Below are 144,179 nucleotides of genomic sequence, written 5' to 3'. Positions count from 1 at the left end.
CAGGGATGACACTTGTTCACGCTCGGCCATGGGTAGTGTTATCTCAGTTGTATGAAAATTTGCCATCCAGTAGAAGTGGTGCACTCAAAATCTATATAGGACATGGTTGTTGACTGCAGAACTGCTCTTCCTTCCTAGGAAACAAATGTGGTGTGTGTAGCCCTGTTTGAAATGGCCATAGTTTAGTGCCTAATAAATGTATTTTTCAAGATAAAACTGCACATTTTGAGTGGCCTTTTATTGTAGCCTCTCCAAGGCTCACTTGTGCCAACACTGTTGCCCATATACAGTGTGCCGTAAACCTGGATGAGCCAGGTGAGCGATTCTCATTGACTGAACAGGCACCACCTTTGTGTACGGCATCAGGTCTGAATAATACGCCTATGGTGTTTAATCACTGTGGTGAGAAAATTAATCTGTTTTGTCAGAACTATAGTGCATTACATATATATGTCCTCACATTTGTTGATATGGGCCAAGCCAAAGGTAGGCTGTTGTGAGTGATGTGTCACCTAAATCTAGGCAAACAGCAGGGATTATTGCACACAGTCATATTGCTCTGTGTGTGTGTGTTTGAGCATATTAATCTTATGTAAGATTCTGTGTTATGAAAGCTGAGAAATGGCTTTAGTCTCTCCCGCTCTGTCGTAAATTCACATTTGATCTTGGTCTTATTTTTCACTTCTGTTGTCCTGCTGCCGTCTAGTCTGGGCAAAGAGGCAGACATGCTGCCCCAGTCCCTGAGGGCTACACCCAATCTGTCCATTTTAAAGATACCCTCCTCTCTTCTCCGCTCCTCTCCTCTGTGCATCTGTTTGAGTGAGTTTGGCAGTGAGCTGTTGCAGACAACAGCTGTGATTTGCAGCTGCACTCAGCAAGACGTTAATGTAAAAAGACGCCCACATTATCACCATTATCACAGATAAAGGAGGAGTAGAGAAGAACTTCCAGTCTTCCTTACTGGACAGGCTGAAGATTTGTTTGTCAAATGTGATAGTATGTCTCACTATGAATACGCTGCAGATTTCTCTTGATATTTGGCTGATGCAATTTAGATTTCTGTAAACGAATTTCACTTTCCCCCACCACATCTGCATTTTTAATTTACCAACAGTTTGCACCTGCTGTTCAGATGAAAATTGAAACCCAGCAGATTGTGTATCCTAGTAAATCACTGAAATACATAATTAACTTCTTTTAACATACATTTACTCTGTCTGCAAGTATAAAGACAACCTTGCAAAACACTGCAAGACGTTCGTGCATCTCGACTTGAATCAGTAACTCTGACTAAATGTGTTTTATCAAGTAGTTAATGAACTTTTTAACTTGCACTGTACAATGAAAGAAAAATTGATAACTTTATTTAATTATTATAAGATAATCTCATTCAAATGTTGTAGCCTTATATCACTGCAGCTATATAACGCCTGGAGAAACCTCTGGCATCACATGGCAGCACAAGTCTGTTTGTCTCCAGAGGATTCCCCACAGGGAACGAGGCTTCAAACAGAGCCTTCCCTGTCTCCACTTACACAGCCGGAGCTGTTTACACTTGTTGCCTCGGGGTCTCAATGCAAGGCCCCTGCAAGCCTGCTTATGCCAACAGTATGCAACAATTACGTTTTGTTTAATTTCTGATGTTTACATGATGCTAGTTTGATTTTTGGAGACCAAGATGGAGTTCAAATGTAGCATAACAGAACACACCTGATTGGAATAAAAAAAAAAAATCACACCTCATGTTTTACCATAGATTTGGATTGTAAAGTTGTAAAGCTATGAAGCAACTTCTGTGCAGCCTTAATTACAGTAGATGCAGTAAATTAAGGTTAAAAAAAAATGACAGAGCCATGGCAGAGGGCCTGGCTATAAAACTGTATAGACAAGGTTCAGCGTTGTGGCCTTTTTAAAATTCAGATATGATACTGGCAAAAAATCATGTCCCATCTTAAAATAACTGTGTTCCCTTTTCACAGCAAATTCTCGACACACCGCTCGGCACTTTTTCTCCATTTTTGTAGCTGCTTTCACTTCCACAATTATAGACTGATCTGTTGACACGGGCAAAGAATAAATGCTTGGGTTTTCCATTGGAAAGTCTTGGTGGTTTGGATGATGGAGCAACAGTGGGAGACGCCTGGGTTTGACCAGCGGTTTGACCAGTGGTAAAGTCTCTGAAGTGCACATTTACTCTGTTAAGTATGTAAAAATAAAAAATATAATATATAGAAATATAAGTATGAATTATTGTTTACCAATAAAGTCTGTTTTGTATATCAGTGCTTGTCCAGAAATCACAAACATATAGATGGCATTATTTAACGTTATCACTACTTATAATAGGAACAGTTGTGTTCAGTTTTGTTCCTTTTAGAAACGGCATAGTGAACTTCCTCTTATCAGTTGGTAAATACCACATTTTTGCACATACCTTTGCAGTTATTACCTCAGGCTCTGATTGAAATCTAGAGGCAAGAATTTGATTGAAGTTGTTTGCATGTTTTGCTTGTTGGATGGCAGGAAACACTCCTCCCATGTCACATTTTACCTCGAGTATCACACGTTCAGCAAAATATTACAAGATTGCATATGAGGAGGCTGTGTACTCTGAGCGGGTATTTATATATCAAGCGTTTTTGCTTGTTTCCCCTGCGGTTGCATGGGTTTCCTCCGGTTGCTCAGTTTTCTTTCCACAATTCAAAGACATGCACTGGTAAACTAAACTAAAGACTTGAAAATTGCTCTAAATTATCTGTAGGTTCTGAATGTGTCTGTCTGGGTTAGTCATGTGTGTAATGCACCACACTCACTCATTTCAAAGGAATTAAACTGGAATTAAAATTTGACTAAATAATCTCAAGTCAAAAGTAGTACCGTACCAAGAAGTCTGAAGCTTTGTTTATGGCTGCTTGAAGAATTAGATTCCAGTGGTGACTATGTAGAATTGTTTCAAACTTGTGTGATACAGATGTTTCCAATAACTCAAGAATGTTATAAGTCCAAAATTAAAAATTTATTGAAAAAAGGGGCTCAGGTGGTATCATGTCAAGCAAGTGTGAGAATGAACAATGCTTCAAAAGAAAATTAAAGCTCAGAAACAGTTTACCGTAGAGGTTATGTTGTCACACATACTGTTCCCAAAACTAAGTATTTATGTACTTTCCTGCTCAAATGTATTGACATTAAACTTGATGAACCTGGAAGGCCTTCAAGGACCCCTGTGGGTCGAGACAAGCATGGTTCCTCCTTTCATTGTAAGAAAATGTTTGACTGTTTTTTTTGCTTTAACTGTGTTCACAGGCACATCTGCTGTGTCAACATCCAGAAGGGGAAATGTTGACACTGAAAGGAAGATATGAGGGTTTGTCTCAGTTTCATGAGTAGATTGTGATGGAGCATTAATGTGGTTACTTAATGCGTCTCTATGAGCCATTTATCTGGTGCCTGGTTCTGGTAAATGTAATGAACTAATCATAGCTGCAGATGCAGATAGTGATCATTCCTGTCAGCATCCAGCACTGGGATGCACCAGCTGTGTGTACTGTTTCTCTGAAGTTAATCAACACTACAGGCTCGGTAGTTACTAGTTAGTTTGTAACTAAATCAGCTACTAAAATTAGGTACACCATGGTTACTTTCTGGCTGGCATGACTTCCACCATTACATGTGGTAGTAAGTTAGATCAATATTGAAGTATTTTGAAATATCATGTCAGTCAATTAGGCTTACTTTTTTTTTAAATCAAAATTTGTCTGAAAATACACATTTACATGATTTTGGCATTGTTGTTGACAAAAGGCTACACTTGAATCATGGTGCAATCATGAGCTAGCTAACCCACTAAATCAGTGTGTGGCACTTAACCCTAATGGATAGCTACGTGTTACTAAAACATATCAATCAAAGTTTTATTGTAATGCAATATGGCCTGCTGCAAGTTTCAAATTGCATGTGTGTAATATTTGTTAGCTGCAGACAGGGATTATTCCTGTCAGTGTCCAGCAATGGGTTGCACCAGCTATGTGTCTTAAGTTGGGGTTAGGTTCTAGAGTTGACACTAGGGGCTGCTAGTTTGTATCTAAATCAGCAACTAAAATTGGTTGCATTGGGGCATAACCGAACTAGTTTGGATATAAAATCATGACAAAGAGAAGTGGCCAATCAATGATCAGTTTCAATGTCATGTTTACCATGCATATTAGCTTTTACGCTGGCATGAGTTGCATTGTAACACATCGTAGTAAGCCAGATCAATATTGAAGTGTCGTATCAATAAATTAGTTCTTTACTGGGTTACGTTGTTGCAAAATTGCTGCAGTTAATGATCAAATGCTGTTGTGTTGCAAAAATGGCTCTTTTAGCAGGAGGGAGTGACATTTTGCGGTTTATGGTTATGGTTTACACCTACCCTCAGGGCATGTGTAACTATTTAAGTGATACTAAGTTATGCTGTAACTTACCTCTGTGTTGCAACCACTTTAATTTTAGTAATGCATAAATCACAACTTAATTAGAAATTATGGTATAACCTATGTTTAAACTTGCCCACAGCTGGTACGACTACAGATGATTTAGGCTACTAGCTTTACAAGATAGTTTCAGCCATATTTTGTTCACTTTCCACACCTATATTTTCTTAACCAGTCTAGAGTGTGACCCAGAAACAAACCCACATACGTTTGTTTTACATGTTGACTGCAGCTGCCCCAGTTCACTGGAATTCTTATCCAGGTCAAGTGCAGTAATGGGATAAGTTGAAGTAAGAAGGTCAAGGGTCAGTGCATCAGGACTCTGGTAAATGATGTAATAGATATTGCGATTATAGTATATAGTATATATAGTATATATATATAGTGCTCGATAAATGTTAGTCTATTTGTCCTTAAGCCCCATAACTTCACCTGTTTCCTGTTGTGGTGATTTGTTATAGTACGGGGGTTTTGGAGTGGTTTGTGCAGGAATCTGAGCATCATTGAATCTGAGTATGGAGTCACACAAGCTTTAATCTGCTTACATGAAGCCCCAGTCAGGGTAGCGCAAGTTATTAATTCCTCTGTGTTTCTCCCTCTGAACCCAGAGCAAATCTGCAAACAAGCCCTATAGTGAGATTTTTAGTGGCTGGATTAAGTGCGATCACTGTGCAGTAATTTGAAATAGTTCATCAGAGAAACCCCCTCCTCCTCCTCCCTCTTGAATTCTGCAATAACATAAAATCCCTCTGAGTCAGTTAGTACTGAAACACTGTTTTAGTAGAACAAGAAGAAATAATTGTCTGAGATTTTTTGGATGGAATTTACACAGATTCTATTAACTGTTTATAACTACTGTATTTATTTCTATATCTCCCAGAAAAGTTGAAAAAACCCACAATATGTAATAAAGTCTGCAGTTATATTGCTGTGACAACAATTCAAAATAAATAGTTTATTTTTGCCGTTCTTAAAATTCAGTATTTCTGCTACCAGTTAAATGAATTCAGTCTTGGCTTTGCAGTTCAGTTTTAAGTGCAGCAGCAGTTCATGGCCTCATGTTACCAACAGTGTTGGGCAATATTAAAATTTTCCAACAAGCCACTGTCAGCACATCAACTCGCGATTAGAGGTATATTTGTTCCCACCTCCTCCGGTCCTCTCGAGTCTCAGCTGGGTCATGTGTGAAAGCAGTGAATTCACTACGTTACATACACTGCGTATGTTCACTACCCTAATAAGCAAAATAACTCACAAAGTGTCGAGAAACAGAACATTTTCATGTATTTTAAAAATACAACTATACACTCTGTAGCCTAAAAATAGATCTAAGAATAGACGTATAAACAGCTATTAGAAACGTGTCACTTTCAGCCTTCTCATTTCTCTAAATGTGAACAACAATCTATATTTTATGTTTGCTGCACAAATATCTGTATCACTGTTATGTTGTGTCCTGATGACAGCGTGTTTTTTTTTTTTTTTTTCACAGATTACTTTTAAACCTACCTAGGATCTGAGCACAGTGCATGCCAGACAAACCCACAGATGTGGTGAATCAGATTTGATCTTGATGCATTTACACCTTGAATTAACATGCTTTTTTCCTTATGCAGATAATGTGTTGGGATATAGATCACATTTAAATATGGGGTCTAAGTTGTGGTGTCTGAACTGGTATCAGGAGAGGAAAAAGCTTTGTCAGTGTATCCCTCACTACAATTTTGACACCTACATGACAACAGATGTGACTTCCAACAGTCGTCAGTCTGTCTAAATTAAAGTGAAATACTCTTTGGAGTTTTTTTCAGCTGATTCAGTCTACTGTCACAATAGACAACATTTAATTGTGCAGATGGTTGCGACTGAATGTGTGAGCTAAAACACGTCTCTGTCTCATCATCATCATATGCCTCATGAATAATTTGCCCTCATATGGGGTTTTTCCAAAATGTTGACACCTTGGCCTAACACAAATATAACAATAAGGGGGAATTTATTCTACAACACAAGCTCTCTCCTTTCTCCTTTTTTACCCTACCGTGTACGTGCACAGTGAGCGTTCATGAATTTGTTCTAGTGATGTTTTTAGAACATAATCACAGCTCACACAGAGGCATGAATTCATCCTGGCACATACACACATTGCCTTATGTTCAGAGTGAAAGGGGCACTACAGGATGTTTAAAGATATAAATATTCCTACACAAAAAAGCCTAATTTTAGCCAGCTTGGAGTCTGATAGAGTAGTAGAATTATATGATCAGTTTAATGTGGCATTAGATGAGTCTCTATCTTTGCACAGAGAGCATTTTTTTTCTAGCTGTCCTTTCAGGATTTCCCCTCCTTTGCCCCAGTTATTTCCTGTTTTTCACTGTCCTCTCCTCTCTGCATTCTGCAGTTCTGGCAGGTACTCTTTTCTTTTCTTTTTTTTTTTTTTTTAATGCTTTTTCTACTCAACAGAGGGCGCTCTTGCCCCTGGTTTCGCACTCCTGAGGAGGAATGTGAGGCAGTAGCACAGTGATGTCATTTAGCAGCAAGGCAGGGCTGCACTGGAGGAGGCGCCCAGAGGTGACGACGTTGGTGAGGAGGGCGGCGGGTGATTCCTCACATGTTTCTCCTCCCCGATGTGAGATTTCACAGATGATCCCTGAATTTGACCTTTCTTACGTCAGGTTGTATTAATGTTGAACTACAACCAGGCAGTGCATTCATCTTTGTCTCTCCTGGCGTGCGGTGTGGCTCGGTTTTGCTAGTAAATGTGATGTGTCAGTGTGGTCGTTTTCCATATGTGGCCCAGCTGCTGTTTTGGAAGTCATGTCAGCGTGGCAGCCGGCACAATACGCTCAAAGCAAATCAGTGTGCTGCTAGCAGACACCAGCCTTGTGTGTGTGTGAGAGAGGAAAAAGTGCTGACTCTCCTTGATGTACAGCGCTTTTTTTTTTTTTTAAAGCTTTGACTTTAGGAGAGAAAGAGAGCAGAGTCCCAGAGTCCCACAGCAGTCCACACTTCCTGTCTACCACCCTGCCACAGACACACACACACACACACACACACACACACACACACACACACACACACACACACACACACACACACACACACAGTGGTGTTAGTTACACTTGCATAAGAGCAGCAGAGGTTTAGAAATGTATATCGCATCAGGTCCCTCCCTCCCTCCTCATCTCTTGTGTATTCTCCTTTCATCATCTCTTCTGCATTTATCTGCTCTGCTTCTTTGCTCCTTCTCTTTTCTCTCCATCTGTCTGCCTCTTTCTGTCTTCACCTTTCTAATTTTGTCTTTCTCCATCCCTTTTTTTCTGGTTTTCCTCTTTTTGTCTGCATTTCAGAGGGTCTCTAATTTCCTTTGTGCCTCCATATTTGTATCTTTTGCTGTTTTCCACTTTTGTTCTCATCCTCCTTTATCACTCTGTCAGCCTCTCTGTCTAACCCTCTCTTCTCACTATCTCCCTCTCATCAGTCACTTCAAAAGCTGTTGTTGGAAATGAGACTAAGACAGGAAGCAGCAGAGGGAGAAAGAGAGATGGGGAATACAAGGGCAAGAGTTTTTCAGGGCAAAGTGAAAATACCAGCATCCTTGAAAGACTCTGTGATAAATGTAAAAACACACAGGATTACATGATCATAAAAAGACACACGTACATAATTTTGATGTCATTCCAGTGGAAAGTTTGGCATTCATTATGCATGTCTTACCATGTTAAATTTATGTTTGATTTACCAGTGTTACATCTGGGACTGCAGCAGAACTGCCTCTCAGCATCTCGTTTCTTTATCCAAGTTTGTTTTTTATCTGTAGTTGTGATGGATGCTTTTAATCTGGGAACAGCAGGAGGATGGAACAAAGATGGCGCTGCTCAGACTTTGGGGTCAGGGAGCCGATACTGGGGTCCTGGGATGAAGTGTTGTGCAAGTTCACACTTCACAAGAGCTAGTTCAACGTTCAGTTCACAGAGATTAAAATGAACTAGTTCATGTTCATAGTTCCTGATTTTGAATTTTGAATTAGAATTTTTGAAGTTTGCAGTCCCAAAAATGAGCTATGCAATGTTAATTTCTTCATTTTGATCTTATTTTTCAGTGGTGCATGATATTCAGGTTTTGTTTTTGTTTTTTTTCAATGATTTGAATGACCAAGATAACTTATATGCATAGTTATTAAGAACAGTTTACAACAATTTCAGACATTTTACCTCAGAACAGACAAAAAACTTTTTCAGCTGGGACCCTGGAAATTCCAACTTCCCAGTTCAAAGTAAATGCACCATAAAGCAAGAGAAGAGCATATATAACATGGATCCATTTGTCTGTCAGTGTAACAGACTCCAGTCTGCGGTGTAGCAAACGTCATACACCTCCTGCTGCATGATCAACAAAAGTTTTTAGGCTGTGTCACATCAAAATTTTTGTCTGTTCATTTCTCACAGGCTCTCTCTCTGTATCTTGGCTGTGAGTTGCATCACACCTCTTTATCAATTGATGGCGTGATTGTTGTTAATTCTCTCAGAAGTGAATGACATACATGTTCTGGAGCTGCAAATTGATTCATTCAGTTCACTGTTCACAAAAAACACAGGCATGTCCAATGAACGTCGTCTTTTAGGGTGTTCATACCCAACACTGCTGGCATGCAACTGTGTTGTGTTTACTCTCTTTAACTGCAACAAGGTCTCTAAAATCTGACAAAACAGTGCTACCATATCTTGGGCAGGACTGTAGTCTTCTCACGAAAGGTTTTTAGAAACAGAGAAAAAATCTTCGCCGTGGAGCCTCTGTCATTTATCAGGTAGTGATGTATTGTGATTAGCCTGCACTCCATCAGCTGTCAACATGAATCATAATAAACACTGACAAAACTATTAAGTCCTGTTGAAATATGACCAGCAGTAGTTTCATGCCTTTACTTTAAATTTTGCAAAAAATTAGGGTATCAATAAGCAGTATTGGTATCTGCAAAATCCTTACTATACCATCCCCACTAATGACCATTAATAACTATTTGAATCTGTAGACATTAACACTTGTCAAAGTGCACATCACCAGAACAGTAATCATTCCTGTGTAGCTTTTTATTTATTGAGCTTAAATGACACAAACTCTGATGCAGAAATGAGTGAAACTGAATGAAGAAGTGAACAAGGTCACTACATTTTCAGCAATATAATAGTTCATCATTATTACTGGTTCTTTTAATCTGTTTGAATACAGAGCATCCTTTTTGTAAAGTGGTTTTTAGTTTGTTAACCAAACAGTGGTCTTTATACAAGTGTCCTACTAAACTTCAAGTGTGTTGTGTCATTGCTTTTTATGTCTTATTTTGGAAAATGACTCTGTATGACTCTTGTATCATCCCTGTAGGGCTTCCTGATTGGAGCACGACCAGAAAATGCATGTGAGCCCATCGAGCCCCCGCCGAGGGACAACTTGACAGGCGCTTTCATCGTCCTCATCAAGCGCTTTGACTGCAACTTTGACATCAAGGTACTGTGTTAACACTGGTTGTTGTTGTTCTTGTCTTTCCTCCTCTTCCTCTCCTTGTCTTGTGGTGTGTAGTTATTGTCAGAGATGGATGTCCTTTGTGACTAAATCACACCCCACCCTTAACCAATCACAAACATCTCTAGTTTTAATCTAAACATAATTGTTTTAACTTCAAAGTACGATATAACCACTTTTATTCTGATCTCTAAACGGGTACTGACTGTACTACTAGAACAATTGCTGTGTTCCAAATTGCGTGCTTTTTCTTTTTACTTCTAGTACACACTGCAGCTGCCCTAACAAAATACTGTACTGTACTGTTGCGTGCAATATGCATGCAATTGGGACATACTACCTTGTAGTAATAGTGTTCCTTGAACATTAACCCTCTTGCTCGTATATGTGTTGCAGTTTGTAGTGTGAAATTTGAAGTAAAAAGAAGAATAATGCAATTTGGAACGCAGCATCAAATGAGCAGTCATCGTGAGGTGCAGTGTGTCTTAAGCTTCGCAGAGCATTATGGGTCAGAATAGTTCAAAAAGTATAGTGGCTTGCATACTCTAAAATGCGGCCTGATACAGTAGGATATCCTGGTATATCTGGCATACTGCATTTGAAATACTACATTAAATATTTACCTGGCATACTAAATAGTATAGTAATGTTGGTATTGGAATGCACCCTATGTGCAGCATTGTTGGTGCATTGAATTATGGCTTTTTTTATTTCACAAACAGGCCTCCAGTGGTTGTTTAGTGAAAGTTTAGTTTTCTGGAAATGGCATTTTAGTGCATAGCAATACCTGGAAGTAATTGAAAACATCTTTTACTTCAGCAGCTGTTAATTTATAAGGGCAGGCTGCCAGAACTACAACAGTGTGTGCGAGACCTCCCACTGCATTTATATCAGTAGGTGGTGTTTCAGAGTTAATTTCTCTGGCGCTCTTAGATCAGGTGGTTGGGATGGGAAAACAGGAAGCGGCCATTTCCCTAAATATAATTTCCTGCATGAGCATCTATCCTGCTCCACCGCCTTTGTCTTGTTAGTCTCCTCCTGCTGCTGCAGTTTTTGTGTGTGATGTAGGGTTGAAAAGTTTGCCTAATACGTCAGTGAATCAACGGAAAAGATGGAGAGAGCTGATCGCTATGAGTCAAGTGAGGCATCAGGCCACGTGCAGTGCAGAGAGGGAGGAGTGCATTAGGAGTGTCGCAAAGTTCAGCACCAGAGAGGAGGAGACAGATGTGCAGACAAGAAGATGAAGAAATGGAAATGAAAAAGAGGAAGAGATAGTCTGTATGAATGACCTTACAGAACAAAAGGTTATTTAGGGTGATAACCTGATGAAGGTCTGTGCACCAAAACATTGTTATTAAATACATCTGACTGTATGTGAAGAAGACAGTGTGTGACAGTATTTTGTTCTGCATTGTCAGGTGTACAAAAGTTCTGCTCCTTGCTGTGTAAATGACCTGCCAGTAAAAGAAGGAGTATGACAAAGCACCTAATCTTAGTTAAAGCCTGACTAACCTTTGCAAAGTCACCCACTGTGGCTATAAATTAACCCAGGACTTTAAAGTAAACTGTGTTGTTGGCAGTTTTGAAGTAAAAACATGACATCAATTGTTTATTTGCATACAAATGGAATTTTCTGCACCATTTTATGCCTCTGAAAGTTTCATTAAATAAATGTCAGTAAGAATGAAATCATATTAAAAATGACAACCAAATTATTATTAAAAGCGTTTTCTTTTGGGGACATTTGAGACTTTGATGACACATTTGTTTTTTGCTTACAAAACTTCAAGATTTTAAGTGTGGATGCTTTTTCCCAGGACCCTCAGGCATCCTGAATTGTTGCAAGATACTTAAGTAGTGAACGCATTACCAAGGCCCATGTGATTACGCAACGAAAACTTCAAATTTGTGGTCTGGACACTTGATAAATTTGGCAATAGAGTTGGCAGCAAGTGAATTAGTGAGTTTTATTATTAACACAGCAGCCTCTGCTGACTCCTTAAGAGGATTTGTCCCTGAAGTAAAATGATTCAAAGTTAGGTTTTCCCTGTTTGTGTTTATGTACTCTCATTTTTTTTCAGTTTTGCACTTAAGTAAACAAATATTGTCCTCAAGAGCACTTCTTCAGGAATTTAATTCTTTCAAATGGTTTATTCCTTTGTTTTTACTTTTTTAGTGTTTTAGTAACTTATACTTCACTTGTTGTTTTTACTATATCAATTTTACTTTACTTATTATGTATTTTCTGTTTTTGTTTTTATGTCTTCATGAAGCACTTTGTAACCTGTTTTTCAAAAGTGTTATATTATTGTTGTTGTTGTAGTTGTAGTTGTTATTATTCGATTACCACATATGCGGGAAGCTTGCTTCCTAAATGCATCTTAAACCTTGTGGAGTCAGAATAATATAGAAGAAAGAATATAGAGAAGAGGGGAGGAGATGAGGGGAGAAAAAGGAGCTAGGGGTGAGAGAGTGAGAGCAGGGATGAGTAATGGGGTGAAAGAGAGGAAAGCATGCAGCCTCTTGGCATCTTTCTCTTTACCTCTTGCCATCTCTCCATCTTTTCTTCTCATACTTTTCAGTCTTACCTTCTCCCTCTTTACCTTCTTGGTTGGTCACCAAGTTCATTCGTTCTCGTATTTCCTGTCTGTCTTTATTTTTCAGTGTATTTTGGTCTCCATGTTGCACATTCTCTCTGCTACTTCTTACTCTTTTTTTTTCACTGTATTGTAACTCTGAAGCAGCCATGCAGCCTTATATGGTCTCACTGCATCACACACTCACTCAAACACACACACACACACATACACACACACACACACACACACACACACACACACACACAGAAACATGTTGACGGACAAAGCAGTGAGGTGTTCGTTTTTCTGGAGTGTAACCAGACTCCACTCCACATAGCAGACGCACAGTGTATACATAATACACACACACACACACACACACCAGGCTGCCTAAACTATGTCAGATTTGCCATTTAACCTCCTGCAGCCCTTAAAAGAGCAGCTGTGACTTGTTGAAGTTTACTCTGATTTCTTTTTGTTGCTAAGGGTCTGGTGGCATTTTAGTGCAGACTTATAAAAACATTAATGTCATAATGTTCTTTCAGCACCACATTTTGATGTGTTTGATTAGTTTTTTTTAATTGACTGTCAAGTAAAGATACCAATACCATCTGCATCTTAAGAGGTAAAAAAGGATTGATTGAGTTTTTGTTTTTCATATAATCACACATTTAATATATATTATAATAATATAACATTTATATGTACTTTTTTGGCTGGAGTTTAGATTGGGACTTCACTTTGAACAGTTGTCATAATTTTGGAGTTTTCTTAGTGATCCACAGTAGAAGTTTCACAACCTCTTCTAATTAAAGCAGAAATGAAGCTGATGTTTCCTTGAAGGCCATGTTGCAGTGAGATTGGTGCTTCTTGTCCTTTTAACCTCCATTCTGTGTTTGTTTGTCGTCTTTTGGCTTTACTGTGACAGTTTTTTTTTTAATCTCTCCTCACACCATCTGCTCTGGTGAGAAAGGTGATTGCAAGGTCAGTAGTTGGGAGGCAGTAGTTTTTTACTGTTAACTTTAAAATTTGTTGAGTATAGTGTAAAAATATTTGGTAATTGTTTCATTGTGCTTACCAATTGATGTGTTATGGTAACTGAATACCGTTTTCCTAGAGGGCTCTCATTTATTTCATATCCTGCCAAAAACCACCTTTTTTCTTGTTTGCGTTCACATTGTGTGACCGACTACATGAAGGGCTCTCAAATGTATTTCTCAAAGGTCCTCATTTAATTGTTTTTCAGTGAACTCTGCAGCAACAACACACAGCACCCTGTGCAGCAGTTGCCATGACAATGTTGTAAACAATGGGGAAATATGGTAGCACTTACACTCCATAGTCAAGATCACTAACATTGTATGGATGTATAGAGAAAAGGACTGCACATTATGGTAAAAGAAATCATTTTGGGATTATTTTTACAGATATTTTAATTGCAATATGATTCATGATTAGTAGGAATGAGCATTATTGGATCAAAATTTTAATTTTCACTGAAAACTGTTAAAACCTTGATGATGGGACATTTGTTGGTGGCTGTAAAAAAAAATGTATTTTTTTTAATTTGGAGAACAAGATTTGTAGGCCAGGGCATCGCTTCAGCACAACAGTACTTTATCATAATGCTGTTTCATCACATTTTAAATCAAGAAATTGCAGCCTCTGCGATTTGGATACTGCACTTGACCTTATTGTGATTTCAACTGTATTTATTATGATAATGTTAATTGCGAGAATTTGTTTAAAAATATAAAACCTTATACTTAATAATTTATTCATAACAGGAGATATTTGCTGGGTCTAGATGCGAATCTTGGTCCGGACTTTGTAAAGACCTGTGTAGTTATACATGCTAGTGTCTTCATCTCTGTCCACTTGTCCCATAGTCCCACTGAGATGGTTTCATGCAGGAAAAGTAGATTTTCTAGGCTGTGGGAAAGTTTTACTAATGTTAAATCCTGGTGGCTTCAAAATTCATCATAGGGTGTGTCCGGGTGGTTAAGATGCATACCATGTCACCACAACATGGGACCTTTGTTGCATGTCAAAATCCCCCCCCTGCATTTCCTGTCAGCATCTCTGTCACTTTAAAAATGCCAGGCAGAAATGCCATCCAAAATAAAGAGTATTATCATTATTATTATTATTATTATTATTATTATTATTATTATTATTATTGTTGTTGTTGTTGTGGTTGTTGTTGTTGTTGTTGCTGTTGTTGCTGTTGTTGCTGTTGTTTCCAGAGTTTTTTTTATTTCATTTTAGTTTTTTACTGTTTGAAAAGGTTAAAAAGAGATAGATAGATAGACAGACAGACAGACAGACAGACAGACAGACAGACAGACAGACAGACAGATAGATAGATAGATGGAATATTTGTCAGGGCAAAGATTTAAAAATTCAGAATAGGTATTACAGCTACGATGTCTCCTCCTGCTTGTTGTTTTGAGAAATTTGACCAAATTGACAAAGATTAAAAAATACACAGGGAACGTCTTTTAGTTTATTTTTATTTTAGTTACTTTTATAAGTGCACAATATCATTTTAGTTACTTACAAACAAGCAGCAGGGCTGACTCAGTGTGTTTTTGTGTTTACTGCTGTAGTTAAATTTCTCATCAGCACTCATAAAGATGAAAACTAGTTTAAATTGGCACATTTTGATTGGGTTGGTTTGACAGTCTATTGGAAACTGGAGTCTGTCTTAAGTTTGTGTGTTAGACGGTCTTTCTCTCTTCTTAAATTCTTTATCTCCTTTCCAGCCTGTTTTTTTCCCCCTCTCCTCCCTCACTCCCTGTCCTCGATTTCCTCCCATTGGTCTCCCTTGTATTTGCCTCTTACACACACACTCACTGTCTGTCTGTGAGGTCTGTCTGGCTGTGCTGTCTGACTTCTGTCACTGCCTTCATGATTGCTCATATCTACACACATCATCACATGCGTACACACACACACAGAGCTACCTCTGCCTCTGTTGTTGCCTTTGGCAGTCTTTGTCTCCCCATCACTCTCGTGGCTGCTTTTCCTTCTTTTGTCGCACCGTTGTCTTTTTTTTTTTCTCTCTCTCTCTCTCTCTCTCTCTCTCTCTCTCTCTCTCTCTCTCTCTCTCTCTCTCTCTCTCTCTCACACACACACACGCACACACATACACACAGTTGGTCACTAGAATTCAGCTGTATACCTTGAATACCTCTATCTCTCGCACACATATATACACAGACTCACACACACTCCCTCCCTCCCTCAGTCAGGCTCAGTTCCCTCCAGAAGCTGCAGGGAAACAAAGGAATAATAGATTCCATCTTGACTGAGACGAGGCACTCGTGTGTGTGTGTGTGTGTGTGTGTGTGTGTGGTGCAGGGGTGTCACCCCCCCCAAAATATGCCCGCTGTTTCGTCCCGTTGCCTCCCATCTCTTTCTGCCCCTCCGAAGCCTCTTTTAGCCATTAGCATCCTGTGAGCTCTGGCTCTGTGGCTGTAATGGGCAATAAAACGGACACTCACCCACTTAACCCTCCGTCAAGTGTTAGCTCCTCCACACGTGTGTGCGTGTGTGTGAGGGAGAGAGTGTGTTAAAGAGATCGTGTGTGTGTTGCGATACGACATGACAGAGAGGAGGTCGAATGTCGGGAGAGAGAGTCTGAGATAGGGAGGGGTGAAGGGGTTCAAGTGAAAGGGTGTTAATAGGGATGCTCACCCTTTGTGTATGTGTGTGTTTGAGAGAGAGTGTGTGTGTGAGAGAGATGGATGGAGATAGAGAGAGAGAGAGAGAGGGGGGAAAACATTCCTCCATGGTTTTTCCTTTTAGAAAATAAATCTCCAGGGAGAGACATAGGGTTTGCACTTCCTGTACACTGGGATTCTTTGGGGTGGTGGGAGTTGGATGGGATGGAGTGTATGTGTGTGGGTGTGGGTGTGTGGTGGGGTGGGGGGTGGTCATTGGTGACCTTCCTGACCCTTCTGGGAGGGGAGGGGGTTAAACAGGAAACCCAATACCCTTTTCCTCCCCTTTGCCTCTCATGAACACCCCCTGTGCCTCCCTTGGTTCTTTGCAAGATTTTTTGCAGTCTGTCTGTCCCACTGCTGCCCTCCAATAACACACACACACACACATACACAGACATACATTAAGACATAATGTTCTAGTTATGTAACATGTACTGAGATATGTCGTGCTCTGTAAAACCACGTTGTTCCCCTCTTTCTTCTCTCTCTCCTTTTTGCTGTCTTTTACTCATTGAGTCTTGCTCTGCTGCCCTCTGTCTGTCTTAGTTTTATTTTTGATTTCCTCTTCTTATCTTTTCTTTATGCTAGTTCCATTGATTAAACTGTGGATGTTTACTGGATGAAGTTGAAACAACTTCAGAAGACAGTTCATTAACATATTTTCCCTAATGTGTTTTTGGAGTGATTATGTGGCTGTTTATGTCAGCCCGGAAGATGGATTTGAAAGGAAAGACATAAAGCTTCTGATGGGCAGAAATGGAGATAAATCTAAATTTATTGGGATATTTTGTGTTACTTTAAAGTCAACCTATGCATTGGACATCTTAAAGGCTACCTGTGGAGTTCCTGCGTTAATGTAGCTGCTTTTTTATGAGTGTGTCCAACTTTTGTTGATATCATGCATGTGTGTAAGGACACACATGCGCATGTGCTCATGCAGGTAACAAAGCACACAGTCTTGCTAATGGCTTCACACCATTCCACTCATCAACAGGTAGTGGTAACACCAATGAAGTTGGGAAAGAAGAACTCATTTTATATATGGACAGCTGGGAACACCATGAATGCATATTAATTCTGTTTATACAACTTTCTGATGTAAACTCAGATGATGCACTACAAGCATGCAGTAGATCAGCTTCTGTATTGGCTGCCTGGACAAGTCTGTTTTTCCAGACCTTAGTGGTCCCTCACTCGCAAAAGCAGAAAGTATAATACTGTCTTTGTTAATGTGGATGTAAACAATGCTGGATTTTAAATACTTATAAAATTCCCTTTGCAATATTTTTATGAGGAAGGAAAAGCACTCAACACATTGGTTAGACTGCAAGGAGGCACAGTAGGCGTTTCGGTACCACTGAATGTAAACGCAACTTTTGTTTGTTTATAAGAAAACTCCATATGGTGCCTTTAAGCTGCTGGTCATACCAGACCAAGTAAGACTGCAGCAGCAAAACTTCTAGGTGTATTGAAATGAGTAAGGTTTTGTTTTTTGACTATCAATTCAAGTTTGTTGTGGAGAAAATGTGTTATTTCTTAGGTCAAACTTACATAATCTCATTTCAAATTAAACCTTCAGTAAAAGTTTTTTTGTCTAGATGTGGACAGTAGAAACAGCAGTTGTTTATTTACCTAGAAGAAATGTCACAAAATTATAAATCATTTGAAGACATGTTTGTGTCCACCCGATGAATTGAAGTCCAATATTCACTCTCTTTTTAGCCCTTTGTTTGGCTCTTCAGCTGCTTAACGCTCCACTAAATTCACTAGCTAGTCGCTACCTGTATGACTGCTGTTTAGTGCTGAGCAGGTAGTGTACAGTGTTTTTTAGAGCATTTTCTTTGAAAGCAGCTGCCTGTTAGGGGCAAAAATGATGCTATGAGAGCAGTGAACAGTGTGAACCATAACAGTGAGGTTGTGGACTGAACAGCTAAACCTTGAGCTGAAACTATAAAGTTCTGTACAACCGTGAAGATGTGGCTCTGCAGACTCATCACTACGAGTGACCCCTTTCACAATGTCACATTGTCATGACACATTGTTATTGTAAAGGAGATTAAAGGAGAATAAAACAATGTATGAATGGCCCATCCTCTGTTCTGTGTATTTCTAATGACCAGAACATTGTGTAAACACACCCAGTGGCTGGTAGAGGTGACAGCTTTTTGCCTGGTGGAAAATTCCCCATTTGAAATCTGTTGTAGGTCATGCTATGAAACATGCCTGGCAAAGGGCAAGTTCAGACTAAACTTTGTCCAGTCTGGTATAAATGAATGCCTTTTGTCTTGTCAGGAAGCTGTGAACTTGATGTGACAGGGCAGAGATCAGTCATCACACTGTAAACAATCCTCTCCATTCAAAACCATTTTCCAGAATAGTTCACTGTAACACTGTATGGTTATGATACAGACATGAGCTGGCCCGATAATTAGGTCAGACCAATATAACCATAAACTGCGTGATATAACAATGAGATAATTTAGAAACAGAGATGCCATTACATAGTTTATCTAACAGAGAGCTATGACTAGTTTATTATTCAGCTATTAAATATTCCCCTCATCACATATCTTGGTCACAGTTATTTACTAAACAGTTTTAAGGTGTTTCGTTTTATTATTACTCATTTATCCTTTAAAAATATTCAGATAAGGGACAGCCCTGTAGCCCATTTGGTAGAGCGTCCGTCCCATGTACGGAGGCTGTTGGTCCTCTGCAGCGGCCACCGGTTCGACTCCTGGCTGTGGCCCTTTGCTGCGTGTCATCCCCCCTTTATTTTCAGGTGATTCTACACTAATGAAAACATACTAATTTGGCAATTTAATCCCTGTGAATCTTATGCACTGGACCTTTAAAAGCTGGTATTCAAATACCAGCATATCTAAGATCAGAGTAGAAAAAGAAGGAAAATATCACTATACTCCATCAGTATAATAACATAGCCATGAAAGAATATACTCACAAAATAATGTTAAGTATTAATAAATCCCTGTCTTTAATAATAGCCTGGTCCTGGCGAGATTATAAAGGCTTTAGACACTTTTCATGCATACTTTAACCTGTATTCTTGTAAGTGATTTTCTCCCGAATTGCTACCTGGATCACTACAACAAATGTAGACCTTGAGGTGGTGAAAACCCAAAATTAACTAATTAAAATCAAGCATGAGGTGGGCTGTATGTATCTTGTGAGCCCAGACAGTGAGACTGTGTATTTAGGCAGATTTGCTTATCCATGTTTTAACCTTTATTACAGTAATTTTGTGTAATCACATGAGTAGTAGCTTAATCTCTCTAATTTTCTGTTTAGCACAAATTAAAGTTTATAATCAGTTCCAGTGGAAATGCACTGAAAAAAGCAATGTGATGCATGTGGTGATGTAATCTGCATCCCTGACAGTACACAGAGTGCCATCGATTGACAGCCGATCCATCCAATTGAAATGTTTCTGAAGGAATCCAGTGAATAAGGAAAAAAGGCTGAGGTTTAAGTCCCTCGGCTTATCTTTAGGTGTGGTTCCGCCAGGCTCCTTCAGGATATTATCCAGAAATCAAACATGTCTGAATAGATCTCTGACGAGTGGGGAGTGGTCACAAGGACCTCGTTTTGCCAGGAACAGTATAATCTGTCCAGTCAGCTTCCGAGTATAATTGTCTAGTGTCAGTTTGCTTTTACCAGCTGCAGCTTAACTTGGTCAGCGTTTGTTCTGGTGGCTGGTAATTTCCCATCTATCCTTGCTTCCTACCTCTGCCTTTACAGTAAGTGCATTCCATAGTGTGGCCTGTTTGTGCTACACTGACCTCACCGCCCCCAAGCTACACACACACACAGACACACACTGGCCTCAGTCTTTATTCAAACAGCGTTCTAGCTTCCTGCACACGCTCACTCAGTCTCATGACAGGGTATGACTATGGCTGACTGGATGTATGACTAGCTCGAGTGTGTGTGTGTGTGTGTGTGTGTGTGTGTGTGTGTGTGTGTGTGTGTGTGTGTGTGTGTGTGAGTGTGTGTGAGAGAGAGAGAGAGAGAGAGAGAGAGAGAGAGAGAGAGAGAGAGAGAGAGAGAGAGAGAGAGAGAGAGGGAGAGAAGGCATTAGCTATATCTCCTAGCTATACCCTCCCTTTGGCATAAAGGAGACACACACGTACACACAACCTGTAGCCTATGTATGACATATACACGTACACAGTTGGCACATTTATTTAGAAATTACCATCAGACAGTCTCCTTTCTTGAAAACTGTTTTAAAAATGTTTTGCTTTTACTTATAAAAACACAGGTATCTCACATTTGAGCTTTTTTTTTTTTTTTTTAAATCACACACCCACCCTCATACAGACAGATTCGGCTACGTAGATTGAAAGTAAGGTTGCCAAAAGAATCAATACTAAAGCAACACAATAAGTTACGTACATATAGTATTTTTTAATTATAGAATCAGAATAGGGTCAGCCTCTTCTGCTGCAGCCTAAATGCACAGAGAGATAACTTTTCGCTGCAGTACCTTATTCTGTCTGTATGTGGCCTTAGTGCTCATTCATGACCTCAGTTCATGTCAGTCGATATTGTCCTGTCTGAAATCTGGCTTGCAGCTTAAAAAAAACAAAAAACAGGCAGTGTTCTGTGACTTTCTGTACTTGCACTGTGTAGAGGTCTTAAATTAAAAAAAAAAATCTGTTTTGTGTTCTTAGGAAAACGTGAATATCTTTTTTTTTATACTGCTATCAAAATTTAAAATTCTGTCATCATGATAACTCAACTGGAAGTAAATAAGGTTTTGTTTGCTTGAGGTTTTTGCTTTTTTTTGCAACACAGCTAATGCACTTAAATGGAAGATGGAAACACTTTTTCCTGAATAAGTTCAGATGTACAAACACCAACTCACATGACTGATGAGCTGTTTCCACTCTGACAATCTCCTCATCTCTCCTACAGATCTCTAATACATCCTTGATCGCTCTATACAGATCTGATGGAAACTCTCTCACATTAATACATGAAACAAATAGAAATGTCTTATTTCTATTGTGTTTTCTACACTGTTTTTCAGCATTTGAGGTTTGAATGGCGCTCTATTAATCACATCACCGCGTTGCGCCAATTTCTGCTATGCAACAGTGTAATGTTTTTTGACTTGAGAAATTTTGCGATGCATTTGGATGGAAACATGGTTTCCACCTGTTATTCTGGCAGACGCTTTTGTCCAAAGCAACATACAAATGAGGCAAAAAGACTATAAAAAACATTTGAATAAATATATAAATCAACGACAAGCAAAAATTCTTAAGTAAAAACAGCACATTTAGACAAGGAAGCAACATTACCATGTGTCATAGGTATCTTTATGGCACCTTTTGTGCAAAAATAGTCTCTCTCTTACACAGTGAAGTGAGTTTCATGAATTGCAGCGGTGTTGTGTTATCAGTGTACATAGCCTCTCCCTGCAGTTTGCAGTTTTATTGAACTCTTTATCTAATCAGCCGTCTGGACCTTGAAACTAAAACCCGGCTCAGCTCTGTGCAGCGCAGCATTCCTCTGAAACAGTAAGGAGAGAGGAGGGAGGGTGGGATGAAGGAGAAAGGGGGAGGTTGAGAGTAATGGCGGGAGGGTGGAAATATCAAGAGAATGGGCTGGGCAGATTTCTGGAGAAGTTGGCAGCCGGGGTGATATAACAAGGGTAATGAGAGCAGGAGGAGGGTAGATTTAGAGAAGAGGTAGGTAGGGAAGAGGAAGTGAAAGACGGGGAGTTTAGGGAGGGAGAGGAACTTAGAGGAGAGGAAAAGAGGGGAGGAGAAGTAAAATAGGAATGGTGGGAAGAGAAGAGAATAGGGGTCGGGGAGAAGAGAGGAATGAGAGCATGAGGGTGAATGAAAAGATGGGAGGAGAAATGAGTGGATATGAAGATAGAAAGATAATTGGGAGACGGTTAAGGGAGGAGGAGAGAGGAGGAAATGAGGACCTCATTGGAAGCTGCTGTCCAAACAGTAGAGCAGCAGAACAGAGCTTATCTGTATCTGATACAGTTTAGGGAAATTTACCAGGAAAGGTGTTTTACAGATCTCCAAATTGCCTTTTTTCATGTTAACAACAAACCAAGTGCACCTTTCGTTTTGTGATAGTATTTTTTACACCTGACGGAAGGTGTATTTTGCGCAATATAAATGAAATTGAGTTGATCAATTTATTGACTTATTTAGTTCATGTCTGAAAATTAGGAGAAGAAGGAGAGTAAAGCGATGGACATGGGGGGAAAGGTACAGGTAGAGATGAAGGAAGAGGAGAAAAGGAGGATGAATTGGGGAAGGGGAAGATGTTGGACATCTGGGGCGAGGCAACCAGGCCCAAATAGAGACGAAAGGGCAGCTGCTGTCAAATAGTAGAACGAACATTCAGAGACAGCTTCAGGACACACTTCAGTAACATTACAAGTAACAGTCGTTGGTTGAGAATGAGAGTATGACTGGCCATGGTAAGTGACGTGCAAGAAATAATGTTATAGCCTGTTGTTAATACAGAGGTTTAGAATAAAAGGTTGACTGTCATCATCATGGATCAGAATGCATGGAATCAGCCAGGAAACTTTAATCCTCTGAGCAAAGGTTTATTTTCTCAAAAAAACTCAAAGGAAATGCACTCATGAACGTAAAGGGGGGCTAAACACACACAGGCTATTGAATCTGAAAGAACAAACAAAACAAAAATTAAAACTTAAGTCAAATTATTATCATGTCTGTCGTAAAAAAATAAAGATAAATAAAGTTCTTACTTGAACTAATTAAACTAAATAAGACAAACTCTGCACCACAACAGTGGTGAAAGAGTGAGTGAGAGGATGTGAAGTCTGTAAATAAGGAGTGATCAGGGAAATGAGAACTAACAAAGGATGAAAACAAGAGCCAACTAGTGATGAGGGAAGGAAGAGGAAAAATGAAAAATGAGGGATGTTTACTATACCTATCTTTTTTTTTTTTGCTCATTAGCTGGCTAAATTATGGATTAATAAATGAACTTGATGATGTTTGCCATTGCATTCAAGTTAGCTCTACGAGACTCAACATTAGTTTATGTTATTATGACCATCAGCTAATGTTACATATAACATGTAAAAACACGAACTCATATGAATGATGTTATGTAATGGAAGCTAAAATAAGTTCCAACTTAAGCCTTCATAAAGCTACATAAGCTACATAAATAATTTGGGCATTCTCAGTGGTGTAACTGGGAAACTGGGCATGCTTGTTGTCATAAAAATGGATCATAAAATTGTGGTGTTTTTGCAACCTCAGTGTAGAAGGTATAGGATGTTTATGACTTTTGAATTATCTACTGCTTCGCCTTTGAAACACAACTCGAGCCACTCCCAGTGTTGTGCAAGTTCACAATTAAAAAGATCCAGCTCAAAGTTCAGTTCACAGAGATTAAAACGAACCAGTTCACATTAATAGTAAATAATTCTGAATTTTGAACACACAAGTCACAATCCCAAAAATGAACCAGTCAGAGCCAGAGAAGCGCATCTTTAAATGTTCTTATCAGCAATCACATTGATTCCAATAATCATAAAAAATGTTGAATGTCATCTCTGATAATCAGCCAGGCTGAAAGTCTGAGAAGCTAGGGATTTCCTAAGATATTTTCTGTTTCTTGCGCTGATTATGATATAACACATGGTCAGAGCTGATACTGAGCAAAGACCTGAGCAGTAAAATGAGATCCTGCCCCAACCTGATTAGAGTATAGTTTGGATCCAGCCCAACTCTGGGTGGAGTTTCGGTTTCTCCCAACCAAGTGGACAAGGGACATAGTGGACTTACATAAGTGTTCGGTTTCGCAATTTTCTTCTTAGTCTCACTGCCGTCAACCTATTCAGTAGATGTTTTTCAAGTCAGGTTCTCCTTAGTTACACCTTCCACGATGAGGTCCAGAAACATTTCTAATAAACTTATAACATCCACTATAGTTTTTCATCATTTAATGTGAGAAAAAGACATTTGCTGGATCTCGACTTGCATGTGACCTGAAACACTCGCATTGTGTGAGAAAGTTGTGCTGTGCTGCTCAGACTCATTTACACAAAGCTCAGGTCAAGTCTGCTCTATGCAAATGGAGACCAGTGACTGCAACAAGCTCGACGCTGCTCATTTGTACTGCCTGAACTTCGCAGGATGGCAGTGAGTCAGAAAAATGCATATGAAAGCAGGCGAAGGAGGAGAGGACAGTTTGTGAAGGAAAAAAGGAGAGGAAGAGAAGGATTTTACGGACAAGAAGATGTCAGTGGTGGAAGAGGACGAAGAGGGGCAGCTAAGGACAGTCAGTGTTTTAGCTGCAGCACTGCATGAGGAGGCTGTGGAGTGTTGGCTGCAGATACACACAAGAGAGAAGATGCAGTAATTATTGACACACACACACACACGGTGGTGATGCAGCAATAATTAGTGATGTTATCAGCAGTCTCTGTCCTCACCATCAGTTGTATAGACACTAGTATAGAAGTGGAAAAGGCGGATATAACCTGTAAGCACGCATATTTAACGTCATAGGTGTCATTTTTATCATATCTTTAGGTAGATTGTGCAGATAAATTGTTATTTAATTAATCTATATATAGCACATATAATAATAATAATGTATAATGAGCTTTTAACAGAATCTACTCACGACAAACAGCTTTACAGAGTGTGTCCTGCTCTTGAGTCCAGCACCAATGAGTCAGGCAGCTCCAGGTGGCACCGTTTACACACCTCCAGTCAACTGTGACCAATGAGAGTCAGGTTTTGCACACACACAAACACACACAAATATCAATAGTGAAATATTTTTTGTGTTTTGCTGTTTTACAGTTGACTGAAAACTTTTTTTTCCCCCCCCAAGCAACACCTTCCTTCATTCTCACAGACATCCTGGAAAGAGGAATTTCTGTTTCTTATGGAGGCTTTTAATGAAAAAGGGGTTCATTTTTTAGAACAGCCTAACTAACATACCTTGAGAAAATCATTTGTGAAATATTCATTTTTTGTGCTTTTGTAATCAAGTTTCAAATTGGACTAGGTAAAGCTAAATGCTGTGGTCCCATTGTGTTTGAAAATGTGAAATTTGTTATTTTGATTCTTTAAAAGTCACCAGAAGGCAGTAAACAAATCGTATCAAACCTTTTCTGGGGGACTACCCTCCAGACCCCCTGCTTTGGTTTCACAATCCTCCCTAATAATGAGGTCTCGCAGTTGGAAAGTATTTAGGGCTTATATGTGGCACTGTGTTTTTAACCCTCTGACAAAAAGCCTGTGGAACTTGTTAAGTTCACTCACAGGGCTCCAAAAACAACAGCCAATTAAGCAGAGTCCAATTTGTCCTTTAAAAATCCATGATTGGTCAACTTCATGAATAAAACCTTACAGTGCTTGTGCTTTAGGCCAAGTTAAATTTTGGTCAGCACGCCACAGGGTGCCATGCTGAGAAAACAAGCATCAGAAGCTTAATATGCTTCTACTTTGGTTTATATCCAGAGCCTGATACAAAAATGGAAAAATAATGTGGACTTTGGAAGGCAGGAAAAGGGAACAGAGCTAGAAGTTTCTGCAGCCAAGTCATGCTGTCACATGATAAAAAAATATGTAAAGATGCCCTTGAGAGAGGAACTTTTTCAGTGTAGTTCCATTATAGCTGTACAGGGCAGCTGCCATGTGTCTAAATGTGAAACTTTGGCCTTGAACAAAAGGGAGAAGAATAGTTTTTTCTGTCATTCATTTGGTAAAAAAAAAAGATGCTAAGAAGTTCAACCAAAATGTGAAAGTCTATGTCTAGTTCTAATGTTTTACCACCATAATGAAGTTGGCAGGATTTTTATTTGGTCCCACAGGGATTACTGCAATTAAGTGGTGTAATGAAGGCTGTTAAATTGACATAGATGATGGTGCCACGGCGCACAATGGTCTGCAGATGGTAGAAGAGCATGGGCTTGTGTGTGTGTGTGTGTTTATAGCCGCACACTTTCTCTTCATTGATTTTTTTTTTTTCTAGAGGTTTCACATCTCATTTTCCCTTTCTCCCTCTCCTTTTTTCTGCCTCTCCGTCTCTTGTTTTTCTCCCTCTCTTCAGGCTTTCAGGAATGCATTGAATGTTCTTATCTTTGCCCATGCAAACACAAGGGTGAGCCAGCAGCAGAGGTTGAATTCCTCTGCAGATCCCAGGCAGACAGACCGCACCACACACTGGCATCTAGACAGCCTACAGCCAAATGGGCTCTTTACTGTTACTGTAAAATATCCCTGAAAAGACACTCAACCAAACTGTAGACCAGCCTGTCTGTGAACACCTTTTTTGTCCACCCTCTACTGTCAGCACTCACATTTGATTATTTTACCTGCCGAGCTGATTCTAGGAAGTAAAGCATGATGATTGGTTACAGGGACACATTTACTGTTGCTACTATACTACTACTATTACTAATGACCTGTATTAACCACAACTGGGCAATATTTGTCTTGTGGCTGCTGTTGCATTAGTTTCCTATTTGCATGACTTGATTTACAATGACCTAGCTGTCAAGATGTAAGATGATGCAAACTATACATACCACATCAATGTTGAGCGCTGTAGTGTTTAACTTATCCTGCATGGAACCAGATAAGCTAGATAAGTCAGGTTTGACATATCAAATAAATCATTGCGTATCAGAGGTTATAGACTTGTAGCTGCGTTCAGACAGGCTTGAGTCCTGCATGACAAAACACAACCTTCTTTTTTTTTCTTTTTTTTTAAAGGAGCAGAACCAGTCTGACTTTGTGACAGCAAGACACAAACTCCATACTTTTGTTTATCTTGCGCTTGTCATGATGAAAGATAAAATATTTGCCATTGTGTTACTTTCTAGAATTGTAAGCCCTGTCTACAGGCTGTGGCAGTAAGGATTTTTTTTCTTACTGCAGCGACAAAGCAACATATTCCAGCAGGATGGCTTTGACTTTCCTCTACTACCTGAATAATCATGTTTTTATTGGACGTTACTGCAGTGCGTGCAGTGTGCAAGCAGGCTGAGAGTGACGGTGCTACTAATGGAGCAGAGCAATAAGTTATCAACCTGGCAGTAAATGTACAGTACAGGTTAAAGTGTGTCAATTAATAAACGCTGCAGCTTCTCAAGACCAAGAAAAGTCTCAGCTGTTTCTCAACAGCTGGAAAAGTTAAGGGAGTTGGCCCTGATGTAAGCTAGGCAAGAAATACTAACGATAACGGTACCTTTGTGCCTACAGTGTTAGCTCTGAGGTAATCATATCCCTTTCAGAAGCTTTGTAATCTGGACTTAAACTGCAGTGTCTTGTTTGAGACTTATTAAAAGAAACCCATAATGATAAATCCAACACAGAATGTCTTCTATGGTTATTTATCCAGTTTTCCATCTTGAAAACAGCTGTTGTTGTTAGTATGTTGTCAGCCGCCCACTGGCAATCCCAAAATGCCTTGGGTTGAGTCTGTCAAACAATCAGAGGCAGTGTTCCTGACTTGTCATGTGACAGCGCTGATTTATTGATGTATTAATAGATCCATGCGCTGATCTCAAATGCAGAATTTGTGTCGATGACAGTAATGAGCTAATCCCCACAGGAGGCATCCCGTGGCTGCAATATTACAGTAATACAGTTATCGTCACAGCCCTAGTCTACAGTATTATAATTCATTGTGCAGTGACTCATTGAGTTTTCAGTCTGAGTAGCATTTCATGTCTCATGCCTTCACAAATACAGCCCCATTTTTTATGCTGGGCTGTTTTTGGTCTGAATAAACAAAGTGCAACAAATAATTTCCGTTACCTGCTTAAGGTTGTTTGCAAAGCGTAGATTTGTCAGAAGTTGGTGCTATGGGCTACATTATGTGTGGCTATAATTAAGACAGTAGAAGAAGTACAGGTTGTGAACTGAAAACAAAATCAGTTGTTTGCCAACCGCCAATAGATGGCAAAGAAGAAGAAGAAACAAAACGAGGGCTCTGGCCATCTACAAGAAAAGGCCACCTCAAGTGAGTGTAAAAAAAACTTTGTTGTACAATTGAGGTAGTTTTCATCAACCTTAAAATGTGATTCTTCAAAATATGCATAAAAATGTGTTGATATATGACTGATTGTTACATCGTAAAAGTTAAAGCTCAATCAGTCACAATCAGGTCAGTATATACGAGGGAAAAGCAAGAGGAAAACAAGCAGTCAAACACCAGCCTGAAGTTAGTTTTACCATAATTAGTTGGACACATTACCATGATATTAAGGCCATGTTGCCCTCCCCTGTTATCAGTATTGTCAGCACCCTTTTCTGTGATTAAGTCTATTAAATGTCAAAACTATATACCATTGTCCATTGGGGTTTTCTTACAATCACAGCCTTGTCAGGCAAGACAGAAATCTTCCTCCACCTAGCTTACTTTCCATTCCTCCAAACACACACACATCCAGACACAGTTTTTTTGTGTGTGTGTTTCTTATCCAGACAGCCTGCCTGCCTCGAGACGCACACAGTAGCCATTGATACCTCCACACAATACACCCTCACAAGAAAACACATGGGATAACAATGCTGTGCTGCCATACACGCTGCTTCACGTATGCCTGTGCATAAAATTACAATGACAAGAAGCAGACAAAAGACAGTGCTGTTCTGCATTAGCATCCACACAGGCCACAATACATATACTATTCACCCCTCACAGGTCTAAATGGATTTCCTTGCGTCGGTACGATGCTGTTGTAAAGAGGCCTGGCCGAGCTGCAGGGCAAACAGGCACACGCTGCACTCACACAACCACTGATTGCCCAGGTTAATGTGAGGTTTATTATTTAACAGAGCAGATGACTTTCATATCCTTGTGAGTGTGATACAACCCCAACTGCCACAAGTCACGGTCTCACTCTGTCTCTGGCTGTGGGCTGGGTGTTAATTTATCACAGGAGGGTGGCACACGCTCTGACTAATAATTAACATCAGCGTTTCCTCAGGGGCTTCAGGTAGCGGTGGTTTAAAGGAGGAAAATAACCCTTAAATTCTCTTACTTTGGTTAAATGTAATTACTCTGTTATGTTCAGAGCTCTCTGGTTAGTATTTGTGTGTCTACAACACCTCGGGCTGCCTTAAATGCTTCTATTTCAGCAATAATTTTCTACATTTTACAGAAATGGGGACAAAATAGTGGTCCAAAAAAGAGGCTTGTGCTCTTTGATGATTTAATCATGATCTGATACCCAAATGTGACATTTAGTGTTGATAATAGGAAAGAAATCACTTAAGCTCAATTGTAGCAGCACAGGATATTTCCATGACACTTTCTAGGAAGGTCTTGTCTGTAATTCATTCATAAGACATTTAAATCATTCATAGATTTTCTGCAGCTCTCCAAAAATGTTTGTAGTCATGCGTGGCAACTTATATAGTACAAGTATCATAAGTGGTGGATACTTATAAGACTTGCTACCTCCATGCCAAAGTGACAAATGTGTTTGAAAGAAGAATCCTGGGTTACAGCAGCACATTATAACTACTAATAACTTTAGTCACTTATAAAGACACACAGAGAACTCCTGTAATGTATCGGAACAGATTATAAATTTTAAGTTAATCAACAATATGAATTATTTGATAGCTTTAAAATCAAGTGGCATCACTGTACAAGATTATTAGCAGTTGTGTGATGTTTATAGTCATTTTCCCATTTCAGAAATTTACTATTTATAATCTGTTATGATACATTTGAGCTGTTTTTTAAGTGTCTTTATAACTGGCTCAAGTTATGGTAGTTATAATGTGCTGTATAACTCAGGACTCGGATTCTTTGAAACACTGTCAAGCATTATGAATCTGAACTTACAATACGTTATATCCACCACTTCTAACACTTTTTAAACTTGTTATAAGTTGTCATGAATGATTATAAGCATTTATAAAGATTTGTAAAGCCTTATAAATGTATTATAACATTACAAGTGTTACCCATGTCTTAACAACATTTCATATTGTGTTAACCTGGTTATAGACCTCAAACACTGTCTGCCAGAGTCTTGTGTTGTTCTCACTGATTGGAGAAACAACCAAGGCAGTGTCAGCTTAATAGGTGGGTTTAAGAATGAGGATGTCATCCTCCTTTGAAGAGCCAGAATAACGGCCTCAAAAATGACAAAAATGTACTTATTAATAGCAAAAGATTGCTTTGGCTAACATGAAAACGGTGTAAGTCTAAATAATGGCAGTTCAGTCTGATTATCAGGCTGATTGATGTTTTTCAGCTCTGGTGCTAAAAACCATCAGAAATGTGAGGTACATTACATGTAGCTTTTTTGTTATAGTGTTGAAGTTTTGGGGCTGATTTTTCTTTAATTTGGTTTCATTTGGCTGTGTTGTGTCAAAATTTTCTTCGGCGAATGCTATAACAAACTGAATCTATTAATTCATTTAGGTTTGTTTGATACTAGTACGAGTATTTGCTGGATCGAGTGAGTGAGTGAGTATGATGCAAGTCTAGACATCAATCTGATATTATGTCATTTATTAGTGCAGAAATGGCTATACAAGGCTATACAACAGTGATAGTATTCATATCACCTCCATACAGGGTTAGTAATGTAAGGTAATGTATTCATATTATTTAATGCACTGATATTGGATGAGTACTCTGTACAAGTCGATACGGAAAGTTCAGGCATCATAATTAAGTAAGGAGCAAGCAGAGTGGTATTTATTTTTGTTTTGTATTAGGCAGCGTTATACTGTTAGGATATGATTTTCTTCTCAGATGAAGTATTGTTACTGAAGGATCACTGCCTTTGTTCTCATTATTTTCATGCAGGAGTTTGAGTGACATTTATGTGATCTTATGCAAAAGGTTTTTCTCCTGAATTTCAGAGGAAGCATTGACTAACCAAAGTCCATGTAAGAACACATAATGATTCATTCCAGGATTGTATTGTCATATCCTATTTCCTCCACCACATCTGCTGTGAGCGATCAGCCACAACAATGGCCATACAGGATACTGTAGCCTCTATACTGTGTCAGAGCCACAAAAACAGCCTCCCAGGTGGAAGATCCTCATTACATCAGTTTCCCCTGCATCCATGATACAGTCAGCAGACATGGCCCCTCTGCTGCTGGAAGGATCCCTGTTGAAATCCTGCTTTAGAGTCTTCAGCGTAACGTTTTTCTGAAAGTACCACCTGCTGTGGAATTAAAGGTTTGAGGGAAAATAGTCTACATTAACTGCAGCCTACTGCAGAATACTTGATCCACATTCACAAAGTAACTGAGATTTTGCAGGATTTCAGGTTTTGAACACTTGTCTTGCAGTTTTTCTGACGGTGGAGTCATATTTCTTGTTTCGTTCATGAATATGTAAAATCATTAAGCTTTACAGTCTTTAAAACAAAACCAGGCATTCACTGATACACATTTGGAGCCCCAGAATTTGCTCAGTTCGTTTATTTGTGGTGCAGCTTGCTGTCTCATCATATTTATGTAATCACAATCACATTTACAACACAACTGTCTTGCAAAATTGATTTGTAAGCTATTATATTATGCAACATTCAATCTATGTTTCTGGGCGTCACGCTGAGAGAAAACCCAGAACATTTTTAGTCGTTGACACGTTGCACCACAACTGAGACAATAATAATTGAGTCTTGCTGCAGAGACAGCCACAGCCTACTGTTTTTTTTTTTTATTTGAATGTAGGTGTTGACAGATATGAAAAGAAAAATAAATTGCCTTTGAGATGATAACCGCTACACACATACACAGTAAACCGGTTGCACTTGGATGAAAGCTGTTTTTAGGCAGCGGTGAGAGGCTTAACCTTTTTCTGAAGAGGTATGATTAATGAGCCTGTGGACACGGTGGCATGTTTATACAACGGTTTACACACATTTAACACACAAAAGCCGTGCACCTGACTGGAATAGTGAGTACTGTCATAGTTTAAAAGAAGATGGTATGTGCCAAAACAGCATGTTCAATCCAAAGAAAAATGAAAGTCCACTGAAAATATGGAAATGCAATACAAAGTGTAATATTAAAATTTTGATAAATGAACTGAGAACTGATCCAGATTTTTTTCTTGTTGTCTTGACTGGTGAATCAATCTGTCAGATAGTCACAGCACAGGGATACACAATAATATTGACATATCGTTAGTACTGGCTTTAAAATCATGCGCACATGATGTTGAGTATGGAAAAAACTGAGTAACAACATGTGCTGGTAATTAACTGATGTAGAAAAAATAATGTGTTTATATTGGCAAAAATCCAATATCGTGCAACCCTATCACAGCTTCTCATGAGTTAACAGGGTTGGCATTGAGTGTTTTATGCCCACGTGGCTTTTGAGGTGATCAAAACCTGTGATCTTTTGTTGGATAAAAAGAGAAATTGCAACACATCTAAAGGTGCTGGAAATAAAGTCACTGAGGTCAAAATATGAGCTGTTTTTAGCTGAGCAAAAGCAGTGTGCAAACTCTCAGCATTTGTCACACCTTCGTATAATGTAACATCTTTTCTAATCTTAAATTTGCCACTAAAGTTTGTCTACAGCTCCGTCAGCTTAGATTAGCAGTCAGTGTTTATCATGGAGGAGCGAGCTGGCTAGGCCTTAAACACAAACATCTCGTCTCTTGCAAACACTTCCTGCGAAACGGTCTGTAAACATGCTGTTGATAGCTGACGTGAAGCCTCAGTGTTCCTTTATCTGTGCTCTGCTATCCCCTCACACTGTGCTGTTGTAATTAAGATGCTGACAGACGGAAAACTGTAGAATTTATTGTCCTTTGGGAGTTCAGTTTGCAAAGCCCGATCATAAATTAGTTCACATCAGCAGCAGAGTGCATCCTTACAGTGGAAGTGGTACATTTGTAAGGTTAATGCAGGTGAATAGATTTGGACCCTGCAAACAAACTCTTTGGCTCAGTGAGCTGAAAGCCTGTGAGCAGAATCAGAGCGAGCTCTCCCTCCTGACCACAACTGGTTTCTATTTCTATGTTACGTTTAATGTGGTTTGATGCTGCTATGTCAGATAGTGGAAATCGGATTAGGTCACATTATCTGACACAAAATCCCTGTTATCACACACACCGCCTTCACTTAAGGCTGTTTTTAGTCTTGTAGTAGCAGCTGATGTTAGCCTGATTTATAATCACCAGGTGTTTGCACCAAAGGGGATCCATTTGATAATTAAGGCGTAAATGTTTTGTCTCCTTGCAGGTCCTCAATGCCCAGAAAGCCGGGTACAAGGCCGCCATTGTTCACAATGTGGACTCTGATGACTTAATCAGCATGGGATCCAATGATTGTAAGTTACCACCAACACCACCTCCTCCTTACACATCAGCACATCAGCATGTAGCATCGTACAAAGCTGCCTGGTTATGTGTCTCTGTTGACAGATGATTGTTTTTCTCTTAATCCCTGAGCCCCGGGAAAAGCTGTGCACTTTTATGGTCGGAAGTCCATTTCAAGTCTCTAGATGTGCTTGAGGAAGGATGCGATGCCCTGCAGCACCACAGCATTCCCCACCTCTGAATCCATATATCCCTGCTCTCTAGCCCACTTTTGTGTTATGATAGAGTCTGGGGTTTTCTCCCACTAAAGTCTCACCTACTGTTCTCACTTGAGGGGCTGCAGCACAATGATAAATTATCCAGAAGGCTTCTTGACCTGGTTTGTGTTTTTCAGAGGAGGAGCTCTCACAAGCTGATGTTTTACACACTTGGTTGTGCCACTTTTGGTAACTAAAACCACTCATTTACACCTGGTATTGAAATGCAATCTGTATCCACACATAATATTTAGAAAAGGCAAAAAAAAAGCATGTTAATGCAAGGTGTAAACACATAATGATCAAAATGTGATTGGATCTACCTGACCACATCTACAGATAGTCTGGCTTGCATTACTTGTAAATGCAATCTGTACAACGTGCTGGCATCTGTACACAGCATAACATAACATAACTGTTCTTAGCAAACATAAAATGTAGTTTGAGGCCTAGTGGCATCCCCGTTTTTCCTAGTTCACCAATTTGACTCCAATAGTGCCTTGCATTTACATGGAGTTTAGCTGTGGGCACCCAGTATTTTTTTTTTCTTGTTGCTTCTATAAAATATATGTTGTTATTCAAATTCAAATCAAGAGAGCAGGTAAGAAAGAGGAATGCCTCACATTTATAATTAGAAGCCTGCATCTATTCTGTGCTATGAAAGTGCCAAAGATGCATTATTCCACCAGAACTGTGTGAAAATTGAAAGCAATTCAGATGGGAAATGAATTATATACTGTAAGATTGTGACGATGTGTGCTGCATTCATCTGTGCAACTGATAACTCAATGTGTTACATTTGCTGAATTTACAAGAGGGGACACATAACAAGAGTATTTCCAAGTTTTCCCGAGCTCAACAGTGTTTGGATGTGCAAGCTTTTATAAACTTTCTTTTACGTCAGATACTCTCAGGCTGAAGACAGGAATGTGATCTCAATGAGGATAACGAGAACTCATTAAAAATATCAGGGGTAAATGCAAAAGCAAAATTGGATCTTTTATTATCAGTGTCTGTGATGTGAAGTGTCTGTTCCCCTCTCCCTACACTTTACTGAAGAATTGGTGGCCATGTCTGAACCTGACGATAGTCCAAACTCTCTCAAGCGCTCTGTTTTCATTCTTCACTAACTACTTGTCATTTTTCATGTTATAAACAAAGGTAATATAATAAAAGTTACTGACTGGAAGCAAATGGACTTCACAGATGGACACAACAAGATCTATTTTCGATAAGCAGATGTTTGTCGTTGGTAAACTTGAGAGCGAAACTTTATTCTTGACCTTGGAAATAGTAGTTTTTGGGGCGCTGCCCCTACTGACAAGAATTACTTTGCCCATTACATTCTTGATCAGTTGTTTGGTCAGAAATGTCACAAGCTGACATTTTCAAATTGCTTGTTCTGACTGACTAACAGTCCAAACCCCAAAATATTATTCTTAAAGAAATAGAAGATCAAGAAGACCTGTAAATATTCACTTTTTGGAAGATGAAAGTTTTGTTTTTGGGGGGCATTTTTGCTTAAAAATATAAATATTTATCAAAGTAGGTGCCAAATAATTCACTGTCAGTCAACTAATCGATTAAACATGGCAACTCTAGTTAAAATGCATCTCATGTTCTTCAGTTTTTTTAATAATATTGAGAAAAAAAAAAAAACTGAGCAAACTCAATTAGTTGATGAAGACTATTAGATGTGGTAAAAAAAAAATTAAAAAAAACTCCAAAAAAGAACGTAAGGGGACCTTGAGCAGATGTTTTTGTAAAATCATGAGACATTTTAATGACTGTTTTTCATTGTGCTACTAACAAGTCTTGTTTCTGTTTTTTCTCAAATAACAGAACATCATGTTTCAAGGTCGTTCGATAGAGTGAGACATTGATACACAGTCACATGATATATTAATACAGCAGTTTTTTTTTTTTGGTTTCTATTTTTAGTGGATGTTATGAAGCAGATAGATATTCCCTCTGTGTTTGTGAGCGAGGAGACTGCCAACTCCTTGAAAGAAGACTACACATATGACAAGGGGTAAGTCTGAACCCAAACCTCAGTTTTCTGCCCATAAGAGCAGGTTTTTACTCCTCACACTGAACTTTTCATGTTTCAGTTTCAGGCTAACGTTGGGAGGAGATGGCTGCTTTTTTGCCCACTCAAAACTGTCTTGCCATTGTTTTCTACCCGGCTCTTCTATACGAGTTAAATCTAATATTGTTGTAGAATAATAATGCAAGCAGCGAGCACTGTAATATACCAAGGCAGAGGATTTGTCTGGTGATGTGTTGTCACTGCTGCAGAGGTGGTAATGAAATGTCTCAGCCTGTCAGAGAGAATCATTAAAGTACCATTTCTAAACTCTTAACACTAGCTGGTGTGTGTGTGTGTGTGTGTGTGTGTGTGTGTGTGTGTGTGTGTGTGTGTGTGTGTGTGTGTGTATGTGTGTGTCAGATACCATCCAGATACATGAGGGTTATTCCGAAGTCTTTTGCAGAGGAATGAACACCAAACATGGTATTGGCAGAGTCTTGTCAGTGTGGACCAAATTGGTTCTTAGAAATCTGACGGGTGTGGAGAGATATGTCTGCTGCAGAGGGAGTTCTGGGAGAAAAAGTAGATCCCTGTACCCCATATTAATTAACACTGAAATGCCATCATGAACAACACTCAAATGAAACTCAGCCAAAATGATAAACCGTGACAAAATGTTGCCATAATACGTCCTCTGTTCAGGTCACTTTCAGTGTGTTTGTATTAATACCTGCCAACGCCGACGCTGGCTGTGCTCGTTTTTGCAGGGGACATGTGGTCCTCATGCCAGACTTCAGCCTGCCACTGGAATACTACCTGATCCCCTTCCTCATCATCGTGGGAATCTGCCTCATCCTCATTGTTGTTTTCATGGTAGGTTACATTTAAGACATCTTCATTTTAAATTAAAGCACAGTGGTTTTACCGGAGGAACTACTGAGTGCATTTAAAGTCAGATGGTAATTTTACTTTACTTAAATGTAGTTCTCTAAATTTGGTGACTAAAAGTAGAAAATACTTGCTATTTTTACCTAGGTACTATTAATTTTGGGTTTGCCCAAGTGTGGGACAGTTTTGGTCTAACGTCTTTGAAACGCACTCATACATGTATAACACCATAGACCCAGAATCTGGCAGGTTTTGCTCATCAGCTCATCAGATCTGAATCTTTCTCAAGCCCAAGCCCACGCTGTTGCTTTCTCGTTGCTTTTAGCAAGATGTCTCAACCTGTTTAATTGGAAATCTAGCCCTTTCTCCATGTATAGCTGCTGGGTTGAGGAGGTAATGGGTCATTAATAAAGGGCAAAAGTAATGGACGCTTCCTGGAGTATGTTTTTTATTTTATTTTATTTTTTCAGCCTTATGGTTTTTCTGGACTCGGCACCTGGAAAAGAAAGATTGAGTGTGTGCGTGCGTGCGTTTTGCGTACTGATTATAGAGGACATGTTTCTTTTTCCCGCTCTTTCTAGATCACCAAGTTTGTCCAGGATCGACATCGGGCTCGGAGGAGCCGCTTGCGCAAAGATCAGCTAAAGAAACTTCCCATCCACAAGTATAAGAAAGGTATGGAGGCAAACTCAAATATCTTAAGTTGCAGTTGCACTTCCCGCCAAAGTACCAAGAACTCTTAATCCCAGGAACTACTTTTCAAAGAACTAAAACAATGATGATGCCATATAAAGCGACATACAGGCATCATTATTTATGTGATTGGCGTTGGTCCATGCTACATGTAACTCCATGTTGTTGTGTCAAAGCACATTACACAAAAAAAAAAAACTGGTTTGTGGCTGCAGATTGTTAAAAAATGGTGGCTAAAATAAAATGTTGCAAGTACTCAACCAACCAGAAATCTTCAGGGCTCCAAGCCACACCCCCAAAGTTTCTGTACTTGGGATTTTGGTGGGGGTAAGATAATGTCCCTTGAGCTTAATTTAGACCCTGGTCCCTGTGGTGGAAACGCAGTGAGCTTCTTTAAAGGTTGCTTATGCCTGGAGAAAGTTCCTGTGGTGGAAATGCAGCTTTAATTAACTTTGAAGGTACCATTTACATCTTAAAGTCATTTACAGTATATACTCTACGGGGAATAAACATCATGCATTTGACTGTAAAGGTAGAGCATTTTTGTTGAGTCATTCTGAGGGTATACAGAAAATTCTACAGGTACAACACTCTGCGTACACTGTTGTGTATATTAAAAACACAAAAATAGTAAAATGTTCCCCTCATTTTTGTGCTGAACTTGCCGATGCACTCTGCATCAGGATTGTTTACCCTCACTGAAATAGCAGATCAAAAATCATTTCTGCTGGCTTTATCCTGACTCTAACCTCTGACCTCAGAGTCTGTAGTGATGCCATTTACTCCTCCATCAGGCCGCTCTTTGCTCACATGATTTGGCCCAGAAGAGAGATGTCATCCATTCATTACGACACATCATTCCTCCCTGGAGCTCTGCACCTTGGAGCTAATCGGATTAATATGGACTTGATTTTTCCACAAAGCCCTCCGTGGCAGATTAGAGCTCCTCTCTGTTGAGACTGGACACATGACTGATGGTTTGGAATGTGCTCTCAGTCATGCCAGAGGCCTGACAGGGGTTGAAAGTTAAGTGTATTTTGGTTTTTAACTCAAACGTGTTGAGCAGATGTACAGTGTGCTGCTTGTTTGTGAGTGCAGTTTTCTGTGGCCTCCCCCCATGCCTTGGTGCAAGGGTCAGACCGGCTATAGCTTTGTTTTGCGATGCAAATCCTCTTTGTACTATGGTCAACCAAATTTGTCTGTGTATTTAGAGGTTTTTTCGTACCGACTGTGTTTCCTCCGGCAGCTGTGTTTTACGGACTGGAAAGCCCCTGACTAACTACAATCAGCTGTGCAGGGGAACACCGGGAAGCTTTGTAGACTACGGGTGGTGCATAATAAGTAGCCCCCTTGCAAAGCTGCTAATTGAGGGGGTTATGAGTCGCGCTGTTCCTCCCCTCCTGGCAGTAACAGATGCACGTGCAACACACCAGCTAAAAGCAGCGTGTGTTGCCCAGATAGCTGTTTTTGTCACGTCAGGCTCTGTGGTTTGCAGTGCCCACTGACTCAGGGTTTCCACCAGGCACCGCTGCAGTCGACCTTGACCGCTGCAGGGAGTTCAGATGTCCAGGAAACGGCCTCCCGGGCAGCGTCTGCGCTCCTGTCAGCTGAGTCAGAGCGTTGGGCGACACAGGAAGGGGACACCAAATCTCTACCTAATCACCTTTTAAGCCCTGCGCTCTGGAGCAATGCTCGCTTGGCGAGGACCCAGTGCCCTGGTTTGAGCCTGGGAGGGCTGTAACAGGAGGGCCTGAGAGCAGTGGGACAGGGCTTCTGTTGTCTGATGGGACTTGTTGTTCACTAGTGTTTACATCAGGTTAAAGTCAAAACAGGAATAGCTTCTTCAAATGTTTTTTTTTTATCAATGGTTAGTGACATGGAATTGAGATCAACATCTGGATAATGGCTGATGTAACAGTCACCAATAAAGATTTTACAAAATAACCATGGATTCCATTTCTAGGAGGTGTTGTTCATGCACAAGGACGGTGGTAATTTATTTTTGATGTGTGTTTGTGAAGTTTATCTGCAGTCATTGAGAAGGTAAGTGTGCCAATTTTGCACATCAGAGTTTACAGGTCTTGATGCGCACTTTAGCATATGTTTTTAAAAAAGCTAAAATTGTAAAAAGCCTTGCAAGGGAGCTGCACAAAGTCCGATAAATTAATTGGATTTGAAAGCGACTTAAAGTAGGACTTTGCAATATACATGATATCATGTGGCAATTGTTTCATGCAATACTCTATCATTTATTCGACTGTGTTGCAAATCAAACTCTTAACAGCAGTATTTTAATAATTAATTTGGCCAACGCTTGAAGGCAACACAAACAAACATGGAAGAGAGTGAACATGATGCACAATGAGATAATTCCAAACAGGAGAAAGACTCCGACCTGCCAGGACAAAACAAAGAACCAACTGGATATAGTTTGTGTATGAAAAGTCTGACAGACACACTGTGGAGAGTCTACAGATGAGAGCCACAAAACTGATTTATACTTGAAGCTATAATATGTATCATTTCAGCATTAAAATGACTAAAATGCTAGACATATGTCATATATTTTATGAAGTTGTGTGCTTAGATTATCTCAAATGTTTCCAATAACATTCAAATGCAGAGTCCATAATTTATTCAATATAAATTTCATTTATTCAATATGCATTTCCTGCTAACTGTTGCTAGCTAGTTGCTATAACTTCCGGTAAAACACAGGATACGTTGTATCATACGTCGTCAGCTTTCTTCCTCACTCAAGAGAGTGAGGAAGAAAGCTGACGATTGTGACTAAATGCAATGTGAATAAAACTTAAATATTACCTCATCCATGTGCATGATTTCAGTCTGATCGATGCCAAATAGATTTTCATCAGCCACATTGGTCATTTAAAGGTGAAGAATACAACTCCCATGATCCCACACTATAGATAGATATATTCTAGTATACAGGTTCTACATGGGGAGAACATAATTACATAATACTTATAAAATAAATCTCTATCAGGAGCAGTAAGTGTGCTCTGTGTCCCACTCCTCATCCCTGTTGTAGGTTAGCAGTTTAAGGCTACATTAGCTGCTAGTAGCTTAACCCAGGCAGACCCGAACCTCTGACCCCCGAGCTGCTGGTGGTCAAGCTTTATTGTTGGTAATGAAGGTGCCAGGTTTTGGCAAGGAGAATGCGTGGAGTAAAATCTCTGAGCATGTTCACTCGAACCTTATTTAATCTGGTTGAATCGAGCGTTTAACCCGTTGGTGCAGGTCATTTGGGTTCATGTGAAACTCTGGTCTGGACCAAACAGCAGCTCTGGTCCGCCTCGAAGGCGTGGTTTCTGCTGTCTAGTGAACTCTGGAGTGGAAACCACCATCGCTCACTCACGACAAGAACGTCATGTATGGGTCAGTGTTTGGGTTTACACTTTCTGGTCCATTTGCCTTTGTGAACGCAAACTGAACCACCTGGAAAATTGAAACAATGTAACATTCTCACGCCGGTTTATTTCAGGAACTGGACCTTTAGGTGTTAACCTGCCCCAAGTCTGACAGTGTTTATGGGAGTGCAATGAAACATGAACTTTGTGGAAGCAAAAAAACACCACAGGCTCACTGTACATACAGAAACAATAACAAGCTAGAATCACAAAGCTGCTGTTACGGTAGCTCATCGGACCACCAGCGGTCTTTGTTTACAGCATGCTGATCATGTTTTTTTTTAATCCATGAGCTCCGTAATGTTACACAAAGGAATTTTCAGCTGTAGCGTTTCTTTGGGACAGTTCAGTTTCCACACAAGTCTCTGTGACGCTCAAGACCCGCTGCTGTTCCACTTCTCATTCTGAGGTTTTTGGGCAGTGCGCCCAAACTCGGGGTTCAGAGCACTGGTGTGTGTGTGTGTGTGTGTGTGTGTGCCGCACAGAGTGGGAAGGATGCCTAATGGTGCCTTTGGCCTCCGCTGCAACAGATAATGCTGAGCTTGGACTCTGGGGGCTTTGAGCAGATGCAGCCATAGTGAACGGGAACACCGTGACGCCGTGCTAGTGTTGCCTTTAAAGCTGTAATCTGTAACTTTCCACATGTTCAAAAAACACAGAAAAGATCACAGAGCATGTAGCGTGGCGTTGTTTCTGTTTGTTTACTTTATTTGAAGTCTTTTTGGAAATGCAGCTGAAATTGCAGATAGTCTGCTGCAAGGATGCATGTTAATGCAGCATGAAGCACGTTGAAGCCATTAAGCTGCAGTTGCAGTTGGAAAAACCAGTGACATATATAAAGATGGACAACATGACTGCCCCTCCAAAACTGAAGCCAAAACATCTCAAACTCCCCCTGGTGACTGGCTGCGGAATAGGTCACAAACCGCACCCCCTCCATGTTAGCAGATGGGACTTGGGCCAACTAAAACATCAGAGTACATGTCAAATAAATTTTTCCAGTAGATGTTTTTTGTCATTTTAGGTAGTTGCACGTTCAAGTGTTTATTTTTCTGACCAGTTTGGTATATATTGGTTATTTGATGCTATTTTTTTTTAAAAAAAAAAAAGCAAATTTCACATCCTGATTGACAGCTTGTGTGTACCAGTTGTATGGGCAGGAATTAGATTTTGCGATTACAACGCTGACCACTCCTGGCATCAAATAATGTCACCAAGGCAAGATACCAGCTCTCGTAGCCGGAATATTTTGGCTTCATTTTTGTGCAGTCAGAGGAAAAAGAGACAGGTTGTCCATCTTTGTTCATAATCTGAGGAGACAAATCCAAATATGAGTTTCTGGCTGCAGTAACAACCAAAATGGCCGCTGTCAGAGAACCCAAATCTAGGTATGACAAGTTCATAGCACCAGTAACCAAATAGGTGACATACCTATCATCCCGTGGACAATAAGATAACACCTGGGAAACAATAATAAGGTGTCTGAGACATTTCTGGGACAGATAAGTCCAGAGAGAGAGAGAACTGAGTTTAAAGTGGTTTAATGTACATTTCCTTCACCATATACCAATCAGAACCAGGTCTGCATTTGCACTGCAGTTTGTAGTAATGAAGACACCTGGGGTGATTTCAATGTTTTATTAAAATATAAGGACAGGGAACAACTAGCAGGACTCCCACTGTGGACCAGAGTGAGTCAATGAAGTGAAGATATTTAACTATAATTATTGTGTAAAGTGAAAAAAAGAACCTAAGTTTGGGGCAATGGTCATTAAGTCTGTGACAGTTGAAAGTAATTTATGGGACAACTGTGGGACACTAAGGGAAAAGGTTTATTTCAAGTCTTGGTGGCTTTATATATATACGCTACATATGGATTTTTCATCAACGTGTGGATCTTGTGTCTGATATATAACATAGATTATGGTTCTACAGTCTGTGGTGGTGAGGCCTCTGTGCTACATTAGTGTGAATCACAGAGTTTATAAATGCATCATGGTGTGATGTCTTTTCTGGGTAAGTGAAGTCATTTCGGGAAGATGTTAACCAGCTGATCAGCCACAGCCTCGGCGGCTGCTGCTGTGCTGGCAGGATGCCTTTCTGCTGATGAGTCTATCTGCCCACCTTCTCTGGCAGAGCAGCTGAGCCTGGCAGAATCGGACATCTATCTATCAACTCTGCAAACACTCGGTTAAACTCACTCTTAATGAGCTGTTTTTTTCACGTATTTCTTGCTGCCTCTGTGGTTGAGCATATATTTGATTTATACCTCTGATGACAGTTCTGGTGTAGATTTGAGTCAGAGGTGGCGAGTGTCAAGTGTCAGACTTGCATGTTTGGAAAAGGGGGTGCTCAGGCTGAAATAAATAGTAGCTAACACAAAGGGAGTCTGTATGAACGGTGCACAATGCCTTAATGAAAACCACGGTGCCCGCGTAATTGACGCACAATAGCAGTCTGAACAGCAGCATGCACCATAAGATCTGTGTCAATGTACAGGATTATGTAATAGCAGCTGCCACGGCTGTCAGCGTTGCAGCGCCGCTCTGCCATTAACTTGACTTACGCTCTGGGTTTATTGCACAGCCTTGCGTCATCCCTACTTAGGCCATGCGCCTGACGTTTTACAGTGGGTTTTGGCCCTCCGGGTGGCGAGTTTCGCCAGCAACCGGCATCTAGCAGGCGTTGAAGCCAGAAACTGAGAAGACAAACACACACGGTGAAGAGGGATTGTTTTCGTTCATTCATTTAGACCGAGAGAGGCTGGACTCTCCCTCTGACCCCTGAACTCCAGCCTGATTCCTCCCTGCATGTGATGAGTCACTCCACCCCTCCCCTCGGCTTTCCGCTTCCAAACGTTAGGCGGGGAGCTGAGCGCACACACACACACACACACACACACACACACACACACACACACTCTCTGAACAGAGCAGCTGCAGTGTCTCAGCCTGTGTCTGTGTGTGAGGCATGTTGATGTCAGTACAGAGGAGCTCTCTCTGTCTCTTAGTTCACTGGCCTCAGTGCCAGTTGCTCTTGTCTGGTCGGCTCAAGCAACATCGGACTGTGCAGAGGCATTTTTTTTTTCCCTCTTTTCTAAGTTTTTTCTGTCACCCTCCCGCCCGCTCGCTCTGTTACGCACATTCGCTGCTCATCAGAAGTTCAGTAGGACAGCGAGGTTCCTCTGAGAGCCTGGAATGCTGGCAGGCTCGCTGATTAATGAAAAATAGAGGGGAGAGAGGCTGCGCTGGCACACAAGTCCTTTTTAAGATGTGCTACTGGCCCCAAAACGTAAATGTGAGGGATTCCCAGTATTTGAAGAGTGAACACACTGCCAAAACGTGAAGTAGATGTTTTTGATTGGCTTTGAATAGTATATATTACCTATTATTATCAAGCGTTTCCCAGAGACCTCCTCCAGTGAAAATCATATTTTTAACCTCGTCAACATGTCCATGTGGTGTTTTACATGTGTTACAGGACATATCAGGAGTGAAATAAGGAGTAAACGCCGTGAAACTGCAGTGAGCAAGGGCAGTCTTAGAAAAATGGACTCAGTCAGGCTGGGTCAATGACATCATGAACCTAAGGAACCAATCCCGTTAATCGAGGGGGTGGCATTATACATATCATTAATGGCGATGCTCAGTCCAGCTAGCAAAACAGAGGAGAGGCCAGGTGCAGCTACTTTTGGATGCGGCTGGTGGTTTGGGCGTGTGGGGTGTGTGGAGAAGGCAGGGACTATTTGCATATTCATGAATCATTGAATACTAAATGAAGACAAGGTGTAGACCTTTGTGTAAGCCATTTTAACAAGGTGAACTTATTTTTGCCAAAAAATAAAAAAATAGATAAAATATCAGATACAATTTATTCTTACAGAGAATTTTATATTGTTAAAATCATGACTGGAGGTGGACTTAAGATGCTCAATTCGATTAATCAATTATAGAAAAGAGTAGACACTTTGGTAGAAAGCATGTTTTTCACATATTTCACATATTAATCGATTTGTTAATATTTGCTTTATTCTTTATAAAAACAAATCTGATAATATTGTGTAATTATTGTAATCAGCTACCCGACAGTTCTTGTAAGAAAACATTTTCATTTTCTTTACTCAATATGTACTGTATACTGTACTGTATACTGTACTGTACTGTATGTACTGTACCTGAGAATCATGAAAGTGAGTCTCAGCTCACATGTGTAGGTCACAGTAATTACATTACTGAAGCTGATCCCTTTAGAACTGAAGAGTGGGTTGATGCAGGCTCTTTGATCAGCAGGAGTGGTGTAATTTGTTCCGTGACGAGGGATGACCAGAGCGGCCGGTGAATTATGTTCTGCTGCAGAACGCTGCGCTGCATGTTTCTCACTGGACAGACACTTTAAGTCTGAAAAAAATATTAGTGTCTTCATCTGTTGAATCATGTTGCAAATAACAAAATCCACATATTTATCTTGGTGACATTGGTGCAGAGGATTGACTACTAGTGTTAGTTTACGGATTGACTAAACAATGTGACGTAACATAAAACGTGATAGTATACAGCTGACATGCACAGATTACATAAAATACCACTGCTGTGCTATTTTAATTTAATTTTTTATACGTGTTTAAAGTCAACTATGTCGAAAAACATGTTCACAGGCGTACCACAACTTTGACCTTTTTTTGTAGATTTGTCACGATTACAGACTTGTTATCAGTTATAACAACATTGTACTCACCAAAGTTATTACTAAACTCTGTTGTGGTGATTTTTTCTTGTGCACAAAGTTGCACAAATAAGCCACAAGTTTTCAGACAATCAGTCAGGTTGTAAACAACAGTTTTCAGACTTCCACCAGCCGAGCATTGAATGGAACGGGTCAAATCCTTATATTGAATCAGATCACTGAACTGGAGCTCAAAACAGTATATGCACTGTTTACAGACACTTCTTTCGTAATATAAGCTTATGGGGAAAAGTCTTTGTAGCTGCAGTGCATCATGTGACGTCATTACAGTTTGTCCAGCATGTCAGTTTTCCTTCAAAGCGGCGCTCTGTCTGGGGGCTTGGTGTAAATCCACCATCAGCAACTGGTTTGCAGCCTATTGTCTTAAAGCCTCGAGTTTAGCATAATGGCAGTTTCCATGTTGGGTTTTTGGAAGACCAGACTGTGGAGCTGGAGAGGATACGCTTTGCTACGCCTCTATCCTCTATCCTGATGATTTTTTATATAACTGTCCTGTTTAAATTATATTAAGGCTTAAAGTTGTGCATAATTAAAGGTGTGCCTGCTTTGAATGAGAGGCCACCTCAGCTCCACTCAGGCTCCACCTGTTTGCCCATTTTTGGATTAGCTGGGAGTAAGCAGAGTCAGGCAAGGACGCCCCGTCCTCTAATTATTCTGTCTATGATCATCCTGTATTGAAGAAGACTTGAAGCCAGTATTTATTTAGACCATAAAGTCATTAGCAAACTGTGGCTTTAAAGCACTTTTGCATTGGCTTTTTCATTTTCAGACTTGCATGCACAGTTATATTAACTTTAGGAATGATGGCCCAAACGATTAAAAGTAACACCCAAGTTGAAAAAAACCAGACAAACAAACAAAAAAAAACACAGAATGACACATTATCTTCACAGACCAGTCTTTGGGTTCAGAGAGCCACTGAACCTTTTCTCTGTGCTTCACTCAGAATAGCTCAGTTTGTGCCACAGTTCAGCATTTCCTGAGTGTAAACTGGATCCATGCCTGCACAAACGTTCCCTCTCCCTCACCCCGACTGTCCAGCACAGGCCAGAAAGAGTGAGAAAGAGGAAGAAGATGGAGGCTCCTCTGGACTAGTGTCAGAAAGAGGAAGACAAGTGTTGAGTAAAAAAAAAAGATGGGGATGATGGGGATGGAGATGTTTAGGAGAGGAAAAAACACCACGAAGAGGAAGAGGGAGCAGAGTTGAGAACATTGCCTTGAGTTGAAGTTGCTGACGCTCAGAGAGAAAAGGAAAAGGAGGAGGAAGAGGAGGAGGAGGAGGAGGAGGGGGGCTGTTGGTCGATGTGACTCCCCATCCTTATACGGTCACATGCAGCCCTGGCACGGACACAGAGAGCCCAGTCGGGGAAAACATGCTCATTTAGAGCTTACATAAACACACCGGCCCGCAGCCCGGCTCCCTCCCTCCCTGCGTCCCACCAGCCCGGGCAGGGAAAGACGAAGGGAAGGAAAAGGAGAAGAACGCTGTGGAATTTGAAAGGGAGTGCTTTGATAAATTCCTGAGCTTTCAGTGCACCGAGAGGCTTTGCACCTCCTGAAACATCAGGAAATGCAGCACTGGTGGTTTAGCAGTGATTCTCCCTGCAGGCTGAGGGCTGGACGGGTGGCTGCTGGGACATATTTGGGAATGAATGTAAGGAAATTAAGGCAGCTGGTCTGGAGCAGCCATAATAACCTGGATACATACTCAAACCTGTCATTACACATTATAATGTGATATAAACCAAGATGAGCCCTGCAAATATTAAAACATAATTATTAGCCCTTGTTTCATGCAATATTTTTATATATACTCATTTACCTTACTCAATGCTACTTTACTATTCAGAATTGATTAATACTACTGAGTATGAATTTATCATTACAATGCTATGTCAGTCATGTACAGATATCTGACAGTAATGCACTGGCCATTTAGAAATGAGGTATTATCAAAGCTCAAAAGCGTTCATATTTAATTAATAATAATTAACAATAATTCTGTCTTGTGTTTTTGACCTAGGGGACAGCTATGATGTGTGCGCCATCTGCCTGGATGAATACGAAGAAGGTGACAAGCTCCGAGTCCTGCCATGCTCTCACGGTGAGTGTGAACACTTCTGCACTGTGCGTGACCCATTAACCTCCATTCGACTTGTGACACACCAAGCCACACTCTCAGACCTATCGCTGACACAAGCCAAATACTAAGATTCCTTATATGGAAGTTTTAAGTCTCCCATTAAGTAGATGGCAACAGTTCTGAATATTTGCCCCATGTGTTAGAATCTAGAGCCATCAAGGCATACACCAAAATAATGTATTTTTATCTGTGACATACTGTACTGCTGAAAGTAGACTGACAGTATGAGGATATACGTCTTTAGGTTACTAATATGTATTCCCAGTTTTTACAAAAAACTAATAATTTGTATTTTACAGCTGGTAATTAAAGTAAACAAATGGATGGGGAATTTTTTGGGCGCCATTTTCAGTTGCAGATTTCGTGCTTTAGGAAGTATCTGTGACAGCAGAATGGTATATTTGGAATCCACTCAAATAAACTACAGTGCCCATGATCATCATAATAAAGGAATGTGCCACCCGTTGTTTTATCAGACCAAATAACTTTTTACACTGATTGTGCCTTTGTCATCCTCAGCCTATCACAGTAAGTGTGTGGACCCCTGGCTAACCAAAACTAAGAAGACATGTCCAGTGTGCAAGCAGAAGGTGGTCCCCTCGCAGGGCGACTCCGACTCTGACTCGGAGGAGGGCGACAGCGGCCCTGACGAGAACGAGGAGGTGTCGGAGAGCACGCCGCTGCTGCGCTCTCTGGCCTCCACCAGTGCCCACTCCTTTGGCACTATGTCAGGGGCGTCGCGCTCGGAGCACGACCAGGAGTCCTCTGAGTACGAGGACGACGAGCTGGACAGCAGCGACAGCGAGGAAGAGGTCACCGTCGAGACTGTGGTGGTGCAGATGCAGCAGCCCTGCTCTGAGGCCCACGAGCACGACCTGCCCCGAGCTTGACTGATAAGGCGGCTGGCCTGATCGGTCGCTAAAAAAAAAAAAAACCCTGCTCTCCTCCAAACTCACAGCTGCAGAGACTTTTGTTGGGGGTCACAAAACAGATTCATCCTCCGAATTCTTATTTCACTGCTTACAAGACATTGTAATGTATCCTCCTTCAAGTTCAAATACAACTCTTAGGTTTTATTTTTAACATGATTGTGGATAAAGTGCTGATTTACAAGTGTTTGACAGGACTGGGGACACTGGTGTACAGTAGACTGTTATACTGTACAGTATTTATTCATAAAGAGATAATACACCTGATGGTGGAAAAGTGCAGACACAAGATCACACCTGACACAATATTCAGTAAAAGTACTGTGTATATAAAGCATATAGATCACAATAAGTTACATCTTTACCTTTGATTATCTCCAGTCCTACATGTTTCAGATGATGGGGAAATTTCATTATTGTACATACATGTTCATGCTACACTGACACACCTCAAACCGCTATGCAGCATCCTTTTTGTAAAAATAAACTAACATTCAGCAAGTATAGAAACATTTAAAGCCACAGCAAATATGGTTTATGCCAATTTCTTTCTAGCCTGATGTATGAAGGAGCGTTAGGTGCTCCTGTCTGTGTTTTGTGCCACGGTTTATCTGTTACAACGATTCACACTAAGAAGACAAACTGAAGCCAAACCAGTTTGAGGAACTCATTCGAAGTGAAGAATGTGTCGTTCAAAGTGTGGAGAGAGACTTGAGTGAAAACTACGTCCACGCTGCCTGTGGTAAACTTCTTCTGGCTGCTCCAGACCTGTCACTCCATTTAACACAAGCAGTTATTTGGTGACAGGCGCTTGTTAATACACATTTAACTGACCTTATCTCATTTTAATACGGTTTATAGTAAATACGCTTAGGTTTTTTTTTTTTTTTTCATAACATTGCTTGATTTTTTTTGTTCGTTTGTTCATGAAACCTGTTGCCTTTTTCGGTTTATATATTTTGTCTTGTTAGTGTTTTTTCCTGCTCATGTATGTCATGTATGTACTCAATCTGAATTCACTTCAATAAAATTAAAATGACACTTGACAAAGGAAACTATTCCTGGTCAGTCATTTACTTTAGAGCTTGTTTTAGTCATTTTTCAAGCAAAAGTGTGAAACATTTGCTGGTTCCAGCCTTTTAAATGTAAGGGTTTGCTGATTTTCTTTGTCATTTGACAGTAAATGAAGAGACTGAGTTTTGGACAAAAGAAGCAATTTGAAGATGTATGTTTGGTCTCTGATAAAATATGATGGTAATTCCACACTTTTGACATTTTAAAGATTTAACAATTGTGAAAATACTTTGATAATTGATAATGAAAATAATTTAGTATCAGCTCTACTTTCTCTTTTTCATCTTGCTACTTAGATTCAACCTACTGTAGTTCCTACCCACAAATTTTTGTTGTTACTTTAAGAGCCGCAGTGTGTTCATTTAGGGTTTTAACAAGAAAACATATCAGCTCCAGTAAACTTGGTCAGCTTAATGACCCGATTATCTGATACAAATCAGCCGGTTTAAGTCCGGCACGGCTCATTAGCAAGTGGAAATTACAGGACCTCTGCACCCTTGTCAAGTATCACTAATTTCTGACTTAAAGACTGCAATTTTACCTCCATACACAAGATGAGGGTTTTCCAAGGTGGCCCGGGGAAGATGGGATTTTCCCTGCCCTTAACTGTGCCTTCATTTAAGTGGAAATGCACCAGTTCACAAAACGGTTTCATCCTGAGGTCTGTTAATAGCTGCTCTGAAGATTTTATGTTTTTACAGTTCAAAATGAAGTAAACGTGCAAACCACCATCAACTGTCAATGTCAAAATAAACCCTGCGTGTTTTGCATAATGTAACGATGTATATACTGCACACAATCATACACTCCATGTATATATAGTCATTCAATATTACTTAGCACTTTTTGTATTATTCAACTTCTGGAACTTTTATACACATTTTTTTCTACACACTTCTATACATTACAAACCTGACCAGTAAGTAGCTTTATTCACTCAGTTTTGTTCTTTGTTCTCAGTGTACGTTGCTGTCTTAGTATACTGACAGCAATGAAACACCAGAGTCAAATTCCATGTACATGGCCAGTAAAACTGATTTTGAGATCTGACATCAAAAGATCCACATCAGCTACTGCATGGATCATAGGGTGAGATTGTTTTGCCAACTGTTTTTCTCCAAGTTTGAGAATGAACTTTGAAACTTAAACCCCTTCATATCAAACTCTGAACAAAGAACACTACAAGTGAACAACTGTGCAGATAGGACTGAATGGAGCTAGTTACTTCAATGACGCATATCAGCTATAACAATAAAAACTTAAGAGATTGGACTTTGGTAACGATACAGCTTTTGTCCAAGTGCCTGTCTTGGGAAGTAGGAATACTGATTTGGTTTTACTCTAGGGGGTTGACCACTGTGGGTTTTTCAGTTGTTGATGCAAATTAACATGGTTATCTTACAACAGAAAAACCTTTGGCTTAAGCTACAGATTTTATTGACTGTTGCATGACGAGTATAAAAGATAATGGGCACATTTAGGCAAACATTTACAGCAGGATGTATGAAAGTTATAGTACAGGGCTGAAAACTTTTTTCATCACCTTACCATTTTTTTTTTTTTGGCCTTGAGAGCGCAGACATAAGCTGATCTCAAAATGTCACATAATTGGCCTAACAAATCAGCCGTCACTACTTAACCCCTCAAAGTCATGCCAACACTTATGTCACTGGACAGGACTCTCAGATTACCGATGCAGCTAAAATATCTGACATCTTGTCTTTAATTTGTCATGAGGCCTACACCCATTTCATTAGAGGACCTTTTGGACAGTCAGGGTTTCACAAAATTTGAGTCCTATGGCATGTACATACTGGCAAAAAAAGCACATACAGTTTGCGTAAGTGTTTAATAGTTCAATGTTCAAGTTATAGCATGAGCAATACAATTTCTGTCCAAAAATGTTTAGAAGTTAAAGCTAACTTTTAAAGACACATTAGCTTTATAATTCAAATTTTAAGACCCGTCAACTGGATTTGGGGTCTTGTATTTTAAGGCCCTTGTTGGAGTTTAAGATCCTGCAGAGATCCTGACAGTAAGGCTAGCTGTTAACTGACAGACCATAGCTTTGTGTTTTAACAGACATGAGTGGTATCAAGCTTCTCAGACTTTCAGCAAGACCAAAAAAAATGTACTGTTCCTCAAGATGCAGTATTCAGAGTGGGGAAAAAAGTACAGCAAACACTGATCTGGTTGGAATAAATTTATTTGATCTGTCTGTAAACAAGGTGATAAATCAATTTATGGCATTTCTTGGTTTTATGCATATGAAATCAGATGCATTAAAGAGACTGTATCCCAGATGTAAGAAAAAAGTGGTGAGGAAAAAGGAAATGAACATAAATCAGCAAACAGGACTTTAAACAGGTTGTTTGTGAGTACACATATCCCACAAGGCCTAAATAGTGGAGCTGAAGCTAAAAGAAAACAAAAAGTGCCAATGAAATGACTTCTTAGTGGACAGTGGGTAAAATCCATCTTACAACAGCAACAGATCTCTCTATATTATGGCACAGGATACACAGGTTCTGCAGTTAAGTTTCCACAAGACAACCATAAGCGTCTTTGTTCCAACCAATCCCATCTCCCATTGAGTGTCATTTCTACTTTAGTAGTGTTTTTTTTTTCCTCAGTTGGACGTTACAGTTAGCAGTACTGAGCATGGGCAGACCGTGTGATACCCCAGAGCTCAGCTGACTATAGAGTAGAAGGCAATTTATTCCACAGTTTTGTAGTTTGTCAACACAGCATGGGTTTGTACAAATGTTTGTCTTCTAAACAAAGAAAAAAAATGAAATGAGAAATTTTCTTCAGACACTCCCACCCTTACCTCCCCTGTAGCTTCATATTTTTAAACCATAGTAAGTATTACTGTCTGGTTAGTGTTTCCTTCATCAGAAAAAAGTTAGCAGTCATCCTTCACGTGATTTAGAGCAATTGTATAAACACCCGAGCTTCGACTACACTTGGTCCTATAAAAAGAAAAAAATTCAAACTGGACACATTCCAGATGGTTATATGCTGGGATTTCTACTGTCCAAAAATGGCAGCCTTTGAAAAAACAAAATAAAAAAAATATATTACAGGAGCTGGCAAACAAAAAAAGTATTAAGTGCCTGAGCCGTTGTTACTGTGGAATGTCCATGGGTTTGTCGTGTAGTCGGGGGAGGCTGTGATGACAGGAGGAGAGACTACCAGCATCTGGATGACACCGCTGCTCACAAAGCCAGCTCATGATAGTTAACTGAGCCCTACACACACGCTACCCCCCTTTATTTTAGAAAATGTAGTAAGGACAGAGCAGGAGGAGTTGGGGGTGTGGTTGTAGTGTTTGATGAAGATGAGAGTCTCCTGTGAGGTTTGTTGTCGCCTGCTTTGAGCAAACAGGATGGAGAAATGGGGGGGGAAAGGGGAGGTTCTGGACATTTTGGCAGGCGGGATAGTTGTGGGTGTATGAGGGAAACAACAGTGGACCAAGATATGCACACAGTCTGTCCTCCCGGACATGATGGAGGGGGGAAATAGAAGAGGAAGACATGACGAGCTTGGTTACCGCTCAAGTGCTCCAAAGGCATCGGCTGCTCAGGGAGGGAGGGAGTGTGTAAGGGAGGGACTAAAGTAATGGGCACCATAACAGAGAGAAAAAAGAAATATCTACTTCAAATCAAAGCTATAGCCTTCATTGTCCAGGTGTTTTGGCCAGAATTTGTTTTTTTGCTGGTCTTTAAGTAGAGATTTGTCATGACATCCTGTTAGCAACATGCTCATCTTTGCTATGGATCAACTCATAGTGCTTAAGGGGGTAAAGAGTACACAGCGCGAGTGTGTTGAGGGAAGAGGACGGGTTGGGGAGGGGGGGGGGGCAACAAAATATGGGAAAACAAATGGGGAGGAGAGAAGGCAGAAAAAAAGGGGGAAAAAAAAACAAAGTAACTACCAACTAGGACTGGAAGTAGTGTGAAATGCAACAGGGTGGTAAGGGTGAGCTGCTAGGTGGCTGGGTACAGGCTGCTTTAGTATCCGGACTTCCTCAGGTACTCAGCCATCTGAAATGCTTTCTTGTTGAGCTGCCCTCCATGGACACCTTCCTTCCCCATGACCAAAACCAATGCTGGAGTACACAAAGGAAAAAAACAAAATAAATGAACAGGCATGGTAATAGCAGGGCGGGAAAATACTTTTTTCTTTTTTTTTTTTTTTCTGCCACCTTGCTAAATGTGGGGCTACACTGTTGAGGACAGAGCCTGGACTCTGCACTTGTTAGAAATGCTCCTGGGATTCTGTTTAATGGGACTGTTCGGGCGGGAAACATGGGCTTGACAGTAATTTGTTTTTTTTGGGTCTGTTTTTTAAAGTTTTGTGTTTTTTGTTAGCCTTTTCATTTGTTTTTTTTCTCTCTCCCTCAACTACACCACATAAGCTACATGAAAACTAAACTAAAACCCTGAATCCCTCAAGTATTTTGCCATCGAGTATGCCTTCTTATTCAATCCACCTCCATGGACCCCTTCTTTGCCCATTACCAAGACCAAGACTGAAAGAAAAGAGACAGAGAAGGGACATTTAGAGAAGGTGCGGAGATAACACACACAAGTGAAAAGAGAAAGAACACAGAACCTGAAGCAGCAGGCAGACAAGGACGGCTACAGAGGATGTCAATGACACAAAAAGCACAGCAGTGCTCTGGTCTGAAGGCTGCACCGAGCCTAAACATTCATTTTCTTATCATTGCTGCTGGTGGTCAACCAAGACATCGCACATTTACAATTAGGAAGACATGAGTATGAGTACAGCAGGAGAATTAAAGGATGCATGCAAAGCTGTTTGTCAGTCTGTACACTTGTGACAAATAAGTAACCAGGCAGAAGCTCACAGCAGTTCAATTTGTATGTTGACTGCACTTTAGTATCTACCAACTTACATTAAGAGCAACAGCAAAGTTTGATATTTCACAGAATGAGTCCATTAGACTTTTTACAGACTTTTCACAGCAGCCATATTACTTAAAATAGTAGGGTAAACACAGATGTTACCAATGATACTGATTTAAGATCCATTTAGGTCAAGAGTCAGGTGCTGCCACAAGGCTCAGACTGACAAAAGACATCACCTTGGGTTTGGATAAACACCTGTATATACCTTTCTATTTCAATATGGCTGCCATGAAAAAGGTCCTTTTCTCACAACAGCATGTTCTGGACTCACAGTAATGATTGCTATTGAACTGTGGTCAAACCAAGTCAGATTCGACGAGATCCAGGCCTCATCAAGCTACACTTACAAAAGAAAAAAAAATCTGTTGTAGACTGGCAATGCTGCACACCAGTTCTTTTGAAACGTGTCTGAATAAAACTTGATGCCTTTGACTGTAGGTGACTGAAAACAATCATGCATTGAGAACACAATTATATGAATGTATTCTTCCCTTTAAAGATTTACACCAGGGCTGAACCGGGTAGATTCAACAGGTTTTTTTGTTTTCTCTGGACAGTTTCAGCTGAAAATAAAGATTAATGCCTCTAATTGAAACATGTTCACATTTTAAATGATTCAGCAACTACAATAAATTTTGATTTTACCATTATGTTATTCTCAAATAAAAAAAAAGATCTACATTGGTTGTATAAAAATCTCTCCCCAAAGCACAAATACAAATGACCAGACTACAACCATCATATGCCTATACTGATATTTGTTCTGACAAATTTTGCCAATAAGCCTGAACTACATTCATAAATTTATACCCTGGGTGAGAGGTAATTCTTAGCTTCTTTTGCCCATTTTACAAAGACAGGCAACAAAGTATTGCTTGAATGCAGTACTAATTTATGGGAGAGCAAAAAAACTAGTGTGTCCATTGTCCTGTCTGCACTACTATCTGAGCTCACTGCACTCTACTTGAAGAGCCTAATCTTCATTGTTTCATCTGTAATCAATAAACACCATACCAGCAGCAAAGAATAGGAAAAGTGAAGCTTCTACTGAATACTAACAACCACGACTAATGCAGCACACATGCAGATACAGGACCATGCTTGTGGTACCTCTCCTCAATACATGTAAAGAGCCCTGAAGACATTTTAAACAGGAAAACAGTGGAAGCATGTGAGCAGGGGAACAGATTCAAACTTTTGAGGGTAGGAGGTGTGTTAACCAGGAAGGAGAAGGATGCATGCAGCTCAGGAAATTTTTAGGAAATCCTGGCCCAAAGAGTGAGCCCGGTATGTGAGTGTGTAAGAACCAGTGACAGTCTCACCTGCAAGTTTTAGTAGTGTCTGGGAAAAGTGGGAAGGGCAGGGCATTGGGGCCCATACAGGCAACATGAAAACTGGTACAACTCTCAGGCAAGTCCCTAAAAGGGACTCAACTTCAACTTCCTATTTTGGTACCACATTTTGTGTGATACGAAGACAATTAATCATTGCTAATGTAAAGAGCTGTCACCTCCTACATATCACATTTGTTGACAGCATAGTTATTTAAAGCTATAAATTGTTAACATCTGTAGGCATCTGTGGTTTTAATTCTCAGGATTTCACATAATGTGTTAATATTTTACACATTTGCTCAAAGCACTTAATTTAAAGTGCATTAGCCTCAAAACAGAGACCCATGACTGAATTGTGAACTCTGTGCTGAAGTGTTTCAGCTATGCAGAGCACCAATCACAAGCTAGATTTATTGCTGTTGTGTCTGAAAAGCATCCAGCTTGTGGAAATTAGAGCAAGCCAATACATCTTTAATTTGAATAACTCATTTCTGCATTGCTAAACTCTAAGGATAAACAGTGTTCCATATGGATTTTACTACTTACATTATGCAACAGCCAAGGCCTAAAATCAACTTGTAGACCAGCCAAACAGCTCATGTATGTTCCAAATTTACCAGCCAATCAATAGATTACCATTGTATTTTGACTGTTGAGTGAAGCCAATTTATTTTAGCCAATTTTTTTTGGCTAATACCAATTTTGTGCCCTGGCTATTACGCTTCCATGAAGGATATAATGCATGTATTATATTGTAACACTTGTGTCATAGATCGTGTTGTCATACAAGAAAGTTAAGTGAAAATCTAAATTACTGAATAAATCTAGGAAAGGACAAATTAAACCTTAGAGAACTGAATTAGGGGAATAAATGTCAGAAGCAAGGAACCACAAAATCTCTAGACAACAGATATACAAGATGGATAAACGCAGGGAAGTGCAAGAAACTTCATCTGTTTTTAGGATTGTGATTTGTTAATCTGTAAAATGACTAGTCTTCTATAACAACGCTACAAAAACACAAGTTATCCAAGTTAAATTAAACTGCCACAAAGCTATAACTGACAAAAAAAACTGTTGACATGGGAGACTGTCATAATTGAGGGGAAACTTCCCCTTTGCCCCGACATAATGAAACTCCTCTTCTTCAGCTTTAAAACAAACCAAGTATTCCTACAGATTACATTTAGCCGAGATGCACTTCTTGTTCCCCATCATAATCAAATGACATTCAATGGTAATATCATATGATTCACAGACTTTAACACCTGTGTGTCATATATTGAGGAAAGGTGCATTCACGATCCATCCCACATGCACGGACAACACAGAAGTTATAAATTTGGCTAAACTAAATAGCACTATATCAAAAGCAGGCTACTGTGTCACTGTAGCACTACTAGAATGTATGCGACTAACAATGACACTGAACATGGGGCTCACCTTTGGCGGCTCTGCCTACAGAAACGTTGTATGTTGGCTCTCCTCCTTGACTCTTTGTCCGGATGTCCATTGTCCAGTCGCCTTCAATTTGGAGGCTGTCTCTGATTACGGAGCACTTTTTAATGCCTAAGGTCAGCCCACCGGTGAAGAATCCCTCCCGGTCCTTTCCTATTAACACGTCAATTTCTTCAGGCTAAAAGGGAAATAAAATCAAGATGTCAGATACATATACAGCTCTGTCAATCTTATCTTAAAGCAAAATGCCCATTAATTCAGGTAGAGACTCTTAAGTCTTTTCTGTTTTTCCTTAGAGATGATTTGTGGGTGTTTTTTCATTGCTCTCGTTGAACATAATTCTCATCTATTGCTCCATAGTGTGGGCGCTGTGAAGCCTTTTGAGACTGATTAAGTGCCACATAAATAAACACTTTAATTCCTCTGCCTCTTAGCTCTTAATTTTGTCATTTTCTCAAAAAGCAATTCCTTGCAGTACTCTTGGAAGTAATGGACATCATGCTGTCTTCCTGCATAATTTGCTGAGCAACAAAATACTTCAAATTCATTAGATATTTGGTCAAAACATACATTTATGCTGCTGATAAACTTTTTTTGTAGGTCTTAAAACTAATTAGAGGAATTAATGTTAAGCATTAAAAACTAAATGATAGTGTAGAAAAATGGTAAACAGTCCCTCTCTTTAATCTCACAGTAGACATAACACCACACTCCTAAAGATTTTATAAACCATGCGGTTTTTAAGACTCACATGTTACATATGTTGGATTCAAATTCACAAAATAAGCATTGAGGACCAATATGGGGTTCAAGCACAAATGGTTTTAGGGTGCAAGACTACAGATTTTGGAAATGTTATGCACCTTTATCTGAGAGAGACAAAAATGCTACATTCTGCACATCTTAATGACACTCTACATTAGTGCAGCAGCTAAATATGACGTTTAAAATAAATGCTTCATATACAATTACACCAGAACACAGGGAAGCCTGAGTGTAGAATGGGCTCCAACAGTGATTTAATTAGAAACATCTAAAATGATAAAATGTTGTCTCATCCTCAACTGAAAGTGTAAAAAAAAAAAATCTAAAAAAGTATCAGTGCCATTTTCACACATCACATATTATCTAAGAAAAAGATAGAACCACATTTTTGTTGGACTGGTTATTTGAGTGTGAAACACAGCAGGGGACTGCCTCTGTAACTGGCCTAGATGGTTAAGTACAGGTATGATGAATTTCAATTAAGAAACTGAGCTGCACTGTTCATGATTATAGGCTCTAGTAGTCATTTGAGTACTTTATAATACTGGCTCTCAGAATAGTGGTACCCCTTCCTTTTTTTCAGTTTGAATTGCCTTTTTCACTAACCGAAAAAAAAAAAAAAAAAAAAAATCTAGGGCTGCAACTAACGGCTTTTATTAGTCTAGTCTGATGATCAGTTTCAATTAATGAATTAGTTGTCTGGTTCATCAAATAGTGAAAAATATTGACTGATTACAATGCACAAAGTAACATCCTCAAATGTCTTGTTTTGTCTACAATCCTCTTGGTGTTATAGAGGACTTAAGAGACAAGAAAATTTTCACACCCAGGGGCTTGAAACCAGAATTTTGACATTTTAAGTCAAATTACTCAAAATTACTGAAACAGATGGCAATTAACTGAATACTTGACAAATTATCAATTCATTAAACAACTGACAATTGATTAATTGCTGTAGCTCTATTCAATGTCTTACAATATTTGTTCACATCGAATACCTTTTCACTTACCAAAATAATCCACTTTACAAATGCTTCTGTGTTTAATATCTAACAAAGACAATCTATCACTTAAATTGATACCTTAAAATTAAAACAAAGCTGATTAAACAGAGCAAGTATTTGTAATTAAAGAAAAGGCAAAAGAGTCATATCAAGGATTTGTTGTAAATTTAAAGATTTTTTTTTATTACTCTGTGCCAAGTTGGTCAGGACAGTAGATGGTACTCAAGTATTGAGAATGGCTGTCCAGATGAAAAAAAGTGCATGGGCTGTTCAAAGACACAGCTGACTCCATTACTCTTTCACTGGCAAGTCCTGAAATCTCAGAGGCCCACTACAGCTGACAAAAACATTATGCCGAGAAATGTTGTAAAATCCTGGTCACGCTTTGAGTTGATTGTGTATATAAAACCGCACCGTCTTTATTAAAATATGTTTATTAAAGTGAGATTATTCTTTGAACCACTCTGCGGAACAAAAGGCGTCGCCTACCCCCAACTCCAGAAATGCAGTGTCATGGCACACATGAAACCCTCCAAGAAAAAAAAACGGGAAACTCAAAGGATTTCTACTGGCTCTGGTAGCGTTAGCATGGCGGCTAGCAACATGTTGGGGCCCGGTTAATTACATTCACCGTCTTTCCTCATGGGAAATCCAGCTTTCCATTTCTGCATTAAGTTCGCACCGCTGTTTCACATATGCTGGTTTCGTTCTCTGCACTGCTTCTGCAGATTTTTGTTTGCAAATGTAAATCACTCTTTCTGGAGGGGGAACAGGCTGGCTAACGCTGTAAGCAAACAATTAGCTCTAACTTCACATGAGCTTTTTCACACAGACGAAAACATCCCACGATATTTTCATTTTATACAGCTTGCATCTTCGAAGAATAACGTGATCCTGCCCTAGTGCCCCGACTGGACACTCCCAAGTAAAAGCGGCACGCTCGTTCATAGTTCACTTGTCCGCAGCATGGGATAATGTTTCATGGCTAACAAGCTCGTTAAAATGACAAAACGTTAATTACATCCACATTATGAGTCATTATGAGTGAGCCAGAATTTCAGCTACACTCAAATATTTAAATTATTGACCAATAATTTATTTAACAGACAAAATGGAGGCTCAAGAAGGCACCCGAGTCGATTGTTTAGCAATGTTAGCTTTACATAAATCCTGTAATCTATATAGCTGTACGTGCTGTAAGTTAAAAATATAATTTAAAAAAAACAACACACACACTGAACCGCTGCTACACATGTTAACGGAAACCAAACGTCTCGATTAGCCTCGATGAACAAAATGAATAAGAAACTGGGAGTGTATCCGCCATCTTGGAAAATAAGGGGCGGTAGCGGCAGTGTGATTCACAGAAGCCGAATAGGAAAAAAACGAGAAAGACCAACAGCACGCCAGGACGTCAGGAACGCGTGCGAACGCCGCTAACTTTGCGCTATTAGCGTTAGCTTAATAATGATTTTCCAATGAGGATGACCGGCCTGATTTGAGCTAACCGCGAGCTATAGTTTGCTAATCAATGTTAACGTTACACTGCTGGTAGACGATGTTGTCCGTCAGATATGTTAATAAGCGTGTTTTTTGTTGGGTTTTTTTTTTAAGTCAAACACATAGAAAATATATTGTGTTGGTACCAATCTGCAGTAGAAATCTTAAAATTGGTTATGCTTTGTCCGACTTGCTCATCTTATCTGACCGGTATCACGAGCAAACACGGCTAGTTGACGCTAGCTGGTTTGCTAAGCTAGCCCTTTTAGCTCGAGTTCGCGGTACCGTTAGTCAGTGGCTTGAGTTATCCCTGTTTGCTTTAGCGATTATTTCTGAATGAAAAACACCAGGAACGTTAAAACCACATATGTTAAACCTACTGTAAATTGATTAAAAACGACAGAGACTGGTGGTTGGTTTAAAAGTAACGGTGCATACGTGCCAATGGATCTTGTGTGCGACCACCGAATACCATGTGTACCATACACTGCTCGCCTTATCCTCATTCAACAAGGCCTGGCTATGCAGACAAACGCACCGGCATGCAAAATATACGTTTTCCTCCGGTGTAACCCTAGATACTGACGTACAGATTATACTAACCGTCATGTTGGCAAAGGTACCGCCGACAAAAGATGCCCAGACGTATTTGGCGTCCGTGTAACCAACAATGGCCGCGTCCTGGCAGCTGCCATCAGCCATCAGGTTGTCCACGTAGCTTTGCCAGGACATGTTTGTGAAATTAGTTCTAAGATGAAAAAATACGTAGGATCAAGTTGGGTCACAAACGTCTCTTGAGCGACGAAGAAAAACTGCGATGAAGCTGTTTTTATCAGTGGTTTATCGGGCCTCCAGCAAGCAGAACCCCCCGGCTCCGTCACGTCCCGGCTTTCTTCTGGTCTAGGCAACGAAGACAAGCCGCTGCAATCGGACAGGCGCTTGGGTGTAGTCCTCACTAAATCACTCCGCCTGGGTCGTTGTTCGCCCTGCTGCCTCATTGCATAATATACTGCGCAGCGGATGAATACTATCGTGGCAACAAGCAAGACAGACTATTTTTTCTCTAGTACTACCTCAAAGATTTGTTTTTATTTTTATTTTTTGGAGGTTAGACCAGTCAAAATGCAGATTTACACATCCTTAAATGCGGAAAGTGGAATTAAACATTGTTTCAGGCTGCTGTACATTTACACTCAATTTTCAAGCCAAACTGATGAAATATATTTCATTGTGAGATATATAAAATAGTTTTAAATACACAACTCACATCAGTTTTTTACCTTACGATGCTCATTTAAGTCACATAAGCTAACTCCACTTTTGTTAAGCACTAAATCACAAATGTTTTATACTGTGTAATCTAATGCAGCAGGGCTGCACAATATGGTACAAAAAATCATATTGCGATTACTTGGACAGATATTTTGATTGATGATGATTCACGATTAGTGGGATTATTTTTTTTTATCACAGTTTTCATTTTCACCGCAAAAACATTAAAATCATGATGATGTGAAAACATTTTCTTACATCTAGAGATCCCAGGCCTTCTTTGCATAATAGTATAATAATATAAATAATAATATTTTGATTAATTGCACAGCCCTGCAATGCAGTTTTATCCTGTTCTTGGTTTTAAGATTTATGTTATAGCTACCTCACTTTAATCAGCTTTCCAAATGGACTCATGGACATGATCAGTAGTCTTACCCAAATCCATGTTATTTATGCTGATTTTTTTTCTCCACATCAGCAGTCATTAAGGTCACTCATCATGCACTAAAATGCACGGAAACACCCTTGTAAAGCCACAAGCTCATTACAGGGTAAACATACACTCATTGCGCTAATAAGCAAATATGGGTCTCCAACACAAATGGCTTAAACATCTTTGGATGACAGGAGATATGGTGCCTAACTGCTGTTAACAATGTCATTAAAAAAAGATTTAGGCCTCTTTTGACTGCAGTCAAAAGGGAATGTAGATGAATGAATGATGAAGATGGCCGCCAGATGTAGACGTAGACGCGTGTCTCTGACAAACTTTTGTGATTTATTGAGATTTGCACTGCAAAAGAAAAAAGAAAAAAAAAAAAGAAAAAAGTCATACTGCAATTTAGACATTGCTAGACAACATCTGTGGAAAATATTTCTGAAGTTTTCTGTAGCCTCAACCTGTATGTTATAGTTAAGGAACAGACCTAATGTGTGATCCTCTCTGAGGCTGCAGCCCTCAGCATTGTGTGAGACACAAGCTGTATGTCCATATATGTGTGTGTGTACGTTTACATTTTAAGCATAGCTTACACTCCAGAATGCCCTCAGGTGATTAAGCAGGGCTTTTGTTTGGTTTATTCACAGTTTTTTTTTGTTTTGTTTTTTTTGCATTAAGTCACTCACCATTGTAGTCTTGAATACATCTTCATACATATTCATGTAAAATCATTGTGTTGACTATACCAAGAATCAGAGTTACATTTATTGCAAGTGGTTTTACACATATGAGGAATTTGTCTGGGTGTTTTTTGTTTTTGGTGCATATCAATAAAGCTGTGCTTTTGTAAGCTTGCATAAAAAAGCAAAACAGAAAAGAAAAACACTTGCTGATGAACATTTGTCTGCTGTAGGATTAAACCTGGGAGTTCTCTTTTACAGACTCAAGATGTTTGTTGTCACAAAAGTTACAGTAGTACAGTTGTGGGATTCTGTACTGTACATCAAGTGATAAAAATAGAATACCAACAAAATTAAATTTAGGATAATAATAAGATAACAATAAAATATTGTGTAAGAACATGAGATGAGTATAAAAAGTATCAAAACACCAGGCTATGGGCTGTCTATCTGTATTTGTGTTTTCTCCATGGAAACCATTAATAAGGTAACCACATGACTTCTTATGATGCTGTCCTTTCTCCCTCTTCTCCTCTCATAATAACTGTGAAATTAGCAGAACATAGAGACAGACTGTCAACTCTGCGTTTTTTTATCTGAAAAGGAAAACTGACATTTTAAATACTTTATTGTATATGTCTAAAAAACTACATTACTTGTCTTAGTTTGGGAATATCTGTCTGTGACGTTTATTCAAGGAAGTTTTTTTTTGGCACCATGCACCCTGGTTCAAGCACAAGTCCACATCTTGGAGCTACTTCTATTGAGCAGGTGTACAAGAATATATCAGGTCAGGAACCTTGTTTGATGGCAAATATATGTAAGTTAAGGAGTGAATGCATTAATCAGTGATTTTCACCACTCAGAGTGATATGACTAAATGACGTGTATGAAAAACAAACACACTCAAAGCCTCACAGATGGATAATGTTGGAAAAATGCAGGATAGATGTTGGAAAAGTTAACTTAAACAAATCTCCAGACTATGATACTGCATATACCATTTTTTTCCTGTCATCTGAGTCTTTTTAAAGCCCTACATCATGTGACAGTTTTATCTTTATCTAGAAACTTCCAGTGAATTCGTTCTCCCTCCCTGCATGTGGAAGAATAAGCGCTCAAGAAGTTATTAATTGACCAGGCAGAAGGAAGTGAGCAGGTCAGAAACACTTGTCAATCAGCCAGCCACACCCATATCCCATTCTCCCATTGGATGCCGTCAGTTTCCATGGCCACCTCTGTTTTGCACTTCTGCTCTGTCAAAATAGTACCACTCACAGCCAAACCACTCAGGCTGCGCATGAGTCATGGAGATACAGAGAAAAGAGCCAACTTGTTTGCTTTAGAAAAGGCTTGGTTTTTGAACAAGGCCATTAGCATGGCATATTATCATCATAACAGCTGGATAACACAGATAAACACAGCAAATAGCCAGTTTTCCTGCAAGCTATCTCAGCCCCCCCCCCCCCCCCCCCCCCACACACACACACACACTTTTTTTTTTTTGCAGATACAGTGTCCTTAGTTTTACATGCATGGTTGAAGTCTGACTGTACGATTTTGTGGTGTGAACTGATAAACAGAAATAGTTTTTAGCGTTGAAGAGAACAGGTGAGAGGAAGTGCACACTCGGACACCTGGCACTGTGGCGTCCGGTCAACTCTGCAGGCAGATGCATATACCAGGTGCCTACAAGTGATTTATAACACAAAGTGCATGTTGCCATGAGACGCATTATTCTTTTTTTCCCCATCTTCCTCGCCTCAACATACAGCTATTTCTAATGAAGAAGAAAACTTTAGACTACAACAAAATAAAAGTAAAGTAAATGTGTTTTGAAAGACAGCAGCAGCAATCCAACACTTTTGCACCGAGGCTGCTGACAGCCAGTGTCGTTGCCTTTATGGCCTGTGACCCCATGAAACAAGGCAATGCACACCTGTGATGCCCTGTCACAAGCTGCTGAGCGGTGAAAATGACCCAGTGTGTTTAAAACCACTTAAACTCAATTGTAAAACACAGTTTATAAAAAGTGAAGAATTGTATTTTGCATTTATATATTAACAGTTTCAAAGGATAAGGCTGGCAATGATTTTATGATAATTAAAGATCGCATGAAAAGACTAAAACCAAATAACACATTTGTACATCTCTCAGTATTTTCCAACTTTCTTACCCTGTTTGTGTCTCTTGAAACAAAGCCTGAAGCCCAATTATTCCTACTGAAGATGCAAATTTTATTTTGAAGGTCTAACGTGTAAGATTTAGGGGATTTATTAGCAGAATATGCCAGGAGCGGAATATAATATTCAAACAGGTATGTTTTTATTAGTGTACCATCACCGGAAAACTGAACTGTCGTGTTTCCCTCACCTACAGAGAGAGTTGTCTTGTTGCACTGTCATTTTTCTTTAGTAGCCCTGAACAGACAAACCAAAGACTGGCTCTAGATACGGCCTTTTGTATCTTGAGCAAGTTTTGAGGCCACCGTAGCTTTTCCTCCATGCTTTGAAGGGGAGCGTGATGCAAGGTGTTTGCAATCTGCAAGTCACCTCAAGATGCCACTAAATTCCACATGCTGGTCCTTAAAACACAAATCTAGCCTATTTTTAATTTTAAAAAAATAGTATCTTAAAACAGCTGGGCACTGTAACTTTTAACAAGTGTTGCATTTTTTGGGGGGACTATTTTCAGTGGCGGATTAACACACATTGTTTCTGGCAGCAGAGCATCATATGTAGACTAAACTAAAGACAAAGACTAAAACCGTACTAAACAATGTATTTATCTTAATGAATGCTGTGTCACTGTCAACAGTGTGACTTATTAGTGTGTTCTCAATAGTTGAGGTCGAGGTCTATGGCACAGAGAAGTATTAGGATTTGACTGCACCAACACGTTCTCATCCCAGGTCATCAAATACCAACACCGCTTGGTCACACACCTAAGCATTTCATGTAGATGCACAAGCTACCCTTTAGTGTCTGTATGAGACGTTTCTGCCAAAATTCCTTTTAAACACTTAAACTGTGAAAAGGTCACAGTTTAGGCACTAAAGCTACTTGTTTGCCCCTCCTACGTGTTTGTTTGACCCGACAATCCACACCAGCTCCTCTATGTGCAGACATTCTTGCTCTTCACTGTCACCTGTGGTGGATGGGTTTACACTGAAGTTACTTGAAAGCCTTGTGCGTCTCATAGAAATGCTGAAGGGTACCTTGTGCACACGGTGGTGGTAAATACAGAGGTGGATAAAATTTTTATTCTTGTTCATTGAATCACATGATTTCTCACTAACACTGTTAGTTTAGGAGACAATGTGAGGTCTTTGTCAGTTAATACAATGTTTGGAGCAGCAGAGCCATTATGTCTTTTATTTGTGTTTTTCTTTAAGTACCAGTGTGTAAGATTTAGTGGCATCTAGTGGTGAGGTTGTAGATTGCAACCAAATGTTTGTCTCACCCTCCCCTTCAAGAGAAACTACGATGGACGTGAAAGTTTTTGAAATGCGAAATGCCGTACATGTAGAGCCAGTGTTTGGTTTGTGTGTTATGGGCTACTGAAGGGCTACTGATTTGTATTTTCAGGTGTTTATACACTAATGAACTCATACTTGTGAATATTAGATTAAATTCCTGCCATGTTCTACCAATGAATTTCCCTAAATTTTACACAATGGATGGCAAACTATGCAGGATACTGACAAAAACAATGCATAAACTGAAATCATAAAAAAAGTAATTCCTCTCACTCATCACCTATGACCCAGCAGAAGTGTGTGGTGGCACCTGCAACCACAAACAATTTTCTCATTATTTTGCTGTGCTCGGGATGTTTTACCAACCAAAAATGCCTGTATTTGACGTCCTGGGAATGACACAAAACAATCAACTATCCTTCTGATGCGCTTACGAACAGTAACTGACAAATCCTCTTATTCTACCTTCAAAGAGCTCCTTATTTTTTGATTTACACTCGTCTTTGGACTAAGTGTAACAGAGATGTTTCTCAATATTCCTAACACAAGAGTACATAATGTCAATCAATGAGTTTACACTGAAATGACTACAACACTAAACATTTAGGTGATTAGGTGATCAATATTTCAAGCAACCAACAGGAGAGAGGTGAAAGGTCAGATCCACAGCTGTCTGATAGGGTGTGAAGCCACTCCTGATGTTATTTTACTTGAGCTATCTCTCTACAGGATGATCTGCTTTGTCTCATTTAGTCTGAACACAGTTCAGGCCATTTCTTCACCTCAATTGGACAAAATTATTTATTCATGACCCTGCTCCACTCTTTGTCTTGCGTGGCAGTAGAAGAAGAAGTAAAACTATTTTTATCTCACACAGATGAACACTCTCAAAGGTCGATATGCATTGGTGTATTTTTAATAAGGCGTACTGGTAAATAAATAATTTTTTTCACTAGTCTGTGACATGTGATTGCCTGGACTTGGGATTTCATTCTCAAATCAAACAGTTTTGGCATGTATTTTTTATTGTCATAAAATTTTCATTAATATGAGAACTCACTATGACTAAACAACATGAGTGATGCTTCTGTAAATTGGTGTTAAAGCTAATAAAGAGGAATTCCTCATGATTTTCCTGGCAGGCTGGCAGAGCATTCATCAGTATGTCTGTATTGCTTGTATTTCCTAAGACAAATCTCAACACAGTGACCACCATGATTTAAGAGTAACCAAGCCTTCCATTGTCAGCTCGGGTGAAGCTCATTAAATATTAAGCAGAAGCAGGTAGGGAAGATGGAGCTGCTCTGTTCCTAGAAAATGTCTTCCCTCTGCTCACCAGGTCCCAGGCCTGCATGTCACACACAAAGAAAATCAATAACAGCCAAGGGGTGGTGGGTGGAGGAATTAGACAATGCACACACGTCCTCACCATTTAAGAGATACAGTGAAACCTTTGACAGATGAGTTGTCAGAGACAGTTTCATGTGATGAGCATCTCTGCAAGAATATTTATGAAGAACGTTTACTCAGTGAGGTCAGGGCAGGGCTGGAAAAATGCCATCATCATTCGATAACATATCTCTTAACTTGGGCTAAAACATGTGACAATCACATCGCCTCGCTCCAGTAACCTTTGCCCCCTGAGAGAGGTCAACAGGGGAGATCAAAGATGGTGCATCTGCTGGGCCAGCTGAGTCAGTCTGCATGTGTGAGACACACAATGAGGCAGTCTTTTCAGAGGCCTGCACTCCTCCATCTGTGGAATGGATCAGCACCACCATTGATCATGACTGTGACGTGTGGATGTCACACACACACATGCAAATTAACTCTGAAAAGCACACACACCCATTTTCTCAAATGGATAGACACGAAAATATGGTCATGCAAATGTAGACAATGCATAGTCACCACACACACACACACACACACACACACACACACACAAGGTGAACTTACATACACCTGTGGCATGCTGTGGTCAGTGTCACTATTCAGATTTGAATAGCGATGATGCGGCCAGGAGGCCTTGCGTGCAATGGATATAAGGAGAAAAACAGGCTTAAAAGGATAGTTCAGATTATCTGAAGCGTGGTCGTATGACGTACTTATCTATAGTCAGTGTATTACCTGCAGTAGAAGGTGGTAGGCACACCCACAGAGTGGTGTAGAACGTTAAGCACAAGTACTACTGTGGACAGAGTCAGCAGTAGGGCTGGTTATCAGCAGACCAGGATACTTGTATTGGTACTGGTATCATATTTTTTTAAACCATACCCAGCTGTAGTCAGTAACAAAACATATTTTAGCCACCTTAAAAACAGTCCACCCAAAAAATATCAATATCAGTTTAAGTATAGGCTATATTTACAAATTTTCACAGTTTTATCTTGTTGTCAGACATCATTTTCTGACAGGAAACTGCTGTTATATAAGCCAAATATCACTCTCTCCAAACCAACCAGACTTCGTTGTCGGAAACAGTCATTTTAACTTGCAGAATACAGGAGTTGTTTATCTACCACTGCATCAATCTGTTAGTTAGTTTGTGTTATTGTGTGACTTCTGTGTTTTAAAAGGTTGGCTTGGATTCACCAAAGTCACACAGTGATACAAACTAACCAGCCAAGGTAGCAGTAAGCAACACCTGTGAGCTGCAAAGTTTCTGTTTTTGCAAATGTGCAAATGTTTGCAATGTATTATGGGATACTTAGAATCCAGTGTATGGGTTTTAACAATTCTCAGTATACATTCAGACTGCACTAAAAACTGTCAAACTCACTATATGGAGTATATAATGAGTAGTGGGTAATTTCAGACACAGCCCAGTACTCCTGCTGCTTCTCCAAACTGCAGTCATGCTGACTGCCATCTACTGGCGGTAATACACTGACTCTGGCTACCTCATGCAACCCCAGTTCAAAAAATCTGAACACTCCCTTTAAGAAATTAAAGCCAACTATCTCATCTGTTTTCTTATTTATTTACACTCATAATAATAAATCCGATCACAATCAAATTATCAATTATAGACTTAGATTTAAAAATGCTGAGCTGCACCTTTAAAAAATCAACTCAATCAAATGATGCATAAGAAATGTGTAGTAAAAGCACTTTGTGACGCGAGTGGCTCAGCTGCTCTGGTATGAAACCCTGCCTGCTTTACTGTTTCCTGTTCTTCCTTTGGGTTTATAAACCTCCTTTTTCTCGTGCTTGCTCCGTGAAAATGCTTGAGGAATGTGGCTCATCCAACACCCACATTTTGTTTTTCTTAAAGAGGGTCAGTTACAGTAAAAAAAATGACAAAGAAATTCCTCAGACTTCATCTGTATTTATGTCTGTAAATTCTCTACAACACTTGAAGAAGTACCTCCTGTCATTAGGAATAAACTTTTCTTACACTTTCATCCTGTCAGGAAGGAGAGAGTTGTTTTTCAGAGGAGCAGCAAGCTACTGTACATCCAGTCCTACTTGCACTGGTAGCGTGGTATGATAATGTACAGACTGGATATAAAGCCCCACTGTTCTGCACAGATGAATAGTCATGATTCATAGTAGAGGATGAACTGAGTCTTACTCTGGACGGACATTTTCATGGTCGGATCAGTTTCACCGTTTTACTGAGAGTGTCTCTCTTAACTTTATGATGCTTCTGATCATGATTTTAACTTTGTTGTTTATTTATTTACTGAGACACATTTCCAGTCTAGTCTCAAAAAGTCACAAAGAATGAAGTGGTTAAATAATTAAAGAGGGATAGTCTGGCTGGCAAGTGTGAAATGAAGTCCCCTTAAAATCCTCTTAATGACAATGACTGTTTTTTTTTCACATCAGTGAACCAAAGTGCAGGTAAAGTATCAATTTCCTTTGGTTTAGTGCAGCTTAGATGTATAAACTCATACCAGCAGTATTACTGTAACTCATAATGCAAGCATACTGTTTAACCTTGGGGCATGCATGTGGTTATGTCAAATCACCAGCCAAACAGTGTGATGTTTTCCTTGAATTTTCTGCTCTACTGAATTTTATGCTCACTGCCTGCGTCCTCTAACATTTATTCAAAGTGTAAACCACATCTCTTGTGTGGACCACAGGATTGTTTCCAGGAAAGATTTACTGAACCTGATGCTCAACAAAAGCAAACGTCAGAGGCTTTCACGCAACAAAAGCAGGTGGAATCAGGATTGCATTGTGTCTGTCAGTGCTGAAGAAGAAAATGGGTCTTTATGTTTATTGGACTTCAAAGGTTCTACATATGAGATTTTGAACATCAATATAGCAGTGGACATATATTTGCAATGTAAAGAGGTAGTGGAGTAATGGCATCCTGAGCAGAGAATTAAGTCGCATCCAATCTGTGCGTGTTGCAGTGGTGAGAAGTAATAAAGTACAAATACACTGTAAAAGTATTTTTACTCTTTACTCCTTACATTTTAACACAATATCTGTTATTTCTACTCTGTACAGTTACAAAACACGCTCATTAATTTAGTTTTAAGGGCAATTATTGATGATTGATTTTTATTTTGCATCATTGCATGCTGCCTTCCCAACATCAAGACCAATTTCACCCTAAATTGGGAAAATGGAAAATTATTTTGTGGTGTCTCTATCAGTGCATATCATAAGTGACAGATGTAAAAAGACAGAAATAACATCAACTGTACTTTTTCACTTTTACTCAAGTAAAGAAAAACTCAAGAACTCAAGAACAACTTGACTGCATGTTTGCAAAAGGGAGTAACTCACCCAAAATATTTCATCCATGTTTCAAAGCTTAGTTTTTGTCATGAAATCGAACAGTGCCACCAAAATGAAAAGTTGTTTTGTTATCGTGTGAGTTGTGCTGCTTAAAATGTTTGGATGTTTTTCCATCAAACTGTATTTTACCCACTATTTCCCCCTCATTGATACAGTTGATCCACAAGAAGATGAGTTTACTTGGGTTTACCCCCCACTACACACCTGGTTACATGTATTACAAACATAAACTTCACCTTTGATCTTTCATGCAAAGCTATACAGAGAAGATTTGCCACAAAATAACATCCATGTGATTGCTGGTTCATTACTGTCATCTGGCATTTATTCATTAGCCAATTCAGCAGACATCACAAACTTTACATGCCATAGATATTTATGGAACAGATGTGTATGTTTGAGAATTTCACTGAGATATAACTCATCAGTTTTGATCAGTGAGACATGAACAAGTGGCGATTGTGCTAGTTTGCAGAAAATTGTTCTTAGTCTTTTTCACACATGTGCAAAAGCATGTGCAATTTGCTTGAATGAAGGAGAAATTCCACTGTGTTGTGAACAGAAAACTACCTGTTCAGAGATTTGAACTTAATGTTTTGAGAAAAAAATCTCATTCAAGAATTGAGCCAAAGCGAATGAAAAAACTGTAGTGACATGAAAGGGAGTGAGAGAGAGTGGGGATGACATGCAGCACAGGGCCACACAGGAGTCAAAATCACAGCCACTGCAGAACCAGGCTGCATGATTTGGCTGAAATTGCGATTGCAATACGCAATATGATTAGCAGAAACGATACATTTTTCCTTTTTCAAAAAATTATGATTTAGATTTTGCACTTGCCCTTATTGCAATTTTATTGTGATTAATTGTGCAGCTGCACTGCAGAGGACTGACCACCTTTGAGGCATGCACTGCACCAACTGCGTTACCAAGGTACGCCACATTATGTTTCCACTAGTGACCAGTTAGAGTAGGCATCATAGTTAACTATCTGTCACTGATATTATGAATTTGTTCTGCAATTTGTTCTGTAGCAATCGCCACATGACATTGGATGTCCTATATAACTCCTTTGAAGGGCCTGTGTTTAGGATTTGAAAGCCTGTAGATTGCAAACACCTCATCATACACCTTGATTGTCCTAGATTTTCACATCTGAGACGGAATTTTGATCTTTGTTGATATGATCGATATTTGTTTCCATCCATCAAAGGCGGATACGGTGCACATTCTTCACGGAGCAGAGTGGAAAGTCGCTTCTTGGACACACTCAGAGAGCAACACAGCCATGACAGTGGAATCGATTACTCTCCCCTTCAAAACATGTGTGTTCTGGGCCTCTGTAGAAACATGGCGGAGCATTATTGTAGTAATATATACAGCTTATTCTAAGGTAACAAAAATTTCAGTTGATTACGCACAAAGGAAAACATACTTATGAATATTGTATTAATTTCTGCCATATTATGCCCATAAATCTTAAACACTGGATCTTTAAATACACAGAACAAAAGATTTTACTGCCTTACATAAACCTGTGACTTTTGTCTTTCTAAAATGTAAAATACAGTACAATGCACAGTGTACAACATTTATAGCATTTTCAAAATATTCCAACAGCATGCATGTTTGTTGGTAGAAAAATGAGACGGTGGTAAAATTGGAGTGTATTTCTTGTTTTCTGCATATACATCTCAGTTTCTCCATGTCATCCAAGAGGCACTGGAATACAGTTGTTAGTCATGATATCTGTCATATTTGCTGTGTTAAGTGAGTATAATTTAAAGCTACTGATGCTGATAAGCAGCCAGACAGCACTTTATCACAGGTGTTTTTCCCACCTTAAATGCACCAAGGCTGGTGATGAGACTTTTTATATTTCTTACACCTGCCTGTAAAGCAGCACAGCTGAAGTCCCTGTCACTGTGTTGCAGGTGAAATAGAAGCATCCACCATATCCACTCAAGCATTAAAGCACTTAATGTCAAGCTCATCAAGTGCAATGAAAAGTGAACTTTTCATTTCAGTCAGTGAACTTTAGAGCAGCTCTTAAGTGGCTTTCCTCGAAAATGTTCATTTATGGAAACCAAAACTGAGAGGCATGACTGCAGTGTGTTTGTTTTGTTTATTTTACCGTTCATTTGATTACCCCAGCAGTAAACATACATCCAAATGCCTCCAGTCAGGTGTTCATGACTCTGAAGGCGACCACTTGTGACAGCCTGGCGCTGCGTGACGCCACGGTTATTTTTTCCATCGTGCCTCAATGATGAACTCCCTCCAACAGCCAGCAGTTCAACACTTGGTTTGTCCTTTGAGCACAAGACCCACTGATATGTACACATGTTTACAGTCCATATAGGAAACACACACAGTTAAACATGTACACACACCCATGTCCCAACCACCACACACACACACACACACACGCTTCCACCACGAAAGTCTTCTTAAAAGAGCGGCTGTCATTTGCAAGTCAAATGAATAATAAATGGGAGGTACCACTGCAATGTACAGCACTTTGTGTCTTTGTGTGTTCTTGTGTGTAAGTGTGTGTTTGCAGTGGTCAAGCAGTTTGACATCTGACGGAGAGGTCTGATTTTATGATGCTGTTTGTTTTACAGTAATTATAATTTTTCATGATGGCGTAATGATGCAAACATGCTCCAAGAAATGTGATTTCATGTGACATGCATCTCTTAGATAGATAGATAGATAGATAGATAGATAGATAGATAGATGGATAGATAGATAGATAGATAGATAGATAGATAGATAGATAGATAGATAGATCTTTCAAGATTAACAGAATCTGCATTTTAAAATCTGTTATGTTGAGGCTTTGAGTCCTCTGCAGTGGCCGTGGGTTGGACTCCTGCTTATGGCCCTTGGCTGTATGTCATTCCCGTAACCAAACCTGCAGAGATTTCCGACTGATCTATGACTTACATTATCTTATCCTGGTGGATTGCCCCTGCTGGACTTGCCCCTGCTGGACTTGCCCCTGCTTTATATAGTCTGTATATAGTATGAAGTGGTGCTGCCTGTTTTATGAAATGTGTTGCAGGCATCAAATTAATGAGTGTAGTTGGCACGCTAAATATCTTCTGTTTGTTGTCTTTGTACTATATTCATTCCATCATCCATTCCTTTCTGCATAATGAGTACTTTCATTTTAGTACTTTAAGTATATTATGATGCTTTTCTACTTTTACCAATTTTAGTAAAAGTGTCTTATTTTGAATGGGGGACTTTTACTATTTTTATATGTAATTACTGTTACTTTTACTTAAGTAATAATAAATAATAAAACAGATTTTCTTTTCTGTTTTATATGATTCTGACTTCCATTACACTGAACTACTAAACCAGTGCTATCTCATCCAATAATATTTGTACTCTTTTTAATCTTTCTAGATAGATAGATGATAGACTGATTGATTCTCAAGGAGAATCTGCAGTGCTGTTTCACTGCTCAGTGATGACATCTTGTGGCTGTGACTGTTTACTACAGCTTTGATTTATTTACTAGAGATGGACTGAGTGCAGTCGTGAGCATTGTGTGACACAGATGGTGCACTAGAGCCACTGGTTAGAAAAGACTTGGCGGGTCAACCCACAAAAAAGAAAACAAAAACTCCTCAGGCAAGAGAGGAAGAAAAAAAAAACCCACGAAACAAAGAGCCTCTAAACCAGACTTCTGTTTATGTCAAACTATATCAAAGGTTTCTGAGAATCACCTGGCAGGCATGGTGGGAAAGGCTGGGAGGGAAGTTGATTTAAAAATCTGTCATCGAGAAATGATGACTGAGATTCCAAAGGTATTAGACACATAACAGAACAGAAAACTGTCAACTTTTGCTCAGCTTAAAGCTGCATATGGTACAGAAATTAAGACTTTTTAAAATATATGCAAATGAAATTGAGCAGATATTTAGGGGAAGCTGTAATCATACCCAGGTTACAGACGCTCTAAATGAGAAGGAAAAGATTGCATTAAAAAATATATAAAATTATTAAACAACACAAAACACTGTAAAATATATATAGGAATTTACTAGACTCAAGTAATATTTTCTCATTAAGTTTTATTCATTCAGGTAATTAAACTTAAAATTTCTAGTATTTATTTTCAGAACTCTTCAGAACATTAAAACTTGAGTTGTTCAAACTCTTTGACTTGAAATGATGAGTTGACTGAATGCATTGTACAGAGTTCAATCAACTCATTAAATTATGTTTCTAAAGGGACATGAGCGGCATATGCGCAAAATTCCCAGCATGCATTGTTTGAGAATTAAACACACAAGAGAGCCTTCTTTTTTATAGTTTGAAGAAAATATCCATGATGAAAACTTGCTGTGTGTCTCTAATACCCTTCAAGGTAAGTCATGATTGCTTATTTTCACAATAATGAAAAACACGAATTCAGTACCTCCTTACACTTAACATTTGATAAACTCACTGCAGTTTCACGTTTTGTTTTTGTGCGAGTGTTGGAACAAAGCAGCTCACACAGAAGCAGCTGCAGCTGGAAGTTCTTTTTGTGAAATGAAGAGCTGATTTTTCAAACTGAGAACAATTATTTAACAATTTGTTGATTCATCAATGTTACTGAAAAGTTGTTGGTTCAACTTAATACCTGATGTTTTCTTAAATAGAACAGAATTATATTTTTCTTTTTTTAACTGAAATTTTTATTTGTTTTGAATCATTAAAAAATTACCTCTTTGTCTAACTATAAAAAGGTAATTTTTGAAACTGGGAAACTGACCAAGATATATACCTGGAAACTGAAGAATGGTGTCAGTCTGGAAAACCCTTCATGAAGCATTGAAATCAGTGAAGAACAAAATCACCAAATATCATTTTGTACATAGATCATATTTCACCCCTGTAGAATTGCAGAAGATGGGTGTATCTGACTCGTACCTCCATTGGCACTGAAAATAAGATAAAGGTACATTTCACTGCAAGTTATGGACTTGCACTAAAGTAAAAACATTCTGGGAAAATGTTACATAATCCCAGGGTAAGATTATTGGTGATATATCTTATTGTGATTCAGCATTGTGGCTTTTGAATTACACCCTTGAAGGAATTTAGTCCCAACACAACAAACAAGTTTAAACAACCAAGTACTGACAGCTTAAAGACTAATAGATCAGATGAAAGAGAGACTGTGGCTTCAAACATGCAGGAGCTGCATCCAAACTTTATGAACATTAATGAAGACCAACTGTTATTCATTAAATACCTACTTTGTTTTTTTTTTCAAGTCTATTTTTCATCTTGTATAGCTATTTGTGTTGATAAGTAAGTAAAACATGTTATTCCCTTTCTGTATTTGTTAAAATAAATCCAATAAAAATTCAAGTTAAAAAAGTGTATCAACTGTTGCAGCAAAGCTCACGTATGCTGCCACTCCTCCCTCATTTACCTATTATAAGGTATCAGTGCATCTAAAAAGACATGCATTGTCTTGAAGTGAATACTGTAATATTCAAACATGTACTGCTGCTCCTTCCTAATTTGCCTATAAGTAACCTGGCATCCTAAAAAGGTGTCATGTTATTTTTATTGCCTTTTCTTTTTTCTTTCGTTTGTTTCACTCTAGGCAGTAGAAACATGCGTTTCCCATGCCAGTAAAGGCCCCTAGGAATTTAATGTCCCTCCCTCCCTCTTCATTTACCTGTAAACTACATTTACATCTAAAAAGGCATGACTTGTCTTGAAATGAGATGTAGAGATTAATATCAGCTGTATTCTGAAACTCCTTTTGCAAACATACAGTTTAAACATGGTCTGTACAGTGGCATGCTTGTGGTCATGTGAAATCATCTGTAAGTCAGCCAAACTGTTTGTTTTCCTTGACTGCTGAGCAGCCTGAGTCCTCTAACATTTATTCAGAAATGCAAACAACATCACGTCTGTGGACCCGGCAGGATTGTTCCCAGTAAGATTTACCGTACCTGATGTTCAAGTCAAAGGCATCAACAGCAATCACTATTGTGTTGTTGTGTCTGTCAGTGGTGAAGAAGAAAATGGGCCTTTATTTGTCAGAGATTTAAACTTTGAAATAGAAATATGCTGGACAATAGATTTGACCATCTTTATATAATGCTGTGTTTGACTGCACACCAAAACCTGCAATTCCTGTCTTTCTAGTAGGTAAATTATGATGTGCAGTGTACAATTTTCATGTTATACCATCCTTCAGCACTGACAAGCTTACTTGTAAGATCTACTTGATAAAATGTAACAATTTGCACTCGTACTTTTTAAGTAAAGTTTACTGATATAATTTGAAGTACACCCCACTTGCCAGTATCAAGTAAAATGCACTTAATACCAAACATCTACTATTTTTTCTACTATTAAATTTTATGTGATTATATTTTAGTTATAAGTTACATAAACCAATTATCATTGACCATAAGACCATCACTTAAAACGTGGTCAGGACAGATCATTAAATTATATGCTTAGAGTGTAATCTCCTGCTCTATTCACTTGCACTCGGACTTCAGAGCATCAGTCTTGTAAATTTCCATCTAGCCCAGTTTTTCATATATTTCAAACTAGAACTGTCCAAAACTGGGGTGGCAGCTGTGGTGGCAAGGCATCTTTTAGAGGTGGCAACTGCCCTCTCCCATGTCACCCCTCTAGATCTGCCCCTGGGCCTGACTCAGCGCATAAAAGATAAACTCACGTCACAAAACAGAGTGTCATGGCCACGGCTATGCCTGTAGTTATCTCTGTGGTGTTGTCCTCGGTTTCCCTCTCCTCCTGTGTCTCCTGTTTCTCCTGTCTGTCTGTGTGTGTGTGTGTGTGTGTGTGTGTGTGTGTTGTGGGTGTGGTCATCCCTCCATGATATCCTCATGACTCCTCCTGGCTCTGCTCACACACCTGGCAGCAAGCAGCTCATCTGCACTCCTGGTCTGTTCACTTGCTTCTCATGACCTCGTCAGCCCTGCAGTAAACTCTGAACTCCTGGTCTTCAGGCCTCCAGTGGAAGTTCATTCAGTCTACAAAGTTGTAAGACATCAAGCCTTGTGGTTTTTATAGATCCAAGTTTTTGTAGTGTTTTGTTTTTCTGTAGCGTTTCTTGTTTTTATTGAGTTTATCCCTTGTGTTCCAGGATCATCTTCATCTGATTTTTTGCTTGTCTGCAAGCCACCAACTCTCTTTCATCCTGTTCTTGTAGCCCCAGCCATATCTTACCATCCTTTGCCCTCTGCCTCATCCAGCTGCCACCCTGCTTGTATCATCTCCACTCCCCTTTACCCCTGCAATAAATCCCTTTAAATATTCAGTACTCTTGAGTCTGCTTCTTTGCATTCGTGTCCACTTAGCGAACTGTAACACAGAGACAGTAAACAAAACCAAAAAGACAAATGGCAACAACTAAAGTACAATACAATTAAACTGCCAGATTTGTCAACATTAAACACAAACTAATTTTTAAGTCAGATATTTAAGTTGGCATTTTCAGGTTTATGTGCAGTGACTACTTACCATTTGAAGACACTTACCCATGAACTGTATGTACATCTACAAAGACCTGAATCGCCTTGTACTGTTTACTAATATGCACACACGCAGTGTGAGTGCCTACCTCATATCCCTATAAACAACGTCTAAAAAAACATGAACTGCCTTGAACTGTAAATGCAGCACGTGGTAACTCAGTAAAGAAATTAGACTTTACAGCCAACACAGTCCCTGACACTGCAAATTTTCATCTATTGATTAACCACTGAAATTGAAGTATAAATTTACAACATGCCTTCTTCTTTTATAGAGTATTACTCTACATTCAGTAGAATTATTCTGTACAAATTCTCATAAACAAGGAAAGCTTAATTATCCAGGGTCTCTGAGACATTTGGCTGCATTAAAACTGATACTGATGAGTATCATCATTTGAAACCAATGGATTAACAGTGACAGCAGTCACAATGTGGGAACGCATTATTTTCTGCAAGATTACTGCTCGGGTTTCCAAACTGCCATCCAAAGTGTATTAAGGACGATTAAAACATTGTATTCTTTATAAACCAACAATATTTTAAAATTTCACCAAGCTACCTTTCTCAGGACCTGCATCAACGGAAATATAATACTGGAATATCTGATCTAAAGTACAAATTTAAAAAAGTTGTATTTATCTGGCAAAATACCACATCTATGTGCTGCTCATCAGCAAGCAATCACACATCATGGTTTTCTTTCAATTGTTTAGCTTCTTCCTCTAGATGATTCAAAAAACACTGTTTACATGTTACAGGATTTCCATTTACTTTTTTTTTTAAACTCGTCTTCTACTTAGTTTAAATACTGTTTTTTTCAAATGGAGAACACTAAACCATGCAGCTTTGTACCACTTCCAACAAGCAGCTTTCTGCTGTTTTTGAAACGCTGTTTATAGAGCTAGCATAAAGATAAAGCATGCTAACAACTCAAGATTCTCAAAAATGATCACATGATTTTAACAGCTTCACTTCAGCCAACATTTCATTTAAGAGATAATTTTCAAAAGGCAGAGTTAACTTGGTTGGAGGCTTAATGCGGATGAAAGAATAGAGGAAGGCTGCATGAGGGTTCATAGGATAATATAAGTGCTGGAGAATAACATTTACGTTTGACTAGTTACAGTGTAATTAAATTAGAAAATAAATGTAATTGTAGTCCTTTACAGTTACTGTGAAAAAAAAATCTGTAATTAAATTACAGTTACTAAGCAAAATGTTGGTGATTACATCAAAATATTATTTCAGGGTTGCCTGGCAGAGATCTGCACTCTGAGTGATCTCTTTTAGTTTGATTAGTTTTGGTAAAATTTGGGTTATTCAGGACTAAAAGCATGATGGGGTTGCAGCTGCCGCACGTCCCAACGAGCACGGCGACATGAGGAGGAATTGTGGAGTGGCCCTTTAATCTAAATATAACCTAACTACAAAAAAATACATCATAGAAATAGAGTCCTCACATTCAGTTTGAATCAGTGTGTCCCTCTGCACACTGACCATATGGACTTAATAGTACTTGTCCCATTTGATCATGTCCAGCTTTGCTTGGACACTTTGACACCCACACCCACCTCTCACCCCACGCTAAGCCTCCTGATGGCCCCGCTGGCCTCTCAGACTCCATGAGACACCATAATCCCCCTCAAGCCTGGCAATTAAGAAAATAAGTCGCTCAGGATTTGGAATACAATGAGAAGATTAAAAGATGGAAGCACACCTGCTTTTATAAACAGTCGGGGATATTAAGGCCGGTTAGGTCAAAGGTCACAGGAGGGAGTTAAACTTCCAACGATGGAAGGAAGGGGAGCAGGAAATGAAGACCAGTGCGGATGTAAGGGTGTATTTTGTGGTTTTAGATCTGTGTATCATTATAAACTGGTTTCAGCTCTTAACGTCATATGAGTTAAGTATTATCAGTAATTATTAGTGTGTACTAACATAAATGATCATATGTTTAACATTCATTTTGAAATCTACGTTACAATGACAGCATGTACATCTGGCTCCAGGCAAAACTTTGCGTCATTGTGGGCGGTGATGACCTACATAACAACATAGACATTTTTATGAACAATTGATCAAGGGGGAATGGCATGAACTTGAATGTATTTTCCTTTGCCTTCCCTATGATTTTCACAAACACTGTTACTATGGCTGCCGGCACATTCAGCGAAACATAATGACACCAATTAAGAGAATTAAACTCTGAAAGAAACGAAACAACAGTTTGCTTCTGCACAAATGAGGATGAATGGAAACAGTAAAACGTGCTCTCATTCTGTCTGCGGGTGTGTGTTTGTGCATTTATATGAGGATAATAAATCCACATTACTTTCACTTGCTTTTGTGTTGGAGAACCAAAGTCAATAAATCAGAGTTATTATGACGATTTTTCAATTCAAATTTTAATTCATACGCTGAGTCATCTGTCGAAAACAACAATTCGAGTGTAGCCTAACTCATCAAAATCCACTCATACAAATCAGCTTCTGAGAAATACAGCAGGCCTTTTCCTTTAATTCTCCAACTGCTTATTATTTTGTGGGAAACTCATGTTATATGTTTAATCTTCTTTCTCCAAATATATGAGTAAGTATTTTTTTTTTTTAAAGTTCTGCCAGAACCGTTGGACAGAAATATTCTGATTTACAGCATGCCTCCACTCAAGGCTGTAGGATTGGTTAAAACAACCACTGTCGTCTGTCAGCAACTGTCAGTGTTAATTAATGAGATATGATTGTATGACAAAAACATGTTTTGCCTGCTAATGACAGAGGCAAAACAATGCATTTTTAAGTTTTGAAAGATTGCATGCTGCTGATACAGTGTCCAAAGTAATGAAATAATTGACACACACTCGATCATTTGGGACATTCGCTTTCATAAAAAACTTCTTTTAAAGGTCCACTCTGTAGGATTTAGTGCCATCTAGTGGTAAGATTGAAGATACCAACCAGCTGAATACAACTTACGTCACCTTCCTATTCCAAGCTTGTATGAGAAACTATGGTGGCTGCAAAATTTGCAAAAGATGTAAAAGGGCATCTCTAGAGCCAGTGTTTGGTTTGTTCATTCTGGGCTGTAGAAACATTGTAGAGCAACATTGCAGCCTCCATGAAGGAGGACCCGTGCTCTCTGTAGATATAAATTCAGCCACATGCCTCAAACTCAGGGCCCACAGGTCGAATCCAGCCCAGTACATCATATTATGTGGCCCTCAAGAGCTTGCAAAGAATATAATTTGTGCACTTCTATTCTGTTTTGTGTCTCAATACAGCTACTTCCAGCAGTGGCACTCTAGCCAAATGGTTGTAGCTAGTAAGCTTAATCGTAAGACCCAAGGAAAATGTTGTCATTTAATTTTTAGGCAAATATGCATTTAGGACTTGAAACCTTGCTTCCAGGCTACCCAAACTGAAACAATCCTGATTATTTTCATTTTATTATCTGTACCACTTTGTATATTTCATAAATTGCGTAACTAGAGATGTGCAATCAGTAGAGTGCAGATCCAGTCCAACTACAACTGCAAGAGGCAACCAGCAGAAATTTGCCAATGTTCCACCGACATTACAATGACCCTCCACATACATTGTCCCTTACTGAAACAAGATTTCAAAACTGAAGCAGTTGTTGATCACTTGCGGCCCCTAGTGGCCATTAAGAGGAGTGAGAAATCAGCTGTCGATTGTATAAAACAGAGCAGTCGATAAACAGAATTACTGCCTCGCAGTTGTATGTCTCTCCATAAAAAATCAAACACATAACTCACTGTACAGGTTGCCATGACAACAAATTTCTCACCGTTAAAAAAATTCTCCAATGCTCCTATTATTACCGTTCTAGGGATTAGTCAAACTCTAAAACAAGGTGCTTATTATGTTTCATGTGTTTTGGAACATTTGGGCAAACAGGGTTTTTTTGAACCTTAAATTAAGAAAGGCTGACTGTGACCACTGTTTCCATTAGGTAACACTTAGCTTCTTCCTTCCTTTACAATAGTATTACTGAAAGAGAAAAGATAAATATTTCTCATTTTCAACAAACAAACGCATGCTAAAGTCAAATATCTGTCATCATAAAATCCTGTGGTTGATTTCAAAAGCTGAACTATTAATAAATCCATCTGTTGATTGTGAAATGAAGCGGTCTTATAAGTGATCTGTGTAAGACATATACTGTATATATTTATCTAAATAATTTCATGAAAATGGTAAGACATGTAAGCATGGGTATTTTCCCTGATCAACAGATCAAAAGCTGTTAAGACTGCTGTTCTTGTGTCCAACTCCATGTGCTTCAACGGATTAAAAATTGTGTAACAGTTATTCCACAATAATAAGCCCTGAATGATGTACAAGCAAAAGTACACGTTTTTTGTTCAAGTAGAAGTACAGAAAGTACAGGCTCTGAAACCAACTCAAACTATAAAAGTAGTTTTGTCTTTTTTTGCCCTCTCATTCTCCTTCCCCCTTCTCCTCACCACCTCCCCCCTTACCCACCTCTCCACCTTCATACTAACTTGCCAAACTGCCTTTCAACCCCTCTACCCCCAACTATCCTCCCAATTCCCTAACCTCCCTTTTCCCTCCTCCTCAGCCCTCCTCACTTCACCCCACTGTATCCCTAGGGTATTGCTAGGCTTTATTTCTATATAAACAAAACATAATATCAAAATACAGGAGAAACATACTCCCTACATATCAAAAATAAACTAATAAATGAATAAGTAAGGGGAAGAAAAATAACTTTCACTGGTATTTTTAATAATCATAAATTGATGGACATAAAAAACACAAATATATGAAACTTGAATCAAGAAATAGGATCAGATGTACATAAAACACTGCCTATAAAACTAAAAACTGAATAAATTAAAACAATCTGCATTATGTTGTGTTTAAAAAATGTTTTGTCAATGTCAATGTCAATATACAGAATATGCTTATATGTGGTATCAGTGTAGACAGATAATAGCTGTGAAAGGCCAGGTCAGAGAAAATTAAAGTAATTAGAACAAATAAAACCAGCAAAGGAGAGTCGGTTAAGATCAAAGCAAATAAAATGTATAAAACCAATAAAAGACAGTTAATAAAAATTGAGTGAAATCAGGAAAGGCCCTCTGATAAAACTATGTTTTAGGAGGAGATTTAAGAAAAGTCACTGATTCTGCTGCTCTTTCATAACTTCGGGGTTCTGATTCATAAGCTAATAATCAATGAAAATATAACTGATCTGACAGATTAATTGACAATGAAAGTATTATAGTTACAGCAAGAGAAGTCAGGCTACATGCCACAGCCTCTCGGTCTTAAATTGACTTCAGACATAAAAGATGTTTTTAATTTTCTATGCATCTGAATGAAAGATTGTAAATTCATGACAGTGTTTATTTTAGGTTTCCAGGGTCTGTTGACGGAAATGGATTACTGTGAGATGAGAGCTTAAATTAATGCGCTTTGCACGATTTAACATTTACTTAAATTCTAGTTTATCCATGTTTAATGGATGTGTCATACTTGTTTTGATTTCTTTTTAAAGATGTCTCATGTCATCCCGATCAGTGACCCAGTGTCACCTCTCGCCTCAGCCCTACTGTGCACAGATCATATGAATGAGCTCGCTGGAATCCATGCTTCAGGGGAAATAGAAGATTAGCCACCGTTTCAGATATTAAGTTTCAACTTTTGGCCTTTTAACAGTGAGTTAAGCTGAACTACTTAAACTTTCCTGCTTACTGGAGACAAAGAAATGTGAAAACATAATGAAGACATAATGGGTGCAAACAGGCAGTGACGGGTGACAACCAGAGAAGGAATGTAACTATTCCATTTACTCAACTCAGAATACTTTACTTACTTAAATATTCTACTGTTCACTCCACTACATCTATTTGACTACTTTGGTTACTAGTTACTTCTCAGATCACAAATTTTCATACCGTCTGTACGAGGGTATGAGTATACACTCTGCTTATAAATATTATAATTATTTTCTGCCATATTCTGCCTATAAAACATCACAAAGTGTAAACACTGGACCTTAAAGTGCCAATTTGAGGCACTCGTTGGCTAAATTACTTGAGTATTTCCATTTAATGCAGCTTTAAACAACTACATTTACTATATCTTAGAGGCAAATATTGAACACTACATCTGTCTGACAGGTTTATGGTCAAAGTTAAGCTAACTTTATTTGTCTCTCTTAGAAGAAAATTGTCTTGGATGAAAGGGAAAAATTGTTGCATCAAATGAAACATAACAATAGAAAAAACCAAACCAAAACAAAACAAACAAAAAAATTAAATAAAGACACTAATGTGCAAAACATTAGCTGTGCAGAGTAGTTGCCCACAGAATACTTACACATTTTTTTACACACTAAAAAAATAATATTTAAAAAAAGATTACAAGTTTTCAAACCCTTCTTCACAGTGAAAACGATATAACCGTAAATTTGGTGATTTTGAATTTCGATTCTTTTCTTAGAAACTGAAAGTTTTTCTTCGTGGGTTTAATTTTTTCCCCTACTTCTTATGCTAAACACTCTTAACTATAAGCTGGAAAATCATCGTCACAAAACTGAAAACAGGGCTGTTTTTCTGAGCTCGTGAAAAGTTGACTCTCACACGACAGCAATACTACAAACTCTCAGAATATGATGCACGGATGTAGAAAAATAAATCACCCAACACTGTAAAAAACAGTTAAAATGAGCTCAACCGTAGTTGACTAAAATGCAACACTGTTGTTGTATATAATAATAAAATGCTGACAGGGGCCATTTGAGTACTAATATGAGTATAATGAGTACTTTTACTTTTGATAGTTCAAGTTATTTTTTTCTGATAATACAATAGATAGACATTTACTTGGGTATTTTTACAGTATGGTATCACACTCAAGTCCTTTACTTAAGGAAAGTGCTTTTTTCAACACACATATACACAACAACATGCACAAATTTCTTTAAAAAAAAAAATGCATTTTGAGATTTATTTCTTCACATGGTGTGGTGTGTTTGTAAATAAAGGCACAAAGGTTCCATTGTATGAGATAGCACAAAAATAGAAAATACACCTGTCTTATGCAGGTAGGAATTTTGTCTAGCATTCAAGAGTGAGATTTCTTGATGCAAATCGTGTTCTGGGAATAAGATATTTTTTGTCAAAACAATTTGTGGAAAAAGATTCTGCTGAATGATCAAGATAAAATCTGATCATGAGCCTGGAGGTATGAGTGGGAGGTAACACTGAAAACATTTCTCCTTTTCCTCACAAATGCCTCTTTATACCCGCTCCCTGCTCAGGCACCTGCATTACGTCATGTCAAGCGTCAATAAAATCTGAAGAGGAAACATTTCAAGTGGATTTCAGATTTGGTTTATTATTGTTTTGCAGTGGCTCTGAACTTTTTCCATTCCTGTGAAAATATACGCATTCGGTCATAGGTGGGCGTCATACGTTATTGTTTTTCATGCTCAGTAACACGTATTCACATTCATGAATCACTGTCTCTATTTCTCACACAGACACACACACACACACACACACTTGATGTGACCAAACTGTCTGAAGAGAGATAATCTTTTAGGCCAAGTGCTTGAATAGGGGAGATTTCTATTGTTTTCCTCTGTCGCTGCTGCAGCACTCTCACACAATGAATCAACACTGTGTCTCATTCAGGATTACAGCTCAAAAATCTGTCCTCACCAGGAATGTTTTTTCACCTTCTCCGTGTTTATTTTCCCTCATTTTCCGGATAATTGGCATTATTCTTTGTGCTGTAAGGGTTTTAAGTCTCCAAGGTGCTGAACTTTGTACTTCTTGTTTTTTGGTCTCTTGTGAGTTTGGTGATTGTTGGGAATTTAAACATATTCTAGTGCTGCTCTCATTATAAATTACCCAGGACAGAATTGGCAATGAAATGCATGAAATGTATAACCAAATGTGTGTTTTTGATTGAAGATCCATGTTCAATTCAAATTGTGTTTTTAAAAGCTCTGATGCCTATAGACAGGAGACAAATTAAAGGACATGTCTGAATAAATGAGTAAATAATTCAAGTAAGCAAATATATCAGTAAGGAAATTTCTAACTATGGTTAAAAGGGAATGGTCAAACTAAACATAAAAGGACCTAGATGCTCATTTATGGCTTGATTTGGGCATGACTCGATTGCGTTGCCTCTGCACCGCAGGAACCGGAGCTGATTGTGGCCATTCTACACCACCAGCAGTGCTGCAGCACATCCCAGAGTCGCCTCTCCACTCTGCTCCGTGGAGAATACATGCCGAGTCTATTTTTGAGGGATGCCAAGCTGCACAGAGCAGGTAGCGTGGGCAGGAAGTAAGACACAGAAATGGCACAGGCAATCTAAAATCCAAAATAAAACAATATGCACAGACTCACGATCATAAAAACAGACAGATGTGTTGCACAGTCCACGTCCAGTGGATTCAACAGGTTATACTAAATGGTAGCTACGTACATGGAGAAAGATGTAACCTTCCGTCCATACTACGCATATTTATGCATGTTTTCTGAAAGCCCAAAATATATATGTCTGTTTCAAATGATGTAACCATCATTCCCCACGTACTTCAATGTCCTTTACATTGGCATGGATGTTAGAGATTCCATAGTGTTTTAACCCATATGAAAATCCATATATGAGAGATTTTGGTCAAACGCTCACTACCACCATCATCAAAACACCAAACAGCTGTTGGTACCTGATCATCATTCAGTCAGCCTCTCCTCTTTTAGCATTCAAGATGGCAACAACAACTGACTAATTTAATTTCTGCAAAGTTAAACTATTTTTGCAAACTGCAAATTAGAAACACAACATAGTGGCGGTTGGAGATCAAGCCTGTACAAACCTGTCAGAAAAAAAATATATATAATATAGAAATTTTTCTATCAATGTGTTGAGCAAAAGCTCAAGCTGCAAAGTGTTTAAAATTCAGGGATTATGACACATCAGAATGCATAATGCTCACATTTTTCCTCTGTCTTGATCTGAAATATCAACTTCTCCTTGCTGTTGATCTATTTTTGGGTCTTAAATTGTGCAAAAAAGGCAGCTGTTTCTTTGGCAGAGGTTCTGGAGAAATTAAGGTGAGGTGCTATGAAACAAAAAGGATTCAGTGTTAAAATCTACCTCGCGTTTTCGTTTCATATTTTTGCCATTGTGTTTTGATGAGCTGGTTTATGTTTGTCATGGGATTTTGATCAGCAGAGGCAGTGAGCCTGTATTGTTGACCATTTACAACCTTTAATGTACATTTCTCTGTATCAGATATTTCAGATTGCAAACATCTCAAGTCACTCTCCCCTTGCAAGTGTATAGGTGTAAGTATGGTGGACACAAAACTCACAAAAAACACAAAAGGCTATATCTACGGAGAAACAGAGAAAGGGATTCTTTCACTATCAAGATAAGGAGAAAACCTTACATACTCAACATTTTGAAGGAGGCCTCAGTGAGCTGATTTAACAGTGTTTTGTGCAACTGATTTTATTTCATGGTAAGTTTAACTCAGAGTTTTGGAGTTTAAGTGGCTGATTTTTGACTCTGCCTACACCTGTGAGTTGTTTATTTGTAGCTATGAGCTTTGTGCATTGATGTTTATGTCGGTGTTTCTTTTATTTATTTGTGATTTCATCCACCTGCTCTTCTCTGTACAACATTTCAAGGTGGGTTGTTTTTAAATGCGCTTGACTTGACTAAATGCCTCTAATTATGCACACACTCATCATAATAATGTAAATCCTCACATTTTTTTTTTCACATTCAGCAGCTTCTCTTCTCTCCTCTTTGTGTCAGCCTCTAACTGAAAATTACTTCATTTAAACAAAAAAAGACATTGTTCCTGCAGTGAATCATCATATCCGGTTAAATGCTCATGTATTCTTATGGCGTTTGACTGAACCTGTCTTTGTCTGTCAAGGCGATTAGAGGGAACAGATGTTACACAAGCAAGCAGGTGTATCAGAAATGATTCACATTGCACAATCACGACTTCTCATCTGGCCTTTTGACGTAGGAGTTTCACTGTACGTTGTAAATCCTGTGCCAAATGGACCAAAAGAAAATAAATGATTCCTTCGGTGGTCTTACATTCCACTGTAAGTTTTCTATCAGTTAATATACTCATGTGTTATATAATTCCAATATAACATGGACTGAAAGTGTATGAAGAATTTGCTAAACGTCAAAATAGCTTTAAGCCTGTGTTGCAATGGTCCTTGGAGACCGTTTCCACCCTGTTCAACCATGCAGGCAGACGCTGTACTGTACATTTTTTGGATTAAACCTATGTTTAACATGCATGAAGTATTATATAATCTCAGGATATTGTGTAATAACCGAACCATGAATCCCCCGACGGGCTGCCTCTGAAGGAATTCATGAGGTTGTAAAAAATATCAAGATGAAAACGCATACCTCAGCTGAATAATACACCCAATGATCTTCAAAAATACACCAGACATTAACTCAGAGTTTGTTCTGTGAATATTTGGAACTAACCGGCAGCTGACAAAAAAGGGACAGAGGTGCACCTTGAACCGCACACACGTGAGGGTAATTTTAACTGTATTTAACACTTACTTTTATTAGCAGTCAGACACAGGGAAATTAATGGTGCAGGTCAAAACTAACAAGCCAATGTGTGTTCTTGCTGGAAAAGGAGCCCAATAAACCTGAAACCATACGCAAGGTTCACGTGCATATTTCATTATTTCAGTTTCAGGTTGGTCAAGTTGCCCTGAACCAACCCCTTGTCCCCTTTCCTCTAGGGAAGCCCTTCTTTTAGCATGTGCTGAGTGATGTTTGGTCAGTCTGTTTGTTGATCGTGCACTCAGTGCTTTGCTAAAGACCAGAGGTCTCCCAGGTTGGGCTGCTGAAAGTGACCGCTGGCCTGGACCCTGGGCCCCAAAATACAGCGCTACAACACCAGGCTTGTTGCTGCGGTGGTACACTGAAAGTGGACCCAGCATGTTGGACTGTGACAGGCTGGTAGTCTTCACCCTCAGACCAGAGTAAATAAACACAACCAGCTACACAAACACTTTGGCCGGGGCTGGGAAAGCCTACGCACACAGCCCCGCTACTATAGAGTGGGCTGTTAGAGCTGATGTCGCAACATTGTTTTTACAGGGAGTTGTTTCCAGGTCCATTTAGAGAGGAGTGAGAAGTGATTACAGGCTAATAAAAACACATCAAATCTTGAAACAATTTAAAGGCCACTGCTGTGTGAGCTGTGTGCCACTCAAAATCAAATAACATGTAAACTCATTATGGTAGGGGAGACCGGGGGCAGTTGTAACATTTTTTTTTACATTTTCCTTCATAACTCACAGACTACTTGAAATACACATCTTTTGAAACAGGAAACATATATGTGCATGAATTACTTGTGTAATAAAGTCAATTATACAGCAAAAGAAACACAAAGAAAAAAAGATGCAAGGCACTCTTCTGGGAAAAAGTCTTCTTTCATACTGGAATGCTAGAAACATAAACAATGCTGGTACGTGTTAAACTAGAGCTTTTCTCTCATTGTGTAAAAGCATGATCTTTCCTCCAAAAGGGGGGGTGACTGGGGCTTGTGACACATTGCTGGTTTGATGTATGTAATTTATTGATTGAGTGTTTTTTTATGTTTATCACTCTGGGTGGTTGGGGTGGTTAACCATAGCTGCCATCATATGGCTTGTGAGCCTATTGAGGTGAACAATGTATAAATATGGATGTGTCATTATTAAACTTTTGTGGCATAGGGTAAATGTACAGGCGTTACCTCTGTTTTGCACCTATGTAAAGTGCATATTATTAGTCGCCCTCTACTTTTTGACTACATAAAGTGATGCTTTCTATCACAAGTCTCCAAAAAACAAGTAATCTTACTTCGACTTATATAATATTGACATAAATCAAGTCATAATCTTTTGAAATTGTATCTGTCTTTTCACTCCTTATAAAATGCAGCAGGAATAAAAAATGAACGTCAAGTCAGTTTTTATTTATATAGCTGGAACAATTTGACAAGCTTTACAATGTGTACAGTGTACGACACCTACTGTCTTTAGACCCACATTTTGGGAAAGGAAAAACACCACAAAACAGGGAAAAATGGTGTATTTTATTTCTGTCCTTCAACACAAACTGGTATTGAGTTGTTTTCCATCTCCCTTGTCTTATCTGAGGTCCGCATGAATCTGTTTTTGTCAGACAGACCTTGTGAGTCGGCACCCGGACATTATGTAACTGTGTAATTCAATGATTAGTCAGTCGTGTCAGGGGAATAATACAGAAAAGCTATTTTCATCTTCGCTGTTCATCAGCAGTGTAATAAACTTTACGTAAATACCAAAGTTAGTTGTGTTGCCCTTTCTCACACAGTTATGTAGTTTTTAAGAGCAATGAAAGTGCAATAAAGAAATAAAAAAATAGAATGGGAAAGTGACCTGGTGGTTTAAGCGTTGAGGCAGAGGTCACAGGTTTGATCCCATGAATCTCTGGTGCTGGCAAATTAAACCTAATATTACCAGCCTCTCTTTACACTGTCCAGGGGTTCATATTTTCACTGCCATTATCTAAAACTGCAGGTCTGAGGGTGTTGTATGTTGTCCAAATTGTAAATCTTAGGAGGAAAATTGGTAATTTTGGGCTATAAAAATGAAACTGACTTGACAGTGTGTTGCAGCCGAGAAGCTTTTCAGTTTTCTTCCAAATGGGCACATTTTCAATTTCTTCCTTTGAACATAAGATCAGCTTTTGTTTGGAACAGTTGTGAGAAGTATAAGTTAAATTTTTATTTATAACTTTTTAAGTACTATACTTAAATAAAACTAAAACTGAAGTACCTCTATTTCCATTTTTTGCTTTTATTCCACTTTATTTGACTGCTAATATTACTCATTATTTTGTGCACTGTTACTATGTATTGTATTTTTTTTTTTTTTTTACACATTTATACTTCTTATTTTGTTCTTAAAATATGTTATTATATACTGCAGTGTAATGCACATATTTTTTTTACATTCTTTTTATTTCAATTTTGTATTTCTCTTATAATTCTACATGCTTATGTATATTTCTATTCTTAAATGAGAGCAACTGTAATACAACCAAATTTCCCCCCAGAGATCAATGAAATATTTCTGATTCTGATTTGTGGATTTTAAACACAAACCAAATGTTCATTTTATATATATAAAAAAAGATTACTAGTACTTTATTTATCTCAAAGGACAATGTTGTTCAGCAATGACCTTATAAAGCAGGAAAGAGTGCAAATAAAAACAACAAATAAATTTGGGCTGAGTTAACAGTCCATCTCATTCTTTTTATTTCCTCTCATTGAGAGAAATTGCAGGACATTTTAGCCTACATAATAAATGAAATGAAATAAGTGTATTTAGGTGGAATTAACAGGCTCTCAATGTCAAACTAAACTAAAATCTCCTGTGACCCATCAGTGGGAATCACTGGTGTAGAATACCCAATAAGATATATAATGTGTTTTAAATGATTTTGCATCAAAAATAAAACTAAAAATGTAAATACTCTATAACAATCTAAAAAATGTAATTACAACAGACAGCATTCAAAGGGCTGAATAATGAGTACTTACTTCTGGTACTATAGACGAGGGGTTTTCAAAGTCTGAAACTGTGGCCTCCCCTCAAACAAAGCTTGGAAAAAGGCACGGTGAACGGTGAAAATGTATTGTCATTTTGGTGATCTTTGACTGTATAAGTGACAGCTGACAGGAAATGAGAGGAGAGAAATGAAAGACAGATCCCCATGCAGCAAGGGACGTTTGCGATTATATGGTCTTTAACTTTGAGGCCACAAGGATGTCCAACGGTGAAACTTCTTTTAAAACTCCAGATCTGTGGTTGAATCCAGACTTGCACCAATAATGAACCACTTGTTTTGGCTCATGGTCTAAATTCACGCTATATTTCATTCAATTTTGAAATGTGTCACAAGATTTTGAGACAAAACAGGTCAGAAGACATCGTTTAAGGTGGAGGTAAGTAAAAAAAAACATGATCAGAACTCATGTCAGTCAAACAACATTATGACCCATTTGTTTTTCTTTGTGTCATGTGTTGATCTTGTGACAAACTGTCTTGCTGTTAATCCTTTGATGGCCTTTATTGAAGCAATACCGTCAAGTCATATGTTCAATGCTAATGAGTCACCATCAGGGGATAAAGTCATTAATACAGGGTGGGTGAAATCAGATAAACAAGTAGTGTCTAAAAGTGGCACAGTAAATCCAGTTTAAAGAAAACATTTGCTCTTATTCAAAAGGTTTCATCTGTTTAAATCGTTTAAATGTCTGTGGGTCAGTCACACCTTACTGTACATGCTGTGGGAGCTGCTGACGTCACATATGAGTCATCACAGTCTTATGAATGGCGGTGTGAATTTTGAGCTGTATGTTAAGGTGGTTTCCTCTGTCACACCTCTTATCAAGGGTGTGTTACAAGCCACAGCCGAGGTTACTATAGTTAACTGAAACTACACTGAAAACTAAAACTGGGAGAGAAAAACATTCTAGTTATCTGAAATAAAAAGGAGAAAAAAACAAACAAAAATGAACTGAAATGATATTGTGTAAATGAACTAAAATAAAAATATCAAAGAAATGTTTTTAGTTTTTTAGCCTCTCCAGGAGGTTGTGATGTTGTGATCGCAACAGTTAATTCAAATACAACCAATGCTCATTAATTATGCACAAGGTTGCAATTTTGTCCAATCACCGCCACTTTTCTGCAAATCTGACCAATCAGCATAGCTTCCTGCGAGTTCCACCAATCATAGCAGTTCCTTGCGCGAATGTACATGTACATCTCAATGAAGCAACTCAATTTTTTTTTTATTTCCTTTTTTTGTATTTGAGGTTTGTCATTGTTATTGACATTTATCAATGCTCTGAGCACATTTTATAATTTTGTGCTGAGTTTGAGCTCCAAAAAGATTTATCTTTTTTGTGGAATACCCCATAGATGCAATGCTTCATTTGTAAATAAAGTGAGCAAACCCACTGGAAAAAATCTGAAATTAAAAACAAAAAATAGAAATAAAAAAAAGAAAATAAATAATTAAAAATTCAAAACTCTGACTTCTTTAACTTGTATTTCAAACACGTCATTTCTGTCCAAAATGTGAACATTTCTGTCTGGTTGAGTGGTGTATTACTATATGTGATAACCATTAAGAATCTGGTGGAACAACTTATTTACAGTGTGATTATAAATCTTTTTTTATCCTTCGAAAGCAGGAATACGGGTTCAAATGTCAAGTATGAAATTCAATTGAAGGAAGGCGCAGTAATCATACAGCTTTGGTCTCTGGAGTATGTCAGACTTCATCTCTGGGACTGTACATCACATCTGTGTCTTCGGAACATAATCTAAATTTTGTGTCATGTCGTTCGGACTCTGGTGACAAAAAACATGCAAGAATTTAGTCCAAAAGAAATAATAAAACACTGGCAATAGTGTATTTCTCTTGATGATTGAATGTGTTTTGTTCTGTGCTGTACCCTTAGGGGTCACCATAGTCATGGTCCATATGTATGAGGCATTTCCTGCTTCCTGCACATGAGTGGATATGAACACTGGCCACCAGCCAAATACTAATATGTCGTACTGGCAGTTCTGTTTATATATAGCTGGTTTGTCAGATGACAAGCCTGTGCTGTGTTTTCTGTTATGATATTACTGGTTGGCAGGTATAATCCTGACTTTACTTGGCTCAGTGATCAAACATTCATTTAATGTTAATGTCTTTCAGCCCTTTCAATGCAGCCGATGCCAGTGACTACAAGCAGCTGAAAGGCAAAATTGACTTTCACACACGAGAAGTGAATTAAGTCTGTTTTTCTGGCAAATGATAACTCATTTTAATACTTTCAGCATTACAAGTTTAGACATCATTTTCTTTTAGCGACAGCAATGCAAGAGTCAAATCTATTTCATATGATTTGGCTCTTGATTTGAAATTGAGTTTACAGTTCCCCAGTTAAAGATATTAGTTTACTATCAATTACATTTCCCTTATTTTAATTCTTATGTAACTTATTGTGTGTCCTGTGTTCCCTTATTATGTCCTTATTTTGAGTTAGTAAGAAAGAAATGCTTTATTAGGATTAAGAAAGTAGGCATTTAGCCCATGTATCCAGTGCTGGAAGAAGTAAGATCATTTACTTAAGTAAAGTAGCTCAGTGAAAGGGTTAGAGTTATAGTAGAAATTCTGCATTCAGAGTCCTACTTAAGTAAAGGTTAAAAGTATAAACACCAAAATATGCTTAAAGTACTCAAAGTAAAAACACTCATTATGCAGAATGGTCCATCTCATAATCATAGCTATATATTATAATACCGGATTATAATTATTGTTACTGTGTTCATCACTTTAATTCTGCAACTGGCAAAGATGGAGCTCATTTTATAGATATTAAATACTAAAGATCATTTCATAGTTGATTAAAGTTTTGTATTAATATTCAGAATCTGCAAAGTAACTAGTAGCCTAACTAAAGCTTTAAAATACATGTAGTGAAGTACAAAAATGTGGCGGAGAAGAAGTAGAAAGTAGCATAAAATGTAAATCTATCTATCTATCTATCTATCTATCTATCTATCTATCTATCTATCTATGACAAAGGAGTGCACAGTAACCAAACTGATAAGATGTTCATTGTGAATTGTGAATGCATTCTTGACTGTCAGCTCAGCATTAGGCAGCCAACTTTATGCCAAGTAAGCTGTCTCAATAGGATACGGGCTCTAAGATTTCCCGGAGATAGGTGATTCATTCAAAAACAACTCATGCTGTGACTCAGTTGATTTAAATCACTGCGGCTTTAGACTGCGATTTTATAGAATGAATGTTTTGAGACTTTGATCTCGGATAGAAACGGAATTTTGCAACAGATGAAAAGATACTTCCAGAAACGGACAGTTGCTTCTGTCTGGCGAAATAAGATGGTTTAAAAGTCCATTGCTTTACATGATTTACACGATGACATGTATTATAATCAGTAAATACAAATGTATACTTGTTAAACTGTATTTATTATTCCCGATGTTATCCTAATGTAAAATCCTAAACTTTAAGCCCTACATCTCCTCAAAACTCACATCTGCTGAAGGCTGGCGGTCGTCTCTAGATAGGAACCTCAGATCTGCGAAAAATCTCGCGAGAATCAGAGTCCAAACCTGTATCTTTTCCCAGCCCCAACTAAGTGTTTTTGTCACTAAATCTAAGCAGATCTTATGCAAAATTTATGCACGTTGTAAAACATAATTAGTTTTTGAAACGTGAACAATCAAGAAACAACGCGAACAAATCTCACGAGTGTTTCACATATCTAGGGTTTCCTTGTAGACACGACAGCCTCTACTCTGGTGGGACATTTTTTTAAGAGTCGTGTCTAGAGGGAACCCTTGCTTTGTAAAACTCTCGCGAGATTTCTTCGCCTTGTTTATGAGTTGTGCATCTTGTACAAACAAATTATGTTTTATAGTGTGACAATGCTGTGGTTACGATATTCTTAGTTTTAGGGACAAACACACTTGGTTAGTACGAGAGACAGATCACAATTTGGGTTAAAAGATCACTCTCGCGAGATTTTTGCGGGTCTGGGGTTCCCTTCTAGACCTTTTTTAGATTCCTTGGACGTTACCAGGAAGTGACGACGGCAACAGAAATACTTTTTAACCGTATAAATTAATTTTGATTATTTTAAATTGTTTACAATTTTAACGACTCTACAGGTGATACATAAGATAAAACTTTGTGGTGCCGTTTATGTGTAACTATATTTTAAAAATAGTTTGACCTCCATACCCAGGATGCACTTCGCTCTTGCCATCTTGTCGAGTGGTTGGGTTAGAAGAGCGGCAGGCAGGAGTTAGCTGCTTGTTAGCTTACTGCCGCTGTGGTAAAGTGGTTATCTGTCAGCTAGCTGCTAGTAGCAGCTGCCAAAAAGTGAGCTGTCCGCACGGCGAGAGGAAAAACTTCAGCGACTTTGAGACGTTTTCTCTGTCTACCGCTGGATTATATATTCTTTTTGGAAAGCCAAAGGATTTGTTTACATCATGATGTCGCACATGCTGGTACCGAGGTAGGGAAAACTAACTAGCTAACTGCAGCTAACTCAGCTAGTCTGCGAGAAATACATATATAGCTGAGAGAGAATAGTGGGCCCGCCTCAGACTAAAGTACCGGTGGCAGCTGCTGAACAAGAACTTTGACAAGGGCCTGTTTTCAACTCCGCTGCCGGGACAGAAGAGAGGCCGAGCGGGTGTCAGAGAGACCCGAGGAGGAGAGCAGCAGTCGTCTGTGTGCTGTGACCGAACACCGGGGAGTGTTGTGGGAGTTTCGCAGGGTCTCTCCCGGGTTGTGACACTTTTTCTCCGGCAAGAGAGAGGAAGAGGAACGGTATGGAAATGTCCTGTGACGGTACGCGTCTGTGTCATATCCCTCAGCTTTGAATTAGAAGACATTAGTCTAGCACTTGGTTTCATCTGGGAGCAGACAGACTTGACGCAGCAGATAGTGAACATGTCGAAAATGCCAGCGAAGAAGAAAAGTTGCTTCCAGATCACTAGTGTAACGCAGGCTCAGGTGGCGGCCAGCAGCATCACGGACGACACCGAGAGCCTGGACGACCCGGACGAGTCCCGGACGGAAGATGTATCGTCGGAAATATTTGACGTTTCTCGGGCTGACATGGGGGTGTGTGAGAGGAGTTCATCTGAGGAGACCTTAAACAATGTAGGAGAGCCTCAAGAGGGCCAGCCGCCTGCCACAGCTCCTGTCAACGGGGGGATCTCTTATAAAAGTATAGGCACTGGTCGTGTCACCCCACATAATTTAGGAGGAAGTGTGCCTGTGCCAGCTACAGCTCAGCCCTTTGTTCCCAGCTCAGCCATCAATTCAGCCCCTGCTGCCACTGTCTCAGCCAGTGCTGCTCACACTGCTCACAGCTGTAGTTCCCGTTTCAGGGTCATTAAACTTGACCATGGTACCGGAGAGCCTTTCAGACGGGGAAGGTGGACTTGCACTGAGTTCTATGAGAGAGATTCGGATTCAAATGTTAATCGGACTGTGGATAGCATAAAGCCAACTGTAACCCTTGATCACAGTATAGACAGGGACAGTGGGCTTGGGGCCACCGTTAACTCTGTGGTCACTAGCAGTGCTTTTTCTGCACAGGCTTCGGAGTCGGACAGTGGTTTCTCCGTCGGGCACCCTGCCCACCCCCACCCTTCAGATCCTCTGCAGCAAGGTTACAGCTTGGCTCCTCAGATAGGGAGCAGGGCAAGTGCCTTCCAGCCCACAGGGTATACAACCACAGCATCACAGCAACCGCAACAGGTCAATGTAAAGTCTGTTGCTCCCCAAACCTTCGTCTCTAATGGCATGCACCAAGGTGCCATGCAACAGAAGTCTCCCATAATGCCTCCTCCTGCCACGCAGGCCCAGCAGTTTGCCTATTCTACTCATCCCACTGGCCTCTCCACTGGCCAGCCGGATTTTCGTCAGCAGCACTTTGGCTCAGGCACTCAAAACCTTCCCATGTCAGCCCACCCTGTGGGGGCTCCAACCAGCCAGGTCCCCTCGCCTCTAATAACCAATGCTGGTGTAGGAGCCCAGGGATTGGGTGGAGAGGCAGGGTCAGCACAGGGCCTCCTGCTACCTGTGGGCAGTACATCAACCATGGCCTCCATCCTTCCAGGAAGTGGCCAGCAGCAGCTTGTCAGTCAGACGCAGCCTTCAGGAGGGATTGCACCTTCAATAACCACCACCTCCCATAGCGGTGTCCAGAATGCGCTTGCTACAGTACCCAGTACTACCAACACCCCTCTGGGTGTCCAGCCCCAGGGAGCCCATGGAGGAGCCACAACAGGCCTCCACTCTGGCTTCCAGGCAGAAGATAGTAGGCAGAAGTCGGACACCCTACCTCAGCCCAGTGCCGCTGTGGTGCCAGTGAAAGATGGTGTCAAGCCTTTCATCAGTGACGGCCTCACCCTGCCCACTCCTGCTGTCAACAGTCTGTTTGGCATCCATATCACCATGAATATGGATGAGGACAGGTAAGAGAGTGTAATGCAAAAAATGTGAAATGAGTTCGCTTCTAGAAATATTGTTTACTGCTTTTTTGTTCAGCTGTGTGCAGTCAGTAATATAATTTTGTAGTTTGTTTATCAGTTTACCTTAGTCTTTGAGAAAAAAAGTGCTCAGGTCATTATCTGGAGCAGCACTGACAGATTGTTGGAGGTAGCGAGAGTGTATCTGGAAGTTTGCCCTCACATTAAACATTCTTGTTGCATTCTACAGCAGTGTGGTCATACTGCACACTGGAGAACGCCTCTTCCTTAACCAGTACCAAAATTAGGCATGCTATAACTACAGCTTTGGTTGTACTTACAGAACAATAAAACAAGATACATATTTCACAGTTCTGTTTGTAAAGTTGTTGATGGGGAGGAATGAAAACTGACAGAGACGGAAGGAATATTTTGTCTTTGTCATTAATGGGCAACTTACAAAACACTGGATAGTGTTGCCCTCTTTAGACACCCCCTCGTCCTCCATTCAACCATGCAGGCTGTTTGGGTTTAGGGGGCCTTAACAAGCACTTGGATATGTTACAACACACACAGTAGCTGTGTTTTGTAGCTGAGAGGGGAATAACTCCCCAAACGTAGGCAGTCGGTTTATATTCTCCTGTCTGCCTTCGAGAGATGGTTAGCATTCTCACAACAATAAAAAGCCTGTAAATACCAACTCTTCACTTACCCACAGTACTCCTCTAATGTACACACTGTAGCTATTTTTAGGGTCTGTCAGATGGCCCTCAAGTTAACACAGCTTGAGGTGAAGTGTTGCCCCTCTTTGCCATTCCAAGCAAGCAGTGGAGAGCTGGAGAGGTGATGTTTGTGCCAAGAATGACCCAGATGAGAGCTGGAGTCCACACATGCACGCACGCACGTGTGCATAGTCTGTCCTGTATTTATGTAGGCCTCAGTGTTTATCAGTGTGCCCTGTTCTGTTCTGCAGTGCTTATTATGAATGGTACAGCGAGAAGAGGAGGTGTGTGTGTGTATGTGTGTGTGTGTGCTGTAGGAGGTTAAGGCCAGATTTTTATTGCTCATAGCCCAGATATTCCAGAAGCTAATCATTGTTTACAGAAAGACTTGATCCTAGCAGCATCACATATGTGCTGATAATGTTCAGAGGGCAGAAACATTGTGTGTTGTCCCTGATTTCATCAAAGGAACAGCAAGTACTGGAGTCATTCCTGTATGTGTGTGTATGTGTGAGCGAGCGAGGAGTGACATCAGTGGCTGTCTGTGTAGCCATGGTGATGTTGGCAGCAGGACAGGACAGGACGTGTCAGGGAGATCGAGAGGACAGACAGACAGACAGACAGGTGCACAGACACACCTACATCTCACACACACACACACGCACGCACGCACGCACGCACGCACACACACACACACACACACACACACACACACACACACACCTGTTGCAGTGGTAGCAGACACGTAAGCCACTGTGTGTGTGTGTGTGTGGTAGCAATGACATGGGCAGACTGAATCAGCAGTATGATGCCTGCCTGCTTTTGGCTGTGGCTGTCAAATCGTTGTTAGGCCTGTCCACGTACATGTTTACACTTCAACTTAACAAAATATTACCTTGCTTCTAACCTGTTAGGGTTTTGAGCTCTTTCTTCTTGTTCACTGCACACTTCCTCCATTTTCCATCAAATTTTGAACTGCACACTTGTCAAAAAAAAAAGGGCTTAACCGCATCGTGTTGCTTTGGTTTAAGTTTAAAATGCCTTTTAAATTAAATTAAATTCCCACATTTTAGTTCCATTGGTTAGTCTGCATAAATGCTTTGGAGCCAATTTCCATAATTTAAAACTTTTTTGATCTGAAATTGCTACATAGACAGAGTGATATTTCAAGTCTAATGTTGTCATGATAACCAAGAAGTTTAAACTTTGAAACGATACTAGTACATACAAAAAACTTGTTCCTTCTTTCGTTACCACAGCAAAAAGAAAAAAGTTTGTAGCCACACAAAGTAGTATGTTTTTTACTAAACACAGTGAATAAGGAACACTACAGAGGTCAAATATGGGGCATTTTCAGTATTTCTCTTGATTTGTGTGGGCTGGATATTATAACCATATAATGGCTATGACATGTAATGTGATTTTACATAGAGTTGCTTTATGTATCAAGTATTCTTTAGAAAGGCATTCCATGAAATGAATTTCATGGAGTTTCAGTTTGGCATTTCAAAAATGGCCTAATCTGACACAGAGCAAGTCAGGTTGACACTAAACTTGGGTGACTGATTCAGCTGTCCAGGCTTTAAAAATGTTCCACTGGAAAAAGAGTTAGTCATTATGAACATTGCTGAAAACCCTCCTGATGGTTTTGCTCATTGATCACTTCGCACCAAAGTTTGCACAACACATCAGCATGCTTGGTAACAATAAACTAACCATACTGAACATCATTTTGAACAGTGAATTATAGAAATCACAAACATGTATATAGGTTATAGGCTTTCTTTATGTAGTTCTAACAAAACATTCATGTGATTTAGTCTAGAATGAAAAGTACATAAGGAAAACTTTTATATTAAGACTGGTTGAGCCAGTATCTCCTATGCATTTGGCCTAAATCATGAGAATAGTGCAGCTGTTCTGTATGGATTGTGCCTGCTGCATACATTTATATGTACACACACAGATGCTGAATTTCGGTTAACCTCAGAACTTGTTCAAGTTTTTAAGTTGGGTTATGGGGTTATGGGTTATGGGGCCCAAAGGCAAGTTGGCAGTCATAGGCATAATTTTAACTATCATCACTTGTAATTAAAATGCCTCGTTAACTCATAACGTTCTTGTAAATCTCAATGAGGACAAAAAAAACATATTTCAAGGAACACACCCCAGTATACACATACAGACGGGACACATACAGAATTTTCAAACTTTCCCCTCTTGTCAGAGGTGCGTTGTCCTGTGCACGAGCTCGGCCTCATCGAGGAATCTGCTCATTGTTTGGTTCTGTTTCGAATTAGAGTGTATCACAAAAGTGGAACAAAGCATTGTGGGGGTGGAGTCGTGAGATTAGAATAATTTCCCCTCAGCTTGGAACGGTTAGCATCTCTGGTCAACATGCTGCATCTCTGCCAAATAAAGTGATGAAGCTGCCCTCTGGGACAAATCACTGTGCTTCAACTGGGGCACTTGACCTTTAACTCAATTACTTCTTCCAGTACAGACCACCCTCTCCCCTGTACTGTCTGAATTAGGAATGTTAATTATTAATCTATAACTGATTACACTTTCTCAAGGAGAAGAACAGTGGTAGCTCAGTCGTAGAGTGGAGAGAAATGCAGTCTGACGTTCATTTTTGTACACAGTGTAGGCTTACTGAATATCAAAGAGCTCAACAATAAGAACGTCTTGAACTATTTTGGTAATTAATTATTTGTTAAGGTAATTTTTCATGCAATAATGACAGTAAGTGCTGTTTTCAGCCTCAAATATGAAGATTTTCTGCTCTTTTCTGTTTATTATCACATTGAATTGAATATCTTTGGGTTTAAGAAACTGGCATGGACAATTTTCACTATTAAGTCTTTGTTCTTATGTGATAGCTGCTAATAAATAAAACAATTTGTACAGAGGCAAGTAAAAATTGACTTTGTGCAAGTAGATTTCTGAAAAAATTGCCTGACCAGGCAAATACAAAAAAAACTTATTAATGTTGAGCCCTATATAATTCAATTTTATATGGAGGAGGAGCACAATAACTGACAAATTGATTAGGGCTACACCTAATTATTTTCACTGTAAATTAATCTGTTGATTATTTTTTCGATTAATCGATTACTTGTTTGCTCTGTAAAATATTAAAAAATGGCAAAATGGTGATCAGTGTTCCCTAAAACAGTCCTCAGACCTCTTGTTTTTTTTTCAACAGCCCAAAGATATTCAGTTTTCTGTCATAAGGGAGTGCATAAAACAGAAAATATTCACATTTCTGAAGTTGAAATCAGGGAATTTGGAAATTTTGGAATTTGCCACTCTTCATTTGATTGAAAATGCAAATGAGTCATATGTGATATAAGAATTCTGTGAATCCCAAACACCTCACGTATTTGCCTTCCTTTTACATGTTATTGCTGGAAAGATTAATGGTGTCTTATGAGTCATAGGTTGGATATTTAACGGATCCTCCTTTATATGTTGAGTCATGTTGCTCTTTTGATATCAGTGCAGCACCGTGCAACTGGGTAGGAAAATTATTAACCTTTTCCAGGATGAATTTGTATATTGTTAACAATCACCCCAAACTCTGCTACGGTGTCTTGCTTTTATTTGACTCGTCCTCTGCTGTCTGAAGCATTTGCTAGAGGCCTGCACACCCTCCACCCTCCATCACTCTCCACAACGGTCCGTCACTGTAGGCTGCTGTTTTTCCTTGAGGCTGTTTCGCTGTCCCCGTCTTACTGGAAATTTGTTTGACTTTTTTTCCAGGGCTAAAAATGGTAGTTGAAGAATTACAGTATTGTGTCTTTAGATGTTGTTCTTAATGTTGTAGCAAGTAAATGTCTTGTGTGGGTAATGAGAAGGTAGTTAAAATGATCTTAAGTAGGTCAGTACCCCCAGATTTTTTTTTTTTTTAAATGACCTTGCGTGACCTTTGTGCATTTATACATTCGCACTTGAGGGTGACCCAGTTCAGCCACAGCCTGCTGTTGGCTACTGAATGAATGCTACTGTAGCCTGGGTGAAGGTTATTGTTCCCAGTCAGTATGGGGATTTGAACCTACCACTATCCAGTCACATGCATGGTTTTATAAACTTGAGTTTGTTTCCGGCAGATTAAAAGACTGCCGCTCCTATCAGCAAACAACCCGATGAACTTTGGCCAACAAAAGGAAAGTAAACCTGCCAAATTTATAAACCACCTCGACTTGACTGATAGCCGACATATGATGTCACCATACAATTGTGGAAACTCAAATACACACAAGATTAATTTCTCCTCACACACATTGAATGTCACATAAAGTTGTAATCTGATTGGAAGCTTTATGAAAGGTCAGCTGCACTGCAAACTGTGTGCGAGTTCAACTTGGTGGAAATTGTGAGTCGTCCACCTCCAGCTGGGTGAGTGCAGAGTCTCTCCTGCAGTTGGGAAACAATGGTTTCACTGGTGAAGAGTAATTTTTTTGGTGTTTGTAGGAAAAAACAGCAGCCTTTGCTGTTATTGGGAGTCTTAAAAGCAGCTGCCTGCTTATATACAATAACACTGGATTGACTTGAAGCTTAGCAGGAGCTTAGCAGGTATATAGATGGTTAGCTCTTAGTGGCCGTCAGCTGACTGTTGTGTCAGAACAATATGTTTTTCTTGTCAGTCAAGCAGTAGTAAATGGCCCTCAGGTATAAAGAAGAATATTTCTGCGCATTTTGCTCAAACTACATGTGTGCTCTGAGTAGAGCATGAGGGAGGGATGTATTGACATAACATTAGCACCATGACCTGACATTCAAGTGATAATCAGGACAAAGTTGGCCAGTTTCAATTTCACCAATTTATTCTAGCCATGTCAACATGCTAACGTTTGGCCAAAATAAATTGGTAAATTTGAGATTAGTCAACTTTGTCCTGTGGCTTTGTGTGCATACTACCTTTTTCCTCTTATATATTCTGCATTGGAAATGTTATAGGATGTTCATAATTAATCATTAATCAACTGTAATCACTATTAAGAATTGAATAGATTTAAAAATGTATTAATTGATAATTAGGCCTAATCCATAGTCAAGAAATGGAAGCAGTTGTACCTTATTTGACATTGTTTTTTGGTAGAGTCATTTAAGTAAATTTAAACTTCAATAAGAAAAAATGGGGGTAAGAAAAGAAAATGAGGAAAATGTTTTTGTAAGTTATTAATTATCCATGATTAATCCGTTGTTAGTGTTTTAATCTGTTGGTTAAGGAAACTGCACAAAAGTTTCAGCCTTATTGAAAATGACCTAAGTTTCATAACCATAAGCAAAATGCTGGGAAAACCAATTCCTTTAACCATCTAACTTAACTGACAATAATATTTAAGGGTCAACAATAAGGATTGCCCGCTTGCTCGGGGGAAGTAAAATGCCATGTCGAACAATTAAATCGATTGGGCAAGTGTAAAAAAAGAACTTTTGATTTAAACTGAATTAATTGTTAAAGTAATTTTCCATGCAAAAATGACAGAAAATGCTGTTTTCAGACACTCGAATATGCAGATTTCCTGCTTTTCTCTGTTTATTATCACCTAAACTGAATATCTCTGGTTATGGACTAACAAAACATCAAATATGCTGTCACACATTGACACACACTATCACCATCACAGTTTTATAATTTGCATTTATTTTATATGAACCAGTGAAGTGACACTTGTCATTTATTTGGTTGGATTAAGCTAGTGTTGAATGCTGGGCAGCAGTATTTTAACCCCTAACAATGCTCATGGCTTTAAAAGCTGTTTTACACAGGCGCTTGTTTAACAAGCCTAGAATGACAGCAAAATGCCAAAACTCCATGAATCTAATTTTTTGGACTTGAATATGTTATGCTTTTAATATGGACATAGGAGAAAAGTCTGATTGTTAGATAGATGCAACAGGAGACACAGTTTGTCTTTATTTAATTGTAGCAGAGCCTTCTTCTATCAATAGAAGCCTAAATGTGCACATGGTCACTGCTTGTACTGTAGCACCTCCCTCCCTTTCACCTCTCAGCAGTCTGACAGTTTAACACAAAAGGGGAGGGGGCTGAGGACAGGGTGGGATGGAGAGTCAGGTTTGGGATGGGGCGTGTGTGTGTGTGTGTGTGTGTTAGGGGGGTTGTAGTTTGGTTGCCACAGCGCCTGGAAACAAGGGAGCAGCTTATTTTCCACAGATAGCTGACCTGCCTGAACTTCGAGGGGACACATTCCAGGAGCCCTGAATGGCTCTGATTGTGGGACATCCCTGGCTGCGGCCTGAGCAGACGAGTCTGCACCAGATCTGTTTTTGGGCTGCCTCCTGTCTGTTTCCCTGTAATATGGCTGTTTTTTTTTTCAGTCTATCCCTAACTGACCTGTTAACACGTTCTCCCACTCTCTCTTTCTAAACTGCTGATGCCATTTTTCGCTTCCCACTCTCAGCGTTGTCTTTTCTAGTTTTAATTAATCCAGGGAGAAGCTTCATTTTATACACAGCACATCTCTTTTCTTGTAAATTGGGGTGAAAGTTTTGGAGTTGAGCAATCACCAGCATGTTTTTACAAGCCTAATACTGACCAGAGTTTCCTTTTAATGATGTTTCCTGGACCTACTCTCATACTGCAGACACAGACAAAGCTTCTTTCTTGCACAGAGGCAGAGCAACACTAATATCCTTGCTTTGTGATGCTACAAGTGGATTGTTTGATTTTGAAACATGTTAAGTTTATTATATTTTTCCTTTTTTTATAAATTTCCAAAGATCTGAAGAGGCCAGCGGTGAGAGGCAAAGTGGTTGAATAAGTTAGCATAGCAGGACCCACCCTGTTATCTCAGCAAGATGTGGTCAGGGGATCACTTCCAATTAGAGTGGACCTGCCAAAGCAAGTAAACAACCACGCTCCTGGCGGCCTACCATAACTAACTCAGTTTGTGCTGGAAGCAAGGCCATTGAATCAGCCGCAGAGTATGTTGCACGCTGTTCCAGGAATGAGGACAGCGTGTGCAAACTGTTGGTGTTTGTTGTCTTTTCCAAAATTGTCTCAGGACAGAACAGGTTAGACCTCCTCTAATAGGGTGGTTACAGCATGTTAAGTATGCACTGACCTGTTGACAGGTCCTGGTTACCTATCTACGCTTTCTACATGGAGAAGGGGGGCTGCATTTAGCTGAGGGGTTGTGTCATATTCCAGTGTGGTGTGTGTGTGTCATAACTTTTGATAGGGATGAAAATTTTAGAATTTAATCAATCAAGAAAATGTTAACCAAAAAATATAGAAAATTATTGTGTCTTCGTTCTATCTATGTTTTCATAAGTTTGTCTTGTGCCAAATTTCATAAATTAAGGATAACTGTTCAAGGGCCAGTATTTTTCTTTTAGATAAGTCTGATTCAAATAAGTAAAGACTGACTTATTTTAGGCCTAGAAAGTTAGTCAGGGTAGTCCGAGAACTAAGAACCATTTTTCCATTGTAACAATCAGTGACGCCTGCTGACAGTAGCACCAGATAGAAAGAAAAGAGCAAACCCTGGCTGATGATTTCCAGTTTACTAACATTGTGGTGTTGTGAGTTAGGGCTGCAACTAAGGATTAGTCCAATATCACAAATCTCAATATACCTTAGAGAGCTTTACAATATGTACAGTGTGTGACACCCCCTGTCCTGTAGACTCTTGAAAGAGTAATGAAAAACTCCCCCCAAAAAAACCTTTTAACAGGGAAAGAAACTGCAGGGAGAGCCACAGAGGAGGGATTTCCCTCCCCGGAAGGACAGACCTGCAATAGATGTCACTTGTACAGAACAGCAAAGTCACATGTAGATTTTGATGAAAAAGTTTATGATAGATTAAATTCTAAAATACATGTAAAGAATTTGGATCCAGGGGGGCATTGAGCAACTTCAGGTGTTATCTGTGGGACCTGAGCCATACAACCTCCTCTCCTCCATGGAGACCTGGAAGAGAACAGGCCACGAGATCACATTAAATATACATTTTGATAGCATATTTTCTGATATATTTAGTAATAAAATATTTGTAAAATATATGTAGAAGAATATATGTATCCCGGAGAACATTGAACCACTTCAAAGTGAATGGGGCCTGATTAATCTGCTAGTAATTTTCACAGTGATTTGTTTAGTCTATAAAATATCAAAAAATCTGAAAAACGCTCATCTCATTTTCCAAGAGCCCAAAGTGACATCTTCAGATTGCTTCTTTTATCCAACCAGCAGTCCAAAAACGGAAGTGTTTTCATTTATTAACTTCACTTTTAAGAAGCCAGAGTCAGCATGTATTTGTCATTCTGGCTTGAAAAATGACTTGAAACGATCAATTGATCATCAAAATAGTTGGCCATTCATTTTCTCTTGATCGACTAATCTGTTAACTGTTGCAGCTCCAGAATGAGTAATAAGAAGCGGAAAGGGTTTCTAGAGAATGTAGTAACCTGAAGGAAATATACAGAAGTGAAGACACTGATAGTCACTTTCATTCTGTCTTGAGCCTGACTTGGTGAGTTGACAGAAGTACATAAAGAAGTCACAGCCTCTCAGTTCTGCTTGATTTGACAAGGTTTCTCTGTCAGCTGTGTTTTTTAGGTTGAATAAGTCTTCATTGACCCAGAATTCATGGCAGATTAGCCCTACCTAAGATAGTCAAGAACAGCTTTAAACAGTGGATGAAGACTGAGTATTAGGCCTCTGTATCACTGCAATGATTAATTAACAGATAATCTATTTGTTGACAGGGATATATGACCATTATTAACTATTTTAATTAAATGAATTGACTTAATAAATTCTGTAAGTCGTTTTCAAGCAAAGATAGCCAGCATTTCTGTGTTCCAGCTTCTCTGATGTGAGGTTTTGCTGCTTTCCTTGTTGTATGTGATAATAAACTGAATGCCTTTGGTTTTTGGGCTGTTGGCCAGAAAAAAACAAGCAATCTAAAGATTGATAAAATGCTCGTACAAGTTCTCACTTCAGTTCAGTCTTTATTGTCCTGCCTGAGATTTGGCTTGTGGCAAAACCAAACTGTGTTCAGTGACTTTTCCTGTACCAGTACTGTGTGTAAGTTGTATCATCAAATGTTGTACTTTGTGTGCATAGGGCTTTTTTTCTTCCTTTTAGCGGTGGTGTCATAAGAGATATTGAGTATCCTTTTTTAAAAATAAATTCTGGTGTCGTGACAGCTGTAGTTGCAGCCTCAGTGTTCACCACAGCCGATGTAGGTTGTTTTCATACTGCAACTACAGGAACTACAGAATCTTGTTTAAAAAGGTGATAGCTATCTTAACAATATTCACCCACAGACAGCACCTGCAGCCTGTAGCTCTTCCTCTGACCTAAAACTGCAGCATGCAGCACACAGTGGAGGGTGATCTTTGAAAGGACTTAAATAGCCTATATTTGAACTTTCTGGCAATGAGCTCCTTAAGTGTGCTTAAAACAGTGCCCCTCTTGACAACTCTGGTGCTTCAGTTTCCTCATACGCTGTCTCACATATTTCCGATTTTGTTGTCCCATACTGTGTTGGTTTACAGTAAAGTCAGATATTCTGATACAAAATTGAGGAAGTGGGAAAGAGAAAAGTTCAAATGCTATTTATGGGACTTTCTTTTCAAGCAGCAGATACCATTTCTGGACAACCACTGGGCAGAACTGACCACATCTCAGAGTTTCTCTTTTCTTGTTGCCTTTTTGATGCATTTTAATGCTGATGATAAGCACGAATATATGAATATATAAAGCTGACCACGTATCAGAGCGTAGTTGTTAGTCATGGAGGAGAAGATTTGACTGAAAGTCTGTGGGATATAATTGTTTTCAGCTCTAAATAAGCTAACTAGTTGCTGTGGAGCTGTGTGTTGCAGCCATGGAGTCTCCCAGAGTGGGAAGCAAGGGTTGAACAACAGGGTTTCAATGCCTCGGGCCCCCTGGAGCCTGAGATGACTGAATAGTGAGTAATGAGGATGTGTGGAAAGCATGGCAGGCAGCTGCATTTGAGTCATCCATCCTCTCTCTGTGCTCTCGCCTGCTTCAATGGGTCTCGTCGACTGATCTGGCTCACTGGTGCCTGTGACTGTTCATCTGTTCTTTAGTCTGTGTGTGTGTGTGTCTGTGTGTGTCTAACAGTGACAGTGTGGGATTGGCTGAGAGAGTTTAAAAGAGGCTCCAAGTTGAAGGAAGAGTGAATTAGAGATTTTGGAGGGTGCTCATGTTTGGCTTCTTCTGAGCGTCTCCAGGGTCAGGGAGCTTTTTTTTTTGTTTCAGTCTCATTTACCAATCACTGCCTGTGTTGTTTTATTTCTAATCCATCCCAAACTTCTTCCTAAGGGGTTGTCTGTGGGTAAGTGTACACCAATGAGACAAATCACTTCAAGAAAGAAATGCATAACTGCAGCAAATTTGGCCTGCAGACATTGATTGGCACTTACAGCAGCTAATAGCACTAAATATGCTAACGTCAGTTAGTTAACTGCCATTAGCTCAGTTAGCTCAGCATAGCTGGGAGCGGAACCCATCCCTGTTGGTCTTGGAGGCTTTATTCCTCTAAACACTGCAGTGCAGTCTGGTGAATGTATTTGTCTTCTGTGCTCCCCTGAGTGCCAGATGCGTCATCCATCATTTGAAAGACAAACTCTGGAATACCATTAGAAATACAGAGAATATCTACAAAACATTTTTTTTGTAGAAATGACATGCAGATCAATATGTACATATATATATGTATACATATATATATATGTGTGTGTGTGTGTGTGTGTGTGTGTATATATATATATATATATATATACATATATATATATATATATATATATATACATATATTACATGCTGCAGTTACATATATGTATGTATGTATATATATATATGTATGTATGTATATATATATGTATATATGTATATATATATATATATATATATATATGTATATATATATATATATATGTATATATATATATATATATATATATATATATATATATATATGTATATATATATATATATATATATGTGTATGTATGTATGTATGTATGTAGAATACAATAGAATATCTCTGTCATTGTAACATGTACAGTGAAATTAAATTTCAATATTAATCTTGCAGTTTTTTTTTGATTTATGAAAAAAATGTCATAAACTTCAGTGATGTGAATGATGAATTGATAATAAATTTGGTACCGATATCTATATTCTTATAGATTTATTGATCTCAGCAGTTCTCAATAAGTAAATTGACACGAGCACGACCCAGTCTAAAGGCCAACTAAGGTCATGTCTGTTTTAACATCCATGCAGGCAGTGCAGATACTTCAGGGTGGTTTTTTTCTGTCCTCAGCTGAGAAAGGCGCAGGTTTGGTAAGAAGCGAAGTTTCCTGCTTGGCTTTGATGTCCGCTTTCGTATTCTGTCAACTGCTTCTGCCGTCGTCTTCTTCTTCCTCTACTTTTTTCAAGTTGACTTCACCTCGAGTGTCTCCTCTTGTCAGCAGTGAACCAGTCTCTGCCCCCTTCCTCTCACCTCCTCTAATGTCTTACAATGAGCAGGCTTTTGCAAGGAAACGGACGTGAGTCATTGTGGCTGGGTAGACTGATAACGGTTTATTCACTCAATCGAAACGGCGTCGTCAAACAGATGGTACCTTGGCTTATCACTGAATCAGGCTGGATTTGTAAGAAGTGCCTGAACTTGTCCTCTTCTTCACCCAGTGAGGCCATCTAGATGATATCATTTCTCTCCCAGCTTCCAACAAATAACTTCCTGTAATTATGTGATTATATTTAAGCGCGTGTTAAACTACTACCACTTGGGTAATGATAATTCTTTTCTTAACTCTTTGTTGAGCTTATTTCATCATGCTGTTGTGATTCAATCTCTGTTCATTTGCTTTATTCAGTAAAAATGCTGAACTGTGTAAAAGCTCAGTCGTCATTGTGAGAGTCAGAGGCCTTTCATCCTCATGAACCTTTCTAATTGTCTGTTTCAACATTATCAGTCCTTTTTTAGCCTTATAAGAAGCAGCTAACCATCATCGGCATGTTGACCTCCTGGTTAGCACTATGGTGAGGTGTGATGACTGGTTCATTCTGAACTTTCACACCAGCATGCCTCTTCTTCTGAGGCGGTCTCTAAATTTAACGTGTTAAAACATTTCATCCCCATTCTTATTAATCTTATAACTGTAAGACAGGAACAAAAAGTAACACATTTTAAGTGAAGTACTGCAGTTAAAACCCTGCAGAGTCATCATTTTTTATGAATATTTCTGGTGTAAAAATACTCTGTTACAAGAAAAAGTCCCATTTCAGAATAATATATATTATATATTTGGATTATAATTAATAATTGTAGTGCATTAATGTGTAAGAATCACTAATGCTGCAGTTGGTAAAAGGTTGAGCTACTTTATAACTGCTGGGTGGTTTCTAATAACATCAAAATGTATTTACTGATTTATATTCGTACTAATAATAGGGTTGGTTGGAAAATTGATACAGCATTGTATAACAATATTTTGCAAGTCAATACTGTATTGATAAACTCATGCCAAATATAGATCTTTTATTATGTAAATCAGAGGTTTGAAAAGTTTGAAGCAGGTCACTAAAAGGGGGGCTCCAGTTTCAGGTGTGTCTCAGTGAATGGAAATGTACTGGAATAGAAGTATAAAGTAGCATAAAATGGAAATTCTCAAGTAAAGAACCCCAAATTGCGCTTAAATACAATACTTGAGTTAAAAGTACTTAGTTAGATTCCACCACTGGCAGCTGCTCTGCCCCTTTGCCACCCTCAGCTCTGGCTCAGAATGAGGTCAGCCAAAAAACTCCAAACAATGGAAAATATTCTGCTTCCACTTCCTCTGCTGTCCATGAATGCACCCAGCACACACAGCAGCTGAAAGCAGGAAGGGCAGTGCATTGGTATTTTATCTCAGATTGCAACAAACATGTCTGACAGTGTGACAGTCACTGGGATGTTCATTTCATGGGTGTGAGATGGAGCCAAACACAGTAAAAATGTAGGAAAATGTGAGATTTGATAGGATCTACTGTGTGTGTGTGTGTGGGTGTGTATGTCTGCTGATGAACTCATACAACCAATACATCATCGTTCAGTGCTCATAACAAATACCTCTGCAGCGTCATCAGTCCAAAACTCCACAGTATAACTTTTGTATTGTTGAGGTACTGGAAGTTCACCGTTGTTTTATTATTTATTATTTTTCATATTCTTCTTAAAATCAAATGATAAACTAATAAAACTTATTGCATTGATTATATTGAGATTACTCACGTGTAGCGCCACTTGCACTACCTGCAACTTAAAAAACATTATTTATACATGAGTACATCAATAATTTATCACACGAAGTGGGCTCATCTGTCACAATGACTAATGAATACTTTTAACACTTCAGACATTTTGCATTTATGATTTACATTTACTCAAGCAAAACCTTGAACATAAGATCTTTACCTTTACCATTGCTTTTTTCAGATGTTTGTCTTATTAATAGAGGCATAATCAGGCCCTATTTGGTGAGCCCCATGGGACCTAAATTTGGATTTTGTCAATGGCAGGAGCCAAATTATTTCTTGATTCCATTTGAACTGTGCACAAAATTACTGCATCTCTCATCTTGCGCACAATATATGTCACCAACACCAGCCTCGCTGCCCCTTATAACTTTGATACCTGGTTCTCTTATCAGCTGTGAAGAGTAAGACCAAGTAAGACCTGCTGTTTTGGGACAACAGCACATTATGAAAACAGACAGGCATCATAGCTTCAGCGGCTAACGTTAGCTTTTGGAGGGGGAAAGTCATGACGTCACTTATGCAGTTTCTGGGTGTGTAGTCTTTATAATTATTTAACTTCACGGCCTTCAACAGCGTTATGACAAACTGAGACTTTCTTGACTTGACAAATTGACAAAAAACGGGTGTAATTCGTGGCACAGTTGAAATGGGATCAAAAAATAATTTGTCTCTCGTTATTGACTTACAGTTCATATTTTTTTCTGAAGTTAGGTTTGCAGGTTTTTAAAAAAGAAATTCCCATTCAGCTGTTTGTTAAAAAGCAGTGATGCAAGTGTGAGTGCTGATGCCCTCCCATCCTTCAGCCTAGCGGGTTTATATTTTGCATATTTTGTTTATTTTTTTACATGGGTTAACAGTTTTAGAAGACACACAAGGCGTGACTGTATGTGTGATAAGTACGTCTGGTAACCTCCAAAGTAGCAGAAACACTTTTTTTTTTCATCCAACCTGTCAAAGATGTCAGGTGTTGTAAGGCAACTTGAAACGTTACCACAAGAATATGCCCACAGAGTATATGAATGAAACTGCTACCAGATTCTCAATGAATCACAGTAAAATTCCTGGCAGTTTGTATCACTGTTCCAAATTTTCTTTTCTTTTTTTTTTATTATTTCTTTGTTCACATCAGTACTTTTTGAACATTTTCTTTAGTCAATATAATTGTGATATGAAATTTTCATACTTGTCATATCTAACAGTAAAATCATATTTAGTTTTTAAGGATTAAATCTATAAAGGAGTAACACCTTACTATGATGAGCATCATAATTGTGTACTACAATCAGCATAAAGCCCCCCGTTGCTTTGCATTCTTTTCTCTTATACAAAGACCTTTAATTGAACCTCAGCAGTGTAAATTTCCTGTACTAGAGAACACTGTAGATCAAGGAAAGTTTACCTTAGGTCAGTCGATGTAAGGCCCACATGACACACCCAGTGAACGGTATGTAAAAGGAGCTGGTTGTGATTTGTCACAGGAATCTGCCAGTGTTTTGTCTGCACAAAGATATGAATGCCCAGGCAACCAGCAGTATAACAGCCGGAAAGACCTTGGATCAAAGCCAGAGTGTGGTATTGAACAGTTGCAGTAATACGTCAGAGAAACATAATAAACTGTGGGAGTGTATAGTTTTGTTGTAATGTTGTTTTTTGAATAGAAGATTATTCAAGAAGAAAACCCGCCCTGTCAGAAGCTGCCAAGAAAGTCATGGTTGGTGTCCTCCCACTCTACACGTCCCTTGTACTTTTTGTCAGATCTGTGCTCCGCAGTTGCCCAGCCTGCCCGCTCAACCCCTGGCAAAGTCACTGGAGACTGACAGACCAATGTTGTTACACAGCAGCTGACAAGACGAGACAGAAACTGACCCGGGGGCCAGTATGGCAGAGTTCACTTGGCCTGCGTCACGCTTCAGGAACCAATTCTACACTTTATTTAACTGGCTGAGTCAATGAACTCGAGCCCTGCTAAGTGAAATTGAGCAGATAGGGTGGCTTTCTAGCTCCGGGCTGATGCTATCAGCTGCCACCCAGCTGAACGGGCCACCCCAGAACCTAAATTATACTGACTCGTCTGGTACTCATGGTAACAATTATGTGTAACCCGAGCAGAAATTAACACCCTCTGCTTACGAGAATGCTCATATTCGTGTGACATATTTTCGCTCATCTTTCGCTGACTTTGAATGTTTGCTGAGGTGTTCAGGCCTGCCTTTAAAATCCCTAAAGCTTGAGCTGTTATTTACCACGTTTTTTGAATGTTGAGTCATAAATACTGAGACAAAACTGTCTTCTTTATATGGGTGGGAATGTCTTGACATTTTACAATTTGAGTTGATTCTGATTTAGAGGGCTAACATGATAATAAAACAATTATTGGTGCATCTTGATGCATCAAAATATTTGATCTCTATTAGGGTTGCAAACTTTGTGCACTTTACACACACAGTAGTTAGGGTTAGGTACTAAACTTTGATACTTTTATGGCACTGCCCGACTTGCTTTAATACTATCGAGTATCGACTAATTTCTTGTCATTCAATAACAAATTTCCATTCCCTAGGAGTAAATCTCCAAATTGGGGTTTGTTTTTTATGTTGTAAAATTGCTTTGAGTTGAAAAATACCAAGATACTGAACTAGAATGTTGAAACAAACAACTTTACATTAACCACATTATGGTAAATAGATTTATATTTTATGTTATGAAGTATGGAGAATAAGTTTGTCCTGAATAATGTTTCTATTAACATTAATATTTTCTCTTCTTTTTAATATTGTTCTCTAGGCTTATAAATGATAAATAACTTTGTAGTTTTATTCTTATACTGTTTTTAGGGTGACTTTGTGACATCTGTCCAGAGACTACAGATGAAGAATAGCCTCTTGGCTAACTCTGGTGCATTTAACACACACACTTATGAATGTGTGTAAAAGGGACCTGAAAAATGAGGCACAATGTTAAATGAGGTGCAGTTACTGCCATACTTAGACTGCCAACTAATTATCGATAATACATTTGTAATAGTTTAAATTCTTGATGCCAATTGATTGATTAATGTTTAATAATTAACAGCCCTAATTTCTAGGGGTGTGTATCTCACTGACTGAGACGATTCGATACGTATGTCAATACATGCTCAACGATATGATATATTTTATAAATCTTTAAGTGGCCAACGATTCGGTTCGATACAATTCAGCTCTGTCGCGATACGATACGATACAATGCAATACAAGACGGTGCAATGTGTCAGTCTTTACATTTCGATTCAATTAATGCTACATTTGTAGAGTGCTGTTAGTTGCCAAAAAATCCTGATAGTTTTACTAATTATAGTAGGATGCTGTGATTTTGATTAGTGTGGAGGAACAGTGAAGTGTTACCTGCTCTCAGTGACATGACGTCTCTGTGGGTCAGACTCATGGCTCTGTACTCTGCTGTCTGACACCTTTTGCATAAATGATCTGCAGCAGCGTTTCTCATCTTTCTTAGAAAACCCAAACTTATTCTGTAAACTTATACTACACTTTGTTTCCGATTCATGTTCAGCTTTTTACCGATGCAGGCCGTCTGAACCGAAATACATGACGTATTTGTAACAATCCATAATTAGTTTAGTTAGACACAACTTGTATACAGTGCGACTCTCGTCCGGGTCTTTTTTCCCTTCAGCTTTATAGAAGCCAAAATGCTTCCATATGCTAGCTTTTAAGCCAGAAGGTTCCGGTCGGATTGTATCCATCTGCAGTTCTTTACACTCAGCCATCTTGACCAAAACTCAAGAGGTAGCCTAACTTAGAACATAAACACAATGCACGCAAACTGTAGCCCCGTCTTACAAAGTTGTTAAGGCAATCACAATGTAGAGAACTGGGTTTTAAATTTCCGATTATTGACTTTTCTGCATCGCTTCATAATCTTTCAAGAGAGAATCACTGAACATCTATGAATTGATTTTTCCCCTACCCTTATGTCTCTATTCTACATACTGTAGCCTCCCATAGGAGACTGGGCGGGGCTTTGGTTGTCAGTGGTGGTTAGCTGCACAGCTGGGCCTTCGTCTGACTCGGGTATGACTGCAGGCTCGGACCCATGCAGAGGGTCACGTCCCTGTTTGCCATTGAGCCTTTTCCCCTCTCTCCCACGGCATCTCCTAATCACTGCATTATGAGAAGAGCTCCTCTATCTGCTAGGTCACATCTCATCCTTCTGTCCAGTTTGTTCAGCCTCCTACTGTATCACGCTTCAGCCAAAAGTCTCTGGGAGGGAGTTTTGTATGCATGGCATGAAGATAAAGACGTATAGTCACATGTGCGTAACGCTGTGTGCATTCTGCTACATCAAAGAGACGGTTAAAGGAAAAACAACTCCAGGAGAACAGCCTTCAGTATAATGCCCAGTTTTGTCTTCCTGTCCTTATGTTTTTGAGTCTTATGGACTGAAGACCCCTTGTTTTTAAGTTATTTTAAAGGGAGGAAATTCAATTTTTCTGCTTTCCATTTAAAGCAGCAGCTTTCCTCAAGTGACCTGAGGGAGTATGTGTTCATTCAGGTTCATGCAGCAGCCTTTTCTGAGGCGGCCTAAGGATTGAATGGGGTTTACAGACAAAATCCCACTTGAGACTCTCTATTCTTCATCTTGTGTATGTGGTACCATGATTAACCTGTCAGAGTGTGGGGATTTTATGGGCATACTTGTTTTTATAAGTTCCTGTTCCACAGCATGCAGTTGGAACCTCTTCAAACCATTATGGTTATGTCATCATAGTTATATCACATGTAATAGATTGACTGGATTTGTTTTTGAATTGGCATTTTATGTTCTGAAAACTTGTTGTTAATTAATCAAATTGTGTAATGTTCTAACCTTTGATACTGCCAGTTCAGGGTATTTGAGTTGATAGGCGATTTACTTGTGTGATTAGGGTAATGACATTGACATAACTCCTCTGTTTACAGAAGTTCTGCAGTCTAAATCCTGTGTCAATTCAAGTGATGACAGCAGAGGAACAGTCTTTCAGATGTGACAATATGGTGTGACTTTGCTTCAAGCAACTTTCCCAAATGTGAGACTTATATTTTGGCATCTTTTTGCAGGGTGGTAACTCAACCGTGGCAAATTGTTTGATTGTGCTTTTAATCAAAACATCTCATTGTGCAATAGGGGTGGGAATCTTTAGGAATCCCACGATTCGATTCTCGTTCTTTGGTGATTCAATACAGAATGGGTTCCTGATTCATTAAATAGAAAAAGGGGCAGAATTTTTGGTATTTTGCTTCAGTATGCTGTGTGCCGGATCATTTACTATTGCCCTTATGCCACTGAAATAGAGTTGGTTGAAGTTTTGTTCCACTCCATTAACATTGGTCTGGGGTAAAGAGTAGTGACAATATATTACATGATTGTCTTGCAGAGGTAATTATTTAAATTTTGAATGAAAACATGCTTGCAACTGCTACCTTTTTTTTAAAGATAAATTACTCAAGGGTGTGCAGCACTTCGAGTAAACGGTTACAATGGCCAAACAAACAAAGAAAACATGATTGACTACAAATAACTTTTTTGGAGGTGTGGCTCAGGTGCCAACTGACAAATGACTGATAGTGTTTGGAGTTGTTTAGGTGTCAGGTCCAAAAACACACCTGAAATTACTGCATATTGCCATTGTTGCTACCAAAGAGAACAAAACGGAGATCTTTGATTACTTTAATTGCGTACCCATTTGTCCAGAATGTATTTAAAACAAGATTTTACAAACTACACTAAATAAAAGTACAGGAATAAAAAACTTCCAATATCAATATAGCGGCTGATTTTCTTTATACGGAAAACAATTTTCAGAATATAGAATATATACATGAACACATAATTTCTACAGTGATGCCTCAAAGGTGGTTAACAGTTGTGACAAAGGAGGCAGGATATTTTACAGTTTAACAATAAACTTTATTGTCCAAAATGATATCAGAACTGAAACAGTAAACTGGTATTTTAGAATTATAAATAACTATAAATAAGAAAACAGGAATAGAGCAAAATATATACATGTTAAATCTGAATTAAGAAACAGAAATAAATATACATTGAATGCTATAAAGCTAAGAAAATAAAAAAAGAAAGAAAAGTTTCCATATAGATGCATATTAGACATCATGTTTGCTGATAACGATATTACTGTGACAGGGCAATATCAGGCTGAAAATACTGGTCGACTGATATATTGGTCGGGCTCCTCTATTCATTTATAAATTTAAACATATTCTCAATCCTTACATGATGAAGTTAGTTGAAGCTTTTATTTGTTTAAAATTATGAACAGGCAGGAAAAGAAAAGTATTTTAAGGTTTCTTACCTACTTGTTTATTATCCTACATTGTTTCTGTGAGCTGTTGCTTAATCAGCAACCTGAAACAGTGTCAATTCTAGTGTAGCATTTAAAGTTAAGGGTATCCTACATATCTAGTCAAGGTAAATAGACCCAGGAATACTTTTAGATTTTGATGGATGGGACCAGAAATGACCCCTAACATCTCATGGATTTGGATCCGCAACCAGCGGACAAGCAGTCGCCTGAGGTGGAGATGCTGCAGTGTTTTTTCTAAATACTAACCCTGATCTACAGAAACTTACCTTAAGGTCAAGTGTAGTCTTGTGCACATCAGTCAGGTTGAAAGATAAGTGTCTAAATTAATACCTGAGGGTTGAACGTGAGTTTCTCTCACGTTTTCTAGCATCACTTGGGGCTGTAGGTCAACCAGTTGACAAGCTATATTTATGAATTAGCATGCCTAACTGCATTTTGCTTTTTACCCTTTCACACACTAAGGAGCTAATTTGACTATAGTCACTTAAATATTTGCCTGTAGCAACAGTGCTGGTTTCTGCAGGTCAACCTCATAAAGGCTGCAACATGTTAGATCGTAAGCTGTGCTGTCTTTACGACTTAACTATGATCATAATCAAGGATCTGTTTCATGTTTGATCCAGGCTGTAACTAATGGTTATTTGTATTAGCTAACGATTTATCTGCAGTATATTTTGTTGATAACTATTTGCCAAAAAAAAGTCAGAAAGTGAAAAGACCCTGTTTTGTTACACTAACAGTCCAAAACAAAGATATCTGGTTTATTTTCATGTAACAAAACAAAGTGACAAGTGAAAACCTCTAACAAGTGAAAGATGCATTTAATTAATTAAAATGGTTACTGATTAATTTTCTCTTGATCAGTTAATAATTTCAGCTGTACTGTATATCTGATTCAACTTAATAAATGCATGTGCATTAGCTGGGTGCCATTAATGTTTTTGAAGGTACTAATTTATAGGGTCAGATGAGTATTTGTGTTGTCAAACTCAGACTACACCAGATGTATTTAAGCTGTGTTTTTCAGTTTTTTAAAGGAAAGTGTCTTCAACAGTTGCAACATGACTCACCTTCACTCATGCTTTACATGCATGAATGTGAGCCAAGGGATCTTTCTTTATGCTTCAACTCCTTTTGTTTTTCATGTATGCTTTTTAGTACGATTGTATATTGAGCTGAAGGGAAATTAAAAGAAAAAAAAAAGAGTTGGAGAAAACTAGCTAATAACCAGTTCAAAGAAGCAAAGAAACAGCAAAATTGAATAAATAAAAAAAAAAATGCAAACAAATTATATGAAAAATAAAATTAGAGGCACATGTTGTGTGTTAGAAATGTTTCTCACCCTTTAGTCCACTAAAACATTAATTATACTGTGACTGTGCACGGTACACAGGCCAGTGTATAGAGAAAGAGAAAAGACAGCACATGTGGTGAGCCTTTAAAGTGCCCTTTAAAGTGCTGTGTACTATACTACTGTGTACCACATAAAGCATTGAAAAACACACTTTTCCTCTTCAGTCCTGAAATTCCTGCTGCAGAGGGTGACTTTGCTGAAGGGGGTTCAGGTCAGGTGACATACTTCCCTATCTTCCTTGGCTTTTCCCTCTCTATACTTTCTTGATTTTGCATTGCTGCCTTTAACTCGTCATATATCTCTGCTTGTCTCCTGTCTGCTTGATGAACTTGTCACACTTACAAAAGTCCCCATAAAATGAGGTATTTTGGCTCGTTCAGAGAGAGCAGAGCTCACAGCTGCTGTGTTGCAGTATGTTGTTTGTGAGCTCTTTAAACTTGCAGTGTCTAAATACCTCACCAGTGCATGAGGAAACTCGAAGGTCCTGAGCCGCTGTTTGTGGGGTGTGGCGAAGATAAATCTGTCACAGCCTCAGATATGGAAACTGGGCTGTAAATCACTCTTGTCAGGTCACCACTACAGTAGTGGATGGTTAACCCCGCTTTTCTTGTTTCGTAAATGAATTCCTCTCTCCCGCCTGCTTTTGTTTTTCGGTCCTCCAGGCGCTCGTATATATTGAAACTGTCCACTTTACGATTGTGTAGACCACCCCTGCTCTTATTGTAGGACAAGTTTTACATTTAGCATGCAGACAGGAGGGTGACTGGCATGAACTTGAACCCAGCAGGAGCATGCACTTTGTCAGCTGTTAAATGAAATCTCACCTTGTTTCCCTGGTAATTGTTGTTTGTGGCCATTGGTGTTAACTGGTATTTGTTTTGGTTGTAGGTATCACTTGTCTTAAATTGAACTTCAATACATGGCAAAATGGATTTTAAAGAAACCCATATAATTAGCCTACTTGCTATCTTTGCAGTTTAATGAAAAGCTTTGAGTTGAATGTAATAGCTGATCAAAATAAGAAATGCAGTGGTGTAGAGCAAACTTGTCTTAAAATGCAAGCAAGAGGCAATTGAATTACAATTACTTTAACAAGTTGAAATAGCAGTTAAAACGGAAGACCTGAAGGAAGTTGAAGTTTCAGTTTCAGTTAAAACACTGACTGAAGTTAAAGAGGCTGCATGGCAGAGGCAAAACAAATCATTGTGATTTCCATTTTTATTTTGAAAAAACTATTAAAATCTTAACGAAATGGCATTTCTTAGGGTCTGTACTGAGCAAACATGTTTTCTCACATCTGCAGAAAAAGATTTGTAGGCCAGGACATCTCTGCAGCACTACACTACCTGGATGTAGTGGTGGTTTGTCACATAACAGCAACAGCATGACAGCATCTGTGATTTAGATATTGCACTGGGGCATTTTGACAATATTTAGATTAATTATATAACCCTAACCTAACCCAAAAATACCACAAATACAGACAAATTACACAAGTAATTAGTAAAATGAAGATAAAAACAAATAAAAAACAATAGAATTAAATGAGAAAAGACCACATTATTTTAAGAAACGTGCTGAAATATTTTTGGTTGATGCAGTTGAAGTTAAAATAACATTGCTGAGCAAAGTCTGTAAAATAAAAGTGCTGAAAGGAGTTCAAATGCCAGCTAAAGTGTAACCCTTATAGTCTGCCAGTAACCAAGACAATAGACAATATCTTAAAAATTTCCTGCTAGATTTCCACTTGAAAACAAATCTGTCGGTATTTTTATTGTCAGAGCTTCTTGGACTGTTTTCAAATTCAGACATTCAGGACTGAGATTTGTCGCCAGGTTATATAATGAACTTGATATATCATGAACATCCTTTGCCAGCAATTACCTGAATGCTAATAAATATTTGATGACATTCGTAATTTTATCTCCCTTCAGCTGCTGTGCCAAGAAAAGCACTCATGTTGGAAGTTCACTTTCTATTCTGGCCAAGTAGTTGGAGAGTTGTAGTAAATTCATGAACATTAGTTGTTAACTTCCTGTCCAGACCATGAGACTGGCAGTGATGACACTGTTTACAGAAGATGAACAACATCACACAGAAACCCATAATTTCAAATGTGTTTTAATGTTATATAGTGAAAAATTATTCTAAAAAGAACAAAGCAAAAAACATTGGAATGGCCTTTTCTCCATTGTGTAACTAAACATTAATCTACAATAAGGAGAGAAAATGGCCTGATGGTGATTCAAAATGATAATAAACTTGATAAACTAATAAAAAAAATACTTTTACCTATATTTTAGCATTTGGGGTTTCTGGTTGAAGAATTAATGGCCTTAAGACACCTGGCTGTTTGCTTGTTGACTTTTTTTTCAATAATGTGTCTCCAATAGGAGTCCGCGGCACTCTGCCAGGGGTTCAGTGAAACTGTTTCAGATTCATTTGTTTAGATGATCAAAACTTATTTATTTTTTATTTATTCCTCTTGCCAGTCACCATTAATTAATTAGCAGTCCTTGGCTGAGGAAGAGGAGCACCTCTGGCCTAAAACTTTTTTACTTTAGTATGACAGAAATAATCTTGTAAACAATGGACGTGTTGTACAGATGATATTGTCACATTTTACAGCAGAGCTGTTAAGGAAAACAGGTGTTTAGCACTGAAATATTTATCTCGAGGTTATTATTCGAGATTAAGAAGGAAATTGAAGGAGGGTGGATATAAAAGTGATTGCACATAATGCAACTAGTCAGAGATGCTACATGATGACATTTTAGGACTACTGAAATGCCCATGATTCACTTCCTTCATCATGTCATTTCTGAAACGAGCAGGGCAATCTGGATTGTGTCATCACTTCCTCTTGACCTCTCAGTGTGGTTCAGGATCTCTCTCTACTCTCATTCACATCTCTCTCCCTCCCAGCGTACATGTTTCCCTTCCTTTACTCATGTTTCTCCTGTCTCTGTTTCCTCCCCCATTAAAATGCAGGAACCCGTCCACTGCTTTCTACCAGGCTTTCCGGCCTAGCAGATTACGAGGGTCAAAGCCTGTCAACGATAGGTATGAGCTCGGGTGTGTTTACATGTGATGTGTGTGGCCTGGCCTGGCTGACTAAACCAGACGCTGCACCCCTTTAGCCCTGCGCACCTTGCGAGAAAATGCCCATTTTGACTAGTCATGTAGCTTGAATTGTAATTTTTCTGAAAACATCAACAGAGGGGGACAATGTCATCAGTTTCCAGAGATGTCTTAATTTGTTTTGGATAAGCAAATGATCCCATCATTCACTTTGCATTGTTGCACTCTGCACAAAGCTACATTTTTATGTTTGTTTCAAAAAAGAAAATTATATTTTTCTGCATTAGTTGTTCTGTTTAATAGGCCTAGGTTAAAGAGCACCTAAATTTAAAAAATCTATAGATTTTGTTTAAGTGGAGAGATTTAGTTATTAAAAATGTTTTAAATAGCAAGTAAATAAGTGTCTCGTTGTATTTTAAATGTTGTGTCATGCACATTTCTTTTGTTCCTAGCTAGGGAAAAAGGCTAGAGGAAAAAACAATGTACTGAGAAATTATCACATGAAGATCGTAGGTGTGGGCAAAAAAAAATCTGCTATCAGTAACTTCATTGTTATGTTCAAAAACCTGCATGAATGAATCCTTATTTCACACTGCTGGCAGATGTTTCCTCCTGTTTTGATCAAAAAAACAAACAAACAAACAAACAAACAAACACACACACACAAAAAAAACCCTTTTTGAGACCAGCTACTGAATTAAATGACTTGTCAAGCTGGACATCTCAGCAGCTGCGAGTGTGTTATGCATGGGGGAAAGCATGGCAGGGTGCATTTTGTGACACTTTCTGTGACACTTCACTTTGAGTGTCTACGTTCTACCAGTCACGAGGATCCGGTGCTCAGGTTTCTCTTCTGCCTCCACAGTGTGTGCTGCACAGTGCCAGGGGGTTTTAGCACTGCAAATAGCAGATCACACTTCGATAGCATGACAGAGCTTGAGTTATACAACATAGTATTCTCTAAAGTTTGTTTTGTATGCTCAGATGAGAAGCTGTTGATAACTGACCTGGATTCTTTGATTCAGGGAATGGTATTTTGGAATGAATTCTTATCTTTTAAGAAATCATCCTAAAGCCAAAGAAATGAATAACAGGTTAGTTACTAGTGCAGCTCTAGCTCTATCTTGAGTGTGGGTACTTCTTGTGTGAAACACTATCAGCTAAATCAATCAACCTAACATGGCTATTTAAAGCCAACTGTTTCACTGTATTCATTCTTCATGAATTCCTCACCACAGTAAGAAACTGCTGGCAAGAAAAACAAAAAGAAAATGTGCAGAAACTTTTAATAGATAAGTCAATTAACAGTAAACTAATCCGCTACAGTTGTGACACTTTTCAAGAGACAGTGCAAGAAGTTTGCTGGTTACAGCTTCTTTAATGTAAAGATTTTCTTCTTGTATTTGTTTTTTATAACTCTAAATTGAATTATGTTGGCTGAACATGACTTCATGGAACTACAGTATTTTTATAGACTTAGTTGGCCAATCATGAACAGATCTGATGGACGGAATCAGGTCGTCACTTCTGGGTTCTGTTAAGTTTGAAATTTGACAAAAAAGGATTTGTACATGTAACAAAATTTACTTAACATTTTCTCTACGTATAAGTACTTTTTATGCAGCTATACAGCTATACTACCCACCGGGGTTTATGTTAGCTGGTATCACATGTAGTTGTACAGCGAAGGAAAATATCATCAGCCAAAATGTCTAGAGGGAAATATGCCAAATAGGCCGTATAAAATATCTGAAATATAAATAGTCTTTAGTCCTCTTTGATGTAATACTGAATATCTTTGGTGTGTGGACGAAAAAAGACATTTCAGGACGTCTTTTCTAGCTATGGAAATTAGTGATGAAAAGTTTTCACAATTTTCTGAAATTCTATACGCCAAACAACTAGTTGATTAAGAAAATGATCAACAAATTAATTGAGAATAAATATAATTAGTTAGTTGTAGCCCTATGGGCATCTTTTTTCGCTTGTTTTTTACAAGTGTTTTGCGTACTGTAAATGTTGCCTGGGCGCGTCACATTTTAAACAAGAGAGCCAAGGAATACAAACGAAATGGTTAAAGTTGTCATATTGAGACTTAATTGATGTGAGACGTGTGATGCATTCACAACAGAGAGAGCGAGCACACGCTTATATGGACTAAGTGACTGACATGTACTTTTCTCGGCATGATGAACCTATTTTTTGAAGTCAGCTTAAATTTGATTGTAAGATTAGTTATAGTTGAGCAAAGTATGGAAAATTGCCACTGTAGGAACAGTCGTAACATGATCTGAAATGAGCCACAATTTAAGTATGCGCGTGAATGCATGTTGGCCTAATAAGTGTGCTCCAGTACTTAAAGAAACAGCACTAGACCTCTGTTGTTATGTGGCTATTTAAAAGATATGTCTGTAGTTGGTCTGTATGGTCGAAATTCTGAAATATTAATGGTCATTCAAAAAAACAAACGTAAATAAATAAATCTGGGGTATAAACCCTGCTACCCATAGTTTTTCGAATAACTGAAATGACATTTTCTATCAAAATAAAGTGCACTGATATTTGGACTACATGTTTGCTTTTTCGGGTTTGATTATGATTCAGAGCAGATGGTTTGTAGTTGTGGAGTAAAGGAATTACTTAATTACAACTTTTTTGTTCTCACAGAGGTTAGGCTGCATTATCAATGGATTGTTAATTATTTTAAAACATGCGAGTACCTGTCGATTACCGTCAGTACTATATAAAAATGAATTGCAGTTGGTTTTCACTTGGGAGTAAATATGTCCATGGTTTGAGTGGTTTGCATTAGTCATGACCATTTTTCGTTCCCATGTGCTCTCTCTCATGGAAGCTGTTTGCGGTCTTGACTCCCTGCCATGGATATTTAATTGGCTGCCAACAAACAGCGGCAAACAAACTTTGGAGCTAAGGTGACAGCACATTTTTCATTCAAGTACTTCATGTCAAACATGTGATTGGCTTGTCAAGTCATGAAATCCTGTGATAGCATCTAATCAAAGACCTCCAAGGCAGCAAGTCCCAGTTTGGTTACAAGGAAGCAGCAGTTCTTTGTGGGGAGTCCCAGCATATTAGCAGGAAATTCAGAGCAATTTTAATTTGGACTTTTTCTGAGTAAGCCAAATTTGAGCACAGCAGCACAGTGTGTGATGTGCATTCTAGTTAGACAATAAACTCAGCTTGATCTTTCCAAATCAAATTTTATACTTGGCAGCGTTTGAAGTCATTTTCAAAAGCGATGCTCTAAGGGAACTGATGCTAATTTAGTTGTAGTTTATATTGCAGCTAGCAGTACAGTTCATGTTTTTCCTCTTCAGTTGTTATTTGTCACATTAATGATTAAAATCACTCAGATCACTGCATGATGAATAGCATGTGAATATCGTAGTTTATCGACACTCCCATGATTTGTTACAGCTGTTGGCAAATCAACAAAGACGGTTAGAGGACTAAAAGAGATGTAACTGTGTCCTGAATCCAGAGATTGTCTGTGTGTGTATTGCACTGCAGCGAGCATGAGATGTGCCAACGGCCACATGGCTTTATTCTTCAAAGTGAGTCGGTCCTGATGAGATACGGATGTTAAAATAAAGAAACGGTAGCAGTTGAGCAAGTGTGCAGCATCGCGGCTGGCAAAAGATTCAGCACTTTTGTTTGTTCCCCTTCCAGCTTATGTTTGCCTGTGGGCTCTGTGACTAACAGCGCAGCTTTATTCAAAACTTTCAACTAACCGCAGGTAAACCTGAGGGAGTCGCCTAATTTCACCTCCTTTTGTCCTGAGCCTGCTCTCCTGCAAGGTCGGACTTGTTGCAAGTGAAGGAGGGATTGCGCGCAAACAGTTTGAGGGCATAAAGGAGCATTCCTGAAAGTGATTGCTTTGTGAAATATGTGAAACCTCAGCTGGGCAGCGTTCCTCCACATTAGTTTTTCCATAACCAGCTGTGGTGTTTTGCGCAAGTTTCTCCTACGTTGTAGGCACCAAAACATGCTTGCCTCTTTACAATGGCACATCTGCTGCAGCTCTGTGGGCTCAAATCTGATTCAAAAAGATTTAGAGCTTGTGGAGTATTGGTCAGACTGAATTTCAAAACTAGGGGTTGTATATCACCCTTTGTAAACCTGTGACAACACTGACTTCATGTTTGTAAATGAGGAGCAAAGAGTTGTTGTTGTAGAAAAACAATTAGAAGATGTAAATAGAATTTGTACCAAACATTGAATGAACAGTGAAGTTTTTGAACATACAAGTCAACTTTAAGAAAGTATATTCATTAAAATTTGGCCCTGATTTTGGTAAAAGAAGGGTCAAAACTTCTGCTTATATAAAATGTAGGGCTGTAGTCAACAAAGAAAATCTTGGTCAACTTGGTCAATATTCTACCTACTTATCACCCAATCTACAGGTCGACAGGGCGACAAAAATAATCTGCTTGTTGTCTCTAGATGAAATAGATCAGCCATAGTGCCCTGGTGAATGCACTAAATGTATGCTAATCATAGTCACACAGTGTTGCCTAGCAAGTGAGTTTCTGCAGTTTGAACATGTCTTTTTCCATAGGTAACTGTATTGTTATCTAAGGTATTCTGAGGTTTATTGTTCAGGCCATATCTATAAAGTGCATTCATGCTAGCTGATGTTTTCGGATTCTATTACAACTGAGGGCTGGAATATATGGACAAAAGCAAATATCTGGATGTGTTTCCCCAAATACCTAAATAATGATTTTTTGATAAATAATCATCAGTAATGTCAATATAATCACTGAGTGGGTAAAGGCAAGTAATAGAACAGCTAGAACAGTCTGGTAAGTTCAGAAAATTACATGACTTTACTGTATTGCAGCCTTTAAAACCAGGAAAAGACAACTCTTAATGCCATATCATGATGTAACAAAAAATCATGATATTGAAATAATATCGATATATTGCCCAGCCCTACCACAACTACAATTGTTTTCAATTTCCTGTTTATGTTTTTTTCCCCATAGCTTTACAAAGGCTGATTTACAAACACAGGTTTTGAAATGATCTCTAAACATCGTTTCATAAACTCAAAATCAGGTTGACCCTAATTTGATCCCATTCAGCTCGGCATGAATCTCCTCTTGTTAACAGCTCGTCTTTAAACGGCAACAAGCGAGAGTTGAATTTATTTTAGCTGAACTAAATTACAAGTTACACTCTGCATTTGTAAACATTCCAGGAAAGCAATTTGTTGGTCTGCTGAATGGAATCATTGTGAGGCTGTGATTGGTCCCAAGTAAGGCGGCAGCAGCCCTTTTACTGCTCTCAGTCCACAATGATCAACTTTATGATTACGGACAATAAAGAAAAGGCAGATTTATATTCCGAGCGAACGCACCTGATCAGTAGCCCAACGCTCGGCCAGTGGGAGTTATTTGATCCAGACCAGGTATGCGGCTGCTGTTTATGACACAGAAACAAACATTTCATTATTGGGATGAGGATGAAGAGGAGGAGGAAGGTTGAATGTGAGAAAGCTGCAGTTTTCTGCAGACTCTTGTGTAGTGACAGGAAAGAGCGGCTCCAGTCTGCCACTCCTTTATTGGCTCAGTTGATAATTTTCGTTCTTTTATTTTTAGGATGTATCAGTGGTTTATTCAGCACTGGTTTATTCAAGCATTTTTTCTTGGCATAGACTCAATTGGAATCACCTTCTTACCATACAAATAAAAAACTCACAAACACACTGTAATTGCTCACAGGCTCTAGGACATATTCTCAGAGGGCTTGGCCCAATTCAGTTTCAAGGTCTTTCTTAGTATCACATGTAACAGTAAGTACATAATTTTGAACGGATTACTCAGCGGTTGTACAGGAGGTCCCCCCCTCCAGCGAAATCACTACTTGCAGAGCATTGATGGACATGACGTGACTTGACATTGTGCAGAGCTCTGATCTCGAGCTTAACAAGTGCCTTTTTAAATGCAGGGAGGAATTGATGGATGGCGATCATAACCATCAGAGATTTTCACCGCTTACGTAACAGACCTCCTGTCTCAAAGACAGCACTGTATGAGGGCAACATTTTCGTCCCGTCAACTTTATCTTTGGAAACTTTACTGACATTTGACCTCCATTTATCCAGGAAAGGTTTGCTGAGCACACATGCCTATTTTTCGGCATCGTCTTGCTTCACACTCATTCAGTTTTCACAGTTAAAGGCATTCAGATATATTAATACAGCCATCTATGGTTAGCCGTCAAACGTGGACCAGCAGGGTTAATTGCTGCACAAATAGGCACCTGAATCGTTGGGCGGGGTATGCATTTCATCTATAACTCAATTTAAATGTGAAACAGACGCACTTCTGGCCACAAACCCCTTTTTTTGTTGATCTTTAAAAGGAGATCCTGGATCAAGCCCCTGTCAAATAATCTGAACTGTTCCTTCAAGATACCTTTATCTCTGGGGTTTAATGTCAAGTCATGATCGAAGCTTTGCAAAAGCCAGACAGAAGCCAGAGAGAAAGACAGTGGCTGATATGCGTATCAGGCCCTGTGTTTTTGCAGCATAGCGCCTAATGACATTAGTCTGACCCAAACCCTCCACTACAGAGAGGAAGCCCAAATGAGGCTAAGTCCTTGATCCCGTGATAAATGCTCTGCTGAATACAGAGGCTCGTTAACGGCAGGGTGCCAGGATTTTCCCATTAAAGCCTCTGGAGTAACACTATTACTTTTAACACATTCCAGTGGGGTCTTAGTACACACATCGAGCCAAAAGAGTGGCACAGGCCCAAATCAGTAGTGAAGTAATGAAATATGATATTGAGGCACATGTTACGTGCAGAAGATCTGGTTTTAGTTGAATGCTGTTTTGGCAGTCATTATTTATGGCTTGGGGACCCCTACCCTGTATCCCCCACTGTTTGCATATGGAGTTTGATGGTCACATTACACTGTGGCTCTTTATCATTTCTTCAAGAGCTGTAGGAGTAGCTCAGCAACCATAAGCAAACATCCCTGCTGGCAGTTATTTTAGAGTCTAAAATAACAAAACTTAAATAACTCATTTAAATTAATGACGATGATCCGCTATGTCAAGAATTCAGATTTTATCATCGCTTCTATTAAGCCCCTGAGGGTCTTGATTCCTTCTCATGCTCCCTGTCGTCCGGTTCATCCATGAAGCCGTCTGCTGGAGGTGACCATGTCTTCAGGGAGGCTTTGAGTACGTCACATAAGGGCTTATGCAGGCTGAGATGTTTGTGCACAAGTCTGCGGTTTATGTAACAGGCAAGGGGGACAGTTCCCTCGGTCTGTTTACGAGGAAGCTTGGTGGCAGCAGACACACCTACTCATGACTCTGATTTAGTGCTGGAAAAATAAGACTTCCATCTCCAGACAAGAAGTCTCTGAGGTCTGTCTCATTTTGTTTAGTCTCCATTGTGTGAGTATGGACCACCCTTTATGTAGACGACACGTCCCAACAATAAAGCATCCGAAAAATCCACCATGTTCACAGAGGCACATATTAACATACTTCCAGCATCCTGCAATTGTTGCCATTGTTTGAGGCTTAACAGTGCTATTAGGACTTAAGCAGATAGTTGAAATTCTTTGTTTTGTGGCTATTTTAGTTCAATATGCAAATTTAGGGAGAATTTGATGTGCGCATCAATAAATATGCCTCGTGATGTGGCTTGTAATTCTCAGGTTTCAGGTTATTTGTTTGACAGAAGTGTATTGATGGCATGTAGGTTCTTATTTTTGTACGTCTCACTATGCAAATTATCGTCTTACTCACACCTGTTGCACAAGTGGAAAAAAGAAACAACCAAAAAAACCCTCTCGTGGTACGACGAAATTAGATTTGTTTCTAAGAGTGGGAGAATACAAATTGACAAAACAGTCTCACAACAAGCTCCATTGAGCAACAGTTTGTGTTTATTGATTAGGGATACATTATAAATATTGGGGCCAATAATTTATTGGCCAATTAATATCATTTATTGTTCTGATAAGAAAATTATAGCTGAGAGATAATGGCCATAATAATACCCTATTTGACAAATTATGTCAAAGTATTTAATTTGAATTATAAATTTTATATATTTTTATAGGTTTTTTTTTATGTACTTTACCAGAAAAAAAAATCATCCATCTTTGATCATTACATCTTAGCCTTTCTTACCCTCAGGTTTGCATAAACTACATGTTAGTGTTATAGTTTACCAAAATTTACCAGTAGATTTTGTAGAATTTACTTGTTGTGGGTCTCACAGAGTGTGAAGCACACAGGGTTGTGATTGTGTTCAGTTCAGCCTCTGACCAGGGTTTATGTCCCTTCTGGATATTCTGCTTCTGATACGTTAGGTATTGAGTATCAAACTGGTATCAGTTTCAGGTGTTGTTTTGTCATGAAGTGTTGTGATGCTAAACTCTGTATTGGTAGCCAACTCAAAATTTTGGTATTGTGACAGTACTACTGTAGCTTATATGAACCCTTTTAAAATACAAAAATGTTAAATTATGGGTTATTTTATCAGTGTCAGCCATGAAAAGTATGTAAATATTGGTATCGGCTGGGGAAAAAAAAACATATTGTGCATTGCTACTTTTGATCATACCACATAGTCTTCCTCAGTTCACCCAGTTGTCATGTGATTTTCCAATCTCAAGTTTGATAGATATTTAGGTGATTAATTGACAGAACATTTATCTGCAACTGTTTTAATAATTGATTTTTGTTGAAGTAACATTTGCCAAACATTTGCTTGTTACATCTCCTCCCGTGTGAGGATTTGATGCTTTTATTTGTCACCCTAAATTTTTAACTGTTGGCTGCTTAAAAGGTGCAATTTGAATAAGTCACTAGCGCATGTGGAAATGATAATGGACACTTTTCACAATTGTTTAATGACATGATAAAGATAAGTAGTATATACTTTCGTAGTACTTGACAGAGGCATATTTCTAAAATAAAGAATACGTTAATCTCCACTAATCATTCCTCTGACATCTATGTTTGTTTTCTTAAGGATTTTTTTCCACAGTGAAAGGTTGTATAAAAATCTGAATGTGAGTGCTGCCATGATCTAATTTATCTAGCTAGATGGGTAAACATAAACATGAGGCGCTCACAGGTCTCTGTAGGGAACTCCCTTTTGCAAAAATACTGGTTTCTTTGTTTTCATGCAGGGTGATCATTAGTTTGGTTGCAGAGTCATTTGAGAGAGACATTTAACTTGTTTTCTTGTAAGTCAGTAAGTCAGATTGAGAGTCTGCTGTCAGTTCTCTGAACATGTTACATTTCCACGTCCATTTACAGCATTTGGATGACACTACTAGTAATGGTATCAAAGGTTTCAATCGCTTGATCACAATTACAAATGGTAATAATGAACACAAGGGTTTGTTGAGTGATTTTGTCTCATTAACAGAAATAATGAGAGCTAACGTTTTGAAACAGCACACTCATTTTGTAGCCAGCTCGTAAAATGGAAGCTTCCAGTCGATTTCAACCGTGACAGTGAATTCATTGTGATCATTTAGACATGACTAATCTGCTCTTGCCTGAAGCTGCACTGTGCATTTTCACTGAAGTTTTGTCACAACTAATTGGAGCCTCTGCTGACCTCATCTGGTGGAGCAGCTGAGCTGCATCTTTAAGAAACAAAACGACATGTGCTGGTCTAAAGCCGGGCTATATGCATCTGAAAGAGAGCGACAGTGAGTCGTTGGTGAACGCAATCCTCTGTTGATACAGCCCCCACCCTCCAGCTATTGTTGTGAAATAGGAGGGTGGAGTGGGGGGGTTATCACTGAAAGGCCGAGGTCTAATTTATTCAGCTGCCTCCCCCCATGGTGAGTGTTTGTATGCTTTGAGACGGGGACGTGTGCCGGTGCATCTGTGCCCTTAATGGAGCACACATTTGATTCTGATGCTATGAAACATCATGTGATAAACCCAGAGAGATGGAAGAGACCACACTTTGCTCCTGCACGTGTCTCCTATGATGCAGAGCCAGACATACACTCAGACATGGTGATATTTACATTAAAGGCGTTGATTTTAAGCTCAAGATTTTAAGATTTTAAAATGAGACAGACCTTTTAATTCTCCTGAGCTGCTTGCACGCGTGTGAGGAGGTCACGACAGTGGTAAACTTGCATTGATATCAAACCTGAATCTTGACTGTTTTGACAGCTAGAACTTGACTGTGAGTTGTCACAGCGTGATGGTGGCTCTGACACAGATGTCTGGGTTTAGAGGCGCTGGCTGGCCTCGGGGCCGGAGGTGTCCAGAGTTGGAATGTGCTGCCTTGTGGTCCTGCAGACTTTGTTTTGAGGTGGGGGTGAGTGCATGTGTGCGCTGCTACAGTCTGCAGGGAGGGCCCATGTTGAGGTTAACGCAGCGAGTGGTCCTTATATAAACCACCACATGTCCTCCTCCTTGAATAAAATGTACAGTTTGCTTTGTTTTCCTTGGACACTGAATGACAACAAATGAGTTTGTCAGGACAGATATTTCATGACAGGTCTCCTTGTCACTTCTCAAGCTAGTTTGATCCTACCTGCATTGTCTTTTTGTTGTTCATAAACACACATTCCAGTCAAACTTGTGGACATTCTTCTCTCTGTCCTGTCCCAGATGTGTAAAGGCTAAGTTCAAAGTGAGGAATGTCCTCTCCTCGCATTGTTTATCGGCCTTCACATCTCACGACCGAGTGAGTCGCTCGTTGTGGAATGCAGCTCATTTGCCCCGCTGTCATCACATCCGTGTGGATGTGTCATGCCATACATTGCCTCTGAACCGCTCTTTCAATGTATTCAAATGTGTAGGAAAATCAGCTGCTATTTTCTAAAGTCTTGTTTTGCCTCACGTGTTCTCTTCTATGCATTGCCTCCAGGAAAAAGAAAGAGAAGGGGAAGACTGTAGAAATGTGGAATGCTGCATTACAAATGTGATTACTTGCAAAGCACATGGATCCATCCAGTGGATTCAGTGTGACTAGCTGTGGTGTTTCATCGCCCTGATATCATCTTAACGTCCATGTGACCAATGAAAAACTTAAAGAATTCTCATTTGCGTTTGAGCTCATACCACAGATGTCCAGTGTTTGAAGGCTAATCAGTATGTCATGGGGCTTTTCAATGCCATTTAGACAGATTTGACCATTTAAACAGCTTGAAGTTGTTTTTCCTCAACAGTCTAAATAAAGAATAAGTACGTAAAAGAGGTCGACATATGTAGAAATGTGATTTTAAAATTTCTTGGTGTATGAAAAACTGCCGTGGTGATGACGTTTGAGCAGCACGGTACCAGCACAGACGCTAATCAGTGTGAATAGGGTCAGAAGCAAAAGATATTTTAGTCACTTAAAAAAGGATTATTTAACAGTGGTTTCCTATCAGACAATGCTTTCCAACAGCAAAATAAAGAGTTGAAAATATTCTTAATAAAGCATACATTTAAACTGACATTTCTTTTGTTGTTGTTTTATTTAGGTACGCCTTTTTTAAGTGGCTAAAATATCTTTTGTTGCTGACCCTGTCCATCGCAGTACATTACTTACTTTCCATGCTCGTACTCCTCTCTCTTTGTCCAAATGGGGGCTGTACCAACCAGCATCTGCTGTAGGTAATATATTGACTGTTGATAAGAACCTTATACAACCCCATTTCAAACAATCTGAACTCTAGCTTTAATGTCAACAAGACCAATAAAAACAGAGTATTCTCATTTGCCTTTAAGTTTTTTTTTTTTACTGATGTACAGTTTTTGAAGCTCAGTCAGCCTGTCACACTTCTTTTTGATGTCATCTATGCGGATTTGACAATTTAACAACTTGAAGTTGTTCTTCCTCAACAGTCTTAATGTAGAATAATCACATTAAAGGGATCAACATATGGAGAAATGTGACTGAAGAACTCCTCTGGCGCATGAAATCTGTTTGAAGTTTGAAGCAACTTAATACATGTTCATGTGCTGGAAATCATGTTTTCAAGGTTTGAAAACTGCTTTGATTTTATCTAAACTGTTTGAAACTGCCTAACTAACTAAATAGCTTTTGTGTTTTTTTAGATGAAGAAAAAGTCAGATATTGGCTCAGTCATACTGTCTAGGATGCCAAGTCTACTTAGCTAACACATTTTGAAACCTGACTTTGTTGTTCTTTCCTTTAATTTGTATTTGCAATCCACCCTTCTGTAGAATTCAGTCACGAAACGTAATTTTGGTTGTTTATGGTACAATAACATCTGATTTAATGTGATGAAGAAATTAAATTGGGCCTAGTCAATTTTAACATAAATGTACAAATTCAGAAGTGCCAAAAGTACACACATTTTTCATTGAAGTAGAAGGCAAGATACGCATGCAACAAAAGACTGGTAAACATAGAAGTACTGATTCAGCTTCTTTACTCAAATAACAGTTTACAAAAGTACAGGCCCTGAAATGTACTGCTACTACATTTTACTGTACAAAAGGTAGGACATTTCTGCAGGTTGTTCTGTACAAACCTAACTGAGCTTCACCTTTTCTCCGTGGTCGAGTCCCCCTCTCTTGTCTATTTAGTCTTGTTCTGTCTTTTACATATATATAATTTTTTTTAACATTATATTTATTGGGTTTTGGCGTTGAAGGAACATAGAGCCATATATTCATTAACATTTATAAACACCCCTCTCTCCCCACCCTCAGTGTCTAATATTCAGGGAAAAGGAGAAAGAATGAGAAAGAGAAAAAGACAAATATGCTTACATTTATATATATATTTTTTTTAAAAGTAAAATTTGTATACAAAAATAAATTATAACAATACATATCAAGAGTTACAGCACTTTTTTTTAGCTGTGCTGCTGGTTTATTTGTTAATTTTACTCATTTTGAAGTTGTTTTTGTCTTGTTACATCATTTTAGATGTGTTGCATCTGTTGTGTGTTGTCAGAAAAATAAACACTCAAGTACAGAAAAGTCTACTTAAATACAGTATTTGTACTTTGTCACTTCCCACCACAGTATAGGCTAAATATGTAATTTCCTGCAGCTATAAGGTGCTGGAAAAGCTTGAAAATGCACTTTGAAAACTACTTGAATTTGAAATTTTTTGAAAGGGTGTAGAAACTTTGTAGGAGGATCAGCCAGTCGAGAAACATGATTGAAAAATAAACTGGTGCAAAGATGAAGCTAGAAAAACAGTTTGGGTTGCCAAAACTGCCAGCTCAAGTGTGTGTCTTTCTCAACTGTAACATAAAGGAACAAGGACAACCAGACCTCTTTGTCAGTACAAACAAAGCACTGTCTCCTTTTTAATTAACGTGTAGCCTTTGAATAAGTCGTCCTGTGCCTCTGGAGTGTGTCACTCTTGGCGGTGAATTAATGTAATTTTCTTGAAGAGTCTTCCTGGGAGTAGATGAAGTGGAGGGAGGGGTGAGTGGCTTAACCCCGCCCCTTTGTTTTCTCACCATGTGACCGGGAGCGCTTTTAAACCACACTCAGCTCCGACTCAAACAAGAGTCATCTGTCTGTGTTTGAACGCTCAGAGGAGTTGTACTTCAGAGAAACTTCGGAAAGAAAACTTTAGAGGAACTTGGAACATGCGCTGCAAGATGAGCTACAGTCTGCCCTGCTCGCCGGGAACCTCACCGACATACTCGGGTCGTTTGATGTCCTACAGGGCGAGATGTGCCAGGTAATAGACTTTAATATACGGACTCTATCGCGCGTTTTATTGTCGGTTTAGATATCTTTCATTTGTGCCATGTGCAGGTTCCAATGAATTAGTACTTAAGTCTGTATACCAATTTCTTGTACTGCTTTATATGGACTTTAGTCACTCATGGCATCTTGGAAATGGTTGAAATCCAATCTGCTTTCTGTCCATTTGCTCTCGCTGCGTGCCCCACATGTTGTGCGTATTTTGTCATCAGCTGTTTGGTATGCAGGCCACTCTCATCTCTCCGTTTGTGGCACTCCAACATGTTTTCTTTCTCTCAACTTGTGGCATGTGCCTGGTATGTGTTTTGGTGTACGTGCAGCCCCCCAGGGCAGCTGCCCTCAACGTGGTGGACGTGAGCTCCAGCACGCAAGACATACACATGATGGAGCAACCACTGGTGCTCCATATGATGTTCACGCAGTGGTGATGCGTAATGTTTACTTTTATATCTAGTTTTTAAAATTATCATTCTCTTAAGTTTAGTTGGAATTAGTGGAGCTGGTGCCTTTAAGAATATTTTTCCTGTTTGAATCAAATTTACGCACGAAACCTCATTTGTTTTATTCCAAACACGTGAATGTATTTAACAGAAATGATATCAGATTTAGTTTTCTGTAATCCTCTATCACTTTAACGTTTTTGTATTTGAGAAGTAACGTAATTAAGTTTATGGGTTTAAGAAAACTTTCCCTGCAGTTTTCCCAGGTGGGTCAAATTTACGCACAAGAGGTATATAATATTATTAAAAAAAAAAAAAATACATTTAACAGAAATTATATTACAATTACTACAATCCTCCATCGCTCAAGCGTTTGTGTATGTACAATAAGTTGTTCCGGGGAAGATTTTTCCACTTTAACCCGTTGTATATCTCCTCTATAGATTTGTTTTTCCTCTCTGGACTTATATCACTAATGAGTTTCCGAACATGATTAGATGCTCTCTGCACATTATGTTCCCTCTCAGGTCCCAGTTTCAAGCCAGAGCACCTTCTAGCGGCATGAAATTGCGACGGTCCTTTTTTTTTCTCCTCTCAATCCTCAACCAACAGGGCGGTGATTGTGCAACACAGGCAGCAGCGTTATCTGTCGAGACGGATCTAAATCCTTTGCTTTTTTTGTCTTTTCATGAAGCAAATCCTGAAGCCAGGCAATCATTTTGTAGAGGATCGTGAGCGGGGCTTAGTAAGTTGGTGGTGTTTTTATGTGTAAAGTGCGGGAGGTGTTTTCCTTTCTTTCTTTATTGGGAGGGGGGGAAGCGAGGTGGAGGACAAAATGTTGCGATGCTCTGAAGGGATTTCTGATGGTAAAGTGGGATGGATGCGCATAGAAGCAGTTGGGGGTACTTTACACGTCTCCAGAACGCGATAAAATGTGTTTTTACGGAGAAAGGAGAACAATAAGGTTTTGCAGATAATGAGAATTGATCGCTGACGGAGACAACAGCCGCGCCCGCAGGAGCGGAGCCACACTCACCGTCTGTAACCTGCTTTTAATACCGTGGAGTCATACATAGATAACAGCTCATACGACTGGATGAAATGTCGCTATTTAAACAGTGTGATTGTTATCAGGGCTCCTGCTGTTGACTAATCACATAAATATTTTACTGAAATCTGCTGGACAAAGCAAAGGCTTATTTGTGTGGGTGTGTATGTGTGTTTTTTTTTTACTTAATTTAAATGCTTAAAATCGTCTTAGACAAGAACAGTTGGATCATGTTTTTCATCATCTGTTATGGATGTGATCATGTTCTGATTCATACATGATACCGTCTGTGCTGCATTTCATCCCCAGTGGGACACCTGGTTTACTGAAGGCAGACGTCACGTTAGACGCCTCTATTGTTGCTGTCTTAATTGAAATTCACACAAGTTTGTGTGGCCTCATGTCACCATGGGCCTACAACAGTACCTCCAAAGTAAAACCGTATCAATATTTATGATTTTTGCACACATCCATTTGATAAGTGTGCGGCACAGAGCCAGACAGGCATATGAGTTTGCCAATATTGGCCAAGCACAGCTATAACAGTGCATATCAGTATATATATGGCCTGAGTCCAGTATTGTTTTACACAACATAATGTGGACTGTTTTTATTATTATTTGTTTTGTTTTATGGTCAACATTTCATGTATAGTTGATTGGACAAAAGAAGCTGGTTGAAGACATCATTTTGGGTCCTGGGAAATTGCGATGAGCATTTTTTTAAACATTTTGTGTATTTTTTACAGACTAATCAATTAGTCTTGAACATAAATTGCCATTTAGTCGCAGCCCTGCTGTGATGAAGGATTTGATGGTCCAGTTTAGATGAATTTGTGGGTTAATATGCACAGATGTCTTTATAATGTGGGTGTGAAGTGCAAGTTGTGAAACAGTATTTAAATGTGACCTCTTTTCTATTTGGAGACATTTTTATGGACTTGTTGGATCAGGAGCTGATGGTTGAGTTCACATAAATCTCTGGTATGGTGATTACCGCAGTCTGACCTGTGTGTTTAAAAACACCACCATGTTTACAACATCCCTCTTCAGGAACAGTGAACAGCGGCTAACTGTAGTTCATCTGTGAGACTTCCCATCAAGTGCACTAAAAATAGTACATGTTTTTTTATTTTTCGGTCTGTGTGTTTTGGATTCCATCTCAAATCTGTTCATCTCATTCTCTGGAAATGACCGTTAATCTGCACATCAGAAGTTTGTTTAGCAGTGAAATCCCCAGAGATCCTGTTTTGCCCATTATGGACCAGATTTGGCAGTTTAGTGAATGTCAAAGAGCTGACATGAATTTAAAGCACGTGGTAAACATGAGTTAAGTCTCTAATCTCAGTATCTAAACTCTTGCTTTTTCTCTCCACAGTGCATCCGGTGCCAGCGTGGTTGCCATTGATAACAAGATTGAGCAGGCAATGGTGAGATTTGCACACATTTAAAAGCTATAATGAATGTAGTCAGGCGACCCACATTTTCTGCAAGCCTGTACAGTCAGATAACTTGTTTCAGGATGAGTTGTCACACTGCCAATGCTCCTAGAAATGACGAACATAAAACCCACATTTAATATAATAATCTGCAATAAATTCACTTATTGTTTGTGAAAACTTCTGTATTTCTTGTTCTGAGCAACCACCTTTCTGTTGGCCTTTCTTAGAAGAAAAACTCCCAAGAAGACAAACAAAACATTCAGTATTATCTGAGAACTTCCCACACAATTTCAATGTCAGGCAACCTCTTGGAAATGCAGTTGCAAAAACCCCCACAGCAGTCTCATGTCGGTGTGTAGCATGTAGGTCATTTAGGTAATTTTTCCTTCACTTTAAAAGTAAACTATTGGTTTGAATTTAAAAAAAGTTAGCTTTGGGCCACTTTTGGAGCAGCAGTAGTTCAGTCCAAAAGGAATAAATAAAACCTGTATAATTATGTTAGGCTAATAAGAAAAGATTAATTGACTCCACAGAATTTCTGTATGATTTTGTGCTAATTTTAGTCTCCCTTTTCTTGTCTGCCAGGACCTGGTGAAGAGCCACCTGATGTACGCTGTCCGCGAGGAGGTGGAGGTATTGAAGGAGCACATCAAGGAGCTGTACGAGAGGAACTCGGTGTTGGAGCGTGAGAACGCCGTGCTGAAGTCGCTGGCCAACTCGGAGCAGCTCGGCCAGCTGTCCAATCAGCTCGCCCAGGGGGGCAGCAGCACATCGCCGCCGCTGCAGCATCAGCAGCAACACCCGCTCGTCACAAACAACAACAACAACAACACCCCCCTGGCACACCACGAGGGGAGTCAGAGTGTCCCTCATCAGCCCAACATTACGTCGGCGTGATCCCCCTCCCCCTGATACACACACTCTAACACATACGCCACCCACGGACAGGAGTGGAAGATCCTGTTAGTAAAGACAACAACTGCTACCGTCCCCTTCGCTTGGCTCTGCGTTCAGTATCGCTCCATTCGAGGAAAAAATCAGCGACATCTTTGTTTGGCACCAAGAGCCATGCTTCAGTGTGTGCACGTCAGCGGGCCGTCACATTATTAAGACATTTTCCACCCCTTGAAAAGTCTTATTCTGTCCCCTGAAGGAGAAGGAGGTGCAGGGGAGCCGGTGCACACCATAAAACTGCATGCTGGAGATGGGGTCAAAGGGCACAGAGAGCTCGATTTGTTGGGGCAACAAAGGGTGCAAGAGGGAGGTGTAGCTCAGTGAGGTGCCCGATGAGGGTTCTGTAACATCCAGCGGGGACTGTCCTCCCCGGTATCCCCCACCCAGCATCACCATCTGGCCTGGGAGAGGCCAGAGAACCAAGAGGGGAGGTCAGGAAGGAGGACGCCAGCGGGCGCCTCGGCTTGAGTCGAGAGCCTTGGCTTGTTAAATGCTGCAACAAAATGCTTGTGTTGTTTTCTCAGAGCCACCGTACTTTGACATGAATTATAATACTTTTTTCATTAGTTCAGTTTTAGTATTTGCATTATTTATTTCAGGGCTGCTATTTTCATAATGTAAATGAACAATGTCATGGAGATACTTATTAAAAAAAAAACAAAAAAGAACCCTTTCTCTTTGGTCTTTTGGTATTTTAGAATCTGTCAGGTATTAAATTTGGTAGTCTCTTCTTCTTGCAACAAGTAGATCTCAGTAAGTAGGCAATAAGTTCCATAATAGAAATTCTTTCCTCTCATGACACAGTGCTAACACTAAAGCCGAGCTTGCATTAGGTGAAATCCAGGTTGAATGTATATTTTGTAAAGTGTAAAGTATTAAAAGCAAGGAGGGTTTGTACAGGAGAACACCTGTTGTTAAGATGTGATGGGATGTTTCGATAAAGAAAACTATTAATTCACTTTATTAGAATTTCTTTGTCAAAACAGAAAAAAAACAGAATAATTTGGGGGTTTGGTCTGGGGGATGAAAAGCTGTGAAAATTGTTCGACCTACTTTATAACCAAAGACGCAAAGCTGTGTAAGTCCTTTTTTTTTCCATTTTTAAATGCACACTCATACTTTTTTCTACTCTCTCCTTCCCTGTATTTTTTTTTTGTCGCTGCATTTTTGCATGTTCTGCATGATCTATAATCAAACCACTTTCTTACCTCATGTTTTTATCTAGCACTCTTTATTTTTCTGTCAGTCTGTGAATGATTGTGAGAGGATTTATGAAAGAGAAAGGGAACAATGGAGCTGAGAGGGTGGAGGAAGTGAGAATAAAATGAGAATGAAAAGGTGTTTGTGTCGGTTGGAGGGAAGGGCCTTGTGCACAAAACAGTCAGAAAAGGAGCCATCTTTGTTTTTGTTTTCATGTAAATGCTGTGTTGAACTTCATATGCAGAGAAAAGGTTTTGTTACATTGCAAATTTTAATGTATTTAATGAATGCAGCATTCAGATTTCGATTGTAGTGTACCAACACTTGGCTTACAAATACGAAATAACAACTAGACAACATTATCTGCAGAAAAAAAATGGAAACTATTAAACATTTCACACTTTAAAGCTGGAACCCAGTCGATTGTGTATGAGCATATTATGGGATGTCCTGTCTGTGTCACGTCTTTTGTGCCTCCTGTGCCGTCGTCGTCTGCTGTTGTCAGGCGATCCGGTTTCTTTCTCTGTGGCTTAGAACCAAACCAAAACGCTTGGTAATTGTACAATCAGTCATCTTTCTACAGGATGGACTCTTTAATTTCTTTTTTTCTTTTCATTTTTCTTTGCAAACAGGCTTGTTTCTTCTCTTCTTTAGAGCATTTTTTTCTGTTTTTCTTTCGTTTGAAGGAGATGCCGTGTACATGCCAAGTGTACTGTATGAAAGTGATCACTGAGCCTTGGAGAAAATATCTTAATGATGCCCTTGTAATGTGCTGTTCAGACAATTTTAGTTTTCAGTCAAAAATAAATTACTGTTTTATTAAGACCATGTCTTCCTGTTTGTTTTTTATTCCCTTACCTTCTTTTTTGTGACCAGGAAAACCTCAAGATTTCAAGACATCTTCCTTCAATAGACTTTTAATTGTGAATCCAACTCAAACTCAAGTTTTGAAAACGTTTAACAAACTAATGTTATGCTCAGATAATTTACATTTCCTCCTTAGATAAACCTGAATCTTTGAGTTTTAGAAAACCGCAAAAACTGTAATTCAAAAATTTTGTAAACTCACTGAAGTGAAAGTGAACAATGGTTAATAATTTAATATTCTTAATTGGAATTGATCCATAGTATTTAAACAGGAGGATGCTCAGATATCTGCTGTAAAAATATTCATGGTCTCTGAGAACTGAAGAATTTTAAGTAACTGCAGCAGTTAGAAGAAAGTTCATGTCAATGATATTGTCAAACGTGAATCAATTTTTTGGTATCGGTCCTATTGATGATTGATACTCAAATCAAGACTTAGCGATTCTTTGAGAGAAAGCATACAGGAAAACCTCCAGGATAAAGGAAACTGTGTGGGTCAAGAGTTATTCCAAGTATGTTATTAATTTCCTGTAAAACATCTGACCAATAAAGACATTTGATTCAATTTCTAATCATGTCCCGTCATCACTTTTAAATTTAGAAT

General features: G+C 39.0%; 3 protein-coding genes across 5 annotated transcripts in view; 2 read left to right on the top strand and 1 right to left on the bottom strand.

The window, feature by feature from the left end:
* rnf13 (ring finger protein 13) overlaps window positions 1-49,808 on the top strand; it is a 57,862-nt gene extending 8,054 nt beyond the window's left edge. The window contains exons 4-10 of the mRNA XM_084723281.1: window positions 9,852-9,974; window positions 33,533-33,620; window positions 35,808-35,898; window positions 36,663-36,768; window positions 37,365-37,458; window positions 47,674-47,754; window positions 48,313-49,808. Coding sequence (XP_084579407.1) covers window positions 9,852-9,974; window positions 33,533-33,620; window positions 35,808-35,898; window positions 36,663-36,768; window positions 37,365-37,458; window positions 47,674-47,754; window positions 48,313-48,683 — 954 coding nt within the window. The 3' untranslated portion in view covers window positions 48,684-49,808. The remainder of the gene's footprint in view (window positions 1-9,851; window positions 9,975-33,532; window positions 33,621-35,807; window positions 35,899-36,662; window positions 36,769-37,364; window positions 37,459-47,673; window positions 47,755-48,312) is intronic.
* A 2,176-nt stretch (window positions 49,809-51,984) lies between these two features.
* LOC146324051 (profilin-2-like) lies at window positions 51,985-61,730 on the bottom strand. Of its 2 annotated transcripts, none has more exons than XM_084723279.1 (3): window positions 61,395-61,716; window positions 57,508-57,700; window positions 51,985-53,907 (listed from the first exon to the last, which is right to left on the bottom strand). In XM_084723279.1, exons 1-3 carry the CDS (start codon window positions 61,521-61,523, stop codon window positions 53,810-53,812), a joined length of 420 nt encoding a protein of 139 aa, XP_084579405.1. In that variant the 5' UTR covers window positions 61,524-61,716; the 3' UTR covers window positions 51,985-53,809. The 2 variants fall into 2 exon arrangements, with proteins under 2 accessions (XP_084579405.1, XP_084579406.1); XM_084723280.1 differs by lacking the exon at window positions 51,985-53,907 and adding an exon at window positions 53,963-54,330 and having other exon boundaries at window positions 61,395-61,730.
* A 35,120-nt stretch (window positions 61,731-96,850) lies between these two features.
* tsc22d2 (TSC22 domain family 2) lies at window positions 96,851-143,533 on the top strand. Of its 2 annotated transcripts, XM_084723277.1 has the most exons (4): window positions 96,851-99,087; window positions 123,825-123,896; window positions 140,491-140,542; window positions 141,140-143,533. In XM_084723277.1, exons 1-4 carry the CDS (start codon window positions 97,553-97,555, stop codon window positions 141,449-141,451), a joined length of 1,971 nt encoding a protein of 656 aa, XP_084579403.1. In that variant the 5' UTR covers window positions 96,851-97,552; the 3' UTR covers window positions 141,452-143,533. The 2 variants fall into 2 exon arrangements, with proteins under 2 accessions (XP_084579403.1, XP_084579404.1); XM_084723278.1 differs by lacking the exon at window positions 123,825-123,896 and having other exon boundaries at window positions 96,852-99,087.
* The last annotated feature ends 646 nt before the right edge of the window (window positions 143,534-144,179 follow it).

The sequence above is a fragment of the Lutjanus erythropterus genome, chromosome 7 (genome assembly GCF_056507025.1).
Source record: "Lutjanus erythropterus isolate fLutEry1 chromosome 7, fLutEry1.hap2, whole genome shotgun sequence".
Lineage (NCBI taxonomy): Eukaryota > Metazoa > Chordata > Actinopteri > Lutjaniformes > Lutjanidae > Lutjanus > Lutjanus erythropterus.
The sequence above is the reverse complement of the archived record's forward strand: the minus strand, read 5'-3'. Positions and strand labels throughout refer to the sequence as shown.

What these genes read in the sequence shown, in the direction of transcription:
- LOC146324051 (XM_084723280.1), bottom strand. Translation starts at nt 61,523, where the DNA reads ATGTCCTGGCAAAGCTACGTGGACAACCTGATGGCTGATGGCAGCTGC. An exon ending in GTACCTTTGCCAACATGACG is followed by an intron (nt 57,701 to 61,394) that starts GTTAGTATAATC and finishes TTTCCCTTTTAG; the next exon opens with CCTGAAGAAATTGACGTGTT. An exon ending in TGTAGGCAGAGCCGCCAAAG is followed by an intron (nt 54,331 to 57,507) that starts GTGAGCCCCATG and finishes CTTTTCTTTCAG; the next exon opens with TCTTGGTCTTGGTAATGGGC.
- tsc22d2 (XM_084723277.1), top strand. Translation starts at nt 97,553, where the DNA reads ATGTCGAAAATGCCAGCGAAGAAGAAAAGTTGCTTCCAGATCACTAGT. An exon ending in TCAAAGCCTGTCAACGATAG is followed by an intron (nt 123,897 to 140,490) that starts GTATGAGCTCGG and finishes TTCTCTCCACAG; the next exon opens with TGCATCCGGTGCCAGCGTGG. An exon ending in ACAAGATTGAGCAGGCAATG is followed by an intron (nt 140,543 to 141,139) that starts GTGAGATTTGCA and finishes CTTGTCTGCCAG; the next exon opens with GACCTGGTGAAGAGCCACCT.